This window comes from Carex rostrata, chromosome 4 (assembly GCF_964058835.1).
Source record: "Carex rostrata chromosome 4, lpCarRost1.2, whole genome shotgun sequence".
NCBI classification, from domain to species: domain Eukaryota; kingdom Viridiplantae; phylum Streptophyta; class Magnoliopsida; order Poales; family Cyperaceae; genus Carex; species Carex rostrata.
The window spans coordinates 258,336-402,514 of NC_135921.1; the positions used below are offsets into that span (position 1 = coordinate 258,336).

The 144,179-nt window shown below is 33.9% G+C and overlaps 9 protein-coding genes, 1 long non-coding RNA gene and 3 pseudogenes across 13 annotated transcripts; 7 read left to right on the plus strand and 6 right to left on the minus strand.

Annotated features, from left to right (window-relative positions):
* Positions 1-10,348: 10,348 nt before the first annotated feature.
* LOC144552566 (alanine aminotransferase 2-like) lies at positions 10,349-18,908 on the minus strand. Its single transcript, XM_078300530.1, has 15 exons — positions 18,787-18,908; positions 17,375-17,425; positions 16,934-16,984; positions 16,773-16,838; positions 16,453-16,514; positions 15,660-15,738; positions 15,116-15,220; positions 14,812-14,922; positions 14,202-14,339; positions 13,917-13,991; positions 13,239-13,359; positions 12,294-12,448; positions 11,953-12,027; positions 11,279-11,482; positions 10,349-10,596 (listed from the first exon to the last, which is right to left on the minus strand). The coding sequence occupies exons 1-15, from the start codon at positions 18,835-18,837 to the stop codon at positions 10,480-10,482; spliced, it is 1,461 nt and encodes a 486-aa protein (XP_078156656.1). The 5' UTR covers positions 18,838-18,908; the 3' UTR covers positions 10,349-10,479.
* A 5,724-nt stretch (positions 18,909-24,632) lies between these two features.
* On the plus strand, positions 24,633-24,735 carry LOC144553653 (small nucleolar RNA R44/J54/Z268 family; annotated as a pseudogene).
* Positions 24,736-32,382: 7,647 nt separating this feature from the next.
* Positions 32,383-35,058, plus strand: LOC144553577 (uncharacterized; annotated as a pseudogene).
* An 11,545-nt stretch (positions 35,059-46,603) lies between these two features.
* On the minus strand, positions 46,604-50,365 carry PUR7 (purin 7). Its single transcript, XM_078301065.1, has 11 exons — positions 50,013-50,365; positions 49,256-49,357; positions 48,895-49,024; positions 48,079-48,260; positions 47,926-48,006; positions 47,729-47,818; positions 47,548-47,637; positions 47,382-47,432; positions 47,231-47,277; positions 46,929-46,986; positions 46,604-46,846 (listed from the first exon to the last, which is right to left on the minus strand). Exons 1-11 carry the CDS (start codon positions 50,292-50,294, stop codon positions 46,790-46,792), a joined length of 1,170 nt encoding a protein of 389 aa, XP_078157191.1. The 5' UTR covers positions 50,295-50,365; the 3' UTR covers positions 46,604-46,789.
* A 3,785-nt stretch (positions 50,366-54,150) lies between these two features.
* Positions 54,151-55,748, plus strand: LOC144552466 (uncharacterized). Its single transcript, XM_078300447.1, has 3 exons — positions 54,151-54,259; positions 54,418-55,180; positions 55,288-55,748. The coding sequence occupies exons 1-2, from the start codon at positions 54,151-54,153 to the stop codon at positions 55,125-55,127; spliced, it is 819 nt and encodes a 272-aa protein (XP_078156573.1). The 3' UTR covers positions 55,128-55,180; positions 55,288-55,748.
* Positions 55,749-75,085: 19,337 nt separating this feature from the next.
* LOC144552467 (uncharacterized) lies at positions 75,086-76,006 on the minus strand. The gene is made up of 2 exons (XM_078300448.1): positions 75,566-76,006; positions 75,086-75,478 (listed from the first exon to the last, which is right to left on the minus strand). The coding sequence occupies exons 1-2, from the start codon at positions 76,004-76,006 to the stop codon at positions 75,086-75,088; spliced, it is 834 nt and encodes a 277-aa protein (XP_078156574.1).
* Positions 76,007-78,769: 2,763 nt separating this feature from the next.
* Positions 78,770-80,085, plus strand: LOC144552567 (uncharacterized). The gene is made up of 2 exons (XM_078300531.1): positions 78,770-79,134; positions 79,595-80,085. The coding sequence occupies exons 1-2, from the start codon at positions 78,836-78,838 to the stop codon at positions 79,770-79,772; spliced, it is 477 nt and encodes a 158-aa protein (XP_078156657.1). The 5' UTR covers positions 78,770-78,835; the 3' UTR covers positions 79,773-80,085.
* Positions 80,086-80,209: 124 nt separating this feature from the next.
* Positions 80,210-83,816, minus strand: LOC144552568 (uncharacterized). 2 transcript variants are annotated; one of them, XR_013511165.1, is made up of 5 exons: positions 83,653-83,816; positions 82,990-83,081; positions 81,468-81,580; positions 80,620-81,069; positions 80,210-80,480 (listed from the first exon to the last, which is right to left on the minus strand). It is a non-coding gene; the product is annotated as an uncharacterized LOC144552568 (long non-coding RNA). The 2 variants fall into 2 exon arrangements; XR_013511164.1 differs by having other exon boundaries at positions 80,620-81,211.
* Positions 83,817-104,506: 20,690 nt separating this feature from the next.
* LOC144552569 (Subtilase family protein) lies at positions 104,507-108,002 on the plus strand. The gene is made up of 2 exons (XM_078300533.1): positions 104,507-105,398; positions 106,017-108,002. The coding sequence occupies exons 1-2, from the start codon at positions 104,692-104,694 to the stop codon at positions 107,689-107,691; spliced, it is 2,382 nt and encodes a 793-aa protein (XP_078156659.1). The 5' UTR covers positions 104,507-104,691; the 3' UTR covers positions 107,692-108,002.
* A 769-nt stretch (positions 108,003-108,771) lies between these two features.
* Positions 108,772-110,183, plus strand: LOC144553388 (transcription termination factor MTEF18, mitochondrial-like). Its single transcript, XM_078301526.1, has one exon. The coding sequence runs from the start codon at positions 108,818-108,820 to the stop codon at positions 109,991-109,993; it is 1,176 nt and encodes a 391-aa protein (XP_078157652.1). The 5' UTR covers positions 108,772-108,817; the 3' UTR covers positions 109,994-110,183.
* A 1,947-nt stretch (positions 110,184-112,130) lies between these two features.
* On the plus strand, positions 112,131-113,168 carry LOC144552800 (protein DMP5-like). Its single transcript, XM_078300792.1, has 2 exons — positions 112,131-112,413; positions 112,513-113,168. The coding sequence occupies exons 1-2, from the start codon at positions 112,273-112,275 to the stop codon at positions 113,092-113,094; spliced, it is 723 nt and encodes a 240-aa protein (XP_078156918.1). The 5' UTR covers positions 112,131-112,272; the 3' UTR covers positions 113,095-113,168.
* A 3,072-nt stretch (positions 113,169-116,240) lies between these two features.
* Positions 116,241-132,625, minus strand: LOC144552971 (protein DMP10-like). Of its 3 annotated transcripts, none has more exons than XM_078301027.1 (3): positions 132,410-132,625; positions 120,423-120,448; positions 116,241-117,050 (listed from the first exon to the last, which is right to left on the minus strand). In XM_078301027.1, the coding sequence occupies exons 1-3, from the start codon at positions 132,498-132,500 to the stop codon at positions 116,460-116,462; spliced, it is 708 nt and encodes a 235-aa protein (XP_078157153.1). In that variant the 5' UTR covers positions 132,501-132,625; the 3' UTR covers positions 116,241-116,459. The 3 variants fall into 3 exon arrangements, with proteins under 3 accessions (XP_078157153.1, XP_078157155.1, XP_078157154.1); XM_078301029.1 differs by lacking the exons at positions 120,423-120,448; positions 132,410-132,625 and adding exons at positions 117,130-117,266; positions 120,585-120,656; XM_078301028.1 differs by lacking the exons at positions 120,423-120,448; positions 132,410-132,625 and adding an exon at positions 117,130-117,373.
* Positions 119,388-119,957, minus strand: LOC144552404 (protein DMP5 pseudogene; annotated as a pseudogene).
* Positions 132,626-144,179: the final 11,554 nt, after the last annotated feature.

The window sequence follows — 144,179 nt, forward strand, 5'->3', positions numbered from 1 at the left end:
TTGATTTTTCTTCTCTCTTTTCTTTTTTCTTTTTCTTTTTTCGGATTCGATTCCTAGATGCTTGTACTAATCTCATGATGGTGATGCCTAATCTCTGTTGCAATTCGTAGAATCTCCGAGTGTGAATCTGAAAAGTTTAATAATTGAATTGGGTTGGTTGGTTCGAAGAACGGTCTTGATTAAATAGATTGAGTATTCATTTGCATGGAATCGAGACAAATCACTAGTCTGGTCATCTGGTCTCGTCTCACACACACAAATTTTGAGCTTCTTATTTGATCGTGGGTTTCTCTTGCAAAATTCCTCTATAAAGAGGAGCGCACGTGCTCAATTCCATGTCACGTGACGTGACGAAATGCTCATTTATGCATATCACTCCCTGACTCATAGGTTAATTATAAGACGTCCGTTTTTGTTATATTCATCTCAATTGTGCCTTCCTTTTCTTTGCCATTATTGCCGAATTTTTTTATTAATACCCTTAAAAAAAGATTTAATGAATATGTCCTCGATTTTTTTTTAAAATACCCTAACCGCCCCTGTGGGGGGTCAATTTCTTTTTTTTTTCTTTTCTTTTTTAGATATCTTAATATTTTCATTTAAATAATTTTTTAGAGTTTTAGTTTTCTTGTTTAGGGAGTATGCTAAAAGATAAGACATTTGACGGCCATTTTTATTAATATCCCTAAAAAAATGAAAATTTTAAAAATAACCCTGTGTATAATTTTTTTTTTTAACTGCCCTGACCGCCTGGGCTTTGGGCGGCCCAAAATTCCCAGTGGAGCGCCCCCACTATAGGCGGCCCACATGCCAAGTGAGGCGCCCCATATGCTAGGTGAAGCGCCCCCAAGGACGGGCGCCCGACTACCCATGTTATACCCGTGAACAGCACTTCATCTCCCTCTCTGCCTTTGTCCAAACCCGAACAGAACCGAAAAAAAAGGAAGCCCTGCCTCCGCCCTAGATCTGTCGGCCATCCCTTCTCTGCCTCGCACCACGCTCCTTACGGTAAGGCACCGCAGGTCTGAGATTCTGTTCGTTCCCCATAAAGAAATGCAGCGATACATCTTGAACCTCGGGTTGTATCAGCTTGCCACCATGCCGCAGAGTGTTACATCAAAAAGGTATAGTCCAAAGTTTCAGTACAATCAAGATGTACCTTTTATCCCTAAATACACTTTTGGTTCAGATTGCAAGTATACAATCCTACCGTGTGGTATATTGTCGGGTATCGATCCACAGGGAGAATGGTTAAGAGCTAGGTTTAAACTTTGTTAATTAATTTCAGAAAAATAAAATAAAGTAAAATGCAATAAAAGTAAATTGGGGGGTTGTTCTAATAATTCCTAAATTTGGGTTCAATACCCGAATAGAGAGTTTTAAACAATAAAAGTAAATAAATGAAAGAAATATTGATTTGCTTTCTAGTTTAGGAGATCTAGGGGTATTCAGTCTACATTTCTTTGCTAATTCTATCTATTCGGTATTTGTTTAAATTCATGTATGATTTGATGAGGTTTCTAACCTAAAGTTCATCAACAATCTCAATTATTTATATTGATTATTTTATATTGCAGGTATACTAGGGCGTATGTGCTGGATTTGTGCGGTGCTGTCATGTTCGAGGATTCCAACGGTGACGCGGTTCCGATGATGTATCTCTACCTACTGAGGGACCCGGAGAAAGAATCGAGATGGAACTGGGGTGGAGCTGTCCTCACCCACTTATACAGAGGCCTGTGTCATGCTTGTCTGGTAAGTCTGTATTAATATACGTTGTTATTGAATGTTGGATAAGAAACACCCAGTTTTTATTTTAAGTTAAATTTTCAGGTGAAGAATAAACAGATTTTTGGACCATTTCTTCTGCTCTAGCATTGGTCGTGGTCACATCTGCCCATAAATCGGCCAGTTATACCATTGCCACATCCCCAGTGGGGAGGTCCTGACCTAGACAGATGCCCCACGTACGTCGCTATATGGGGCAGTCATCACGATCATGAAGAGAAGGGCAAGGGGATTTCTTATGTCCGGGGTCAGCTCCAGATGCTCCGAGATGCGAATATCGATTGGTTTCCGTATCGTGCATGGTATCAGTGTAGATGGCTGAGCTCGCTGACATTAGAGCAGACACGGCTATGGTATTATCAAGGACCGGTCGTCTGTTTCTGGATAGTGGAGTATCACTACCTCGATCGGGTATCTCGACAGTTTGGCTTGGATGCTTTCATCCCGGAGCTTTCGCTGATGGGTAAGGATGATACCGACAAGTTCCACAAGTAAGTACCATCTACTTAATTTCATTATCACTTTAATATTGTCACTGTTTCTCTCCTTTCTAATTAATTGTACTTGCAGTACGGCACACAATAAGTCTAAAGTCGACTGGAGCCAGTATTTCGTCATGCAGTATAACTGGGCTCGACATCCGGAGCAGCACTTATGGAGCCCGCCATCTACTGCATCATTAGGTGCTGGTCCCGGGAATTTGAGATATGCCATATGGTACCAGAGATGGGGCATGCTGTCAGTCTACTTGACAGGCCATTATGGCGAGACCCTTCGACGTAGACTGATGGATTCATCCAGCAATTATATGCCTTGGGGTCCGATCAATGCTCGCGCGGTAAGTACAACTGAAACATACTTTAATTTAAAATTGCAAATTTTAATTACTTACTGTTGGCATAATCATGTTGTGTGTATGGCGAAGGATGCTTAGCGATATATGGGATGCCAGATGCTCGAGCGCACTGCACCAATCGTGAGAGGAGTTGGACGCAGCTTGGTGTGCATGGCGAAGGATGCTTAGCAATATATGGGATGCCAGATGCTCGAGCGCACTGCACCAATCGTGGAGACAGGCAGTTTTGAAGGCCGCTCGTTGGCATGTTGCGTGATGCTAGGGAGAACATCAATTGGCGAGAGATAAAGTCTACACCGCGAAATCCGAATTACCAACCAGAGGCCATCTACGCTCATGAGATGCCGCCACCTCCTGCAGGTAATTACAACTTAATATTAAAAGTACGACACACACAATATTCTTATTTTCCTTGAATTGTTTGTTCTAACTCAATTAACTTCCAATTATGCAGTTGATGACTCAGGTTGGGCGTTCCACCACTGGGTGTTGAATACCCAAGGATGGGATGCTTACAGAAATAAATACGGAGTTCCGATAAAGCTTGGCACAGTCAGTCACCGATTTATATTATTTATTGCAGAGTTCTTTGTATGTAGCAAAACTAACATTATTTTAATCTAGGATGGAGCACCTCGTTGGAATGCCAATCCCAGTTTTACCGTGGATGAGCTGGCCTCGTTCGACATAGAAGCAGAGGTGATTGGCTCCCACAGACCACGATATGGAGTGGAGATAGAGCACAACTTTGAGGCTGGTGGGAGTGCATCTCAGACTGCAAATGGCTTTTTCTCTGCATTATTTGGTGCACTGCCTCCTACCACGTATGCTGCAAGCTGGGAGCAAGATCCATGGGAGCTGCGTACACAGCCCGCCAATGCAGAGTCAGCTACTGTATTTGATTCATGGGCAGCCAGTACAGGTACACAACACATGTTTACGGGGGAGGAGGATAAGGATATGGGAGAGGAGGTGTTAGGAGATGTGAGTCCGCAGAGGCCCGTGCAGCCGCACAGGCATGGCAAGGGCATAGCGGCTCCTAGGTTGTCTTCATCCGGAAGGAAACGACAAGGATGATTGTAGAGTTTTTGTTTATTGTGATATAGTTCTGACTGTAGTATTTTGACTATGGGACTGTTGTATTATACGTTTCTGATTATGTTGGCGCGCATTATGTTGGCATTATGTTTTTTTATTTTATATTCTTGTTGGTATTATGTTGTTTGCACTTTACATTTCATCATTATAATACAATTTAATAATACAATTAAAGTTCAACAATAGAATTAAAAGCGCAACAGTACACTATATTAAGAAATTATATTGAAACCGTAATTTTAAAAACACTAACATCTTTTTTAACAAACTACATTTTTTTAAAAAAAATTTATAAGTTACATGACATAATAATGGGTACATTAATACATGGTTATTTGGAAAATAATTAAAAAGAAAAATTTAATAGCCATGTATTAGTTTTTTAAAAATTACGGGCGGGGCGGCTCACATAACATATGGGGCGCCAGTGGGTGGGGCGGCTCAATATTGCTGTGGAGCGCCTGTCAGCGGGGCGCCTCATTGGTATTTTGGGCCGCTCGAAGCCCAGGCGATCAGGGCAAGTATAAAAAAAAAATGTACACAGGGTTATTTTTAAAATTTTCATTTTTTTAGGGATATTAATAAAAATGGCCGAGACATTTGATATATTGATGAGTGATGTCGTAACTCTTTATAACTTTGACTTGATTTGTTAGTTTTATATCACAAATCTAAAGATAACACTAATTAAGAACTTAGTCTTCATTCTTAATAATTTATTTTATTCAAATATACACAAGAAAATATGGTTAGATTGCATCAATGGTGTCAACTTCTTCTTTTTTAGATCTTAATATTTTCATTTAAATAAATTTTAGAACAAAATTCTGAAATCATAAATATAACCATTATTTTTTTTATTCCAAACAAGATGTTTTCGATGATTTTTGAATCATAAATATAATCATAATTCATACTTTCGATAATTTTTGAATCATAAATATAACCATAATTCATGGTAAACATCCACAAAAAATTTAGACCGTCCAACATAAGATTTTGATTTTTTTTATGAAGAGCTATAAGAGAATTAACTATAACAGAATTTAGTTAAAACAAAATTCTGTTATTAGTTAGATGGTTAATTACAGCTGAGTTTGTTTAGCCTTGCTGTTAGACTAGTGATTGTTAGATGACAGTTGGAGATTAGTTAGATGACAGTTAGATCAATAGGCTATATATGGCCGTGTAATACCACTGTGTAAAATTACAATCAATAAAATAAAGAAAAAGATTCAAAAGCATTTCTTCTATCTTCCCCTATATTCTGTCTTGTTTCTTTACATGGTATCAGAGCCTCAATGGCTGACACCACCCCTGTTCCGCAACCAATGAACCAATCTAACCAAAACGATTCTATCATCTCTCTAAATCTTCCAATTGCTACCAAATTATCTCATACAAACTTCCTAACCTGGAAATCTCAAATCTTGCCGGTGATCAAAGGGTATAACCTCGGGAGATACATCGATTCAGCTTCTACAGCAGCTGGTAATACTGATTTTTCTGAGAGACAGGACCAGCTTATTCTGGCATGGATACGATCCTCCTTGACTGAGCCGATTCAGGCACAGGTGGTATCTTGCGAGACTACGGCGGATCTATGGTCAAACCTCACTCAGATCTTCTCTGCTACGTCACGAGCCCGTCTGACAGACCTCCGCCGACAGCTCCAAACTACCACCAAAGGGACTTCCACCTGTTCCGAATATCTTCAGCGAATGCGGAAGATTTCCGACGAACTGGCTTTCATCGGATCACCATTAACCGACGATGACCTTGTCTCGTCCGTTCTGAATGGTCTAGGCGCGGAATACAACCCATTCGTGATAGCTGTCACCACCGCAAGCCGTCACTCGCCGCTATCCTTCTCAGATTTGCACGGATTGCTCCTCTCCCACGAGCATCTCTTGCAAGGTCAGTCTAGTGGATCTTCTCTGCCATCCATCGAATCTCCTGCTGCCTTTGCAACCCGATCTGGCTATTCGGGTCCGCCTAAACCTCACTTCCGCCCATCCGATAACCCGTCTACACAATATCCGAATTATCAGCAGAACAGACCGAATTATCAGCAGAACAGATCCACTTTCCAAAGCAGGCCAAACTCTTATGGGCCGCAGCAAGCCCGAACCAATGCAGGATTTAATGGTGGCTATTTTTCTGGGCCAAGACCTACAGCTGCTGGACCTTCTTCATTCTCTGGGCCAAAACCAGCCAAGCCTCAATGTCAGATTTGTTTGAAGATAGGCCATACCGCCAAAATCTGTTATTTCAGATTTTCTGAGGACAGAGAGACACCCCAGCCAGCACAACCACCATCCACCTTTCATGCTTATCTAGCACAGCCGACCGAGGGTTATGATGAGACCTCCGAATGGATTTTAGACTCGGGAGCCACCAACCATGTCACGAGTGACCTCAACAACTTCTCCTCTTTCTATGCTTATGAGGGCACCGAAAATCTCCAAATTGGTAATGGTGAAGGACTCCCCATTTCAAACATCGGTTTTGCTTCTTTTCAAGTCTCTAATCACAAAATTCACCTACACAATATTTTGCATGTCCCAAATTTTTCTAAGAATCTTATTAGTCTCTCTCAATTGCTTCTTGATAACCCTCATTTGATTGTTGAATTCACATCTTTACATTGTGTTTTCAAGGACCGCCACATGAGGACCACACCTCTCCAAGTGACTTGTGCTAATGGCCTTTTCTCCATTCCATTGAAGCAATTTTCTTCTTCCCCACAAGCTTTTATTGGCATTCGTGCTTCGGCTGACCAATGGCATGCAAGATTGGGACATCCCTCCGCTTCAACTACATTGCATTTACTTAGCTCAAAAAAATTGCCTTGTAGTTCTAATAAATTGTCCCCATGTAATAATTGTCATATGGCTAAATCTCACCATTTACCTTTTCTTTCTTCTACTTCTTCTACTAATTCTCCATTAGACCTTGTTCATTCCGATGTTTGGGGACCCTCTCCTATTACTTCTTTTCATGGATATCGGTACTATGTGACATTTATAGATGATTTTTCCCGATTTACTTGGGTTTATTTCATGAAAAATAAGAGTGAAGTCTCTCATATTTTCTCTTGTTTTAAAGCACAAATTGAGAATTTTTTAGGCACTACCATCAAAATTTTGCGCACGGATGGAGGGACGGAGTATAAACCGATCCAAACTCGTTTTCCACAAATCATCCACCAAACATCATGCCCATACACGCCGCAACAAAATGGTGTCGCGGAGCGCAAACACCGTCACATAATCGAGCTATCTCTTGCCTCTATGTCTCATGCCTCGATTCCAAGTGCCTATTGGGACGAAGTATTCTCAAGTGTGGTCTTTCTCATCAACCGACTCCCAAATCATACTTCTCAAATCCCATTTACTACGCTTTTCAACAAAGATCCCGATTACTCTTCACTTCGGGTCTTGGGTTGCCTATGCTTCCCTTATACCCGACCATATAATGAACATAAACTCCAACTTCACGCCTTGCCTTGTGTATTTTTAGGATATGCTTCCTCCCAAAAAGGATTTCGTTGCTTGCATATTCCTACCAACAAAATATATATTTCTAGGAATGTTCAATTCATTGAAACAGTTTTCCCATTTGCCACCCAAACTGATGCTCCTCAACCTTCACATTCAATTGCCGAAAATTCTTGGCTCAGCCTTATTTCGGTTACAGACCCTTCTCCTAATAATCCATCAGCCCAACCTGCCATTCCCCAGGCCCAATTCGAAATTTCCCCAGCTGTTGTTATTTCCCAGCAGGCCGACACCAACCCAACAGCCCAAAATTCCCTTCCAGACAGCCCAACACCACCTCCACCCGAAACCTTTGGTTTCTCTACACCCTCGGCCCCAGTCCCTAATATTTCTAATCATCCTATGATTACACGCACACGTGATCAAACCCGCAAACCTCGCACCTATCCTAACCATGTTGCTTTCACGGTTTCAATTGAATCCGAACCAACATCTTTCTCTCAAGCTAAAACCGAAACTTGTTGGCAAAATGCAATGCAAGCCGAGATTGATGCTCTCAACAAAAACCAAACTTGGACTCTCGTACCTCCACCTTCTAATCAAAAAGTTATCGGTTGCAAGTGGGTTTATAAAGTGAAACGAAAGGCCGATGGATCAATCGAACGACATAAAGCACGATTAGTTGCCAAAGGGTTCCATCAAGCCGAAGGCATCGATTATTTCGAGACTTTTAGTCCCGTGGTTAGACCTACCACCATTCGACTCGTGCTTTCGATTGCCATTACCTCTAATTGGTCTATTCGACAATTAGATGTCCAAAACGCATTCTTACACGGGGATCTCCAAGAATAAGTCTATATGACTCAACCACCCGGTTTTATTGATTCTCAAAAACCCGACCATGTTTGCCTTCTTTCTAAAGCACTCTACGGTCTAAAACAATCCTCTCGCGCTTGGTTTCAAAAATTAAAAATGGTTCTCCTCAAATACGGCTTTCATGGCTCTCAACACGATCCCTCCCTTTTCATCTCACACTCCCATGGCCACCTCACCATTATTCTTGTATATGTTGATGATATTATCATCACCGGCAACAATGATGAATACTTGAGATCATGCATTTCCCTCCTCTCAACCGAATTTGCTCTCTAAGATTTGGGTGACTTACATTTTTTCTTAGGCATTGAAGTCAATCGATCATCCCAAGGAATGCATCTCTCTCAAACAAAATACCTCAAAGATCTACTTACTCGGACAAAAATGCAACACTCAAAACCGTCTTCCTCTCCCATGGCCACAAATTCCACCTTGTCTATTCATGACAAACCGAGTTTTGAGGATCCACATCTCTATCGTAGCGTTGTTGGGGCACTCCAATATGCTACACTTACCCGACCCGATATTTCCTTCGCCGTCAATAAAGTTTCCCAGTTTATGCACCATCCTTCTCATTCTCATTGGGTGGCCGTTAAAAGAATACTACGTTACCTTCTTGGTACACTTCACCATGGACTATTTCTTTCCTCTACCTCTCCTCTCTCCTTACATGCCTATTGTGACGCCGATTGGGCGGGTTCTATAGATGACCGACGTTCAACATCGGGATTTTGCATTTTCTTAGGCCGCAACCTCATCTCATGGAGTGCTAAGAAACAAGCAACGGTCTCTCGTTCTAGCACAGAGGCTGAATACCGCAGTCTAGCTATTGCTTGTGCCGAATTACTTTGGCTACGCTACCTTCTTCACGAGTTGCACCTTCCTCCTTCTATCCCTACCACCTTGTGGTGTGACAACATTGGAGCTACATTCCTCGCTTCTAATCCAATGTTTCATGCACGCACGAAACATGTCGAGATCGATTATCATTTCGTGCGTGAACGGATTGCTTCTAAAGAACTTTCCGTACGTTTTATTTGCTCCAATGACCAACTTGCTGACCTCCTGACAAAGCCACTTCCTTCCTCACGCTTCGCTGCACTCCGACGCAAGCTCACAGTGGTTCCACTCACTTCCGCTTGAGGGGGGGCTATAAGAGAATTAACTATAACAGAATTTAGTTAAAACAAAATTCTGTTATTAGTTAGATGGTTAATTACAGCTGAGTTTGTTTAGCCTTGCTGTTAGACTAGTGATTGTTAGATGACAGTTGGAGATTAGTTAGATGACAGTTAGATCAATAGGCTATATATGGCCGTGTAATACCACTGTGTAAAATTACAATCAATAAAATAAAGAAAAAGATTCAAAAGCATTTCTTCTATCTTCCCCTATATTCTGTCTTGTTTCTTTACAAGAGCATATATCCAAATTTATTTTCTTGCGTAAATTTGAGCTCTTATGAATTTGAATGACTTTACTATCAATGTAGAATAATTCAAAATATGAAATTCTTATCATGTAAAAGATTAAACTCTGTTTTAGCGGAAACTGCATTATCGTTATTGACAAATTTTTCTCAAAATAATCGATGGGTTTTTTTTTTTTTTTAATTTGTGTTGTTTGTATTCATAATTCTTTGATAAATTAGCCATTGTTCTTTATTCTGTTTTGCGATTTTTTTGTTTTATGCTCTCAATATATAATTCTTAATTATTTATGAATGACAAATTTTTGATCGTGCCAAACTTTTTTCAAATCATTTAATTTAATTGTCAGTGTGGTTTTGACAAATAAGAAGAAGAGGTCAGAAAATTAAGATCTGATAGTAAAATGCATGGGGTGTAGAGCATGCATGCCACATTAGCAGGGCTGACCCCTCTGGAATCTGGATATAATCGCCACAGCCACAGATGAAATTTAAAAAAAAGCAACACTATACGTCTATACCTGTAAAGTGTAAAATAAAACGAAAGGCGACTTGGAACGATTATTGAAGGCGTCCAGTCCAGTCCTCCGAGTCCGATCCATTCATTTTTCTCTGGCACGATTATTGAAGGGAGCCATGCATGGATTCCAGCTCGCCCGGATTGGCCCGGGCTGGCTATGAAGGAGCATGCATGCATGACCCAGAAGCAATTAATTAATTAATGTCTAGTTGTCTACCAAGATATATACCAAACAAATTAAGATACTCGATCGAATTCAACAAATTGTCTTTAAATTAAGCAGCAGGTCATCTAGCTATCTATAGCATTACATTACAATATATATTTTACATTCATTCATAGCGCTCATTCATGCATGTTATTACAAGCAACCAAGAACTAACCACATGCTATGCTAATGCTAATGCTAATGCTAGTCCCTGAATTCTCTCATAAACGACTCATGAAATGCTTTCAGTCGCGACACAATAGCAGGAATCTTGTGTTCTTCAGGGAGAATGGTTGTTCGGACATGCCATGTATCAGGAGCCTTCAACACCAAAATAAATAAAGGAATTAAGACAAACTAAGCTAATTATCCAAAGACATGTACAGTCACACCAAAACAAATTTTAACAGTTCAATATGCTTACTCCTCAATAAATTAAAGAGTACGTGGACAACTAACAACAAATTTTGTAAGAGTGAGGCTATGGTACGTACTATGCATGGCGCAGATTGGTCCGTACTACGGATTAATATTTTTGTTTTTAAAGTCCAAATAGCCGATCTGAATCATTCAACATTGATTTCCATATGAAAATGTAAGTATTTGCCGACTAAATTTGACATTTTTTTAAAAAAAATTTACTATTTTTTTATATCAATAGAAAATCACTACTTTTGAATGGTCTAGAATCTTTAGATCAAGTGATTTTCTATCTATCTACAAAAATTCTAAAAAATGTAAATTTTGATTTACAAGGACATTTTCATATGGAGACCATGTTCAAATCGGTTGTTTAGACTTTGAAAATGGAGATATTGATTCAAAATATGGACCAATATGTGCTATGCATAGTACTGTAGCCTCACTCATTTATTAATTAGTTCTTATATTGTATAAAACTCTTATGTTGGTTCAAATTTTATTAGCACCTTAAGAAAATCTGTCATAGCCTTTAATTTCTTTCCTCAAAGGTTAGGAAAACAAAATATCGAGTACTGATCACCTGTCCAAAACCGGAGCCTGGGACGAAAACTAAACCAGTGTCATCGAGGAGCTTGAGTGCATAAAATGTATCAGGTGCCATGTTGACCTTTTTAGCGGCCTCAATTGCTTTCTCAGGCAATTTAATTCGAGGGAAGAGATACATAGCACCCTCTGCTTTCTGGCATAACACCCCTTCCATGCTGTTAAAGGCATCCTCCAATGCCTGCAAAAAAATAAAACGATAAATAAGCGTATAAAAATTCTCTGGGAGGTTATTTTGTTACAGTACATCATCAAAGCCATGTAAGCTTGGTATTTCTTTTTTATTTAGGAATGATGAAATTTACTTGCCACAACTTTGGAAGATTAGAAAAATAATGAAACACACAGGTAAAATGCAGATTAGTGGTCACTGTTCCTGACGGCCAAAGAAAATTAGTTGTGCTCTAACTACTACAGAGTTGCTACAAACTATAAATAACCAAAAGAAATTTATGGACAGATATGGATTGCCATTTTTTACCCTGATATTTGGGTCATAATATTTCAGAAGTTCACGTTCTCCTCTAGTATAGTCTGAAACTTCAAAGTATATAATATTTGAATTTTCAAACCAATGTTATAATACAGAGATCTCTTTGTGCTCCTTTACCTTCTGATAAAATTTATTAGACAAAGTGAAGTATATCTAACCTTGGCACGTCTTGCTAAGGATGAAAGAATCGCCTCCTTTTCAGCAAGGAACAATTCATGCGATTCTTCCCCTGGCTGTCAAATTACAGAATTTATATACTTAATTAATTCACGTGCCATCATTAGTAAAGTTACAAAGACTATTTGTATGATGAACCATTACCATTCAGGTTTCGACATCTTACTGGACAGTTTCATCTAATTATCACTTGGATTTTGTTGGTTCTTTCTCTTTCTTTTTGGTTTCCCACTTGTTTCATTGCAGCTTTTAATTAACAGCTGAGGAACAATGCTAAGGTGCAGTTTCATGTCATCAAAGTAAGAATAAATAAATATATTACCTTTGGTGGGTTCATGACCAAACTTGCTAGAATCTGACCAGAGGTGTTGGAGCAAAGATCTACAGAAGCAACCTTGTAAATCTGATCTTTTACATCCTCACTGAAACCACATAGCTCCATATACCCTCCCCTTTTTCCACATTCTCCATAATATCCTTCATTACAGAATGAATTAAATTAAATACGTCTAGTTAGGAACATTTGTCATTAGTTTGCCAAAGTGACATTGCAATTTTGGACAATGCATTTGGTACCAGATCCCATTGTACGGCATTTGGTTGATAGGTACTTTTTAAACTTCATACAATTAAGCTCTTCTAATGCTCTACTTAAAAAGCTAAATATGTAACACTAAAAATAATTTTGAATCAAATGATTATCTGGTAACCACTGGACCAGTCACTTGTACTTACTGAAAAGAGGGTTGCAATTGAACACATCAAAATATCACATGGACCCCTTCTATACAAGGAACTTCACCAATAAGGGAGAACCTAAATGAATGCCCCAAATCCCCAAATACCACTTCAGTTCCAACACAAATAGATTGTAAAAAATTATATATATATATATATTGTTTTTGTCCTCAATTCTAATTGCTTCCTGTTAAAATTTCCAAACTATCCCTGTTGATCATAATTCTCCTCTGAAGTATAACTTTTGTTATGATGATGAGGTTTTAGAATAAAACAGAGTAAAGGAGCAACCAGAAGCTGATTGCGAAGATGTTAGCAAAACAGATACTGACCGTGAATAATGGGTATAGCATGTAATGGCGGATGGATACAATTATGCCTATGTTTATTTCATTTATATTTTGGTGCAGGTAGTTGGGGCTTGAGGGATTATATATTTTTAGTTCTTGCAAGGTCAAATGCAAAAATTAGAAGTTTCTCAATTAAATTCCGAGAGAGAGAGATGTTGAGAATCTAGACGTTTAATTACCCTTTGAGATGGATTGGAATGATACCAAGGAGAGCTCATTTTCCTCATAGTCAAGGGATCTAGCAATCCGCTTGAATGAAATGAACTTCTTATTCTTTACATAAACATTTTCTTGGTAGACCTGCAACAGATGGTATTAACATAACTGGTCTAGTGCCACAACTTGAGACTACAATCCCTGGTTAAATTAAAAAAATAAAAAATACAAATACATATTGAGGATGCATCCTCAAAACATCAACCCTACCCCCCCCCCCCCCCCCCCCCCACACACACACACACACACACACACACAAACGGTAGAAAAAAGTTGTAGAAAAAACCATAGCTAATTGTTATGTCAATACTAGAATATGTTTCATGAATGATATCAAGATGGTTTTGTTTTTTCTTCTTCATTTTATCATTGTCAGATAGAGCCTAAAAATGGTTCAATCAAATGGAGTCTTGTAGATTCATTTATATTTATATATTTTTGCCCTCTTTCACTTATTCTTTCATTAAGACCGATCTTTTCGGATTGGCTAAAACCACTTTAGTTAGTTAAGCTTTCAAATTCTATAAGAAGCTGATTTTAGTACCAGCATTTAAAAGACGGTGGCTTACACTGAAATTATAAAAATGTATTGGACTTGTTTGCATATTCAACAAAAAAGGAAAGCAAGAGTAGATACTGACCTCATCTGCTAGAAGTACTAATCCTTCCTTCCGGCACAATTCTGCAATTTCCTGCTGGTTTGATTCCGAGAGAACCTAAGAAGTAAAAAAAGAAATACATCTTAACATCTATATATTTCTGGCTTCAAAAATATGCCAATATCCACCAGGTTAAAAAGTGACTATTGCCGAGGGTACATTGACAAAAATTGCTACTTTCGGGTGTATCGGTATTATCGACAGGAGTATCCGTAGGCAAAAAGCACTTTTACCCTCGCGGATAGTGATAGAGGAAGAAGCATGAACCTGTCCGGTGGGGTTCCCAGGATTTATGACAACCAATGCTCTCACATATATGCCATCTTCTCGAGCCATATCTACCCTTCGTTTGAGCTCAAAAACCTCAAGTCCCCATCCACTTGCCTCGTTAAGTTCATAAGGGACCTGACAACCATTGATGATTGTACTTAATTTAATATTTGCTTTGAAGTGTTATGCAAATTAGCTAATAATTGTCATTGCAAGAATATGAATGTTTAACAGTACAATTGTTATTTGAATGAATAGCAAAATGATGATTTGCATCAGTAAATTGAACCATGTTGAGTATTTTTTATGTACCACTTAAATGGCTAATTTAATTTGTCATTAAGGAAGAGTCCGTATTATTCATGACTTGAAAAACATGACTCTACTTTTCATATCCAGTTCGTTCAATATGAAAAGAACGACCCGATCCAAGTTATCCAACAGTGTTGTTTTATAAAGGGGCTTCAATCCGTGGATCTGCTCTGTTCGTCAGAAATCAGGTTGACCTCATATAAGAAGCAGGGCCTTGCTTTTGAAGGTCTTAATAATAACAGCATAAGAGAATCCCATATAAGAATGCTTACTAAAAGTGCACCAAAATACTTACAAGTTTACCGCCATGAAGAGCAATGGATGCAGAGTATAATGGATATTGAGGAATGGGGCACAAGATGCCATCCCTCTCTGATCGGATTAACAGCTGCATTATCATATGCACCTTAAAAAAAAAAAAAAACTTGGATAGTTAAAAAAATATTAGATGAAGATTAATTTATGGTCACTAATCAGAGGACTTACCATGGGAACATGACAATGAATAATGAAAAGATCGTCTAATAGTTCAGAATACATACAATGAAATGAAATTAGGTACTCTTTTATCCTTAATTTTTTGGGATTAATTTACTTACTGCTGAGCTAACACCGTCAGTTAAAAATATGTCCTCTGCATTAGCTGGGTAGCCATCACGAAGGGCTATGCCGGCAGCTATCATCTCACGCAATCCCTTTGCACCCTAATAAAATTGCAACAATTAATGAATATATAGGAGAAATAAATCTTAGTTATTGTTTGAAAGCTTGTGCATGGGAATTCAACATTACTATTTACTACTTGCTGACACCATTATTTTAGACTATGAATGCGTTCAATTATTCTAGACCATAAAATGCCTTAAAGGGTATATAACTATATATGATTAGCATTGGCCTTTTCCTACCATTTATTTTTATTTTTGGCATGCCATTTAGGAGCACTTAGACTGTATTTCTCAAATAGTAGCATCATTTCATATTAAATAGATAGGAAATTAAATTAAAAATAGAAATAACCACTAAAATGCTTGGTTAAAACCTGTCACATTATAAGTTATGTACATCACCATCCCTTGGTCGTATGGGTGAAATACATATATCTTGTATTGTATAAGAACTATATTCAAATTTTGTTCTCACCTTACTGTGACTGTACGCACCGGTACTATTTCCAGACAGCATAGCACGGATCTGCCTTGCTCTACTTATGGCATCCGAACTACAAGAACATTTAAAAACAAAATTGTTGATTTAATTTCTATTTAAATAGAAAAGGAGGTCATCACCCTGACTATATGTCAAATTTGCTCCGAATTTAAGTTCTATAATTTGAGTTAATAACCAGCAGATCAGCAAAACATTTTATTTAATTTAAATTTACTTAGAAGAAGTAATCACCCTGGCTGTGTGTACAAATTTGCTTCCAATTTAAGTACTATACTTTCAGTTAATAAGCAGGGGTATGGGAAACTAGAGAAGGAATTTTTTCTCCAAGATTGTTGTCCAAGTAGACATTTTGGCTACTTTTTTTTTTCATAGAGTTGCTTTGAAAGCAATTTGGCAACCTCACGTTTTCCTCTGTCGGGTATAAAGATTGTGGAACAAGCTTTAGGCGGCCTTGGTTCGCAAAATTTCTTTACCATACAATGTGAATGTATCAAGCCTAAACAAAATGCCAACTGTTTTTTTGTTACTAGTCAATGAGAAATGAATAAGATACATCTTATTACCAATCAGGCCTGCCTATCAAGCTAATAGAGAGTATCAAGTTGTGAAGGATTAATGCAAATTCGGAAAAAAAATAATACATCTATTATATCCAAACTAAAAAGCCAACAAAGACTACATTTAAACAGCTGGGAAATAAATTATATTCAGAACATAAATCTAGTAGGATGAAAGAAAATCATTTGTATATATGGTAAATTGTAACCTGAACAACTTCTGAGTTTCGTCACTGTCAAAGAGAGCTGGATACTCACATAAAGCAAGAACCTAATTAAGAAGCAAATGGTGATGTTAATATTATAAAAGCAGTAAACTGTCATGAATTTGCGAAAAGACTTTATACTCGAATCTAAGAAACTCAACAACTAGAGAAGAAAAAATCAAAGTGGGTTTAACCATTTATAAAACAGTGACCAGATTCAGATAATAGTAATTGTCCATTGCGAAAGGTGGCATATATCAGTAAATCTCAAATTTGAATTATAGTTACTTCACTATTGATTAAAATAGACTCAAATTACGGACCTGACGGAAAAATGTTATTGGCTGTTGATTCAAAGCTTGGGGATTTCCAAGATTGCAATATATTATCTGCCAAAAGCAAAACGTAAATGAAAGAGAATTTAGCATCAACATGAAGTAAAAAATTTATACTTTTGACGTCTAGCAAAAAACTTTTCATCTACCTCATCAAAAGGACGAGATCCTGGATTTTTTTCGAGCTCCTCCTGCAATCGCTGGATTAAAAATTTTGTAAATCATTTGTCAGATTGGAATTTGAACTGATTTTCTCTTAGTTTTATGGAAACAACTATATACTTTGCATGATTGTGGAGGCTCAAGTTGTAGAATGCACAAAGGTATCAAATCGAAAGTGATTTGGTAACACGTATTGTTTCAGTTCCTTTTCTTTTTCTCTTGGCTTATTTGGTGTTTAATTACATAACTAATATGTTAATCTCAAGGACCAAAACAAGATCTTCTAGTAAAAACAATCCAAAAATAACACATCTATGTCAATTAAGTGAGTTCCACACACCATAGAGAGCTACCACTATTCTATATCCATTAACAGAGGAAAACAGAGATATATTTACAGAAAAAAAATAGATTAATTTGATCCATACCAGTGCATAATTAAAAACCTCACCACGAACAGCGTATTCACAATTCCTAACCTGTTAAATTTCAAATACAATATGAAATATAAGTTGGAAGCTCAGCAGATCTAGTCTAAGAAATATATAAAATTCTAAATTTGGATTAAAAACTAAATAAATACCCAAATAGGGACATTTTGATAGGTATATCAAGATTTTACCTTTTAAATAAGCATAGTCAACTGCCACTAATTAAACTTACTATACTTTATAAATTGGTCATTAAATAAACTTATAATTATTCTTTTAAATAAATAAACTTGGTTAGATCCCATCTTGTGTTAATTCTTATTAAAAATCAGGAAAGACAGTAAAAAAAATTAGACTATTATTTTGCCGATGTGTACAATATAATATTATGTAAAATTGTAATTTAACTATAATATAAATGTAATGGGTTATAAGAAGCTTTAGGATTGACTCTCTCAAGTGCAGAGGGGTACCATGGATGCCATGTATCCGATTTCGTTTATTATTATTTTTTTCCTATAAACCATGTGTACAATTTCTTAATTAATTGAATGCTTAATAATGGATCTTCTCCAATCAAACAGGTTAATCCGAATTAAATCCAATAATTAATAATCAAACAGGCAAACCCATCGAACCCCCGGAATCCCACTGTTTTCGGCCTAGTACCGACATATAGCTAGGTTTGAAGTACCATAAATTCATATTTAACAAATATTTAATAAAATTTATATAATAAATAAGTATATACTAATACATAACTGTGATTTTACGATGTACCAAAACGAGGTTCCAAAAACTTAATTGTTATAGTATTAATTAAAAAGGATTGAACAAGCATGCATGATTTTATTTAACAATTACCAAAGAATTATATATCTCATATGAAAACATATATATATATATAGAGTTAGGCTGGGGTGCTATGGATAGCATAGTGGCCTCCCGTGCTATGGCTCAATATTCAAGTTTTCAAAATCCAAACGGTCGATCCGAACCGTTCATCTTATTTTCCATATTAATATCTGCTTGGAGACCAAATTTTATAATTTTCTGAATTTTTTTACTATTTATTAAACCACTTTGAAAATCGCTAATCCAACGGTTTTACTGTTTTGTGCAGCCACCGTTGGATCAACAATTTTGTAAAATACTTAATAAATAGTAAAAAAATTCAGAAAAATGTAAAATTTGGTCTCCAAGCAGATATTAATATGGAGAATAAGATGAACGGTTCGGATCGACCGTTTGGATTTTGAAAACTCGAATATTGAGCCGTAGCATAGAGGCCTCTATGCTATCCATAGCACCCAAGCCTTACTCTATAGATATATATATATACTACTATATATCTGTGTGAGAGCATGCACAGAAAATGAAGTTACAACAAATTAAGCTTGTGTACGTACCTTTGGATTGATAGACTCGATGGGGACTGCAGGGCTTCTGATGAAAGACATGGCCACACCTCAAAGTCTCAAACACAACCCACAGAGTGAGAGAAATTAAGGAGATCTGATCTGATCAAAAAGTGCTTAAATTTACTTCGCTAGCTAGTTGCCTAGTTGTAGTGCTTGCGCAAGTAAAGCCAGCTCTGGTTGCCACGTCGCAGCAACGCTCCTCCATCGTGTCAGCTAATCCTTCAAAACTGTGCCCTACACTTTCATCAATCTAATTGATTCTTTGTGGCGCTGACACTGCGGTAATCTCTATTGTCGATATTTATTTTTAGTTTATTACTTCTTCACTTATTTGCATAGTCACATGAATTATTCGGGTTCGGTTCGGCGATGTCAAAAATTTGTGATTCGAAAATAATTTGGGTGTCATTCGAGACTGATTCAAAATTATCCAAACTAGAGATCTTAGTCCTGCAAGAGAGCAAAAAAAAAAAAACCAAAAAAAATATATATTATGGGAAAAATTCACGAATAATTCGTAAAATTGGAGAAAATTTCGTAAATTTCGCGAATTATTCGGGTTTAATTCAGTCAAAGTTTGGTCAACCAAATAATTCGGTATTTGATTCAGCATTAAAAAAAATAAAATTATTTGAGTATAATTCGGATATAATTTGCAAATGTTGTGACTATTCTTCTTTGTGGGCTCCTTCGTAGACACAAACAGCGTATAAGCACTAAAAAAATTCTACATTATTTTAATTTTTTAATATTTATTTTTTTATTTATGTCATTCTTTGCATATCAATTTTTTTTTAATGTTATTTTATATGAAAAATTCAACATCCAAAAATTATCTACATTTATAATGTATTTTTGCAATCTTTAGATATGAATGAAAATAAAACTACATGAGTGTATTTTTACAAGCTCTTGATACCAACAAAAGCAAAGCTAAAATTTTATATTCGTTTACATATAAACAAGAAATATATATCTAACAAATTAATTTTTATATTTAAATTTTAAATTTGAGGTTATTAAAGTTTAAAAAAAAATAAAGATATGATGAAGGCAAAAAAAAAAAGAAGATATTGGAGTTTGAAACCCTCTGTTATTACACATTGTAGTCCAAATGTCAATAATATAAAGGAAAAAGGAATTTGGTATTCGTAAGATATTTTAAAAGAGATGATAAAACGTGGTCTACTTTTTAGTTTGGACCATAATTTTAGAATTAGCTCGAAAAACTAAAATGTTGGTAATTTTATTCAATATATTATATAGTAATAAAAAAATTGAACCAAAATGTCCAACATGCCCTCAAATAACTCCGTTACGTACGCATGCATGCAGCCTCATCAATATTAATTTATTGGCCTTTCAATAATTTTAGGAATTGTTTATTTAAAGCTTTTAATGAGCATAGCATAGTAAGCGTTCATGTAAATACGTACATTCAATTTCTCAGTGTAGAAATATACCGCTAAGTAACACAAAGAAATTGGTGTATAATATAATGATAATTTTGTTCTAATTGTTTCTTGTTATTTTTGGGTGCAAATTATATTGGATAATTTTTTTGTAAATTTTCTTTTTATCAAACTAGATTAACAGACTCTGTTCATAATTTTTTGCCACAAATGCCTTCTACTAGTACGCAAGTATTGAGCTCTATATGACAATGAACTTTGATATATATTCATATTTTATGATTCAGCAATAATGATAAAAAAAAAAAAAAAACGATTCCAGGATGGCACAATCAAATTGCAGATCCTAATTAATTAATCTGCGAAGAATTATTAATTATAGGATAAATTTCGTCGGAGACTAAACTGATTTTTTTTTGTCACAAATTAGTCTCTCAAGTTTAATTCATTATGCTGTAGCAATTAAAGTTTCATTTGTTCCATTCAAGTCACTTTGTTACTTTTTTCATTCAAAATATCTTAAGTTCAATTATCACAAATTACTTTATTTTTTATTTTTTAATAGAGATAAATAAGCATATTCTATTAATATTTTCGATAAAAATAATGACAAAGTGAATTTTTGAAACAAATTAAGTTCAATACTATGTTGCATGGATACGGGTACGGGTATCATATTGTATCGGTAATTTTTAAAAATCAAGAATACGATACGTCTATTATATATATTATTTTTTATTATAATAATTAATATTATTAATTTAACACTAGAATTAAATATAAAAAATGCAGGGCAATCCAAGTATACATTAAATATATTAATTGGTAGATTCAAACAACAAAAACAAATTCGTGCAGTGGTCAAGTGTTTTGCGCTGGACTGGGCCTTCCCAAGTTCCCATGGTGTTTGTGCGGTGCGGGCATGGTTCGCAGGCACTGACAGCCATATCCACACGTATCCAGCCATATTCAGACGCGTCAATGGAGTATCGGCGACCGTATCAACTGAGTAAGGATACGCCACGTCAGCCGATACGTCAGCTGGCGTATCGGATATGTATCGGGCACGTATCGATATCCAATATGTGTCCGATACGAATACAATGTTTAAACTGAAGTATCCAAGTAACATAGTTTCAATAGTTTACAAACTTGAGTAACAATTTGTAACAAAACAAAAACAAAATTTAGAGATCACTGACAAAATTTACCTCAATTATATATCATTTATGACAACACTTAAATAGAACATTTGTACCTATCAATATATCATTCGATTTTTGAATCGTACATAATAATTATTATTTCATCAATTAAACTAAACAAATAGAAAGTATGCACTGACGCCTGTATTTTATGCTTATTTCATTAACTAAATTTTTTAGATGAAAATCAGGGTGTATAATATAACTTATCATTGTAATATTCTCAAATTTAAAAGCTTGTAAAGCAATTCTGATTATATGTTCATTGGCATTAATTAACATTATTTTATTTATTGGTTTCTCAAAATAACAAGAATGGTTGCAGCTTTCAATTTCCTCTAGTATTTTATTATAAGAAGTTTTAATTAACATCTTCTTAACACTTGCCAAAATAGTAATGAGCTTTAATTTGGTATTTCTTTAGTTCTTCTTGTGTAAAGAATTTATGCAATCATAATTCATGCAATCCATAGAGCGTTAACCTCTATATATTGAAAATATTTCACATTATTTTTGTATGTCGCACTTTTTGCTTCTCTAAAGTCACACTTTTCAAATTAACACATTAGGCAAAAAAAACTTGTGTTTTATTTTCTCATGGTGCACCTTTGGAATTATTAGGTGCGAAGTCTCTATTTGCTTCAGCCCCATGACGTTATTTATTTTTTTAAATTATAATAGTGTATTTTGTTGACAGTGTGTATTCTGGATATTTTTTTTTCTTTTTCTATAATGTAATATTTTTATTGTAGGAATAGATTTTCAGCAAACTTATCGTATTGTGTCTTCAACATGAAACAAAATAAATAAGAATATAGAAATTCTCTATAAATATATATATAATCAATATTATATAAAGAAAGATTAACAACAACTATAAAATAATTTGATAAAAGAAGCGTGTAACAATTTTAACAAAAATTACTCTAAATAGTACATGTAATAAACTTAGTCTATAAGAACTAGTAATATTGTAATTAGAGTAGAACTAGGATGCTTAAGCTCATCAAATCTCTTTTAGAATGATGTATTAGTGAACTTAGCTCCAAAATTTATCAGATTAATTTCAAATCACAAATTCAATTCATTATAACCGATCTACTTCACGAGTGATGTATTTACGTTCAAAGTTTAAAAAAAAATGTCGAATTAATTAAGTACAAAGTCAAGAGTCAAAATGAGAAGGTTTATAAATTACTTTTAATGCATTCATTTTTATTTTTACATTTTTTTACCGCTTGACTATATACTGAATTAATTCGAAAAATTCTAAATTTTGCATGGAAACTCATCAGTCGTCACTTGTGAAGTAGATCGGTTTTAACAGTTTGAATTAGACATTTAAAGCCCATCCGATAAGTTTTGGGGTTAGGTGAGCTTAACAACACCCTAGTTTTACTCTTATAATTAACTTCATTATTTTTAAACCATACTTAAAAAGACAAAAAGAAAAAAGAAAAAAAAATGAAAGTCTGCACCAATGCAATTAATATATATAATACAAATATTTAGACGATTTCCAAACAAAATTGATTCAAAAAAAGTCTAAAAGAACTAAAAGAATTTTGAAATTGTTTTCTTACTAGAAATATTCAGCAATACAATGAAGCGCACAAATTAAACAATTGGAAAAAAAAAAAGATATGAATTCGTAATTTTAAAATCATACTTGAAATACACAACACAAGAATGATAACAAGTCAGTATTAATACAACATAATACAAAAATTCAAATGATTTTAAACAAAATAATACATAAAAAGTCTAAGAAAACTAAAAGAATTAAACAAATATATAAACCTATCGATTAGGCTTCGAATGACAAATTGGTTTGAAGCTGATCTACGTTACGAGTGATGCAGTTACATGTTAACATTTTAAATTTTATAATTAACTTCATATAAAGTAAAGTAGTTAAAATTAGAAGGTTTATCAATTAATTTTAATGCATTAATTTCTTAACCATTTGATTATATACAAAATTAATTCGAAAATATAATTTTTTTGTACGTAGATCCATCACTCGTAAGGTAAATCAGTTTAAGCAGTTTGAAATCGTCGTTTGAAGCCAATACAATATTTTTTAGAGTTAAATTCACAAAAAGACTTGATAATCTTATAAAAACTCTAGTTGTACTCTTCTTAGTTTAATGAATAAAAAGTTATACAGTAAAGCAAAAAAATATAAATGATTAAAAACTGTGATCAAAGTAGGAAACGTTTAGTAAACTGAATAATATTTTTTTAACAAATTATAGAAAATTTACAGAGCAGTGAAGACTTTTGTTTTTTTTTACTAGATACTACAATTCGTGAACGAAAAATATATGGTCGTAATCTTTGTAAAAGTTTATTTGACAAAAAAAAAACAAATTTTATATTAAAAAGTAATAAATATAGAGAGGAGGTTGTGTCGCTCAATATGTAATCTCATGTGCTGTTTTGAGAGAAATAACTTGTTACAGCCTTCTACACGAAATTTACACGCATTTTCCTGAGCATGTCGATTACGAACCGTCTCCGACAATTATATTAACCGTTACAACTAACTATATTTGCAAAGTTTGCATTACAGAAGATCTGCAGGAATAAATCTGAAGAAATTTAAGAGAGAAAAAAATGGGAAAATTAGAAAAATTCTTTGTGGATTTAGTAGAGAAATTGATTGGATCATCATGGGAGAAAAAAAGATCTGAACTGGATCTGTATTGTATTGAATAAGAAATTTTGGTTGCTAATGAATAATGTCCGGCCCAAGTATTTTCTTTGGTGAAATAAATGCTGCTTACTATTGATTTAAGGGGCCGTGGCGTGTTAGGCTTAGACAGGCCGTGTCCGGCCCAAGTATTTTCTTTGGTGAAATAAATTCTGCTTACTATTGATTTAAGGGGCCGTGGCGTGTTAGGCTTAGACAGGCCGTAAGGCCCAACATTACTTGAGAACCCTAAACAAAGGTCGCTCGCCCCCCGCCGCTGCGCTGCCTCAGGTTATTAGGTTACTTCTCTTTCCTTTTTTGCTTCCTTCCTTGATGAACATGAACATGAACATGAACATGAAATCTCCATCCATCTCTTGTGTTCGAATTTTTTTGTAGCACCATCGCCTAACAGTAACAGTGCGCTGTTTGATCTCTTTGTATATTTCTTTGTTATTTTGTTTTTCTTTAACAAGCTTTTGATAAAGAAAGTTGAAGCCTTTTCTTTTGTCTGACATGGTCCATGCAAGTGATGAAGAGAATGTAGACAGGGATTCTGTACTCCTTTTTGAATTTCCAAAAAGGGATGAAGACTTAATCTAATTGGGAATCTCTCTGATGCGATGCGATGCTTTATCTGTTTTCTAAAATCAATTTCCACAAGCTGCTTTTGAATTTGCTATTTGATCTTCCCAAGATAAAATTTTCTACAATGTTGTAGTGAATTATATAATTTTTTTGGTGATGAAGACCTAATGATGTTTAGTAAGTATAAGAATGGAGGGAGATCTAAAACTAATAAGAATAAAGTTCTCTGTTGAAGCCTGATTTAGGGTTTATGGCATGTTGATTCCTCTTCTTCTCCGCTTGACTTGAGTGTGCAATTAATTGTGCTTGAAATTCATATGACCTAATTGTGTTGATTCCTCTTAATTATATAATTTTGACTATATTTTGTACGAATATTAAAGCAGATCTAACGGTTTACGATGTGGTGTTATTTAGTTTGAAATAACACCAATGTCATATTAGCCTAACTCCTGATTGTCCTCAAATGAAAACACATGCATTTGAAGAGCATGTGAATTTAACACTTGCAATTCAAAAAATGTTCTCTGTTGGAGGGATTCAAATCTGCCACTTTTCTTGAAGACCAATAAGAATGCAAGTGCTTAATTTGATGCATGAAGCCAAAACTGCTCTATTAAGGATTCTCTTTTGAGTTAATGCAGAGGATACGCATGCATTTGTGATATAGACCTTTGGGTAAATCTTCCATCTCTCTCTCTCTCTCTCTCTCTCTCTCTCTGAATATGTTTGGATGCATGCGAATAGCACTTGCATGGGAATAGTGTTCATTTCAATTAAGCTACATCAGACTCAGAGGATATGAATTTCTAGCCATTCACACATTTAAATTTGGGCTCCAGAGACCTTGTGTTGAAAACTTGAAACACACACTATCAATCAATTTGCTGAGGGTCTTCATAATATATATTCTCTATTTATTATCTTTTTGTCATGTGATTCTTTCAATCAATATCCTGCGTATCTGCGTATTTGATTTGGTTTTGTTCTCTACCAAGTAGAGATTTAGTTTTGTTCGGAAATTTCTTTTTGAGTACATCTGTTATTTTTATCAAGTTGATTGTTTCACTGCAAAATTTAACCAAAGAGTAATATTTCTGTTGCCAGTAAAGATGAAATTGTATTAATTGTAATTTATGAAGTTTGTTTATATAGAGATTTAGCAAATCAGTGTCAAAGCAAAACTGGTTTTAAGTTCAACTCATGTGAATATCTTTCCTATAATTCAAGTTTGTTTAATGATTTTTCTCTCTATACAGAGTCAGTTTTCAGGACAGTATCTGTTGATTACAAGTAATTATTCTGATTGTCCATTTATTTAATGCTGAAAAATTAATTCTTATATAATTTGAAAGGGTACATTACATCCATAATGTTGGACCAATTTAACTGTGTTATCTCGTAATGGCCTATATTATATATTGCAGAACAATTTTATTATGTCCAGTACTGAGTTAATTAGGGCATTTCATTTCTAAGTACAGTTCATTAACCTTTTGTTTAGTTATTGTAAGTATATTTATTTCTCTAAAATCAATCAGGAAAAGTATTAATTATTACAAACTTCCTAATTTGTTTTCAAATAAAGAGCTTGCGTTGTGCAATTGCAAATGTAGATGTTAACATATAAAAATTGGTACTGGTTTGATCATGATTACACAAATCTGTCTCACCGGAGATGTGAATTTTCCTCAATGAAAAATAGAATTTTCTTTTCTTTGGACACTTTTTTTTTCTTTTCTATTTTGCTACATTACAGCTACTTAGGAAAGTCACGCTTTATCTTTTTTCACATCGGCTTGGAAATTGTTGATCCAACGGTGACTTAACAAAACAGTAAAACCGTTGGATTAGTGATTTTCAAAGTGGTTTAATAAATAGTAAAAAAATTCAGAAAAATATAAAATTTGGTCTCCAAGCACATATTAATATGGAGAACAAGATGAACGGTTCAGATCGACTTTTTGAATTTTGAAAGTTCAAATTTGGACCGTGTGTATTTCAGTCCATATGCTATCGAAAGCACATTAGCCTATCTCTCTCTCTCTATATATATATATATATAGGAATATGCTAGCATGCTATGCATGGCATAGAGCCCCTCCGTGCAACGGCTCGGATTTCGAGTTTTCAAAATCTTAACGGTTGATTCGAACCGTTCATCTTGTTCTCCATATTAATATGTGTTTGGAGACAAAATTTTACATTTTTTAAAATTTTTTTACTATTTCTTTAGATTTATTGAAAATCGCTGTTTTCAGCAAATCTGAATCATAAAAAAACAGTTATTTTCAATAAATCTAAATAAATAGTAAAAACATTCTAAAAAATGTTATATATATATATATAGAGAGAGATGGGTTATGGTGCATTGCAATGCATGAACCCTCTTATGCATTGCACTATAAATCATGGATTTAAAGTCTAAACGACCGATCCGAACCGTTCATCTTGTTCTTCATATTAATATGTGCTTGGGGACCAAATTTTACATTTTTTGGAATTTTTTTACTATTTATTAAGCAATTTTGAAAGTCGCTGATCTGATGGTCCAGAAAATTTTACTGTTTTTTACTGTTAACAGCAAAACAGCAATTTGGAAAAATACTTGATAAATAGTAAAAAAATTCAAAAAAATGTAAAATTTGGTCTCCAAGAACATTTTAATATGGATTAAACATCTAACGGTTCGGATCGGTCGTTTGGACTTTAAATCCGTGATTATAGTGCAATGCATAAGGGGGTTCATGCATTGCAATGCACCATAGCCCATCTCTCTCTCTCTCTCTCTCTCTCTATATATATATATATATTAATGAACTGTACTCCAGATAATTTTTCTTTCAAATGAAATGCTCTAATTAAGTTAGTTCTGGACATAATCAAATTGTTCTGGCATACATAGGCCGTTACAAGATAACACAGTTTAAATTGTTCCAATAAGAACAACTAACTGATACAGCCGTACACAGATTAAAAGCACACACAATAAAACACCAAAATACTCTAAACACTGAAGTAAGCTTGCTTTAAATCAACAAACCTGAAGTACATAACATGTACCAAAGAGGTCTAAGAGCCAGAGGAGATAACTTAAAATGTCCAAATTTGCACAACCCACTCAGCAGGCTTCCCTTTCTATTTCTTCTTTTCTTTTCCATTTTAAATTCTACCAAATTTGTTTCTCCAAAGAGAACGAGCTTCCGCTGATTGAATATTTCATTTTTATTTGTTGATACTAACACTCACTTTTACATATCAATTAATATTCCATGAGAAATCAAACCAGTTTTAATTTCTGACATTGTTTCTTTATATTAATTTATTTTGCAATTTTTCATACTATTGAGCATTTTTTTCTTCTTTTTTCAATAAACCAACTTTAAATATGAAGAAGATAGTTAAATGTGACCATTTATGTCACATCACTTGAATTTTCTTTTTTCTTTTTACTAAATAGACATTAACAACATACAACAGGTTCTATGGATTAATGCTCCTTTTTCATGCGCTACATGGTTTGTACAGAACCAAAAAAAAAAAAAAAAAAAAAAAAAAAAAAAAAACATGGTTTGTACAAATTTGCGGTAGAATTTATTTTCTTTCTATAAAAAGAAAGAGGTCTAACCTTCTAAATTTTCAATGTCACAAAGAATCTCCGTTTGGATTTCGAGCCCGCATCTCTGCCACATAAAATTCAATGCCACGAGGTCTTTCTAATATTGTGCCAAAGCATATCGACGGTTCTGATCGAAACTCAAATTTATGTTAATTTTGGTAATATGAATTCATCTGAGAGTGGAAATTAAGGTTCGGATCAGAATGGGGTTCTCTGTTTTTATTTCCGAAATTTTTATTACTACCCAAAAATTCTATCAAATTACTGAATCTATCCAATTTTGAGTTGGATTTCGAAAAATGCCCTGTCCGGCTGTCCGGTTAATAAATAACCGGACTAACTGATTTTGTCCGGTTAATAACTAACCGGACAGGATCTAACCCATTTCAAGAATTTTGTTCGGTTAATAATTAACCGGACTCAATCTATCCAACTTTTTTTTTTTTTTACAAAGCATAAATTTTTTAAATTTTTTATTTTTTATATTGAAATATTAGAAATGTTGAATATATTTCTTTGAAAATAGAAGGAATACAATATAATTTGATTTATTAGAAAGACTACAACAAATAACTCGGATCAACATTTTTCAGATCGGATTTTTCGCGGCTGTAAGAAAAATTAATATATTTCTTTATATTTTATTGGAAAAAAATAAATATGCTTTGATTGTGAGTTATTGATTGCGGTTCAAAAGCCACTTCTAGGTAAAACAGAAAATATTGTGATCCTTCTAGTACATTTAATTTCTAAAAAGTTGTATCCATTTTGATATTGCTATATCTAATCTATTATTTTGACCAATTTCCGTACCAAATCATGTATTTTGAACCATCAAATAGCGTCTATTATATTGAATATATATAGAATGTGGTACTGCTGCGTTTTCATTCCTATTTTGCAGAGAAGGAAAGTTCTGACATTATGAGATTTTGATGCGACCCGCATCTTGGCCGACGCGAGTCGCACCATACCCTGACGTTACCACAAGACGCGAGGCGCATTCAGTCCTCCGAGTCGCATTGTCAACCCATACTAGGCGCATCAAGCAAGTCGCACTGCCAATTCATGCGAGGCGCATCAGACGAGTTCCAATGCGGGTCGCAACACTGGTGACGCGACTCGCGTCAAGAGTCCCCAGAGCAGACTGCGGAGGCCCAATGAAGCCCAGTAAAGGCCCAAATTTGAAGGATTCGTTTTGGAAAAGCTATAAATAGACCACCCTTTGCCACTGGAGGGGGGGGGGTTCAGAAAATTCAAGAATTCAAACCCCAAGGCCTTTGAAGTGTCGCTCAAGAAAGAGGAGAAGCTGAGAAGGGAAGATTGGAAGAATCCTCCTAGATCCATTTCTTCATTCGGTTTTATCATGATTACTTCTCTTATCTCTTTCTTTATGATGCTTGAGTAGATCATACTTGTTTATAGGGTTGATGTAATCTAAGATTCTGTTTGTATGCATTGAACTTGAATTTGAGTTTTTCTTGTGTTTGATTGCCTGAGTATTATTCTTCCATTGCTTGATTGTGATTGTTTAAAAGAATCTTGATGTCTACTGTTGAATGTTTCTTGCATCTCTTCTAGTACTTTGACCTTGATGTTTCTTGCAATTAGATCAAGTATTTGAGGTAGATCTTAGATCCGAGAGGTGAGATCAATAGTAACTGAGAGGTGAAATTTCCATCTATTGAGAGATAGTGGATACCTTTAGCAAACCAGACAATTGACTTAGGTTGAACACCAGTAAATGAGAGTTTGAGGTTGTAGATCTGAGAAGGTGAAGTTGCATTTCCTTACCAGGTTCATTAAGCCAATAAACGAGAGTTGATGTTTAGGAACATTAGGTACGGTCAATAGATCCTTACACAAGTGAATAATTCAAAAACAGGTCAAATGCTGCATTCACTCGAGGACCACGCGAGTCGCGTGTGAAGGTATCACTAGGCACGCGAGTCGCGTCACAAGGGTCGCATGAGAGTCCAGAGAGGCAGAATTGAAGATGAAATCTGAAACCCTAGAAACTTCGTTTTAAAATCAAAGTAAAACCAAACGTTTAATTGATTTCCTTTTCTGTTATTGAACTTAGGAATTTAAACAAATCAAACCAATCTTTTTTTCAAAATCTAGTACCTAACTGAGACAAGCAAAGGTTCAGAACTGAACTTATACCATCCTTGTGGATCGATACCTGATTATACTATTGAATAGAAGTTGTGCACTTGCAATTTAATTCGAAAGCTAAATCACGGTTTAAAAGGGTACATCTAGCTGTACCTGAAACTTTGTGTATACGCTTACGTGTGAACACATTTTCAAAATTCTTTTTGAATAACAATCATTAAATAACTTAAAGTTTATGTTTTTTTTCAAAAATAGGTACAACTTTTTAGAAATTAAATGTACTAGAAGGATGATAATATTTTCTATATTTACCTAGAAGTGACTTTTGAACCGGGATCAATAACTCAGAATCCAAGTATTTTTATTTTTTTTCCAATAATACATAAAGAAATATATTAATTTTTCTTACAGCCGCGAAAAATCTGATCTGAAAAATGTTGATCCGGGTTATTTGTTACAGTCTTTCTAATAAATCAAATTATATTGTATTTCTTCTATTTTCAAATAAATATATTCAACATTTCTAATATTTCAATATAAAAAATAATTTTTTTTTTAAATTTCTGTTTTGTAAAAAAAAAAAATGGATAGATTGAGTCCGGTTAATTATTAACCGGACAAAATTCTTGAAATGGGTTAGATCCTGTCCGGTTAGTTATTAACCGGACAAAATCAATCAGTCCGATTATTTATTAACCGGACAGGACATTTTTCGAAATCCAACTCAAAATTGGATAGATTTAGTAATTTGATAGAATTTTTTAGTATTAATAAAAATTTCGGTCTTTATTTCAACGAGGAAGACTCAATTCAATCTTTTCTCAAAACTATTTTGTATTAGAAGTTAAGAGAACAAAAAATCTTTTCTCAAACTATTTTGTACTATAAGTTAGATAACAAAAAAAAAAAAAATGCAATCATCTACCTGAACTACATAAAATTTAAAATGATTTTGAGAACTAATTTTTGATCTAGTGGCAAAAATAAAGCTCTTCGAGTGAAAGATAGCAGGTTCAAAACTCAAATGGAGGAACCGTGTAAATATTAAATATTTAAGTGACTTGACTTCTAACATTTACTTAAAAAAATTAAAATTAAAATGATTCCCGAATCTGAATTAAGAAAAAGAAGCAATGGAAGCTTTACACATCAAATCAGTGTTTTAAATAGCGCGCTATAGCGGCGCTATAGCGTTTTCCGACCAAAAAAGCTATGGCGCTATGCCGAAATAGCGCCGCTATAGCGCGCTATTCCGCGCTATAGCGCTGCTATTTGAGCATAGCGCGATTTTTTTAACCCGTACGCTATTTCGCGATAAACGCTATTTAAACCATTGCATCAAATGCATACTTAAAGAAATAAACATATACTTTAGGAAGTTAGAATAAGAATATTTAAAGAATATTCCGACCAGATTAAATTATGCTTTGTTCTTTATATTTTTTATACAACCAATGCAATTTATTTTAAATATTACAAGACAATTTGGATTTGAACTCTTATGCCGGCAGCCCCTTTTTTGACTTTCTTTTTCTTTGAAGACTTCTAACTTCTCAAAATTGAGTCGGTGCTCTCCATAGAATAATTAAGTTTATAATTGAACATAAAAAACTGGCAATTTATTTGACATCGGTCCATGGGAATCATATATTATAAGACCACTAGAGAAAGAGAAAGAGAAAGAATGCATGAATGAAATGAATTTAGATCCTAACCAATCTTAGATCATTAATTTTGCCCAAAAAAAAAGTTCTTTTAATTTAATTTTTAATTACTCAATCAGCCTAATTGATTACAGGTTAATGTTGCGCGTTCCCTTTGCTTCAGCTTACAGGTTAATATTTTCATCTCTCTCCATTTACTCTGTTATCCTGCTAAGTCAAGTCTTTCCTCTGTTCAATTCATTTTTCGCTTTCTTATATATATGGATACTCAGCAGTAGCACTTTTCAATCAAGCACCACTAAAAATTTTCTTGCTTACTCTTTCTGTCCTGCAATGGCAATTGTTGCACTTCTTTCCCTATCACTTGTTCTCTTCTCCTTGTACACCAAAAACACCACTCTAACACAAGCCCACTGCCAACCTGACCAACGCCATGCCTTGAGTCAACTCAAACAAGGTTTCAAGACCACAGAATTCCCTTTCCTCGAAACAAATACCAGTAAACTCCATTCATGGAATACAACTACGGACTGTTGCATATGGGATGGCATCACATGCGATGAGAAAACTGGTATGGTGACTGCAGTCGACCTTTCTGAGATGTGGATCACCGGTAAACTCAACCCTGCTTTGTTCAATCTCAGCTCTCTTCGGTACCTCAACCTTTCTTACAACTATTTTGACAATCTTATCCTTCCCCAAACTGGGTTTGAGCGACTTGCTAATTTAACCCATCTTGACTTATCCTATTAGCATTTCTGCCCTCACAAACCTTATCTCCTTGGACTTATCATCCAATCACTTGTATCTTCATGACACAGGCTTAAAAACCTTACTCACAAACCTCACCAAGCTCCAAGTTCTTCGCTTGGATTGGGTTGATATTTCACTCAATGGGTCTGAATGGGCCAAGGCAGTTTGCCAAGTAGGCCAAACCCTTCAGCAGTTATCCATGGCAAGTTGTATATTAAGTGGAAATTTGCCCGATGAAATATTCCACCTTACAAATCTAACAAAACTTGATTTATCAGACAACCCAACATTGTCAGGACAACTATCGGTATTCACAAAGCTAAGCTTTTTGCAATCTCTGTCTCTTACTGGAACAAATTTTACTGGTCCATTACCAGATTCCATTGGAAATCTCCAATATTTATTAGAATTGGATCTTGCCGCCTGTAACTTCTATGGAGAAATTCCACCTTCAATAAGAAACCTTACAAGACTCAAAAATTTGTACTTAACATCAAACAGATTGACAGGTATGATACCCATGTCATTGTTTTCTCACCCTTCTTTAGAATACCTTGTTCTAGGATACAACCAATTGTCAGGATATCTCCCTGAGTTCTCAAATGGTTCATTAATTTTGCAATTTATTAGCCTTGTTTACAACAATCTTCAAGGGCATGTACCAATTTCCATATTCAAATTCCCTCAGCTCATTTCGTTATTTCTAGGATCAAATAACTTCAATGGTACATTGAATTTAGATGTCATCCAGTACAGTAAGAACCTTAAGTCTTTTGAACTCTCAAACAACAAATTGTCAATTATAGAAGGCAAAAATCATAACGAGTCATTCTATGCTTCATTTCCCCAACTACATGATCTAGGGCTGGCATCGTGCAATTTAACAAAATTTCCTACTTTTCTGAGTTACCAAACAAATATTGACTCCATAGACCTGTCAAATAGTAATCTCACGGGAGAGATTCTCCTTTCCGTTTGTAATTGGGCATTGCCAACAGTACTTGATCTTTCCTATAACAATTTAACTGGTGCAGTTCCACCTTGCCTTCTACAAGATGCTGAATTGAAAGTGCTTAACATGAAAAGTAACAAATTAAGCGGACCATTGCCACAAAATATAAGTCAAGCATGTGGACTTCGTGCAATAAATCTAAATGGAAATGCAATAAATGGAAGTTTGCCCAAATTACTGATGTATTGTAATGGTCTCGAGTTCTTAGACCTTGGAAACAATAAGATAGTGGACAAATTTCCATATTGGCTGGGAAATCTTCAAAATTTGGAAGTTCTTGTCTTAAGATCTAATATGTTCTATGGAAAAATTACAGATGTGAAAATCAAAACAAAAGGAAACTATTCCTTTTTCCCCATGCTACAAGTTCTTGACCTTTCTTCAAATCATTTCATTGGTACATTGCCTAAAAATATTTTTGTAAATCTGAAGGCTATGATGGGTGCATCAAATACAAGTTCCCCATATTTGGACATGAATGTCAGTTTCATTCCGTATAATGTAGCTACAGTCACATTTAAAGGGCTGAGTTTTGATCTTATGTACACAGCGGGCATATTCGTGAGCTACATTGATATGTCAAATAATGAATTTTGGGGGAAAATACCTGAAGAGATCGGGCAGCTGAAGTCACTTTATGTGCTTAACCTTTCACATAATGCCCTGATTGGTCCAATTCGACGAGAATTTGCTAATTTACAACAACTTCAATTACTGGATCTCTCGTTCAACCAGCTTTCCGGACACATCCCTCAAGAACTCACATCTCTCACTTTTCTTTCTGCACTAAATCTCTCATACAACTTTTTGATTGGAGAAATACCCCAAGCCCGTCAGTTCTCAACCTTCTCGAATGATTCTTACTTGGGAAACCCCGGATTGTGTGGTAGTCCCTTAACCATGAAATGTCCAGTAACTTCTTCAAATCATGAGTTTAATACAGATTTTCCTTTAAAGTCTTCTACTGATACAATTGTGCTCTCAGTTTCTATTGGATTGGAGTTAGGTGTGGGATTTGTCTTTGTAATTTGGGCTACAATGTCATGGGAGAATGGAACAAAGTGGTTTAATTTCATTATAGATAGGTTTTACTTTCGATATTTTCATTGATGGAAATATCTAAGAGCTTTTTTTTTTTTTTTTTTGAGAAAAAAATAGGGTTGTAGCCCATATTTGATTGATAATTGCGGTTACTATATCTAAGAGCTTTGAACTAAAAAATAGGTATGAATCACTATGTATATTCTTGAGTGTGTGTGCTTGTCTATGAAATACCTTTTTTTTTATCCACAAACGACATGTACATAATGAATGGCAGGAACTATTCGTATGATAATCTGTCGAATTTGGATTTTGGAGGTGTGTGGATGCGTTATTTTTATAGATGGAAATTTTTTAACCGATATTTAAATTCATCAATTTTTATTACCATAAAATAATAACTCATAATTTTGAAATATAAGAATTAAAATGTAACTTAGAACTCTATTATTAGTATCATCATATCCATGCAAAAGAAAAATGATGAAATTAATTACAAATTTACCGTTGACCGAAGGACTTAAAATTTATAGCAGTACGTCTATATTTAACATCATTTGATAAACATGGAATTATATTCAAATTGCACGAGAGAGGGACCCAAGAATTAATAATGATAAGCCCTATCTCCCTGAGGACAGGATTTATTTTCAACATATATATACCGTGGATAGTTCTCCATCTCCGCTTGGCTATTGTCAGGGAATAGTAATTGTGTCCATTTTTTTATTTATTTTGGGATTTGAAATATTTGAGCGTTGTTATTGTTAAAGTAAACAAAGTTGTCAGCACTAGTACTGTTAGTAATATGTTTAAATGCTTTCTTAGGTGCTTCAGTTATTTGTAATATTTGGAACTGATTAACTGAATGAATTAAGTTACCTTGAATCGAGAATACCGAAATATATAGTTTCTCCAATTGTTGTACTTTCATATGTCTTATAAATTCTCATTTTTATGCCCCCAAATTTACGCATGCTATATCACCACAAAATAGTGGTTTGGTTAAAGAGAGAAAGAGAAGGGAGTAGTGCTGCACTTTTGATGGAAATCAAGTCACCAGTGGAAAATATGGAATCAGGATCGGTTATATACGCATATTAGTATCGGAATACAACCGATTCTGATGAAGGCGATACTGATAATACAATAATCTGCATCGGTTGTTTAAACAACCGATCCTGATACTATATTTTTTCAAAGATGGTTCTGCAAAAAAAAAAAAAATTTGAAAAAAAAAAAAATAGTATCAGCATCGGTTGTTTATAAACAACCGATGCTGATACTTTTTTTTTTTTTTTTTTTTTGCACAACCAATTTTGAAAAAAAAAAAGTATCAGCATCCGTTGTTTATAAACAACCGATGCTGATACTATTTTTTTTTTTTTTTTTTTTTTTTTTTTTGCAGAACCTCCAATTTTCTTTATAAATGGAGAGTAAAGCTGAAACCAATTTGTACCAGTACATCTAAACTGATAAGTTACCAAATGTAAGTGGTATGGTATATCACCTTGAAATATCTGAAAAATGGAGATTTAACAAGTTCTTGAAGAACTCCATCCAAGACTTCCTTATTTATATGATTGACGGTCTCATAATCGCAACAGCAATCCTCCACCATACCAGAATAATTCCTTGCATCCTATTTCAGAAAATAAGCATGAAAAATTTAGATGAATTGTTGTTAATTCGTGCATTACTTCACAAAATTCGTACTTAATCTGGAAAAGAAGGTTTCACACTTTCACCCACGAGGCATTTACAGCTGTTGCTCGATATCCAAAGCATCGGGAAGCTTCTAGAACTGATAGCTGTCGCCAAGAGAATCGCTGACACTGCACCGACCACCGCCGTCAGGCGCCATAAACGGTGACTCTGCGGCGTCTTCTCCCTGCCTTCTCGCTGACAAAGAGTACTGAGGATTTTGAGAGGCAGATACGGAGACAGAGAGAGACGCTAAGTTGAAAATGAGAGGCGCGAAATGAAAATAAGAAGAACCCTAAGCAGGTTTTATAGGGAGTTATCATTAGGATCGGTTGTTTATAAACAACCGATCCTGATACTATTTTTTTTTTCAAAGTTAGTTCTGCAAAAAAAAAAAAAAAGTATCAGCATCGGTTGTTTATAAACAACTGATGCTGATACTTTTTTTTTTCAAATTTGGTTTTGCAAAAAAAAAAAAAAAAAAAAAGTATCAACATCGGTTGTTTATAAACAACTGATGTAAGTATCAGCATCGGTTGTTTATAAACAACCGATGCTGATACTTTTTTTTTTTTTTTTGCAGAACTAACTTTGAAAAAAAAAAAGTATCAGCATCAGTTGTTTATAAACAACCGATGCTGATACTTTTTTTTTTTTTTTTTTTGCAGAACTAACTTTGAAAAAAAAAAACAAAGTATCAGCATCGGTTGTTTATAGTTGTTTATAAACAACCGATGCTGATACTTTTTTTTTTTTTTTTTTTTTTGCAGAACTAACTTTGAAAAAAAAAACAAAGTATCAGCATCGGTTGTTTATAAACAACCGATGCTGATATATTTTTTTTTTTTTTGCAAAACCAATTTTGAAAAAAAAAAAGTATCAGCATCAGTTGTTTATAAACAACCGATCCTGATACTTTGTTTTTTTTTTTTGCAAGTATTAGGATCGGTTCTTAGCTTAGAACCGATCCAGATACTATCTGAATCGGTTCTTAGCTAGGAACCGATCCAATTAGTTCATGTGCTGTGCTTTCATTAGCTTTTAGTATCGGTTTTATTGATAAAACCGATCCAAATAGGTATTAGTATCGGTTGGTTCATACAGCCGATCCAAATATGCCGATTCTGATTTCAGTTTTTCCACTAGTGAGTGGTAGGGTTGTCATCTGGAATAGAGAATAATATGGCACCTTCAAAATGGAAATAAGAAATAAGTAATCACTTGGAACTTATGTTCACATTTCAACATTAATTATTAGTTGAATTATTATTTCATCACACTGATTAGTCAAGTCTCTCCACATTAATTCAGTCCAAATATTTTCTGTAATGAGTTATATATATTAATTAGTTTATCTACCCGGTCAAGCACGGCCCCTGTTCAAAGTATGCTCCATTTAATTTCCATGCTACATACATATATGACTTTAAATTAATGAGTTAGTTTCTACCCGGTCAAGCACGGTCCCCCTGTTCAATTAAAGTATGCTCCATTTTCCAAGCTACATGACTTTAAACGCCTTTCTCTATCATGGTCTACCTTCTTCTTGGTGTTTTTTTTGTTTCTAATACTTGGTCCACCTTGTTCCCCTTTGTTCAATGAAACATTACTCCAAGTCCCTAAAAATTGTAGGAATACGTTGTTTGCTAAGCTGCATGAATACGGGTACAGATAGTAATACTATCAGACATAGGCATAGCGATACGACAATTTTACAAAATATAGAATACGTACTAACGTCTTTTAAATATGTTATTTTTTATTATCTTAATTATATAATTCATTCAATACTTATATTATTTACAAATTCAACTAATAATACAACTTTGTCTATGTTGAGTCATTAACTTTAAAATACAATTACTAATTAAGAAAAAAAAAAGTTAAATGGAGAAGAGATGAACCGAAGTAAACAAAAAAAAGAGAGGCAACACTAGGAGTGCAAACGGAATGGATATTATCCGACTATATCCGGATCAATATCCGATATCTGAATTCTGTGCAAATATAAATACATATATGGTTTTAAATTTTAATTATATGTATCTTACTAGTAGATATATATATACCATGAGGATGGATCTAATTACAGCATTTTATGGTGACACATCATGACATCATATGTTTATAAGTCATTTTTTGTGATTTTCAATGTCCAAACAGTACGTAGATCTGAATGGTTCAACATGATCTCCATATTAAAATGTGTTTGGAGACCAAATTTTACAATCTTCCATGGAATAACATCTAATTTTTTATTATTTCAAATAGAACCTGTTTGTAGTGAAGGGTCTAAAATTTCTGTTATTACTAAAAAGTTCTAAATAATCAATAAACCATGACTCATTTTTTTGGGAAATCACAATACTAATTACAAAAGGCAACTTCATTAAAGTCATTTGGAATATATTTATATATATAAAATATACCAAAATCATGAAAGTTCTGGGGAGCATTTTCAAATATAAAGATTTAAAAAGTCAATTCCTTATTCCCAAGGGAAATTAAGATTTTAATTTTTTTTTTCTTAAATTATTGGATACCTGCTAATTTCATTAGAAATTAGAAATTCAAAAATTAATACCACAAGGCAATACCAGTGGGAAAAGCTAATACAATAAACGATCTGAATTGTTTTAACTGGTTGCCACGAAAGCACATCAAAGAAATCAATATCCAAATAGTTTTATGCAAACCAACATGAATAAATTAAGAGCTAACGAATGAACAATCAAGCTAATTATAGGTCCCCTCTTAAATTTCTTACACCTGACAAGAATCCCTAAAAAAGGAATATATCTATCCATCCTACACCACAAATCTCTACTTGTCTAAAGTTAAACATTGGTAACTTTAAGCGTCTGCTTCAAATTTCTACTTTCCACAATTTGCTTGAATGATTCGCTCTTAGCTAGAATATTAAATTACCAAGGTCCTTTAACAAACCACACACCAAGCAAACAGAAAAACAGAACTATTTAATTCCACCAAAATGAATATAATTAAAGTTAAATGCAAAATAGCAAAAGCAAACAAATAATTAATCTAGGTCTCTTAAGTTCATATAAGATAAACGAAAGGCCTTCTTTCTTGCTAAAAGATAAAATAACGGAAAAGAAACTTATGTGGTCATTAGAAGTATTTGATTTGACATTTTGACTGTTACTTTCTAAATGAACAACAAAATTAGAGCCAGTCAACTGGTAAATCGAAAGAAAATTTCTCTATGGGTAACCAAAAAATATTCTGCTAGAGGTAAGAAATTAATATTTACAATTTGGTTTATTTACTATTATGAGCTTTTTTTAACATGGATTGTTTCACTTGAAAATTTAATCAAAGAGTAATATTTCTATTGCCAGTAAGATGAAATTGTATTAATTGTTACCATTGATGAAGTTTGTTGATATAGAGATTTAGCAAAACTGGTTTTAACCTAAGTTCAACTCATGTGAATATATATATTTCCTATAATTGAAGTTTGTTTAATGATTTTTCTTTCTCTATACAGATTACAGAGTCAGTTTTGAGGACAGTAAGTATCTGTTGAAGTGGTACATTACATCCATATGTTGGAGCAATTTAACTGTACTGTTATCTCGTAATGGCCTATAATATATATTATTATATATATATGCCAGAACAATTTGTTTATGCTTATGTATGTCCATTACTGAGTTAATTAAATTAGGGCATTTCATCTGTTGTAACTACAGTTATTGTAACTATACTTTATTCTCTCTAAAATCAATCAGGAAAAGTATTAATTATTACAAAACAAAGAGCTTGCGTTGCGCAATTGCAAATGTAGATGTTAACATATAAAAACTTGGTACTGGTTTAGTCCCGCTTTATTTGTTTTCAAATGCTCCAGAAATTAATGAACTGTACTCGGAGATAATTTTTTTTTCTTTGAAATGAAATGAAATGCTCTAATTAATTAAGTTAGTTCTGGACATAATCAAATTGTATATGATCTGCCTATTGGGCAGCCATGCACAACGTTTCATTTTATATCTCCATTCTATTATTAAAAATAAGCAAAGGCCACGTGGCCATATTGCCTCGTTGGCATGTTTTTAGTTTAGCATTTTTATAAATTAACTCTTAAGTCTTTTAAGTTTTATAAATAAGTTCAAAATAATTTTTAAATAAAACTATTAATTTATAGGATGTTACAATATTTCTTCATATTTTATGATTCAGCAATATTAAAAAATCGATTCCAGGATGGCACAATCAAATATCTTAATTAATTAATCATATATCGATCCTTCGCTCCACTTATTATATATCATAGCTAGCAATGCAAATGGAAAAGGAGCGCATACCAACGGGCTGCTCATCACACAAAACAAAATACAAATTAATACTAGAACAAATTGGAATGTGGCAATTTAATTTGTTCCTTTTGCAAGTCGAGATTTTAACGGTAAAATTGAACCAAAAACATTAATTCACATAAAAAAAAAAAAGAATAGTTTAACAATATTGCTGGCATGTAGTAAGAAATCAGTTTAACAATTTTTATAAAAGAAGCCGCTGACAATTTTAACAAAAACTATCCTAAATAGACATGTACTAAACTTATTCAATAAGAACAAGAAATAATTTTAAATTTAGAGGAAAAATATTTTCATTATTTTTAAATCATACTAAAAAAAGAGAAATAAAGAACAATGAAAAGTCTGCTGCAGCAATAGAACATAACAACAAAATTTAGGCGAATTAGGATGTAATTGTAATTTGACTAATTCGATCAATTCGATAGATCCGAGCTGACTCCAAATATTAGAGATCTTAAAATTTAAATAACCGAACATAATTTTATATCCAAAATGTTAATTGATCGAATTAAATCCAATCCTTTTGGATCAAAGAAGGTCCTTTTATGATCTGTGGGCATTCATGTACAACTTTTAATTCTATTAATAAAAAAGGCATGCTAACTAACAAATTGTTAGCCCTTTTATGTTTCGTCAACAATTAATGTACCATGCACAAAATCAAGTATCAGTCATTTACAAATTATTCAGATAATTGTAAATTCTATAAAAATCAAAGATTTAAATAGCGTTTATCGCATCATAGCGGACTGGCTAAAAAAACAGCGCTATGCTCAAATAGCTCTGGTATAGCGCAGAATAACACACTATAGCGCTGATAGCGCCATAACTTTTATAGTCTGAAAATACTATAGCGACTCTATAGCACTGCTATAGCGTGCTATTTAGAACCTTGATAAAAACTAATTAAACTTGCATGTGGTTCACACTTTTGGATATGTTACGCATTGAAATAGGGAGTTATTATAAGCTAGCAAGTTGAATGAGAAATTTCTCAAAGCGAATCAAATAATTGCTCTTTTATTAAAGCCCAGTTTGTTACGGGTCCGGATCCTCAACCCAATCTTTGGATTTTGGATCAAGATCGTCTAATTAGAATCTGTCGCTCGAGATTGTTTTCTGATTTGAATTGATTTCTCGGAATGTATGCACTCTACTTTGGATAGACTATTATAGATTCGAATCGGACGGTCCCGATTAAAACTACAAAAATAGAAGAGTATCTGTGAGGATAAAAATTAATTATTTGCGAGGGTATACCGATAAAAATGTGTTTTTTCTATTAGCGATGGTAGTATCCGTGAGGATATACCGATAGTATTGGTAGCGAATACTATCGCATTATTGTTATCAAGGTTCTAAATAGCGTTTATCGCGTCATAGCGGGGAGCCTCCAAAAAAAGCTATAGCGAATAGCGACGCTATAGCGAAAGCTATTCCAAATAGCGTTTTTTATTTTTATAAAAATTATATTATATATTTGTATTAAATATCAACATTATTTAGTCTCATAGAACAATAAATAATATCAAATTGATTAAAAAATTATAATATTCATATTGAACCAATACAAAGTCCAAATTGCGGCTCAAAATATCTATAGTAATACTAATATCATAAACTATCGATCTTTTTCTATTTAAAATATCTTCAACATCATAACATAATTTATCTTTTTTCTATTTAAATTTCAAAATAACCTAGAAATTGAAAAGAAAAAAAAATCATACTTCTAGTAAAATAAACAGATGATCCTTGAAGAAATTCTTGTTAGTCCCTAAAATTTTCATAATTTAGCAATTATTTATTTGATTTATCATCAGTTAAAAAAAAACCAAGAGCAAAATGAAAAAAAATATTATAGCAGACTTGAATTTGATATAATGTAATATTCATCAAAATTAAACAATATCTTCACCATTTATTTATTTTAAAGCTCATATAAATTGAAAAAAAAAAAACAGCAAATGTTGCATAGCGCGCGCTATTTGCGCTACACGCTATACGCTATAACGGACCGCTATTACCGCTATAGCGTCTGTAGCGCAAATAGCGTGTTTTAATGCCATAGCATAGCGTTTGGTCTCCAAAAACGCTATAGCGCGCTATTTAGAACACTGATTGTTATTGACTGGATGTGAATTCGTTTGTTACTGGATGGATAGGCCGAGATGTCAGAGTACAAATTAATTTGCAAGCCCGTGCATGATGTTTAGTTGAGATATAAATCTTAAAATGAGAGGTTTAGGTTAGTCTAACAAAATTTAATTGAAACAAATAAAAAAATCAACAACTACATAAGAATAAATTAAAGTTAAATGATCAATTCATTTTAAGAACAAAATTTAATGACCTTCGAAGCAAACACCTGTCGTTATTAGCTATCATAGAAATGCAAATGAAAAGAAGTAGCCATATCATAAATAAGAATACTAATTCACAGAAGAATAAGAATATATATATATAACATTCTCTCAAAAATTAACTTATTAACTAACTAACTAACAACCATTCATGTATTATTAATTAAGAAGTACATATATATCAATATATTATTCAATTTTTGAATCATACCGAATTATTCTTATTTTCTCTATTAAACTAAATAAATGAAAACTATGAAATGAACCGACTTTAATTTATCAATTTAATTAATTAACATGCTCAAAACTTCGCCGTAATGACAGAGCCTTCATAAGTCATCATAAATTCAAAAAAATGTTAAGAAAGATATCTGCAAAATTGCCTTTTACCTTTTTTAAATTAGAACACCAACTTTTGTATTAATTATTACAAATTATAATGTTCTCAAATTAATTGTTGCAAGGCAATACATATTATATGTGAAAATTAAAAACTTTTACCATTAATTAAAATTATCTTATTCTGTAGGGCCTTGAAAAAAACTTTCAATTTCCTCTAATATTTTATTATACGAGTTTTTAGTCATACTCTTGTTAATACTTGTCAAAATTGTAATGTGTTTTTGGTTTCTTTAGTTACTTCTTTTTGTACAGAGAATTTATGTAATCATAATTTATATGAGCTACAGAGCGTTAACCACAAAATATTGAAAATATTAATTTCAGATTATACATACTAGATAGAAAACTTTTTTTTTCATTTTTGCACGGTGCACCTTTGAAATATATTTCGTTTTCAGGAAAATTACGTACGTGTCTTCAACATGGAGCAAAATAAATAAAAATATAGAAATCATCCATAAAATAAATAAGAATATAGAAATTAGTAATATATAAAGAGAAGTTAATGTTATATAAAGAAAGATTAATTACAGACAGCTATAAAATAATTTGAGTAGAATTAGGTGTTTCTAAGTTCATCAACTCTCTTTGTGAACTCAATTCTAAATTTATCGGATTGATTTCAAATGACAAATCTGAATCGTTGAAACCCGTCTACCTTACAAGTGATGTATCTATGTACAATTTTTTTTTAATCTTCGAATTAGTTTTGTAAAGAGTCGAGTGGTCAAAAAATATTTTAAAAATTAATACATTAAAATTAATTTATAAATCTTCTAATTTTGACCGTTTAACTTTATACTAAATTAATTTGAAAGTTTAAAACTTTTCTATATAGATGTATCACTTGTAAGGTAGATGAGTTTTAATAGTTCAAATTCGTCATTTAAAGTTAATATAATAAATTTTAGAGTTGAGTTATGAGCTCTATTATGGGACTAATGAACTTTGTTACTTCTTCATATTTTATGATTCCAGGATATATAGCACAATCAAATATTGCTAGGGGTGAAAACGGAGCCGGATTATCCGGCGGATATCCGCTCCGTATCCGGATAATCCGGATTCGGATAATTCCCGGATACGGATTCGGATAATTTTCGGAAATCGATAAAAGATCCGGATACGGATACGGATTCGGAGTCCTAAACGGAGCGGATATCCGGATTATCCGGATTCGGATAGTTTGGCCAAACCCATATAAAAGAGGAATAAATATTTGCTATAGGTGGGATTTGAACCCATGTCCTCCCATCTCAATGCCTTAAGACTAAGCTTCAAACCACTACACCACAACATCTTTTGTTACCATACACTTATTTGATATATATATATTATATGAATAGATTATCTTTCATCTCTTATAAGTTCATTAATATTTATATTTAATGTTTTAATTAATATTTGTATTTTAGAAGTTCATATATCTTAATTATCCGACCATTATTCGTTTTATATCCGTATTCGAATCCGTATCCGTGGACTATCCGTTCCGTATCCGTATCAGTTTAAGGCGGATTTGGTTTTGAATTTTGATATCCGTTTACTATCCGTATCCGTATTCGTATCCGCTCATTATCCGACGGATGCGGATATGGTATTAGCATTATCCGCTCCGTATCCGCTCCGTTTTCACCCCTAAATATTGCAGATCCTAATTAATTAATCAGCGTAGAATTAGTAATCATATATCCTTTATGGCGAACACAAGTAGTTATTATCTGTCATAGCAATCCAAATGGAAAAAAAAAATGGGGCATACCAATGAGATGCTGATCACACAAAAAAAAAACATTAATACTAAAACAAATTGGAATGTTGCATTTTAATTGAAACATTTTTCAAGTCGAGATTTTACCACTAAAATTGAACCAAAAATATTAATTCACATAAAAAATAGAATAGAGTTAATATCAAAGAACTATTTTAATGAACTACAACCACCGTAATTTTATTTTAAAATGAATTACAACTATAAGAAGTACATAACACAACTAAAACATTTTCATTATTGATATCACAATAGACAAAATTATTCTTATATCATCAATTAAATTAAATAATTGAGAACTTTGTGTTGGATCAAATTTTAAATATTAATTTAACAAACTAATCAAAATTTTGTAATGATTAGTCATGTTAAAAGTCAAATAACTGGTTAAAATTTGCATTTAAGAAGTTTATTTGGAAGCAAAATTATATTATATAAGAAGACAATTTAAAAACAAATTTAAGATTGACACTACCACAAAAAACACGTCTTTTATAATGTTTTCAAATTAAATTTCTCTATAAAGTAATACTGTTCGGAAGTACAAAAGAGTAAACTTGACAAATTTTTGATATCCCCTTATTTATATGCTCCTGAAAATAATAAAAGTAGTTACAACTTTGAAAAGAGTTATATTGAAAAGAGTAATACTGTTCGGAAGTTAATTTTTGTCTGTGCAGAGAATTTATATATGTAATTATAATTCATACGAGCCGTAGAGCGTTAACCTAAAAATATTGAAAAGAGTTGACAATATTGTTGCATGTCACACTTTTAAAACACATTAGAGGTCACAGTTATTATTAGATGTATCATAATTAATTAGGTGTGAAGCCCCGCATTGTTCCATAAAAAGAACTTATTTTAGCCTTGTACACGAAATGTACAGATGTCTCGACAGCTGAAGATCGAAGATCCTGATTTGTTATTAATCCAACATGACAATTAATAACAATTAACAAATCCATACCTAAAGTCGGAAGAAAAGGATTTAGTAGAGAAAAAGAAGAAAAATCTGAGCTGTTACTTGGGGACTTAGTTTGGTTGAACTACAACTCCTAAGACAAGTACATATCAATATATCATCCAATTCATACCGAATCTTATATCAATATCATTTGACATGATCAAAATCTCATCATAATGATAAAATGCTCGTTAATCATTAAAAAAGTCAAATAATCGATCGAATTTCCCAGTTGAGAAGTTCAATTGGAGGCAAAACTTTCAATCAACCGTTGTGCTCTTTACCACAAATTACCTTGTTTTGGAATTAAAATTGTGCAAGGCAATGCTCATCAAATGTGCAAAATGGCCTCCTTGACATTCCTTGATATCCTCTCATGTATAGGCTCCTGAAATTACAAAATAATTGACAAAACAACAAATTTTGGCATATTTATCCAGAAATATAAGTTTTAAAAACACTTTACATACCTCACTTCCAGGAAGTTCAAACTTGGAACGTGTGATTGTCTCAAAAAGGAAAATGTACCTAAAGGGGATAGAAAATATATGGTACTTCAGATTTAAATCACTAACATGTTGTACAACAATTTAATGACCTGTACCAACTAGTCAACCTATTCTCCAACTTGTTCATATCTTTTGATTGATTTTTTGGTCTTGTAATTGATTTTTGCTTGGAGCTTTTTATTTTATTATTTTGAACCATCGAAAGAGAATATCAAGTTGACATCATTTTCCTTTACTATCAAAACATAACAAAAGTGATTTACCGCCATGCAAGTTCACACACAAGTTCAACTGGTGCATCTGGCAAAACCTGATATCCAATTAACAGGGATAATAAAAAAATTATCAGAAGAAAAGAAAAGCAGATCTATTCCCTGTTTCAAAAAAAAAAACAGAGAGAGAGTTCAGCCATACCTTATCTTCATATGGGTTGCAATTGTTCTTAAACCATAGCCTTAGAAACTCCTGTGATAAAAAAAATAAAACAACAAATATAAGAAAGGAAGTAATACGCAAGCTTATCAGACTAGCACAAATTATAACTTGCCCTGTCACCTGTGAAATATATGATTGGAATTACCTTATCAACATTTTCTGGTTCAAGGCCAGATTTAAATCTTTCTTCATATGAATTTGCAATCCAATATCGGCTCGAGTCAGGAGTATGTACCTGATTAGAAAAAATAAAATAAATATAAACACAAAACCATCACACAACACAGGACTCTTAAGCAGAATAACAATTAACAATTAATGCATACCTCATCAATCAACATTATAGTCCCATCGCTTGCTTTTCCGAATTCATATTTTGTGTCAACAAGTAGTAATCCATGCTCCAACGCCACTTCCTGTATATTGAAAGAATATTTTTATGAGTTCTATTTTTTTATGAGAAAAAACAAGAGAAAAAAAAAAACTTAATTTTCAAAAGGTAATAAATAAAGGTATTGTTCACCTGACCAAATGCAAACAAGTTCATAGCCTTCTGGCTCACCTCATCATACTCGTCTTTTGTCATCAGACCCATTTCTATTATCTGTACATAAAAAAATTATAAATTAATGTAAAGACGTGAAAAACAAAATTAAAAAGAAAGAGAAACACGAACCTCATTTGGAGTTACAGGGACGTCATGATCAACAGCCTTGGTTGTAGGTGTGAGAATATTTCTAGGTAACTTTTGGTTTTTTACCATTCCCCCAGGAAGAGCATTACCACAGTAATTTCTCACACCTTTGTTATAAACCGTCCAAAGAGATGTATCTGTACTGCCGGTCACAAATCCTCTTACTACAAAGAGATCAAAAGGAATTAATAAATTTTGAAGGATAAAAAAGCACCAAATGGTTTGTTCCATTGTAACAACCAAAACCTTTTACATCAGTTGCATAAAAAAAAAGAAAAAAAAAACTTAATTGTGGTACCTTGTGGTAAACAATTACAACGGTGCGAATTACTGTTTTTCAAATTTAAATAGAATACAAGAAAAGGACTTGTTGACATTAATGACCAACATATTGTATCGTGTTTGCCAATTGCCAAACTTTTTTCTCAAAATTGCAATTAATTGTACTACTAATTTGTTACTGATAGTGATACCAGATGTATATTTTTAAAAACTAAAAATAAGCTCTCAACTCCAGAATGATTCCCATATCAGAAATTCGAACTAAATAAAGCAGAATCAATTTACAATCTGTATTCCTACTTTACATAAACTTCTTATCAACATATTTGCATGGGTAAATATGATTTGGTCTTGGGTACATTAGTCATTCTTCAAAATTTGAACCTTTTAAAAGCTGGGTGTTTTTTACAAAGCCAAAAAGAGGCACCATTCTTTGCAACTTGCAAGAATGAGAAGTGTTGGGATTAATTGTAAATACAACAAGATTTGGTCAAAAAACACATAATAGTCACTCACCTACAAATTCTACAGGGAAGACAGAGCATTTCTTGGCAATGGTAACATTTTTGTCCGGAGAAGAAATGACAGCATTTGGAGTTATATGCCTAGTCTTGTTGAACCACCATAGACTAGTTTCATTGAGGACCTACATAAAGTTATCTACAATTATCTTTAGATAAGGCTCAATTTGCAAATCATAATATTGGTAACAATTGAGGATTGTTTAGGAGTTCCATCGAATGAGATATGTATAAGGGCATAATCAGACACTCGATTAGTTTTCCTTCTTTTTTGGCCAAAATATATCCAATATTTTACTGTGTTTGTTAACTGCACAAATTTTTAAAACAATTTAATAATGAGAAATGGTCAAAACCTGGCCTTTAAAGGGGATAGAGGCAAGGATCCTATCAAAAGCACTCTGACGGTCAGTAGTAACGAGTACGAGATAATTATCTCCCTCGTAGACATCTCTCACCTAACAAAGAAAAAACTCAATTCAGCTCAAGTCAACAAATATAATCAGAGAATTTCACAAAGAGCCCCTCAGTTATGTCTAAATCACAATAGTTACATCAACCCTTCGAGTAAATAAAAAACAGCTCCCTGCAGTAACTTTTTTTAAGTTTTTTAATTATCATTTATTTTTCTATAACAACATGGTGGGGTTGAAAGTCATTACCAATATAATTATCTTACAAAGGACAGAGTGCAAAAGACAATGCAGAAAGACCCCAAAAAGTTTGTCATGTAACCAGAAAAATTTATCATGCCGCTGCATCAGCAGTATCATTTGCAGATGGTACAAAAATGCAGTAATTTATCAGAAGTTAATTGCAAAATACTATGTTATTATCAGCATAACATGCATGGTATTCTAACCACAGTGTTACAATTGATCTCTTGCTTTAAATTGTTCAATTAGTAAAAGCATTATTTGAAGAGGTTAACAACTAATACATATAAACAATAAACAAAAGGAAGATAAATTACAAAGTATACAGGCTGTTCACTTTAGTAAGAAGCCATTACATAACATTGAGAGAAGAATTCAAATGGCTTCTCTGAAAAATTGTTTAATGGGTAATAAGTAGGAAACAGAAACCAAAGAGGAAGGTGGCGGTGCAACTCACCTTGCCCCTAGCCTTTGATTTAAGGCCGGGAACGGTTTCATCGAGGTAGGTCTCAGAGAGGCAGTTGGAGAGGGAGTCGAGAGCGGCGGAGAGCACCTCGTCACGACGGCGCGGGTCGGTGGAGAGCAAGGCGGCGGCGGCGGATGAACGAGGCGAGTGGATATCCGCCGCCATCGCAACCGTCAGCGTGGGCAGTCGGAGTCGAGGGGTGGCGAGGCGGGAGGGGGTGTGGCGAGCGGTAGAGGAGAAGAAAGGGGTTTTGAGGTGTGCTGAAATCTCCATTTCTTTTCCTTTTCCTTTTCCTTACTAACACTTCACTTGGAATTCACGGTGATTACTTGAAAAGGGACGGGGAGGAGAATTCAATATCTCATATTTTGCCTGACTTTTTGGAAAATCTCAACCGTTACAATACTTTCTGCGCGAATCTCAAAGCCTCTTCTTATACAGTGTGCTCTTATTTTTATTTTTAGTTTTATATTTTTAAACTGCAGAATCACACCTCATTCACTTAATAAATTCCGACAAAAAAATAAAAAATAAATAATAATGGCCATAATTTGTTTGTGACATGTGGATAATACATACAAACTTAATTTTTCCTAGTATCCGAATCTTTTTAAGCAAAGAAGTTTCATATACAATTCACGTTTGTAATTATCCACATATAATTAATTTATCGATACAAATTAAGTAGTTCGACTAAATTAAATTTGTAAGATGTGAGATTCTATGTAAAGAAAGTAATCGAATAGTTTAATCTATTAATAAGAAGGGAAATTTCCAGTGTACTCCTTCAAACTTTTAAAATAGTTAATCTCTATGAAAACACCATATATAATATCCAATATATCCTCATAAAACCATAATATATATATATATATATATATATATATATATATATATAGAGAGAGAGAGAGAGAGAGAGAGAGAGAGAGAGAGAGATTGACTAATATGCTTTCGGTAGCACTTCGGCCGAAGTGCTACCGGTCCAAATTTGAAATTTCAAAATCCAAAAAGTCGATCTGAACCGTTCATCTTGTTCTCCATATTAATATGTGTTTGGAGACCAAATTTTATATTTTTCTGAATTTTTTTACTATATATTAAGTCACTTTGAAAATCACTGATCCAACGGTGGCTTAACAAAACAGTGCTACCGTTGGATCAGCGATTTTCAAAGTGGCTTAATAAATAGTAAAAAAATTTAGAAAAATGTAAAATTTGGTCTCCAAGCACATATTAATATGGAGAACAAGATGAACGGATCAGATCGACTTTTTGGATTTTGAAATTTCAAATTTGGACCGGTAGCACTTCGGCCCATATGCTACCGAAAGCATATTAGTCAATCTCATATATATATATATATAAAATTATTTTCTATCTATTATTATTTATTTATTTAATCTTTTATTTAATTATTTTAAAGATAAAATTGACAAATATACCCTCCTTCTATTCCTCCTTATTTCTTATAATCTTCAATTTCCTGATAATTTGTCTTGGATCTAGATCATATTAATCTTCCATTTCCCCTGTATGAAAAGAAACTAACGGGAATTGAAAGCTGGAAGGTCAAAATTAAATGTTAAATCCTTAATTCCCTCTACAAAATTAAGTCAGCTTTCAGTGAAAATGTCTTGCAAAAGTTGGAGAAGTTGGAGAAGCTAGCTCAGCTTAATTAGTCATCAAAACCCTGCTGAGTCACAAATCCGATGCTGATTCGATGTGTTATGCTTTGCAACACATTTTCACGGAAGCTGAGCTAGCTAGCTGACATTGTAGAGAGAAGGATTCTGACGCAGCACGGCAGCAGGGACAATACTATTTATAATTAATGCAATACAGGACGTTAATGAATTACCAAATCAATCTTGTGTGCTGACCCTGCATGACTGAATTAAGAAGGATGGTCAAATATGTCGATACTATAACGACACTTTAATCATAGTGTCCAACATTGCTTAAGGTGCGAATTTCGAGTTATTATCAGATTTCTCTAACTTATTTTATTGCTATTATTGCTTGGTTACTCTTGCTTTGTTGCTTGATTGATAATTAGTTGTAGTCAAGTTCTTAAATTTTGTTTTGAATTGCATAGCATTAATACATGAGTTGAACTAGAACTTTTGCATGATATACTTGTATACATGATACATAGCATGATATGAATTATTTACTTATTTTAAATGAATTGTGCTAAAGAACCAAATGTCTGAAACCTGACAATCATGTAGACACCCTATTCGGGGTAAGCATATAATTTCTGTTATGTAGGCGCTGAACTTGTAGCGCATAACATAAATTGCATAGGCACCATATTTGTGGGAGCACATGACTTGGTTATATAGGCGCTGTACTTGTAGTGCATAACTTTAGTCATGTAGGTGTCGTATTCGGGATAAGCGCATAATTTCAGGTTATGACCATAACAGAAATTGTGTAGGCGCCATATTCGTGGTAGCGCATGATCGAAGTCTTGTATATACTTGGTTGAACCTCACACCTGAATCTTGACGGTCATGTAGGCGCTGAACTTGTAGCGCATGACCGGGGTCATGTAGGCGCTGTACTTGTAGCGCATTACCGAGTATTGTTAATACCAAAATGATTACCTAATATAATGATATTTTATTCTATCATGAATAGTCTTGAACAAAGCATGATTATATGATATCGTTGCACAAGTAAATTGAATTGAACTTTTAAATCTATTGTACATGAGCATTGCATATTATAATATTTCGTTATGTTTGATGGTTATAGTATTATAAGTTGTTTCTCTAGCTTGCTGATTTCTTTTGCGATATTTGAGAATTTCTTAAAGTAAACTTATTTTATGTTTCTTGACTGAATATAATTGGTAATTTATATTCTTTAGCTCTTATATTATTGTAGTTTTTTTTTTTTTGGTGCTTGGTGCTGTTTTGGTTTCAGTTGGTCGGATTTGAGGATAACTCGATTGGTACTGAATACTGCACCAGGAGATTTTCAATCTCTCACCGTTCTACTTTGTTTGTGGGTTCCAAGTACAAAACACAAGATAAGGAAATATGATGTCCAATATGAAGATTGCGGGACTTGCCAAAAATAAAAGTCATGTCATTGGTAATATATACGTGTATATATATGATTCTTTATGATGATAGAAATCACCTTGTGCTGATGAGCGCAGCGGATTGTCTGCCCTCTTGTCGGGGTGTGACAATAGAGTCAGAGGGGGATTTTATAACTGTGTTCAGAAATTGTTTGAAGGATCCTGTACGAGTTTTCAAATTAGAATTTAAAGGACAAAATTTTTAATTTTAATTTATAGAATCATAGGTGTTGCTACCACTACGTACTTTGCTTATACATTCTTCAATCGTCAGTCCCTGGTTGTACCTGTGTTGCCTTTTTTTGGGTTTTCTTTTATTTTGAGATTGATAATTTTGAAATTTTAGCTAATTGTTTAATATATCCTGAATTCGGCACTAATGATTACAATCCTTTCAAGTAACAACTTACCATATTTTTTAACAATTGTCAATCAAGTTACACTGTTGAAAATATGATCCATTGAAGAAAATAAAGCTAGCTCATTAATTAGTGCTGAATCTGTAACAGGGAAAAAATTAAATTGCGAAAGTTAAGCAACGCCTATATAATATGCCCTCATTAATCCACAAATATGTAAAGTAAAAATTATATAGCAATCTGTCAAATAGAGGAACTCCAACGATTAAAAAAATATGTAGGTGTAGTACATGAACCTGTAAAGATTAATGTAGTTAAATATAGCTAGCAAATGGAGATTTTTAAACAAATATATTGAAATTTTGAGTTTCTAATTTAAAGTTTCAACACATATATAGTTCTATCAATTCTGATACTAATGACTACAAATTCATCAACAAAATATAAGCAACAAATCTAACAAAAACTAAGCTGCTGGATAGATCATATTGCCACAGTCATCATCACAAAAGGGGCTTAACTCATTTCATGTCCATCAATGGGTCCACTCGTGACCAGTTTGAGGCATTAAGATAGAAGTAAAAGACACCTTCCCGGTCTTCGAACTCCTGCCAGATTATACGGGTTCCAAAAGGAGCTGCCATCTTGGATCCAAGTAGTTTGTTCTCCATATCTGCCCATGATCTATCGCTCCCCTTCGGAACGAGAAATTTCATCTCCTTCAGCACCTTTCCGTTTGAAAGAAGATATCTGGCAAAGTCGCTTTCACCTTTCTGGTCATTGTACCGGTGAAATATTACACGCTTGAGGTGATGCTCAAGGCACGCAACATTTTCCCAAAATTCAAAAGATATGAACACCGGCACTTTAGGAGGGAGAAGCTACAATTAATCATAATAGAAAATATATAATTATTAATTAACATTATTGGAAAAAAAATTAATAGATAATTATCTTGAGATTATCCTTGGGTGCCTTGACCTGGACATAGTGTTGCAGGAGGCCAAACCTACCGTGCCTGTTGCGACTAGTTCTGAAAAGGAACAAACTGCATATGCACGGTGGATGAGGTCAAATCGCTTGTGTCTCCGGGTCATGCAAAAGACCATTCCTGAAAGTTTTAGGGGACCAGTTTCTGATTCCACTCTTGCTAAAGACTATCTTAAGGAACTTGAGCAGAGATTTGTTAGGAATGAGAAGGCTGAAATAGACATTCTTTTAAACAAACTCTGCACAATGAAGTACAATGGTAAGAGCAATGTTAGGGAGCACATTCTTGAAATGATGCATACCGCTTCAAAACTGAAGGGACATAAGCTAGATATATCGGATGATATGCTAGTTTATTTGGCCCTTAACTCTCTTCCTGTCTCATTCGGACAGTTCAAGGTGAGTTATAACTGTCAGAAGGACTTATGGACAGTTAATGAACTAATCTCGCACTGTGTTCAGGAGGAAGAGAGATTGAAGTCGGACAGGAGCGAAAGCGCAAACATTGCTTCTACCTCTAAGGAGAAAGGGAAAAAGAAACGTAAGGCAAATTCAGATGCTGCAACTACAAGTTCGCAGAAGAAGCCCAATAAGGATAAGAAGCCGGTTACCGGATCGGAGCCGAATAAGGAAAAGAAAAAAGGGTTGTTTCTTCTGTGGATCTGAAGGGCATGTAAAGAAAGATTGTGCCAATTATCACGCATGGCGTGTTAAGAAGGGTACTAATTTTTCTTTTGTTTGTACAGAAGTTAATGCAGTTTCAGTTTCCATAGACACATGGTGGATAGATTCAGGTGCAACTACTCACATTTCTGTGTCTATGCAGGGTTGCCGAAGTTACCGGAAGCCAAATGATGGTGAAAGATACATCTATGTGGGCGATGGAAACAAGGCAGAAGTTGAAGCTATAGGGCATTTTAGATTACTTTTGAAAACTGGATTTTATTTGGATCTGTTTGATACTTTTGTTGTACCGTCTTTTAGGCGGAACTTAATTTCTATTTCTGCATTGGACAAATTAGGTTTTACTTGTTCATTTGGAGATAGAAAGTTTGGTTTGTATCAAAACTCCAATTTGGTTGCTTCTAGTTTTCTATTTGTTTTGGATAATCTTTATGCTTTGGATACTGTTGCTTCATATAATGAAACCCTGAACAATGAAACTCGAAACGTTAGACAGAAATTAACACATCAGGATTCAGTTGCACTTTGGCATAAGCGTTTAGGTCATATTTCTCAACAGAGAATTACACGTCTTATTCAAAGTGATATTCTGAGACCCTTAGACATGTCGAATCTGGGTACGTGCATTGAATGTGCGAAGGGAAAACAAACAAGCATGCGTAAATATACAGCCAATCGTATGAATGACGTCCTTGAATTGATACATACGAACATATGTGGGCCATTCCCTACAGCTACTAGGAATGGGCATGTATATTTTATCAGTTTCATTGATGATTATTCTAGATATGGTTATATATTTTTAATTAAAGAAAAGGCTCAAGCTTTGGACACGTTTAAATCCTTCAAGGCTGAAGTTGAGTTACAGCTCAACAAAAGGATTAAAAGCGTCAGATCGGATCGTGGTGGTGAATACTATGGTCGGTATGACGGTTCAGGAGAACAACGTCCAGGGCCTTTTGCTAAATTTCTAGAGGAAAATGAGATTGTGCCACAGTATACAATGCCGGGTTTGCCCGCAATGAACGGAGTGGCTGAAAGGCGCAATCGAACATTAATGGAGATGGTGAGAAGTATGATTTCTCATACTTCACTTCCATTGAACCTCTGGGGAGAAGCACTTAAGGCAGCAGCATATATTCTGAATCGGGTACCGACTAAGGCAGCGAACAAAACTCCATATGACATGTGGACCGGGCGAAAGCCTAGTCTCCAACACTTAAGAATCTGGGGTTGTCCGGCTGAAGCTCGGCCTTATAGGCCACAAGAGAAAAAGCTGGACGAAAGGACAATTAGCTGTTATTTTGTCGGATATGCGGAAAGGTCCCGGGGGTATAAGTTTTATGATCCCAGTAACAGAACAATTTTCGAGACAAATACAGTTAAGTTCTTTGAGGATGTTATGGTTCAAGGGGGAAATACAAATCAAATTGTCTTTGAAGAGAAACAAGATTCTCCTATACAAGAGGCGCCATCAACGGTACCGATTGTAATAAGAATATCTGGAGACTCATTGGTTCAGGATCGTACCGTGAATGAACCTGCAGTGTGTGAACCTTCAGAAATGGAAGAGAATCCGGTTCAAGACAATGTTGATGTTGAAGAGGAACCTATACCACCTCAAGAACTTCAAGAAATAGTGCCTTTAAGGCGGTCCACCAGAGAGAGAAGAAGTGCAATATCTTAATGCCTCTAAGGATTATGTTGCATTTCTTCAAGAACATGAATTCGACATTGGCATGATGGAGGATGACTCTCTCAGTCTCCGTCAGGCTTTGGAAAGTGTCAATTCTCAGAAATGGATCGAGGCCATGAATGAGGAAATGAAGTCAATGTATGACAACAAAGTCTGGGATATCGTCCCATTACCTGAAAGTGTGAAGTCTGTTGGTTGCAAATGGATATTTAAGACCAAGAGGGATTCAGAAGGTAATGTGGAAATGTATAAAGCTCGACTTGTTGCTAAGGGATTTACACAGAAAGAAGGCATTGACTTTACGGAAACTTTCTCACCTGTGTCTATGAAAGATTCCTTCAGAATTATCTGTTAGTTTGTAATAATCTAGAAGTCAATAATACGATAATTTATCATAAAGCTTTGTTCATGAATTGAATGTTTATTTATATATCATTTTGTTGCCTTGAGTATTATTGAATTTATGGATCATTTCGAGTTCATGACTGAAATTGTGAAACTCCATAATATAGATGATATATACTCTTAAAAAGTCACTGACCAAGGTAATTAGGTTGAACACTAATTACCGCGATAAGGTTAGTATGTGGATTAAAAGATGGTTAAGTTTTACAAACCACCTGACACGAGATGTCATTTTAATCACATAGATACATGTTCTAGGAACATGGTATTTGACAGACCCCGAATGAAACATTAAATAGAATTGTGTTCGTGTCATTTATGTTTTCATTCAGTGTCAAGTTCTACAGTATGAGGTATTTATCGTTCCCACTAAGAAATATGTATGTGTGAGTGTTATCTAACGCTGTCCGTAAAAAGCAGTCATAACGGTAGCATTTCCATATGTATAGCTTAGCTGAGGAAGTGATAGTTTACCAAGAATACTATTTGTCCCTCGTATCTCTATACGAGCTATAGCATCACTGGGCCCCTCGATAGAGTAAGATTATCTGCTAGCGGTATAATTACAAGAGTAATTATATTTGATAATCTGCTCAAGATCAAGAAAAGATTTAGTTAGCAAGGATGACACACATCTACCTTGAAACTAATCTGATAGCTATGAGACAGAAGAACAGACACAAGTAAATTGTTTACTGGATCGTGATATTGTACTGTACAGCATCATCTGTGTAATTGGATGGTCATGATGTGTTGCCAGATGCCGCTCATGATTATAGAAGTTAAAACAGTTTTAACTCTATTTACCAACATAACACAGATCCTATTGGGTCACACCATATAGGAGTTAATCGGAGAATCTTATTGTGATTGATTATAAATTGGTTATGATCAATAGTAAGATGATTATAATTAATTATACGTGTTATAATTAAATTATAAATGTTATGTAAAAATAACAAGAAAAAACATTGGTTAATTTATAAACGTGTGTGACACGTTGTATAAAAGTTAACCGGTTAATTTATAAATGTGTCGGACACATTGTATAAATTACCGAAACAACAACCGCAAGAAATATAATTATTCAGAATAATTATACGAATATTATTTGTATTCGGGCCGAGGGCATTCGGGTCTTTTCAGATTCGTCCTTATCCGCATGACGTGTCATCGATCCTATGCAGATGACACGTCATCGATCTTATCCACATGTCATCATCCTTATCCATTCAATGACATATCTTGTAAATAGGCCGAACTTGGAGGACATTTTGGTCTTTTGGCACCCCACCCTAAACCCTATAAATAGGGGTGGAGGGGTAGAGAGAAAAACTCACTAATTCACACGTATCGTTTCGTGCATAATCGAATCAATATTTTCTCTCTTTCTCGGTTTCTCTCCCAAATAGTGTTTCGGTTGAGAAAAGAAAGTTATACGTAGTTGACGTATAATCTTGCGGGTTGTTGTGAAGTATATTTACGGGATCGATGAATAGTGTTTTACCGAATTTCGCGGTATGTCAGTTTTGTTTATTGATGAAACTGACATATATATGCAATCACAATTACTAATATAAAACTAAAATACAAATATACAATCAATTCTAATTAATAGTTTTTTATGAAGCAAAAAAAATCAAATCACAAATATCTCTTCTAACAAATTCACTTCGTCAACTAAATAACAAAACATTTAAATAAAAAAGTAGAATGTTTAGCATAATATTATTGTTTTAATAAAATGCATACATTTTCTCATGAAATTTATTTTATATGAATACCCATTACTCAATGGGTACGAAATAGTCTTTATCCGTACCCATATCCGTTTATATAACGAAAAAAATCCTTACCTATATATACCCATATCCATACTCAATAAGTTAACGAAAAAAAAATCTTACCCATACCCATCTTATCGAATACGATATGGATTAGAGTAAATGAGTAAACGGGTGTCATTGACACCCCTAAATAAAGCTATTGGTCCGGATAAAATCCATTTTTTGGGCTAGTATGCAAAACTTTACCCCCACATGCGCAGATCCGTATCCTCCCAGGTACCTGAGTCGATACAATTGAAACGGACGGCTCAGATTTAGTCTCAGCTGGTCGGGATTCAAGATGACAGAGGGGATATGATTATTTGTGCTTTGAGATGCGTATGTGCCAATCCATTTTCGGACCGTCGGATTCAATTCTACTCAGTCAGGTAACCTGAGGGGATACGAATTCCACATGCGCATGCAGTAGTAAAAAGTTATAGTTTGAGCGAGCTATATTTTAAATTAATCCTGAAAGACATATATACTTAATACTTGTAAGTTGTAACTAACATTGAAAAGTTGATGAAAGTAAATTATCCTGAAATGTAATAACGTACATATATATATATATATATAGCTATAACTAGTGCCACGTTGAGAACGCATATATTGTCCCAGACACAGATTGTTATGATTACTACGCCAGCCGGCCGAAAGGACAAGAGCACTGAAATCCACCTTCTAAATTGTGACACTTCGCTCCGCTGGCTTGGAGCATGGATTTTGGATGACACATTCGTCGATGTCTGAATCAATATAACACAATATTTAATTATAATTAAGCTAGCCACCGTATTTTTGTTTTGTGTCGGCCTCTCTATTTTTCTTGCAAAGATTAGTAGAAAATAAAAGAGAGAAAGAGCAGAAAAGAAAAGAGTGAGAGAAAGAAATTAAGACCTTGGCAGCCTCCATCAAGGTAAGGATTGCCTTGATATATATAGCTGTTTGGCAACAACCAATTCCAGAGCACACCATTGGAAAAAATAGAATCAGTATCGGTTATATACAGATATCAGTATCGGTTCACAACCGATCCTGATGAGGGCGACACAGATACCAAACAAATCTGTATCGGTTGTTACAACCGATGCAGATAGGTACTAATCTGCATCGGTTCTAATTAAAAACCGATGCAGATAGGTACTAATCTGCATCGGTTCTAATTAACAACCGATGCAGATAGGTACTAATCTGCATCGGTTCTAATTAACAACCGATGCAGATTAGTACCTATCTGCATCGGTTTTTAATTAGAACCGATGCAGTTCTATTTTGTAAATAGAATTTTTAAAATTCAGGAAAAACTATCAGCATCCGTTGTACTGTACAACCGATACAGATGTATATTTCAAATTATATTTTTTAAATTCAGAAAATAGAGTATCAGCATCGGTTCTGACTGAAAAACCGATACTGATTTGTATTTTAATTCAGAAAATCACTATCAGCATCGGTTCTTAAGTAAGAACCGATGCTGATACTCAATTGAATTTTTAAAAAATATTTTTTATTAAATGGTCAGCTTCCATATTTATTTAGCTGGCCGAAATTTGAAATTATCACAAATCCTAAATTATCAATAAAACACATTCTAAATTAATTTTCAATAAAACACATCCTAAATTAATTATCAATAAAACACATCATAAATTAATTATATATCGTACACATCCTAACTTATTACAAAAAATTCATGTTCCTAACTTCCTCTCGTCTTAATTTCTTTCAGCAAGGCTTTGGCCCACATTTGGCGAAAGTCGGCCAAGCGTTGTAACGTATATTTAGCGGGAATATCCTGCATTTTTAGAATTTGTGAAGAGCATATATATACAATTAAATTGTGTATTTTATTATATTTGAAGCAACAATTCTTATTTTTGAAAAATTTATAAATGCATATATACCTTCAATTGCGGAAAAACATCGAGACAGTGGTTTATTATGTCTTGCATGAGCAACATGGTATAATATGCACATTCCCAGCCGGCTGGTTGTTGTGGGCACTACATAACAAGTTTCAAAAAAAAAATGTTTGTATTACGAGCATAAAAATGGCTTATATGTAAATTCATTATAATTATATCGCAATATGAATTTTTACCTTGCAATCGTTACGAACCGTTAAAGAAGCACCCATTTCCTTTATGAAGACGCTGTTGAAATATGAAAACATTGAACAATCAGTACTTACGATACATTTTTGAAATGATAATATAATAATAAAATAATTAGTATTCTAAAAAAACGTAAAATTTAGGAAAGACACTTACTCCTCGATAGCAGCACTGATCATCAACATTCTTTTACCTTTCTTATCGGAATCGTACACGTACAATGCACGTTCTCTTGGCATAAGCACGACCAATATCCAATGATTTCTGCATGTTAGGTTTGTAGCATGTCATATTATTCAATTTATATGAATTGAAAGAAATATAATAAAATTAGAATATATATATATGTAACACTAACATCTGATGGTATGGTATGAAGATTAATCTCTTGTCCTTATTTTCTCGGAGTGCTTTCCCTATGTATTGAAGAACACGTCCTCGGTCATCATTCAACAGGGTGGCATTCGTTTGACTGGGGTCCATGAAACCAACCTGCTCATCGGGATATTCCTCCTTGAGGTATTTGTGCCAATACCTACAAAATAAAGACACAAAGGTGATCTCAATTTTGTGAAATTTGAATTACAAGTACTAAACATCTGCAATTATTACAAATATTAACTCACAGCATCCAGATCTGGACAACTGGTACAGTGAGCCACTCCCGTGGAGTAAGCAAGGCCGCATAATCATCTGCATAGACGCATATGGAGTCATCTGAACATAAAAGATCAGCTGGGGAATCGATTTCGATTGGGCTGCCATCTAGCTGCGAAAACCGATCACGAATATGCTTCAATGTCTGTCCCAGCTTGTCAAATTTGATACCATCAAATGCCTTGCAGTGACTCGTTACTTTCGGACCTCCAGGAATAATCATTTCTTTGCGTGGTTCCTGCAAAATTTCATAATAAATTGAAGTAAAATCCAAAATCATCTATAACTCTATCACATAGATACTAATTCGGAAGTATAAGAACTTGTAATAATAATATACCTCAGCTGAACCTATCGCTATCATGGACATCGGCCATGCAGTGAAACTGCCGAGGGCATCCTTTAGGGTTTCTTGCTCGCCATTTGGTACAGGTAATGGGTGATTTATGAAGTCCGCATCAAAAATACCATCCACCATCACTCTTGCATGGTCGAGCGGCATCGGTCTGCCGTGAATTGTTCCACCGGGTGCAACTGGAACATGAATTGTCCCCACGGCTACTGTAACAGTGTTCCCATTGACAGCTGCCTGGAGTTTGCAGCTTATTTCTGCCTCCTGTTCAGATATATGTATTTACTCGAATAAACTAAAACGTATGAACAGTACAACATGTAAAGGAAAATAAATGGTGAAATTTGAATATTATTGAATTTGAATTTGCATTACCTCAGTATACCCGGAAAGATCTGCAATTGGTTTGACTGACTGGCTGCTGCTCTGAAGGACTGTTGGGGTAAACGTCTGAACTTGTTGGCCCATTGACTGCTGAACCAAAAGTGCAAGTTGAGACTTCATTTCTTCCCTCATTTTTGCTTCTAGTCTCACCTCTATTTCTCTTACTTTGTCCTTCATTTCTTCCCTCAGTTCTTCCCTCATTTTTGCTTCGGAACTCGAGGGAGCGCGTCTCCTCCTTATTGCTTCGGAATTAGTAATGTACCAACAATTCTAATGTACCAACAACATTTATTTTGGTTCTTAAGCTAAGTACCAACAACAACCGAAATTATAATATACCAACAAAAAGAATTAGCAACAAGCATTTTCTAAATTCAATTGGTACCCGAATTATTTCTCAAATTGGTACCTCTTAAATTGGTACCCTAATCTATCAAATTTGTAACAAATTACTAACAAGTATATTCTTAAAATACTTGGTACCCGAATTAAACAAATTATTTCTAACAAATTTCTAACAAATTTCTCTCAAATGTCAAACAAATCTCTAAAACAATTTCTAAATTCGGTTTGGTACCCGAATTGTAAACAATTTATAAATTCGGTTTGGTTGATTTGAAACCGAATTGATTTGATTTGATAATTTGGAACTACTTAAAATAGCAAAACTAAAATAGCAAACTTACCTAAAATGAGAGGCGAGAGGACTGAGAGGAGAGGGCCGAGCAATGGAGCCGGCGGAGGAGAAGACAGGACCGGGCCACCGGAACGGCGGAGGAGAAGAGCAATGGAAACTCAAAATGCACGGCTAGGTCACGGCTAGGTCACGGCGGAGAAGAGAACACAGAACCGGGTTTTGAGGTTTCAAATCAGGGCTAGGTCACGGCGGAGGAGAGGGTTTTGAGGTTATGAGGTTTTGGGTTTTTGAAAAATTTGTAAGTTTTAAAGAATATAGATGCGCCGGTTGGAGAGGGAAGCCTATCAGCATCGGTTCCTAGCTTAAGAACCGATGCTGATAACTATCAGCATCGGTTCTTAAGCTAGGAACCGATGCTGATGGTACTATATATTTAAAATAATGCGGTTTTTTATCAGCATCGGTTCTTAAGTTAGGAACCGATGCTGATAGTGCTATTTATTTATGAATGTGTATGTTATTTTAAAGCATGGCCCGTAAAGTGAATTTCTCCTTGCTGTATGCATCATACATTTGCACTCCGGGTTGCTATAATTCTTTTAAATCCTCAATCAATGGCGCTAGATATACATCTATGTCGTTCCCGGGCTGTTTGGGTCCTGATATGAGCAAGGTCAACATGATGTATTTGCGCTTCATACATAACCAAGGCGGAAGATTATAAATGCACAATAAAACCGGCCAACTGCTATGCTTGCTGCTCATGCTACTGTGCGGATTTATTCCATCTGCACTCAGCCCAAGCTTTAGATTTCTAGGGTCACGTCCGAATTCAGAAAACTCTCTGTCAATATTCCTCCACTGGGGAGAATCAGCGGGGTGCCGTAATTTCCCGTCTTTCTTCCGGTTTTCGGCATGCCAATGCAGTAATTTTGCATCTTTAGCATTTGAGAACAAACGTTTGAATCTCGGTTTTACGGGGAGGTACCACAATGCTTTTGCAGGAGGTCCTTTATTCGGTTTACAATCATCACTTTTATCACTGGCAATCTGCTTTGGTTTGTAACGTGATGCACCACATTTTGGACACTCGTGAAGGTCTTCATACTCATTTCGATATAATATACAATCATTTTGGCACGCGTGTATTCTTTGAACTCCCAAATCAACTGGGCACAATATTTTCTTCGCTTCGTAAATATTGGGTGGTATCTCGTTTCCTTCCGGAAGCATTTCTTTTAAAGTTTGTAATAGCTCAGTAAAACTTCTATCACTCCAACCGTTAGATGCTTTAAGGTTATACAATTTTAATACACCTTTCAATTTTGAAAATTTAGAACAACCAGGATACAATTCCTTATTAGAATCTTCGTACAAATTCTCAAACAAACAATACTGCTTATCATTATCAAAATCCTCTTCTATATCACGTAACATTTGATCAAAATTATCACATTTATCTACCACTATATCATCATTTTCTTCGGTATGATACTCCTGTTGCTCAGTACGAGTACCTACGTCGGTTTCCAATCCCCGTAAGTCATTCCCCTCATCCCCAACGGTATGGTATTCCTGATGCTCAGTACCAGTACCTATGTCGGTTGGAAAACTCTCACCATGCCATATCCAACACTTATATCCTTGCTTGAATCCACGACGGATTAAATGGTTCCTCACTTGGTTCGAGTTGGAAAATTTTTGACCATTGTTACAATCACGACAAGGACACGACATCATTGTACTCCCCTTATTCGCCATATCTTCCATAGCAACTCTGATAAATTCCTCGACACCTGTCGTATATTCATCCGATAGACGTGATGCTTCGTACATCCAACTGCGGTCCATCTGCAATTATAGTAGAACACAATTAATTTAGAACAAGCTTGGGGTACTAAATTATATTCACAGTAAGGCTTACATGGGGCCTGGTTACCATCCTATCCCACTCTTTGAATACTTCGTCTCAGTAGTGACCACTTGGTAGTCGTGTTTTAGTATTTAAGAAAATTTCGGCAGCATTTCTCCTTAGTTCCCCGAGTATTCGGGGAACTAATAAGGAGAAATGCTGCCGAAATTTTCTTAAATACTAAAACACGACTAACAAGTGGTCACATCCTAATTGAGACAAAGTATTCAAAGAGCAGTCCCAAAACGGGGACTATTCAAAATTAATCCCTAATGGATTAATTTTGAACGGGTATCATGATTTAAAGGCATTAATCATGCGGTTTTGGCTCTCAAGACAATACTCTAGCTACATACTTACTACAAATCTATTTAGTCTAGCTATCGAAATACACATTTATGCACAAAACTAATTAAACATGAGTTTTATGTGGTACTTACAACTTTTTTAGATGCCGTACCGAGTGAGATGAAGATCGCTGCACCAAATCTCTCAATAATAGCCAAACTACAAAATTAAACCATCAGAACCTAAATAAGAGATGTATATATATATAACATGGACTTGGCTACGATGCTATATATGGGTTGCATAGAGGCCTCCCGTGCTACGGCTCAATATTTGAGTTTTCAAAATACTCACGGTCGATCCGAACCGTTTATCTTGTTCTCCGTATTAATATGTGTTTGGAGACCAAATTTTACATTTTTTGGAAATTTTTAACTATTTTTTTAGATTTATTGAAAATCGTTGTTTTTCAGACAAATCTGGACCATAAAAAAATATTAAACAATTTCCAAAAAATGTCAAATTTGGTCTCCAAACACATATTAATACGGAGAACAAGATAAACGGTTCGGATCGACCGTGAGTATTTTGAAAACTCAAATATTGAGCCGTAGCACGGGAGGCCTCTATGCAACCCATAGCATATTAGCCAAATACTATATAACATATATATGATGCATGCTAGGGTATATATGGGTATATATCAAAAGCTCAAATATAGCATGCATGTGCAAATATAGTTATATCAAAAATTCATATATATCATGAATTTGCTCATCTTCACATATAAAGAAAAGCTTAAAATATAAAAATGTATTAAAACCTAAAAGATAGATTAGGGTTTATAAAATGGGCCGAATTAGAACCTAAATTGTGCTAGATCTAACATCAAACTTGAGAAAAGAGATGATTAATCAATTAATGAACCTGAGAATGAAGAGTGAGATAGCTGATCAATGCCCAGTAAGATAGCTGCTGCGCCAAGCAATGGAGGAAGAAGAAAGAAAAATGATTCTGTGAAGAATCAGACTTCGGGATAAAGCTAAATAAGAACTATCAGCATCGGTTCTAAGATTAGAACCGATGCTGATAGTATCAGCATCGGTTTTAAGCTTAGAACCAATGCTGATACTTTACAATCAGAATCGGTTCTAAACTTAGAACCGATGCTGATAGTATCAGCATCGGTTTTAATATTAGAACCGATGCTGATAGTGCATGTGCTGTGCTTTCATTAGCTTTTAGTATCGATTTTAGTGATAGAACCGATTCAGGTAGGTATTAGTATCGGTTGGTTAGTACACCCGATCCAGATAAGCCGATCCTGATTCCTGTTTTTCCACTAGTGGCAGGATCCATACGTACTCAGGGTATCTAGAGTCTAGACTATTAAGGCACCCTAGCTAGCTAGCTAGCTACTGAGTAATTAGTAGTATAGTGATCTTGACACCCCGGCAGAGCTATGGTGTTTGCAGCTTCAGTGGTTTTGAACTGGATCAGGAGGAGGAGGAGGAGGAGGAGGAGTATGAGTTGGGTTAGTATCGTTGCCCCCACAGTGTACAAGGGTGCAATCTGCTAATTTATTTAGCTAGCTATCTAGGTTCTATGATCAATGGATCAAAACAGCATTGCTGTATAGTACTTGATTGGTTATACTTGTACAAATGAGTAGCACAACAATAAATCCCTATTGTTAGTCTCTATCTGTATGACACGTGCCAGTTGAGGATCGATGATGAAAATTAAGATGAAAAAATTAAATGTCGCAATCAGTTGATAGGCTAAGTTCTCACGGCAAAGACCAAGACTTAATTGGAGACTAATTGATCGAGGGTCAGGTCATCTTATCTACCATCTTAATTAGCTGCACCCTAACGTTCTTTGCCGTGTCTGTGCGCTATTAATTTCACACTTATTAATTTAATATCTCGAGCTGAATAATTCAAATGCAGATGATTGAAAGACCAGATTACTTGCGTTAATATGCTACCTATAATTAATTCTCACCAGAAAATTATAAATGACTGATAGCATAATTCTATAAATATAATGTAATAATGTATTTCGTACTTGAGCTAGGTTTTCTCAAATTAAATTTAAACGGAAACTGAGGTTTTCTAGACAAACTAATAACTTGATCATTCAATAGTTAAGAAAAATAAATATTTTATTAACCTACTTGAAATATATAGACACTTTGCCCCTCAGGTCAGGTTACTTCTTACCAATTGCTACGCTATGAATAAACAAGTAGATTTTTTATTTTTTGTTTTAAAAAAAGTCAGCTGTGTCTGGTCAAATGTTAAATGTAATGAATCCCAATATCCACAAATTAATAACGCTAAAAGAAAGAGAAGTTTGTTAATAAATCTCGTATACTAGTCTAACTAGCTGAGTGTTGCGTGGGCCGCTCGATCTATATATGGAAATGATCGAGCTTTTGCTAATTTTTTTTTTTTTTTTTGCTTCTTATCTTTTGCTAATTAAAAATGAGAAAAATGGACATGTCAGGTGGTCCCTTTTGAAAAGTTTTTTTTAAAAAAAAAAAAGAGAAGCTTTTGCTTTGAAGTGAAAATTAATGTAGTACTACTACAAATCTTAGATATGGAGCAAAACCGGACATGATTTTATAGCTATAGCTATATATATATATATATATATATATATATAGAGTTAGGCTGGGTGCTATGGATAGCATAGTGGCCTCTATGCTACGGCTCAATATTTGAGTTTTCAAAATCCAAACGGTCGATCCGAACCGTTCATCTTATTCTCCATATTAATAACTGCTTGGAGACCAAATTTTATAATTTTCTGAATTTTTTTACTATTTATTAAGCCACTTTGAAAATCGCTAATCCAACGGTTTTACTGTTTTGTGCAGCAACCGTTGGATCAACAATTTTGTAAAATACTTAATAAATAGTAAAAAAATTCATAAAAATGTAAAATTTGGTCTCCAAGCAGATATTAATATGGATAATAAGATGAACGGTTCGGATCGACCGTTTGGATTTTGAAAACTCGAATATTGAGCCGTAGCATAGAGGCCACTATGCTATCCATAGCACCCCAGCCTAACTCTATATATATATATATATATATATATATATATATATATAGGATATCTATGAAAAAAATTTAAAATGCCCTATTGACAATTTTTTTAAGTATGCATATGTATAAGCTTCCTGCGTTGACCAATTATAAGAAATGGCACAATTTAATTCAAAATTTTAGAGGCATATATATTGTTGGTGATATAAATGTTTACAAGCACTATTTATGGGATATATAAATCAGTTTTGCAGGAGAAAATGTTATAAAAAAATTCGGAAGAAAAATCGGCCATTATCAATAATTTCCTTTCATGAAAAAATCAACATGCATATGAGATTTTTCTTGATTGTCTTCATAATTAACCAAAAAGTCCGATGAACAACAGTGACAGTCAATATATGAAGTCACCTCCTCAAGTCAACTTAATTTAAAGCTATAATTGAAAGATCTTACAGTTCAGTAAACGAACCATTATTACTGTTGAGAATAATTGAATAATAGAAGGGTAGAAATGTAAAATAGGAAAAAAGGTGAAATTGTAAATTAGGAAAAAAATAGAGAAAGTTACCGTTAGGTACCAATGATACAATAGGAAATAGCCCATATAAATACCAACCTCCTCTCTTGTAAAAAATATATAACAGAAAAATATACAAAAAAGCTTTGTTTCCTCAGATTCATCTGATTACAAAAAATAATATGGTATCAGAGCGCCATGTTCTGTGACCACAAAACAGCCGCATACTGTAACAATGAACTGATATTCACAAAACAAACAAAAAATTCATAATAGGAAAAATCAGCAAAGAGCAAAATGGCTCAAGAGGAGACTTTTCAGTAAAAGAGAAAATCAGTAAAGAGCAAAAATCAGGAAATAGCAAACTTTTTTGAAAAACACTTGCGCTTTATATTTGACATACATAGCTAACGATATATATATGCATTCTTAATTAAGTTAATAAAATAAGGTATTCAGCTAATTTATGGGATAAATCATTTTAATTTGCAGGAGAAAATGTAATACAAAAATTCAGAAGGAAAATCAGCCATTATCAATCATTTTCTTTCATGAAAAAATCAACATGCATCTAAGATATTTCTTAGTTGTCTTCATAATTAACCAAACAGTCTGATGGTGATGGACAACAGTGACAGTCAATATATGAAGTCACCTCCTCAAGTCAACTTAATTTGAATCTAAAATTGAAAGACCTTACAGTTCAGTAAACGAACCATTATTACTGTTAAGAATAATTGAATAATAGAAGGGTAGAAATGTAAAATAGGAAAAACGGTAAAATTGTAACTTAGAAAAAATGAGAGGAAGTTACCGTTAGGTACCAATATTGGGTACCAACGATATAATAGGAAATAGCCCATATAAATACCAACCTCCTCTCTTGTAAAAAAGATATAACAGAAAAATATACAAAAAACCTTTGTCTACTCAGATTTGCATCTCATTACAAAAAATAATATGTTATTAGAGCATCACGTTCTGTGACCGCAAAATAGCCGCATGTTGTACCAATGAACTGGTATTCACAAAACAAGCAAAAAACCCATAATAGAAAAAAATCAGCAAAGAGCAAAATGGCTCAAGATGAGACTTTTCAGTAAAAGAGAAAAAATCAGCAAAGAGCATACTTTTCTGAAAAACACTTGCACTTTATATCTAACATACATAGCTAACGATATATATATATACATTCATAATTAAGTTAATAAAATAAGGTATTCGGCTAATTTATGGGATAAATCATTTTAATTTGAAGGAGAAAATGTGATACAAAAATTCAAAAGAAAAATCGGCTATTATCAATAATTTCCTTTCATGAAAAAATCAACATGCATATGAGATTTTTCTTGGTTGTCTTCATAATTAACCAAACAGTCTGATGGACAACAGTGACAGTCAATATATGAAGTTAACTCCTTAAGTCAACTTAATTTAAAGCTAGAATTGAAAGACCTTACAGTTCAGTAAACGGACCATTATTACTGTTGAGAACAATTGAATAAAACAAGGGTAGAAATGTAAAATAGGAAAAAGCAATACTATAGAAATGGTCATTCTACACTGCACATTGTACACAGATTTGGCAATTTTATATAAAAACCGTGTAGAAATTGTAATTTTTTGGAAGCCTGAAATATTTGTGGGATCTCTAGACGGATATTTATTAAAGAATCAGTGTAGAAAGTCTTGAGAGAGCTACATGGATGTTTATTAGGAATTCTACATGGATTATTGTTTAAATAACAGTGTAGAAAGCCTTGAGAGAGCTACACGGATATTTATTAAAGAACCGTGTAGAAAGGTTGGAATTGTACATGGATGTTTGTTTAAATAACAGTGTAGAAAACTTGAGAGAGCTACACGGACGTTTAATAAAGAGCCGTGTAGAAAGGTAGAAATTGTGCACGGTTTTTTGTTTAAATAATAGTGTAGAAAGTCTTGAGAGAGCTACACAGACGTTTAATAAAGAGCTGTGTAGAAATGTTATTTTAGGATTTTGGTTATATAAAAGGCCTTCTCCTTCTAGCGTCATTTTGATCAATTAATACTCTCCCTCTCACAGTTAACAATTGGGTGGAGATTTAGGTTTATCAATTATTTCGGATCGCAAATCTATCAAGATGGGCTACTGTTTTTGGAGCTCATATATGAAGATGAGTGGTCCGATATAATTGATAACCTACACTACATCTCGAATTCCCATGTGAATTGCTTCATTTCTCCAATAGTAAACTAAACATGTTCGCAAGAGAAGAAGAACAAGGAAGATTCTGACATGAGTTAAAAGTGCCAAGAGGGTTTACGGTGGGTACTATGAAGATACATGCATTTTATAAATAGCAATTGATTTTTTCATATTACCCTCTGTAAACCATACTGACACTTTTCATTTTATTAATAGCAATTGATATTTTCATATTGTGCTTACTCTGTTTCGAAAATTCTCTGTTTTGCTATCTGAAAATATAGAAATACTGGCTAGCAAAAATGGAGGCTAGCCAAAAAAAAAATTGAAAAAAAAGACAATTCTACACGGCTGTTTATATAAAAGTCCGTGTAGAAAGAGTAATTCTGCACGGCTGTTTATATAAAAGTTCGTGTAGCTCTCTCAAGGCTTTCTACACGGATTTATAACTAAGTATCCATGTAGAAAGGTTATTGTAGGGTTTTGGTTATATAAAATGCCTTCTTCCAATGCCGTTTTGATCAATTAATACTCTCTCTCTCTGTATTGAATGTTGGTCTGATTTTTGCGCACAAGGATCGAGGCCGAATCTGAGATCTTTAAAGTTAATTTGTATTTCTCCTCTCTATCTTGCTAAGGTTAGTCATATATATATATATATATATATAGGGTCTGTCTAAATTGCTGCTGGCAGCATTTCGGCAGAGGTGCTGTCGGGGCTATATTTAGCCGTGTGATGTCCAAACAATAAATCCAACCCGTTAGATGTTTAATCTATATTATAATCTACTTGGAGACCAAATTTTACATTTTTTGGAATTTTTTTACTATATATTAAGCTGGTTTGAAAACCGCTGATTTCAGTAAATTTCTGCAGCATTGAAATCAGCGGTTTTCAAACCAGCTTAATATATAGTAAAAAAATTCCAAAAAATGTAAAATTTGGTCTCCAAGTAGATTATAATATAGATTAAACATCTAACGGTTTAGATTTGTCGTTTGAACATCAAAAAATAGAAAAAACAGTGGCAGCACCGCCGGCAGAAATGCTGCCGGCAGCAAATTAGCCACAGCCTATATATATAGCCTATATATATATATATAGGCTGTGGCTAATTTGCTGCCGGCAGCATTTCTGCCGGCGGTGCTGCCACTGTTTTTTCTATTTTTTGATGTTCAAACGACAAATCTAAACCGTTAGATGTTTAATCTATATTATAATCTACTTGGAGACCAAATTTTACATTTTTTGGAATTTTTTTACTATATATTAAGCTGGTTTGAAAACCGCTGATTTCAATGCTGCAGAAATTTACTGAAATCAGCGGTTTTCAAACCAGCTTAATATATAGTAAACAAATTCCAAAAAATGTAAAATTTGGTCTCCAAGTAGATTATAATATAGATTAAACATCTAACGGTTTGGATTTGTTGTTTGGACATCACACGGCTAAATATAGCCCCGGCAGCACCTCTGCCGAAATGCTGCCAGCAGCAATTTAGACAGACCCTATATATATATATATATATATATATATATATATATCTCTTTTGTTTCTCTAATTTTCTTTTACTTATTATTGCTTATTTAGGTCAATTATTAATTAATGCATGCATGCTTGATTTGTTTAGATAATGTAAATAATTAGTGTATTGTACTCCAATAACCGTCCTATTGATGCTTTTATGTCCATGCCCGTTCAAAATTAATCCAATAGGGATTAATTTTGAATAGTCCCCGGTTTGGGACTACTCTTTGAATATTGTGTCTCATTTAGGATGTGAACACATATAAGCGGGATTTAATTAATATTTGAGAAAAGTTCGATAATATTTCTCCTTATTGCTCCTACGAGTATTGGTTTGTACGCATACTTAGGGAGTTAAGGGGAAATGCTGCTGAATTTTTCTCAAATACTAATTAAATATCCCCAATGTGTGTTCACATATGAGGCATAATATTCAAAGAGTGGGTTATGATTGTAGACCGGCCCTTTGTAAGCCCAGAATTTGGAACAACTTATATGTTGACCACCATGATTAATTGAAATCATTCTTTTAATTTAATTTATAGATGGATCGAAGTTGGATGTACGAATTGCGACGTGTTAGTGCAGAATATTTAGCTTGCGTTAATGAGTTAATAAAATTTGCCTAGAGTTATAGAGTGAAGACAAAAGATGACGCTATTTTGTGTTCTTGTAGGGATTGTAAAAATTTTATAAGATTTGGGGACTCGGAAGAAATTAGAGCTCATTTGATTTGTCGGGAATTTAAGAAAAGATATACATGTTAGTTCATACATGGTGAGAAAATTGGGAAAAGTAGTGGTACCAATAATAATGTTGAGAATGATGAGAATGTAGAAATTTTTGATAATTTTGAACTTGATTACAACGATGATTTTGAGAATGTTGAGAATTTTGATAATAATGTTGAACTTGATTGCAACGAGGATGATGAGTTGGAGATGAATATTGATGAAAATGTAGAACACGAGTTTACTGAAAATCTAGAGGACATGTTACGTGATGAGGAAGATGAAATTAGTGATAAAAATTATAAAAAATTTCAGTATCTGTCTAATGAATCCAAGAAGCAGTTATATCCTGGGTGTACAAAATTTTCAAAACTGTCAGCTATGTTGAAATTATTGAACTTAAAAGCAGACAATGGTTGGAGCGATAAGAGTTTCACGTCCTTATTAAAGCTTTTACGAGAAATGCTCCCAGATAACAACGAGTTACCCAGTACAATATATCAGGCGAAAAAGTTGATCTGTCCAATGGGTTTGAAGATCAAAATAATACATGCATGTCCGAATGACTGTGTATTATACCGTGGAGAGTACGAGGCCATGCATGTTTGTCCTAAATGCGGTGTTTCACGGTATAAACGTAAGAACCAGGACACTGATGATTGTAACGATGAAGAAAAAAAAGGGCCGGCCTCCGGCTAAGGTGGTGTGGTATTTCCCGATAATACCAAGATGCGGTTATTTGCAAATTGCAAAGATGCGAAATTGTCGCGTTGCATGAAAAAATATTGATAGAGAGTTCACATAATTGTTGTTCGTACAATAATCTTTTACGTCTATTTGACTAATTTGCAAAAACATACAATTATTGAATTTTACGATTTCTTCTATTTTGAGAATATGTAGGTCCAAGAAGAGTAAGAACTGCAATATAATATGCTTGGACTGAAGAAATCACGAAGACTTTTATCAAGAATACAAATTGTAAAATCGGAAACTTGGTAAAGTATGTGTGAGGTTGATTAAAATGGGATAAAACGTTGATAACGTTTTCAAAACGTTGATAATGTTTTCAAAACGTTGTAACGTTTTACATTGGTCTGAAACAATAAACTGATCAAAAGAAGAAACTATGTTACAGCGTTATAACGTTATACAAACGTTGTAATGTTTAACAGCTACAGAACTACTGAAGCACAGCTGTTCAGTACCAACTAGAAACATTGTAACGTTTTAAGTATATTTAAGCTTCAAATAACGTTGTAACGTTTTAAGTATATTTGAGCAATTAGAGGTGCCCCTAAGTGTAACAATAATTTGGTGGCAAATCACGAAACATTGATAGTAATTGTACACGGATATTTAGCTAAATATCCATGTAGCTCAGTAAGGAATTGTATATGGATGTTTATATAAGAAGTCCTAAACCCTAAACCCTAAACCCTAAACGATTATTTGATGGAAATTATTTGCAAATTTCAAAAGGGACGGTAAACTAAGACACCCGGCTGATTCTCTTCAATGGAGAAACATTGATAGAGAGTTCACAGAATTTGGTGGCGAATCACAAAACATTGATAGTAATTGTACACGGATATTTAGCTAAATATCCGTGTAGCTTGGTAAAGAATTGTACATGGCTGTTTATATAAGAAGTCCATGTAGCTCGGTAAGGAATTGTACATGGCTGTCTCTCTCCCTACCTTTTTCTCCTTTATCGGCACCGCCAGCACCCTTGTCGCCTTTCCACCACTTCGGCCGGAGGTGTGGGTGGAGAAACCAACACTGACCATGGTCGTGACCTTCTTTCTTGCAATGGTCGCACCTAGCCGTGTTGTGTGCTCCCCGCATCTCGCCTCTAGGGTTAGGTTTTCGAGTTTGGTTTTGTTTACTGGACAGAAAGGCGTGGTTCTCCACCTTATCGCCGGATTGTGTGTCTGAGTTCATTGCTGACCTTCTTGATTCCTCTTGCTCTAATAGTGACACAATCTCCTCAAGAGGGGGAAGGGAGGATCCGAGAAGAATTTGTTGACAGACCTGCTCAAAGCTTGGATCCAAGTTTGCAAGAAATTGAAAAATTCGGTCTTGCTTTTTTCTTTCTCAGATTTTGTCAGCCTCTGTTACCTCAGGTTGGTGGATGTCTAATTCATCCCATTGTTTTTGTATTTCTCCAAAGAATTGAGTAATTGGTTTCTGATTTTGTTTGTTTTGGATGATATCTTGTTTGATTTGAAATATGTTTGCAAAGTTGTTTTGTTTACCAAACCTTTGTTTGATTTTTTGCCACATTTGTGCTGAGGTATCCAAGTACACAAATTGTTCACTAAGTTTGGATTCTATGGAATTTAAGATTGAGGTCATGATGTTATTGCCAAATTTTTTCCATGCCTCTGAATTTGCTGATGGTTTCTTTTTAACACTCGTGACATACCCATATGCACCTCTGCCTTTGAGAGCTATAGTTGCTGCTCTAGCACATGGTAAGTAATTTTTGCCATTGAGAATAATACCTGTTAATTTTGTTGTGGTATTGTCTTCTATCGAGGCTGGCCCATTTTCTGACATTGTTGCCTCTGCTTACTTCTATCAGTTTGGAGTTTTCTGAGTTGTGGTTATGTACCAGTTACTGGTACCGATTTCTCTGCTCTGATACCATGAAATGTTTTAGAAAGAGATGGTGAAATGAATTTGTATATTGATTTCTACTCTATTACATGGATGTACATATATAGGCTATTTATGAATATAGCTGTTATACAATTTCCTAATAAGTTGGATTCTGGATGTTGCCTAATTACAAGGATTTGATTAGCTAGGTACCTAATTAATTAGCTCTAGCAGCTGTAATCGGATGCTAGCTGATCTATTTCCTAAACAGGCCTATGATGATCTCAGGTCTAATATCTTATTTCTCAACAATAGTCATAGTCCAAAATAGGGGTGGCAACGAGCTGTTAAAGAGCGAGCTAGGTCACACTCGTACTCGGCTTGTTGGTGTATCAAGCTGAGCGAGCGAGTTTGGATTTTAGGTTCCGAGCTAAAATTATTGCTCAAGACCGACTCGTGGCTTGTCCGAGCGAGCCGAGCTAGCTCGTTACTAGCTTGGCATATTTATAATTTTGTATATTTTCTTTCCTGCTATATCTTAAATTTTCAGAACACATATTATCAATTATGGCTAAAACAAAATAATATTTATATAACTAATTACTGAGGAATACTCTTCATTCAATTATAATTAAGCAAATCAACTACTATAAATTAACTTTACAGCTAAATTCATACATACAAATATATCAAAATCCTAAATTCATACAAACATATTCACAGAATAAATTAATGCATACCAAATCAAACAAATTCATACAAATTAACTTAATTGCTTATAATTAATTCACACATATTCCATACAATATTACCAATCAACTTAAACACAGTCCAAAATGCAATTGCCATAACATTGGCTATAACATCCATATACCATAATATCCCCAATCTGAAGTTAACGGATCCAATTAAACTATTAAACTATGTATATTAAATAGCTCGTTAATGACCGAGCTGGCTCGTGCCAAGCCAGGCCAAATTCAAACTCATTAATTATGGCTCGAGTATGTAGCGAGCGAGCTAATTTTAACTCGATCCACTAACGAACGAGTTGTTATCGATCGAGTCACGGGCGACTACCAAGCGGGCCACGAGCCACGAGCTTTTTTGCCAATCCTAGTCCAAAATATGAAATTAGATCCGGATCGCTCTAGCAGCTGTAATCCGGACCCCTGCACTGACGTCACATGTGCCCCAGTTGCAGTCTTTTTCTCACGCAGGAGTCAGGAGTCAGGAGTCAGGAGTCAGTCAGGAGTCAGGAGTCAGGACGGCACGGCAGGAATATTTATTTATTGCTATATATGAACAAATTAATTTCACCCGCCCGATTAAATCAGGCACCAATCGGGCATCCAGAAAGATCGACTTGCCGTGCTGGCGCTCTTCCATTTTCCGGAGCTAATTACCACTTATAAATATTTTTTTAAAGGAGATAGATTAATTTGTAATTCACAATTTGCACCAATTAATCTTATAAATTGTGAAAGAGAAATCTTATGTTATGTGGATGTCATTAATTATCGTTTTAATCACTCCTATGCAATAATTTAATCAATAATATTAATTGTGAACAACATGTGTGTTCCTTTTTAATTTTAACTGTCAATACATACTAATTCATATGTGTTCTTTATTAATTATTATAAATGCCATATTTTATTATTCAATATGTGTGTTTTATTAAATATTTGATGTAAATTTAATTTTCATAAAAGTAGATGTTGACTTGTAAAAATAGTTTGTAACAATTAATGTTGATAAAAATAATAGTATTAAAATATATCAACTCCTATATATTGTGACAAACTATGCAATTAATTAAGATCTAATAAATTATTTTAATAATGTATGGACCGGAGCTAGCTAGCACTGTTCTCACCCCTCCTGAATGCCCCCAACTAATTTAAAATATATATATATATATATATAGCACTATAGCCCACCTAATACTGCGTAAACACGTCATAAATTGGCAGTATTGCAACAGACTTAATTAAACAAAAATTAATTAAAAATCCCACCTAATATATATTGTGACTACTGACTACCACTATATATCCCTTCGAGATTAGTGGGCTTTTTTTTATATCTAAACGCACTTCCTTTTTCTGCTTAATTAGTTTGGTATGTGTTTATCATGTGCACACCAGTGATCATGATAAGACAAAAATATCTAAACAGAATTTCTGATGCTTTTCAATAAATTAAATCAAATACTTTATATTTATTTGTGTGTTCTAGTTATTTAATTTTTGTTCAAGAGAGACATTTATTAATACCATAAATAGACAAACTAATACCTTTGACATGACATCCAGAGATGCTGTATAGATATTTGTTGTTTGGCATGAAAAGCACGTAAAAAAATAAATACATAACTTGTAATTTCTAAGTGCTTTTAAATGAGGTTTGAAGAGGACATCCGGCAGAAGCCAAAATGCATGAGATCACAAAATGTCATGTGAAAGATGTGATGGAATCCTGTGTCCACAAGTGGGATTAATTAATTGTTGTTATTTAATTTAATATCGCTTTACAAAATAAATTTGTTTAATATCCATCACTCGTTCTGAGTCTTCTTCCCCTCAATCTCTCTTTGAGTTCCTTAATTATTCTTCATTTTTGAAGAAAATGGAGATAACCATTACTAGATTTCAGTCTCTCCACCCTCTCTCTTTCTCAGTGAAATGGAGAGCACTAGTAACCCACTTCTCTTTAATTTCTCAGTGCTTTAAGTGGTAACCTCTCCCAACTGATTTCAGTCTCTCCACCCTCCTCTTAATTAACATGCTTTCAAGCAAGAAAAGCATATTCCATGTAGGGGAGGAGGGTGGAGATCATAATACAGCAATCAGGATCCATGCAAAGAAAATCTTGACACACAGGATCATCAAAGGCGTGGTTGGCCAAGTTCGATCCCCGATCGAAGGCTATGTCGGCCTTCGGATAGTGATACAGCACCATATACATGGATCAAACATAGTTTTCAAGCCTATGGTCAATCCTTGCAAATTTAAAGAGCTATTGAAGGCATGTTATCTTTGCAAAAAGGTTTTAAGGCCTAACATGGATGTTTATATGTATAGGTAGGTACCCTTTCCAGACCTGCTTAATTGTCACAATTTTTCTTTTTCTTTTTCTTTTTGGGTTTTTCATCTTTGTTTTTGTTCTTAATTATTCTAATCTTATCGAGTATTGACTTTGTATTTATTATATAATTTGATAAAATAATTTCCATATATTAATTTTACAATTATGCAAGGCAAGTTATTAATTAGTAATTAGGAGGTTTAATTTGGTGATCAACTATGTAAAAGTCCGGATGAAATTAACCAAATTATACACAAGTAAGGTGACAGGAACAGATCAAATATTAACGGTGTTTAACTTTTACTAATTAGACCTTCCCTTTCTTTATTCAATTCATCAAGCCTTTATTCTGTAATAAAGCATCACCAAAGGAAAACTTCACCAGCTAATTAGCATAATTTATGGTTCCTTTATAATTAACAACTAATATATTAAATCATTTTAATTTTGATACAGAGGTGACTTAGGATTTTGCAGCGAGGAGTGCCGGTGCCAGCAAATTTTGCGTGATGAGCAGATCGAAGCCGCCTCGAAAAGGAAGAGGCTCGGTTTGACTCATCAACGCCATCAACAAGCTAACAAGTCCAATATCAATCCAACATACCAACATAAAAAGATTTTGCTCATGGCTTAATGCTCAGAGTTTATATATATATAGCTTTTACTATATTTTGATTGTTGGGTTAAATATCGCTTGTTATATATACGGAAATCTGATTTCTTCCAGAGAAAGATATATGACTGAAGTGTGAAGCAGTGTTTCTATATATCATTTGGGCACCGTTAATAGAGTCTGATAATATATTCTAGGATTGTAAAATTATTTCTCAAGGGTCATCATATTTTAGTAGGGCCTTTTGGTTCATGTAATATCAGATCTTATTTAAGACGTAATCAATGAGAGAAATTCGTAATAAAATCTCCATTAAAGTGTTAAGTAATGCTTATTTTGTCTGAAATATTGCCAATATCTGTTCTCATATGTTCATTTTCTGTTTCAAGTATTACATAATAAAAAATAATAAAAATAAAACCCAGAAAACTATGCTCTTTATAAAAAGTATATATAAAGAAAGACACACAACAGAAGTATGCAAAATTGAGCAGAAGAGGTACTGGTAATCACTTTCATGTACTTAAAAAGTTGACGAAAAAGGCAAAAAGAAAAAAAAAGAATATGGTGCGGTAGATTTTAAGGAAAGAGGTAACATAAAGAGAAATTGGGACTACAAGAGGCTGTCGGTTGGGACTCTAAATTTGTATAGATAAGATGCCCATAACCTGTATTTCCTCAGCTGAATATTCCAACTATAGTGCTTTTGCAGCTGCATATGGCCTTCAACTATCATCGAACAGAAAACATAATTGAATTAATTGAGGATGAATGTATTTAGTCAAATTGGATTATTAGGGTGTGCTCCAGGAACAACTTATTGTGTAATAGAAAGGGAAAGGGAAGAGAAGAGAAGGAAGCCGTTTACCTCCTCTACACTCCAATTTGGGGTGAACAAATTCATCACTTTTCTATATGTGGTTCACCCTCGTTCCCCTCCGTTCCCTCTCATATTAACCCCTTTTGGAGCAAGTAAACGGCTCTGGAGCACACCCTTAGGACGGACCTAAGGTCTCGCTACACAATATTTAGTTGAGGCTGAGTCGAATTAATGAAGCGCATTGGATAATTAATTGAGCTTGAATTTATTTAATAATCATGGTTTCATTGCACACATGAAGCTCTGTTGCAAACTTGGGGTTAATTTAGACTAAACAAGCTAGTGATTATGTAAATATTAGAAAAAAAAAAAATGTCTAGACAGCAAAAGTAGATATGCATTTTTTTTTTAAAAAAATTAATAAGAGCTCACTTAATGGGTTTGAAGAGGATCATGCGGGTTGATGGATTTTGCAAAGCTTCATGTCTTTTTGTAATTCTTATTTCTCAAAAAAAAAAACAAAGACTTTATGTATTTCTTGCTCAATTACAATCAACAAAAGGCTTGGTTAGGACTAAAGGCTTGGTGGTGGTTGTTGTTGTTGTTGTAATTCTTGCTCAATTGCATCCCTAATCTGGTTCTATAGAATTAAATCAACAAAAATTAAGTTAAATTAATATAAAAAAGAAGAAGCTATAATGGCAATCCAAGGTTGTGCCTGTATGTTGCAAATTGTAGGCTGATGACAGTATCATCATGTCAATCTCATTCCTATTAAGGTTGTAACTTTTTTTCTAGTGGAAGTTATCCAGGCTTTTTCAAGGCTTACACAATGAACGGTGGTAAAGCAAAAAAAAATAAATAAATAAATAAAACAAATTAATCTCAACTTTCACCTTTTGAACAACTTAAGCCACTTTATCTAGAGATGCAATTGGGTTTTGGCCAGGACTTCATCCAACTTATGCCCCTCATTAGCTGAAGACAGTGCTGGTTTTTCCGTAGTTACCTTCCAAAATACAGACTCATATTAACATCACCACAATTAAGTAGCATGACAAGAAAAATAATTTTGTTTCTTTGATGGGTAAATGAAAAATAAAACATGCAACGGACTATTTTTCCACATATTATGCACACCCTTTCGAACTCTTAATCTCTCCCATATGAGGACATCAACAGGAAGGGGATAAGAAGCCATGTTTTTATAATATTATTATTATTATTATTAATTTTTTATTACTATATTATTACTATTTACCTTGACTTTATGATTATGATTGGGTTTCATTTCTAGCCTACCCCAACTTGTTTGGGACTAAAGGCTTGGTGGTGTTGTTGTGCACATAATTCAAACATCTTGGTATAAGAGAAACACAAAATCAAAGTAAAAGACAAAAATAAATAATATAGCAGTCCCGTCTCAGGTAAGCAAATCATTTTGCCTAATAACAAAGTATAAGACGATATAGAAGCTGATGTGTTCTGAATAGTTCTTGATAGGAGCAGGTTGCATTATTGACACACTTGTGGAACATTCCCTGTACTTGTTCAGGTCTGGTTCCACTACCAGGTGTTAAAAGTAATTTGGCCTACTAAACAAAGCTAGATGCGCCAACTTGGTTCAAATTCTGATCTACATAATGGAATTGAACTGGAATAGAATAATAAATTCGAGGGAATAAATGAAAAAGGCATGATGAGACTGCAATATGGATCTTGATAGCAAAAGACATAGGAAATAGAATTTGATTATAATCAGTAGAGGGACAAGAACATGAAAAGATGACTTTTTGCAAAACAACACCAATAAATTGCATACATTTTAACCAAAGCCTAACATTATTTATGATATTTAAAGATAACAAAATTTAATGTCAAGTACCTAGAAAGATGTATTTGAAGATTTTCTCCTCATATATCCACATATTGAAAACCAAGCCAGGTAAATTTAGATCAGATTTCTAATTGACACTTAGAATATTTAATTTCGATTCAACCAGAAAACCATGTTTAGATCATATTTCCTAATTACATCTAACCTTAATAGATCTGTAACATTTATTTCAGTTTATATGAAACTTCATGAATCAATCTTTTGCTAATCTTATGCCAGTAAAAGCAACTGGGCATGTTTGCAATAAAGCCAAAAATCTTATGCCAGTAAAAGCAACTGGGCAGGTTTGCAATAAAACCTTATATTTCTTCTTCTCGGTTTTATGTTTTACTTTGTTTCCTCTTTCTATGCAAATAAGCCACTCCTAGTAACTCTTTTTTTTATTATAAATAATTTTTAAGTAGGCACCTCAAAAAAGAAATATAAGGGAAAAACAGGAGTACGCCAACTATAACAGAAACTCTTTATATCATAGAATAATAACACATAAGTCCAACATTGACGCAACATGAAGCATTTACCTGTGACAAAAGGAAAGCATTTGGTCCACAACTAATTTTGTGATGGCCATAACAAATTCTTTACATGTGGTCTTTAGGCTTTTCTCTAGTTCCTGAAATATTTTGAAGGCATTAGATACTCCAGAATTGTGAACTTTCTATTGCTGGAACAATAATTGTACCTGGCTAATCCTTTGAAAGGCATAAAACTGTTTTATCCAAAGGTCAGAACTACGTTTCATATATATCCGAAATGTCCTCATTCTACAGATGACTATTCAAATATCGCAGCAGTGATCAAGGTTGAACAGACACAAGTTAGTTATACCAAGGAATGGTTTCGATTATACCAAATATTGAGTCCAATAAGGCGAAACAAGAACCTCATTTTTTTCCATTGAAAATTCAGAGGGCAATGCACTGAATGGGTCCAATTGTGTAGTGATACACCCTCCTATATATGCTGATCTGTAAAACTATCAAACCATTTGCTATTGTGTAAAGATGCAATTGGAAAGTACTTTGAATTGTTCTATAAAAATAAGAAAGGGGTGCTTGAGATTTGTAGGTAAGATTGATACATAATATTTCCAATGCTTGAGAGGGCAATGCACTGAATGGGTATAGGGTAATTTGCAGTTTATACATAAAAATTGCAGATCAAATTAGAAAGTATTCACTTACAGCAGGAGTTGAAGAGGCATCCACACTACTTTCGAGACAACTCCCGACTTGTGCAATGCGGTTCTCGCCATTTCTGACAAAACAAAGTACTTTCAAGCATCGGTCCCGTCTCACCATTTGAGCACCACACCATCTCTTTCTTTTAGCCTCCGGCGATTAAGAACTAAGAAGTAAGAACCCTCCACCCCACGAAATCAAATATCCTCAAGTAACTCAAATTTTGAGTTTAGATTCGGAGCGTCCAATCTGTTCCGACACGAATAATAAAGAGGTTGTGCATTCCAATTCTTACCGGATTGGCTCGGATTCTGATCAGACGATTCGAATCTAATCTCAAAATTTGGGTTACTTTAGCGGATTAAGCGACCAGAGAAACGGCCAGGTCTGATCTGATTCTCTGAGTGAGGCGAGTGACGCGTGACGCGAGTCCCTTCCCGGCTCAGTAATTTGGAAAGGATGTCTAAAATTGGACTCGGCCCAGAAAAATCTCGGGCCCTATCTGGGCTTAGAAAAATTCCAAACTTTTCAAACGGGCACCGGGCTTTTAAATTTTCTTTTATGTACAGAACCACGCTACTTTAAACTTTTTAGCAATTAAGAACTACTGGAGTCTGGACCTGATTCAGCCAATATCATAAGAAATTAACGTGTTTATTCAGCCAATGATATTTCGCAGTGTTTTAAATAGCGCATTATAGCGGCGCTATAGCGTTTTTTGACCCTAAACGCTACGCTATGGTATCAAAACACGCTATTTGAGCTACGGGTGCTATAACGGACCGGTCCGCTATAGCACATAGCGTGTAGCGCAAATAGCGCGCGCTATGCAACATGAACTTTTTTTTTTTTTTCAATTTATATGGGTTTTAAATAAAGTCTCAGATTGAATTTTAATCGTGATTTTTTTTTTTGCAATTGACGTATTAAGCTTTATAGTAAACTATTAATTATTAAATGAGAGATCCATCAAACGAAATCAAATAAGAAAGCTACAGCGCGCTATGCAACATGAGTTTTTTTTTCTTTTCAATTTATATGGGCTTTAAATAAAAGCTCAGATTAAATATATTAAGATATTTTTTGAAGTAACAAAATGATACTTACTATATGGTAATTTGAATATTTTGAATAGATTAAGATAATTAATTATGTCATGATGTCTAAGTTATTTTGAAATTTAAATAGAAAAGAGATAGATTATATCATGGTGCTGAATATATTTTGAATAGAAAAAGATCGATAGTTTATGATATTAGTATTACTATGGATATTTTGAGTCGCAATTTGGACTTTGTATTGGTTCAATATGAATATTATATTTTTTTAATTAATTTGATGTTATTTATTGTTCTATGAGACTTAGTTAATGTTGATATTTAGTACAAATATATGATATAATTTTTATAAAAATAAAAAACGCTATGTGGCATAGCTTTCGCTATAGCGACGCTATTCGTTATAATTTTTTTTTTAGGCTTCCCGCTATGACGCGATAAACGCTATTTAGAACCTTGATATTTCGAGATCTACACCGAGCTATAATATTTTAAGCATGACATGTTCTAGTTGATGAAAGATTTATTGATATATTTTATCACAAAATTTGTCCAAAGTCATTGAGAAAAGATTTACTGATATATTTATTTTATCATAAAATTTGTCCAAAGTCTCTATATAGCAAGATAATAGAGCATTTATAACTCTAATACAACACTCCAATTAGCGGTGTTTGGAGCACTCTAGTAGTGCCTATAGATGGCAAGATAATTGGACATTTACAACTCTAATACAATACTCCAATTGAAGGCATTTTGAGAACTCTAGTAGTATCTTCAGACGACAAGATAATAGGGCATTTACAACCCTAATACAACACTATAATTGAATGTGTTTGGAGCACTCTAATAGTGTCTCTATATAACAAGATAATAGATCATTTATAACCCTAAGAAAACACTATAATTGATGGTGTTTGGAGTAGTCTAGTGGTGTCTCCAGATGGCAAAGTAATATGACATTTACAATCCTAATACAACACTCCAATTGAAAGTGTTTGGAGCACTCTAGTAATATCTCAATATGGGAAAGATAATAGGACATTTGTAGTTTAAACCATATACATCTGTTACTTATATTTGTACTAAAATCATTAAACCATATAGTATATATATAGTTTAAACTTGAAAGTTATAAATTGTTTTCGATAGCGAATATGCTACAACATGCCGACTAATGCTTTAATTGTTTTAGAGTCAACTCAATTAAATAAAAAGGTTAAAGACAATCGAGTTTAATTAACAAACGCATTATTGTAAATTAATTGAGCTGGATAAGCATGTCCATTAATAAATAAATTTCCGTATACACGACGCGAATAATATGCTACCAGATATGCCGACTAATGCTTAATTATATTGTAAATTATTGTTTGTGTCTCAGAAACGGAGTTATGAGAAACGCGCGCTTATATTGTGCAAACGGATCCGATAATGATCAAATATTGATAAAATCATACGTATATATATATCTTAAACGGATATAGATACGGATCACATATATATTAAATACATATTACATAGATACAAATACGGATATAAATACCAACAAATTAAAAAATATTTCTCTCTAACAATTAATTAATATCTGATTCTAAAACGAACAAGCAAATAAAACTACGAAACTGATAACAATATTAAGTTTGAATACGGATCTGGATACGGACAGATAATATGGATCCGATCTGTTTACCCGTCCATCTAGCTTGCTAGCTCCCATAAGCTCTGAGCCTCTGAGTAGGTGGGACACGAGTGAAGGGAGTGACCCGGGTTCAAATGTCGTTGCACGGGCACAAGGGATGCATGCGCAGTGTGGTCAGAACAATGCACGATGGTACTGCGCTTTCAACATGGTATTTGTGGATGCTAGGTACGTATATATATATGCTTTAAAAGATTTATCAAGCCTAATGTATATATATATATGTATACTTGCATACCTAAGTAAGAACACAATTAATTAATGAGTTAAAGAATTCTGTCAACTTGATCATAACAGCTTGAACGGATCCACACTTGCGGTGCGTGGAGCGTGGAATCCTCCTTCTCCATCAGAGTGGGCCGTTGTCGGTGGGACTGGACAGTTCACGCTAGCACAAGGCATTGTATACGGGAAAAACATAAGCGAAGATGGTAATGGCCGTATTCTGGAGCTTTTTATCCATGTATTCTACCGCCCAATAGAGAGACCAAATATGGGCTAGCATGGAAAATGAAATCATCAGGTGTTTATTGCATGCGGAGTTATTGTATGGTCGGTTTCATTATCTAAATTTTCTGTCATTTAATTTGTGTTTTGCTTGCCTTAATTGGATTATATTGGTGCTTGCTTTTTAATTTGTTGAGAGCTATATATATATTTAATTATTAGCTCCAAAATAATGTATGTTTATTTCACGGGTCTTGTTTTGTTTTGTGATGAATAAAATTAATGCATGCTTGCAGTTTTTACATTTTAAGTTATGATCTTACTTTATTTTCTTTTAATATGGTCCAGGTTAATTAATAAAAATCCATAAACCCTAACATGTACGTGCAAAATCCAAAGAAAGGTTCTGCTTGGAAAATGAGCATTGATTTTAGTATATTTGGGATTTTCTAATGCTTCAATTTGTTTGAAAACTATGAGGAATTTAAAACAATATTACAAAGCATTTGGGTCTCATGGTTGTTCCCGAGCTGAAATTGATATCGGTTTGCACCAACATAGTAATTTACATAAGTTATTAGAGGTTTTGATCTTATGATAACTAGTTAGTGTGCACTAAATATTTTTAGAATAAATTTCCAGTTCCAGTATGTTTCTGGTCTGGATCGAGGAGTTTTCGGCAAAATTTCAGTATTTTGGTACTATTTAGGGTATGTTTATAAATTTTCAGCTTTTTGCACAGCTTTAGAACAATTATGCACAATTCAAGGACCTTTTCTGTAAATCTCCAGCAATTTGTACTGCTCTAGGTCAATTATGGTAATTATCAGGTTGTAAAATTTTTGGTTCTCATAGCATTCAGGGACTGAACTATGAAAAAATAAGTTTATTTACAAGACAGTTCCTGGGCAGAGACCAAATTTGTAAAAGGATATAAAGGTTTGTAAGAAAAGCCTTTTCCAATGGGAATTTAATGAAAATACTAATTGCAAAATTTATAAAATTTTAGTAATAGTTGGAACGATAATTAAATTTAAAACAAAAATATTGTTCGAAGTTTATTTGATACATTTTATGTATGAATAGTAATTATAAATGGAATTTGCAGTAAAATGTTCAAGAACAATGAAGAATTGTTGAATAATGGAACTATAAAAAAAACTATCAACAACTTCCCAAATTGCAGATTCGGTCTCCAAAAATTCCCGCCGCTGGCCTCCTTTTATTTGGATTATTAAACCTATGATACAAACCGAGTGCTACCTCCATTTTATCCTCTCCATTTTCTCTAGTTGGTTATTTATATTTATTGGTTAACTTGAAACTATTTCATTATATAATACAAACTAATTTTAATTCATTTTATAAGGTTGTTATTTTGTTGTCTTAATTCATATGTAGATGTGTTTTAATTAAGGTCCATAGAATAATTAATAATTCAAATAAAATGAGGTACAAGAAAGTGATCTTCATTTAAATTGAGAAAATTACTTTTACAATGATTAAGTGACTAAAAAGTTAAAAAGTTAATTAAGAAAAGTTAAATGCTATCTCTTATAATGTTTTATGTATTTTTAGAGGATTAGTAGAGGATCTGACTGGACATAAACAATCATTTTTGTTTGCATGAGTGTTTCTATAATATGTATAATTGTAAATTATTATTAATATTCATAACCCCATAACACATGACTACAAAACGAAATCAAAATACCATCTCAAATAAAAAAATATTATACTGTAATCAATTGAAGAAAAACAATACAAATATAAACATATCTAGTGGTTTGCTAAAACCCGTAACCGGTTATCCGAACTTGGTCTGCCCGTACCTGCTGCCCGAGGTACTCGTACCTGAGTACCCATCCTACCTGTTGCCCGCCCTACCCGTTACCCGTCCTGGATTTACCCGAGGTACCCGTACCCTACCCGAGAGCAAACCACTAAAAAACAAAGATAACACAAATTTATAATCCAAATGAACGATCCTATTTATAATATGAATTATTCAAATTCTAAAATTTCATTTTCATCCATTTTTATCTCAAAGAAAAAAAAATCCTTAGAATTTCAACCCAAGGCACTGGAGATGTTACAAACCTTTCATAGTATTAAAAATTTAAAAAAAGTTCATGTGAATGGATGCTTGGCACGTGTAATCCGAGCAGCACATGTGTAATACCATAACTATTCTTAACAAACGTGGTCAAGAAATATACTTGGGAGACCGAATTCTCAATTCGGTCCCCAAGAAATATACCTTTACGCACGGCCATACGAAAATTTGCGAAAAAGTAAAATAAATTTGGAGATTGAAATAGCAATTCGGTCTGGAGAAAAGCAAAATGTGGAGATCGAATTACCAATTCGGTTTTTATAGTTTTTAAAAAAAAAAAAAAGTAATACGGCTTTGCTAAATTCAATTTAATTAATTATTGTTTATAAAATAATTTCAATTTCATGGGCATTGGGTTAATTTTATTTGATGTTAAGTTAAAGATTCACAGGAAGAACTTTAAAATCTATATATGTTAAATGTGTACGAACTGTTTGAACACCTCTAGACTTGTGATCAGACATCATCCTGCCCCCAGGCCCCAACCAACCAACCAACCCTAGCTTATGGAAAGAAAAGAAATACGAAAGGCCCAAGTCCATATTCTCCCATAAATACGCTTAAATCATGATCTTTAAAATATATAGTAGGCAAAAAAGCCCGGTAGAGAGCTCCAAATTTCTTCTAATCACCTCAATTTCGGCCCAAAGAGAATACACAAACGTAAAAGATAAATAAAGACAGATTAAACTAAAAAAGGAAACAAAGAGAAACAGAACTAAGAAGAATATCTCATCTTCACTTATAATTACAAAGCGTATGCTACATACATAGCATAGCATAGCATAGCATAGCATAGCATAGCATAGGTATAGCCTAACAAGTGCATCGTTGGCATCTCTACTTTGTGTGGGCCCACGCGGCGTAATCTGAATGGGCCGTGTGGCGGTATCCTTTGTGGGCCCATTTGTACAGTCCCCTGCAATCTTCGCACACGGCTCGGGTCGCCTTTTTTTGTCTTTTTCTTCTTTTTCTTGGGAGGGAAATCATTTCGGTTTTTCCTTTTTTCTTTTGATTCAAAGCTAGAACTAAGTTCTGGCAGCAAGCGCCGATATTTTTTATTAATATCCAACTTAAAATATCAAATTTATTTGAGTTTTGAAATTTTTATTGAAAATCTAAATTTACGGTTTAAAATAAATTCCAAGTCATTAAATTAGATCACAGTTTGGGAAAAAAAATTTAGTCAATAGTAATTTTTCAAAAAATTTAGATATATATTATTTCATTTTATGGTTATTTTTCATCAAAGATTCTAGACATTTAATCGCCGATAGTTTTATTACAAAGAAGTCAAATTTAATTAGATATATTTTATTTTATAGTTATTTTTCATCAAAGATTCTAGACATTTAATTCCCGGTAGCTTAAAATTAATTTTTATTACAAAGAAGTCTAATTTGATTAGATATATTTTATTTTATAGTTATTTTTCATCAAAAATTTCAGAAAAGTTTAATCGCCGAAAGCATTAAATTATTTTTTATTACAAAGAAATTCAATTTGATTATATATATTTTACTTTATGGTAATTTTTCACTGAAGACCCTAGAAGTTTAATCGCTGATAGTCCCAAATTAATTTTTATTACAAAGAAGTCCACCAAGAAAATAAAACAAATAGCACACTTGTTTAGTTTAGCGCAATTACCATAATTTAGCGTAGTTAGCATATTTTAGCATAATTCAGTGTATTTTAGAATAATTAGCGTAATTAGCGTAATTTAGTGTAGTTAGCGTAATTTAGCATAGTTAGCATAATTCAGTGTAATTTAGTATAATTAGCGTAATTCAGTGTAATTTAGTTTAATTAGCATAACTTAGCATAGTTAGGGTAATTTAGTGTAGTTAGCGTATTTTAGTGTAATTTAGCGTAGCTAAGTGCAATTTACCCTAATTAGCATAATTAATGTAATTTACCGTAATTAGTATAATTAGTGTAATTTAGCGTATTTTAGCGTAATTCAACGTATTTTAGTATCATTAGTGTAATTTAGTATAATTAGCATAATTAGCATAATTAGCGTAATTAATATAATTAGCATAATTAACATAATTAGCGTAATTAGCGTAATTTAGTGTAGTTAGCGTAGTTTAGTGTAGTTAGCATATTTTAGCGTATTTTAGTATAATTTGTTGGTCCCTAAGGCACCTAGAGGGGATGAATATGGGGCCTTTTTAAATTTAGTAAACTTCTAGGTCTTCAATGAAAAATAATCACAAAATTGTTGAGTATTTTGGAGATAGGGAATTGTTATTATTTTATACTCTTTATGCCTTTAAATTTATAAACCTAAATACTCAAAGAAATATTAGTTGCAAGCGCACAACCTATCATTGTAGTACTTTGAGTATCGATCCACAAGGAAATCGGAAAATACTAATCTTTAACTCTATCGATTCGTTTCAGATTTGTGAAAGAAAGTAAAATTAAATGGGGGGTTTTGTTCTAACAATCCTAAAGTTTTGGGTTCAATACCCGAGAAGAGGAGGTTTAAAATAATAAAAGTAAAAAAGGAAAGTAAAATCGAATCTTGGTTGCTTTCAAGAATTGAAAGATCTAGGGGCATTTGGTCTACAATCCCTTATTAATTATATCTATTCGGTATTGTTTAAATTCATGTATGATTTGATAAGGTTTCTAATCTAAAGTGTTAAAAAGGGTCACGGTCATGAATTAATAACGTGCCTAGATAATTTTGGACTTCACGGTCGTTCTTCACCCTAGTTATCTAGATTCATTGAGCTCTTGTTAGCCTATATTGACTAATTATTGACACAAGTATTTTGGTAGATTGGGCTAATGTTCCTCGAATTTTAGGTGTTGTCACCATTCTAAAGGGATATTTAACAATCACATTTACACAAAATACATATCAATACTTAATCAATCTAAGTGTCCTAAGTAGGGGTTTGACTTTATGGTCGTTCTTCACCAAACCCTAACCCTTAATTTCTATAGTTCCGGTTATGGATATCAAAGTACGGTTGCTTCTAACCCAAAACCTAAGATATCTGTATTCATAATTTGGTATTTTCCTCTCATCCTAACTTCTTTGGATCCTTTGCATAACAAAGCGGGACTACTGCGATTTCAAGTACTAAACTATGTAATCAATACAAATGATAAATCACATAAATTAACAATCAAATCTCATAAAACAATCATAATAAAAATAAATAACCGAATAAAATAGAATTAAACAAGTTCATGCATTGACCTAAACCCCTAGAGAGGAAAACTAGCCTCTCATGGAGATGCAAGAATTCAACAAAATATTTATTATAAAGATTGGCTAAAATAAAGAAAAATTAAATAGAGAAATAGATTACACCATTCTCTAGATGAATAACCCTTATTCTTGTCTTCTTCTTGAAATCTTCTTCTTCCTCCTCCTTGAATTGCTTCCTTGATTGCAGAATTTTACGTTAAGTATTGGTGGAGAAGATATTTTAATGAAATTGTTCTTTGCGAAGAGATGCCTTGAATGGAGAATGAACCCCTCTTTTATAACTAAATACCATGTCCAATTTAGAGGCTAGAAGGTGGGGTAAGTGGGTGTTATCTTTGGATTCTTTCCCAGATTGTCTTGTCCACATTTGACTGTCAAAACACATCCTTGGTGTGCCAAAAATAGAAACCATATTGAAAACATATAATTTTGGCTGTCTGCGGGTCCAGTGCGTCCCAACTGATCCAAAATTTCCGTTTTTAGTTTCTCATATTGTAGATCTTCTTGCTAGTTTTCTGAAAAATGGTCATATGCCCAAAACCGAGTTACGAGTCAAAAGTTATGGCTATTTTAAGTTCAGGCTCCATTTTTGCGTTCTGCTATAGTGCGGCCAGGCCACCCGCACTGGTGCTACAGTGTGTCCGCATTGGGCTCGGACTTTTCCTGTACGATCAGATTTCGTGCGTCCGCATGAATTTTGATGCATAGTTTATTATACCTTTTTAAAATTGGCGCACGTCCAGAAATCCATCTAAGTACTTAGTATGACCATATCGCAAACCGTGCATCCGCATTGGACATTTTTCTTCGTTTTTCTTCATTTCCTGCAAATTAAAACCGAGCAAATGCGGTAACTTGATTCTAGGTGTATTCTATTCTTTTTATATTCAAAATACAAGATATTTTGTGTTATTTCGTGGTAAAAATCAGATTGAATGTGTATATAATTTAGGCCTATCAAAAATAAAATAAAAAAAATCTAATCTAATTGGACTCCTTTGTAATAAAAATTAATTTAGGACTATCGACAATTAAACTTCTAGGGTCTTCGGTGAAAAAAAAATAACAAAATAAAATAATATATATCTAATTGGACTTCTTTCTAATAAAAATTAATTTAGGGCTATCGGCGATTAAACTTCTAGGGTTTTCGATGAAAAATAACCATAAAATAAAATATATCTAATCAAATTGAACTTCTTTGTGATAAAAATTAATTTAGGGCTATTGGCGATTAAACTTCTAGGGCTTTTAGTGCAAATAACTATAAAATTAAATATATCTAATCAAATTGGATTTCTTTGTAATAAAAATTAATTTGAGCTATCGGCGATTAAACTTCTAGAGTCTTCGATGAAAAATAACTATAAAATAAAATAATATATATCTAAAACTTTTGAAAAATTACAATTGGTCTTAAAAACTTTTTTTCCAAACCATGATTGATACCTCGCATATTTAGCCTATATTTGACTTGATTTCGTACCAAATTCACGTTCTAAATTGTCAAAATCATGTGCATTTCATTGATATATCTTTAGAATTTGGTACTGCTGAGAGTTTGTTTGTTTTCTGCAGGATTGGAGCAAAATAAACGAAGAAATGGTGTTTTTGGACTTTCTGGTACGGCCCTTACCAGGCTTGGTACGGCCCTTACCAGACTTAGCCGATTCAGCCCATCTCCCATCTTGTACGGCCTGGCCGTACCACCTTGGTACGGGCCGTACATAGATGCCGCCTGACAGAATTCAAATCTTGGCAGAGGCTATTTAAAGCGAGGGATCTCTCCATTTTCGGGGATTCCATTTCCATTCCAGATTGAGAGCTCAGAGAAAGAGAGAAAGAGAGAAAAGGAGCAAGGAGAGAAGAAGAAGGAGGAGGAAGAGGCGAGAATCGACGGATCAACCTCTTCTCCACATCCGATCTTCGATCTAGTTCTATCATGCCTCTCTTTATCTCTTTATTTGTATTTCTGGACAAATCTATGACTTGTGAGTAGTTGATCACTGTTTCTAGGGTTTGTAGATGGATTTTCTTGATTTGTCTTGCTTTTCTTGATTTGGATCTTGTATGAACTCTTTTGATTGAATTGATTGTGAATTTGCTTGTCTTGATTGCTTTGTCTCTCTGTGATTGCATATGGTGTGCCTATAGTGGTAGATCAACCCTAACAAGGTCATGTGACCATTGCTTTCTCTCAACCAAACCAATCCCTTTAGGTAGACTTGTTCGAATTGAAGCCGAAAGGTTGAATTCTCCCCTAATTGACAGATTAGAGGATACCTTAGATCTCCAATCAATCAACTAGAGGATCTGGACCAAAACACGAGAGTTGAGGTTTAGAAACCCTAGAAGGTGAAGAATTGACTCCAAAACCTAGATCTTGAGCCAACAAACGAGAGTTGAGGTTTAGGAACCTTAGGTATGGTCAATTGAACCTTTCTGAAGAGTTTAATACGAGGTACCAGCAAGAAATGCATCAACTCGAACTTGTAAGCTCTGTACTGGTATATCGGTACGGGTCTTACAAGAGTGGTGCGGCCTACCCGTACCAAGCCCCACTCGGCTTGGTCGGACCAGGTTGGTGCGGCCTAGCCGTACCAACTTGGTAAGACCCGTACCACTAGAGGCAAATCAGAGATGAAGTCTGAAACCCTTGAAACATCTTTTATCCCAAATCAAAACACAGTTTATACCTTTCCTTGCACATTTACTATTCTATTGCATTGTTTGATTGCTTGAGTTGATTCTTTAGGAAAATTAAGTACCAAAACTCCCTCTTTCTCACTTCTAGTCTTTAGTCGAGATAAGTAAATATCTAGATAAAGGAACCGTCCCTGTGGATCGATACCCGATTATACTCCTCGATAGGGTTGTGCACTTGCAACTCTAATCGGAAGGTGTAACCGCGGTTTTAAAAGGTACGCTCCCAAGCGTACCGAAACTTGCGTTGCGCTTTCACGCGAACAATGATCTAATTTCACAGTTTGGAATTTTTATTCTGAACTGTAAAATTAGGTCACGGTTTGAGTATTTTTAATAAAATTTTTTTAACTTAGATAAATTTGATATTTGATATTTTAAGTTGGATATTAATAAAAATGTCGGCAGCTAGAGCTAACTTCAGAAAAATATTGATTTTTTATCTTTATTTTTATTAACCGTAGATATTGACAAAAATTTCAGATTCTTTTGTCCTTTTAAGATACAAGTGTTTTTAAGTTATAATGCATACGAAAATTATCACGAGCAATTAAATGTGTCTACTATTGGTTTATCTATGTGGGGATTAATTTTTTTACTAGAGTTTCTTCTTCGTTGAATAAAAAGTTAAATATCTAAGGAAGAAAATATTATTTTGTTATTAAAAAAGTTTCAGACCTGTACAATAAAAAATAGTAACCCCATTAATTATCATATGATCATTCATATCTAGCCAGCATTATTGGTTAGGGTTTGTGCAATATATGCAGTTGCAGATAATATAAGATGCAAGGGAATTAATTTCACTGACCCAATATAATGGCTAGTGAACTCATTTAACTATTAAAACAGATCACTTTTCAGTTTTCACCCTTTTTTGTTTCTATATTTAATTATTTTCATTTTCTCCTCTGCACATAAGTGACATAACTACGTATTATTTGTTTTTGAGATGCATTTCCTATTATTATTACTATTGTTTTTGAAATACTTTTCAGTTTTCAGTGATTAATTTTCACCAAATAAAGTACAATGCTTGTAGTGTGTGTGTGTGTGCCTAGACTAGTTATTAAATTTGAAAAGACAAAAATGCGTTACAGCAGAATTAAATACCATCTACTCTTAAGTCTTAATTATATGGAAATTAAGTTGCCATGTGCTTCGTGGCATGGCATGGCATGGCAGTAGGGGACATGAGAGGAGGGAGCAATAAATTAAAAATTAAATTCATTTTTGCTAACCAAAGTACGGTTTAATAGATTTTATTTATTATGTTATGGGGTAGTTTATTCAAGAGCAAGTCTGGCACAATTTACGCTTCAATCTATGACAGTCACACATTCCCTTTTTCTTGTCAGAGACTAACAGTCCCAAATAAAAGATGCTTAGTCATCAATAAATTTCGTTGCATGCATCACTTTCTTAAAATTAAAAAAAGAAAGAAAAAAGAACCAAAAAAAAAAAAAAAAAAAAAAAAAAAAAAAAAAAAAGAAAGAAAAAATGTCAACACCGGAATGAAGCATATCGGTCATCCGGTCGGTCGTGACTCGTGATGAAAGAGATCTTCATTATATTATATTATATTATATTATATTATATTATATAAGACAATACAATTCATGATTAATTATGGATAGAAAGTTTCATCATGACCCCATGGGCAGAAACTTTGCTTTATTTTTTTGGTAGCTTTTGTAAGAAGCTGTGACCCAAACCAACAGGAAGAATATATCAATATGCTACATTTACAAGGTCACTAGGACATAGCAAAAGTTGTACCACTAATAGAAATTCCAATTTTGTAATTGTCAGCTAACTTTATTTGGGATGCTTGAGGTGCTTCAAAGTGTTTAAGTGCAAAAATAATCAAAAAATTAAAAATATAGATTAATTCTGTTGCATGCATGCACATCTTTGTTGTAAAAAACATCCGTCGGTTTAGGCCGATTAATCGGTTAATTAGTCGTTGGCGGTAATCAAACCGATATGGATTTTTCTGACTAATCAATCGATTATTTTCAATTGTGGCCGATTATTTCCAATTAATCACTTTGCAGTACGACAGTACCCTGTCTGTCAGATAAACACATACCGTTATTTACAACACTGATATACATTTTCATGGAGTATAATATTACATTTAATGTCTCTCAAAATATTATACAAATAAAAGAAAATTAAAATATGTTCTTTGTCGTGTGAAAGTGTGGGCATCAAATTTGATCCAACTCAAAATAACATTTAGTCATCTACCAACTGATTTTTTAAAAATATTTTATAATTTCATAAAGTCGTTGACAGATAAAATGAATTATAAATCAAAAGAAATTTAACAATCTTTTGCGGAAGTACAATACATGTATAATTTTCTATTTGACAAAAATTGGCGAATATCAAATGCTGTCAATAATGCATGGTAGAATTTTTTTTTCTTAAAATTGATTTTTTTGCTAGTGAGCCAACTCGCAAACAAATTAGTGATTTTGATTTTGAGACAAAGATTAAGACTGCCATAAAAAACAATCTAAAATAACAGTTTAAAATAAACAATCTACAAATTAATAATATATAAAATTAACAGTTCAAAATAAACGATCTACAAATTATCCAAACAATCCACAGTACATAATAAAAAGTATACTAATTATCAAATTACTAAAACAATCTACAGTTTACAATATCGTCTAAAAAATTACCAAAAAAATCTACAAATTATCAAATAACCAAATAATTCACAGCACATATAAAGGTTGTCCGGTACTCTGGTCCGTTTGATGTAATTTTTCTTTTTAGAAAATATATGAACTTGAGTTGTTTATGAGTGAGTTGGGGGGCAACTCAAAACTCAACTCGTGAATCAACCGAGTCAGTCAACTCAAATCAGTGCCAATTTGAATTGTTAGCGAGTTGAATCCGAGCTAATCCCGAATAAGTCATGAGCATTTTTGACATCCTACTTTTATAGACAATTAAATTAAATTACAGTTTAGAGGGCTTTAATTAAATAATAATTATATTCATCCCCACACTCTCCTATCTCACTTCTATCTCCACAACTACAATTTAAGAAGGTTGTATTATAGTCCTCACTAAGTATTTAAATACTTCTAAAATTAGATGGTTCACTTTAAATAAAGAAGGTGATAATTATTTAAATGTTCTACTATGATCCGCACAAGTTATTTAAATACTTCTAAAATAAGAGGGTCTACTTCTAAAATTAGAGGTTATACTATGATCCCCACTTATTATTAATTCATAAAAAAATATTTATCACGATAAATGTATACTAGGTGATTATTCAAGTATTTTTTATATAGGTATAAATACTCTAGTGTATAGATATAAATATTTGTAATACTTGATATTAATACTTTCATATGTCAGTCAGTGTCATATGTAGAAAAATAATTTTAAGTATAGGTATAAATACTTGCACGACGAGATATAAATACTTATATGACGATGAACCCAAAAGTATATCGTCATGGATCTCATTTGAAAGAAAAAATTACGTAGAAGACGTTCGTGGTTTTAAATTCGTAAAATTCCTCATAAATCGTCAGAAATGTGGATGAAATTGAATGAACAAAAAAAAATCCACATATAAAAACATGTATGGTCTCCTCATGTAATTTAAGATTTTGTTGAAAAGACAATTATTTATATAAATTTTTTTTTACCTTATAGGTATAAATACTTCCGTTCTTAGGTATAAATACTTATATGGATGGAGATTAATACTTTAGGAAAAAAATCTATGCTAACTTTTGTGATTTCTAAGACAGTTATTGTTAGTTTGTAATAATCTAGAAGTCAATAATACGATAAATTATCATAAAGCTTTGTTCATGAATTGAATGTTTATTTATATATCATTTTGTTGCCTTGAGTATTATTGAATTTATGGATCATTTCGAGTTCATGACTGAAATTGTGAAACTCCATAATATAGATGATATATACTCTTAAAAAGTCACTGACCAAGGTAATTAGCAGGAACACTAATTACCGTGATAAGGTTAGTATGTGGATTAAAAATGTTAGTTTGTAATAATCTAGAAGTCAATAATACGATAAATTATCATAAAGCTTTGTTCATGAATTGAATGTTTATATCATTTTGTTGCCTTGAGTATTATTGCATTTATGGATCATTTCGAGTTCATGACTGAAATTGTGAAACTCCATAATATAGATGATATATACTCTTAAAAGGTCACTGACCAAGGTAATTAGCAGGAACACTAATTACCGCTATAAGGTTAGTATGTGGATTAAAAGATGGTTAAGTTTTACAAACCACTTGACACGAGATGTCATTTTAATCACATAAATACATGTTCTAGGAACATGGTATTTGACAGACCCCGAATGAGACATTAAATAGAATTGTGTTCGTGTCATTTATGTTTTCATTCAGTGTCACGTTCTAAAGTATGAGGTATTTATCGTTCCCACTGAGAAATATGTATGTGTGATTGTTATCTACCGCTGTCCGTAAAAAACAGTCATAACGGTACCATTTCCATATGTATAGCTTAGCTGAGGAAGTGATAGTCTGCCAAGAATACTATTTGTCCCTCGTATCTCTATATGAGCTATAACATCCCCTTGGTAGAGTTAGATTATCTGCATGCGGTATAATTACAAGAGTAATTATATTTGATAATCTACTCAAGATTAAGAAAAGATTCAGTAAGCAAGGATGACACACATCTACCTTGAAACTGATCTGATAGCTATGAGACAGAAGAACAGACACAAGTAAATAGTTTACTGGATCGTGATATTATACAGTACAGCATCATCTGTGTAATTGGATGGTCATGATGTGTTGCCAGATACCACTCGTGATTATAGAAGTTAAAACAGTTTTAACTTTGTTTACCAACACAACACAGATCCTATTGGGTCACACCATATAGGAGCTACTCGGAGAATCTTACTGATTAATTATAAATTGATTATAATTAATATTAAGATGGTTATAATTAATTATACGTGATATAATTAAATTATAAATGTCATTTAGAATGACAAGCAGAAACAATGGTTAATTTATAAACTTACACGTTACGTTGTATAAAAGTTACCGAACAACAACCGAAAAGAAATATAATTGTACATGACAATTATATATATTTGATTTGGATTTTAATTTTTTAATTATGGATTTGAATTATGGTTTTAAAAGTCCAAAAATAATCAAATCCTTAATTAAAATTAAAAGCCCAAAGTCAAAGCCCAAAATCAAAGCCTTTTACTATTCATGCCTTAATGGGCCAAGGGCAAAATGGTCATTTCACACCTATGCCACCTTGCATGACACCTTAGGGTGTAGAAGCATGGAGAAGAGTGTGGAAGGGGTATTTTGGTCATTTCACATATTAAAGCATGAGGTGTCAAGGTATTTTGGTAAATAGATTTGTTTTGAGGGGTATTTCGGTCTTTTGCGAATCTCCTTAAAACACTATAAATAGAGGGGTGAGGGTAGAGAGAAAACTTACTAATTCATGTGTTAATCTGATTACTTCGTTAATCGATTTTTGTCTCTTCCCCGGTTTCGTTTATTACGAGATTCGGAAAAATATATTTTTACAAACTCTGCGGTATTTCTTGTTTTGCTTTTAAGTGAAACAGAATAACTTGGAGTCTTAAATATATTTAATCTGTCCCTATTTCGGTGAATAGTATTTTTACAGAATTCCTCAATTTATAGTATTTCTGGCAGAAGAAATAAACCGCTGTCCGGTTAGTCCTGGTGGATAACCGATAAAGGTATCACACGTGTGATACTCCGAGTCGATTCCTTCCTTGGTGTAGCTCTTCTCGCTCGGTCTGCATTCCAACTGTGATTTGGAAACAAGGTATAAACATGTTATATTAATCTATTTAATTGATAAATAGATTTAATGCTTTAGAAAATCAATTATGGAGTAGATCTGTAAATAGGATTAAATGGATCTTCCTGATTCATTTAATCCGTAGCTTAAAGTAGATGTAAAAAAATTTTGTTTTACTCTTTCCGCACCTTAAGCTAAATCAATGGGTTTGAATCGTCAAAAACCCCAACAAAAAGATGGTTAAGTTTTACAAACCACATGACACGAGATGTCATTTTAATCACATAAATACATGTTCTAGGAACATGGTATTTGACAGACCCCGAATGAAACATTAAATAGAATTGTGTTCGTGTCATTTATGTTTTCATTCAGTGTCAGGTTCTACAGTATGAGGTATTTATCGTTCCCACTGAGAAATATGTACGTGTGATTGTTATCTAACGCTGTCCGTAAAAAGCAGTAATAACGGTAGCTTTTCCATATGTATAGCTTAGCTGAGGAAGTGATAGTTTACCAAGAATACTATTTGTCCCTCGTATTTTATACGAGCTATAGCATCACTGGGCCCCTTGATAGAGTAAGATTATCTGCTAGCGGTATAATTACAAGAGTAATTATATTTGATAATCTGCTCAAGATTAAGAAAAGATTCAGTTAGCAAGGATGACACACATCTACCTTGAAACTAATCTGATAGTTATGAGACAGAAGAATAGACACAAGTAAATAGTTTACTGGATCGTGATATTGTACAGTACAGCATCATCTGTGTAATTGGATGGTCATGATGTATACTGCCAGATACCGCTCATGATTATAGAAGTTAAAATAGTTTTAACTCTATTTATCAACATAACACGGATCCTATTGGGTCACACCATATAGGAGTTAATCGGAGAATCTTATTGTGATTGATTATAAATTGGTTATGATCAATAGTAAGGTGGTTATAATTAATTATACGTGTTATAATTAAATTATAAATGTCATATAAAATGACAAGCAAAAACAACGGTTAATTTATAAACGTACACGGTACGTTGTATAAAAGTTACCGAAACAACAACCGTAAGAAATATAATTGTTCAGAATAATTATACGAATATTATTTGTATTCGGGCCGAGAGCATTCGGGTCTTTTCAGAAATTTTTGTTCTACGGTCATTCCGCAGCTTAAGCCTAAACGGGTTTTGGTTACCCCGAAACCCAACAGTTATAAAAGTTAAGTGCGGAGATAAATAAGAAGATAGAGGTGCGAAGACAGTTATCATGATCCTTAATTAAATTACGTCCTGTCTTGTGAACACATACGAAATTATAGTTAAATAAAATAGACATCTTTAACTTTTTTTATAAATACTCGAGATTGCGTCACAACATTAGGAACAATGGATTCGTTCTAATGAACGAGAAACAAATCAACTCAAAGCGGCAAAGCTTATTTAAACTTTCCAAGTACGCTTAAAGATATTCTTTAAGTAGTAAAGGAAGGGCTAACAGTTTTATATTTTGGTTAACTTTAGTAGAAGGGTTTTTTTTTCTTTTTTCAGAAAGGGTGTTTTAGTTTTGTTGATGGAATTAAGATAACCTACCTTTATATTATTATATATTCCACCTCTTTATTAAAGTAATGTTCTAGTTGTTGGGGAAGGGGGAGGATTGTATATGTACTAGCTGTCAAATAAAGTTGTAGTGCTGTATTTTTTTTGAATGGATGCATTTGCATTTAATTTAGGGAGATGATATGAGTACCCGCACTCTCATCCCCCCATTGTACCCCCAATTTTATTTGTTCAATCTTGTCCACATTTTTCATGATCTATAAGAAATTTTGCGAATCTAAAACCACGAACGTCTTCCACACAATTTTATCTTTCAAATGAGATCCATGATGACATACTTTCGGGTTCGTCATCATACAGGTATTTATACCTCGTCATTTAAGTATTTATACCTAGTATTTTTCACATATGACACTGCTGACATTTAAAAGTATTAATATCAAGTATTACAAGTATTTATATCTATGCACTGAAGTATTTTTACCTCTGTGGTCAACTATTTTTGTTAGAGAAAGGTTGACGCAGGGACGATTAGGGAAATGTGATGCGGAGATGCGGGGTCCATGATTGGGGATAAATACTTACAAGTATAGGTATAAATACTTGTATGATGCGGTATAAATACTTGCACAATGAGGTATAAATACTTGTGTGACGATGAATCCGAAAGTACGTCATCATGGATCTCATTTGAAAGATAAAATTGCGTAGAATACATTCGTGGTTTTAGATTCACAAAATTCCTCATAGAACGTGAGAAATGCGGAAGATATTGAAAAAAAGAAAAAAAAAACCCACCTCTAAAAATGTGTATGATTCTTCTCCCCATGTAGTTTGAGTGATCCCTCCATATAGTTATATCAACTTAGACATGCAAGTATTAATATCTTAATTTGCAAGTATTAATTTATTATCTTCCAAGTATTTATACTAGTGTTTTGAATAAATTAGTTAGTTAAGTTAGTTTATGGGAAGTTAAAATCTGTTTAAGAGATGGGGGTACAATGGGGGTACTGGAGTGTGGGGATTGAAATAATTATTCTTTAATTTAATAGTCTCGGAACTTCTTTAAAATGTGTATTTTTATTTTATCAACTCAATGAATCATATGTTTATATTTTAAGTCCTAAATTTCATGAGTTCGTATTATGTTACACAAAAAAAAATTGAAAATTAATAAAAACACATAATATTACATAATTAATTTGACAACATCTTTGTTAACATCATTTTCTTTTACAAATAAAAATTGTTGTGGTGTAACACCGGATTTTTTTCGTTTAGAAATAAAAATTGAAAGACAAGGTATTAGGTAGATTTTGAAAAATAGATAACTCCAACAATTATTATGTTTTAAGAAGCAATCTTTGATCTAGTAGCAAAAACACATATTCTCTGATGTGAAAAGTCATGAGTTTAAAATCTGAATGAGATATTTTCTTATAATAACAAGAGTTTGAAAAAAGTATCGAGTGAGTTAACCTCCCAACTCCTCTCATTATGAAAAAAAATACAGTGTAAACATGGATATATTGTTTATACTGTAGAAAAATTCCGATGCAATAAATTTTACCACCCGATATAAAAAGAATTAGAAAACTTGTTACATCATAGAAATTTTCGGTGCAAATGGTATCCACAAATTTATACCCTAACAATTTTCCGTCATCTATTTTTTGAAAATTTATCCGATTCCTTTACTTTCAAGCAGAAATATATTTTATTTCTAAATAAAAAAATCCCTCAACATCAGGTTCTAACTTCTAACAGTAACAATTTATAATCTCTGAAAATCTCTACAATTTCTAACAATTTCCAGCAATAACAACATATTTATTTTTGAAGTAGGATATTTTAATTTGTTTAAAAAGCAATGTTGACTGATGTCTATATCACAAAATCTCCAGACACAACATGTGAGTAACAAACAAGTGTTATAATAGGGCAAAGAATAATAAACCGGTAGGCATTTAAAATTAAAAAACAGATTGATTATTTATGATTAACAGTGGCTATGTTTCATTAAATCTTCGCCATTTCAATCTGAAATGGAGACTCACTTGTTTCTTTCACATTTGATTCAATTGAGCATATGATATGAGATGTTCAGCAAGATTAACCGGTGAAATCACTTGTAGTTACGAAAACTGGAGAATACAAAGCGTTCCCTGCAACCAGTCTTCTTCTCATATCCTCTGATTGCTCTCCTCTCTCCTGTCTCCTCTGGCAACCCCAACTCTCCACACTCCACACTTCTACTCTACATTAACAGAGCGAGAGACTACCTCAGTCTCTCTCTCTCTCTCGCCAGTCGCCAGTCGCCAGTCGCCAGTCGCCACTTTACCAAACCAACCCTTATCAAAATAAAATAAAATGAAAATCCCCACAGCCACCCTTCTCCTCCTCCTCCTCCTCCCGCTCCTCCATCTCCATTCCCACGCCATCGCCTCCGTCTCCAGTTCTTCCGACAAGAAACACACCTACATAATCCGCGTTGATCGAGATGCCAAACCCTCCATTTTCCCAACCCACACTCACTGGTACGAATCCACCATTCTTTCCTTGTCTCAGACCACTGCCACGTGGCCTCAAGGTGGCCCCCTTATCCACACCTACTCCTCCGTCTTTCACGGTTTCTCGGCCCGTTTAACCCCATCCACTGCTCAAGCACTTCACTCTGTACCCGGCATTGTTGCTGTCATACCCGAGCGGGTCCGTCAACTCGCTACTACCCGCTCCCCGCGCTTCCTGGGCCTCCTCTCGTCGCCTCCATCAGCTATCCTTGCTGACTCGGATTTCGGCTCCGATCTAGTTATTGCAGTTATAGACACCGGCATTTCGCCGGGGCACAGGAGCTTCGCTGACCGGGGTCTTGGACCTGTGCCTACTAAGTGGAAAGGAGCTTGCGTGTCAGGTGCTGGTTTCCCGGCTTCGTCTTGTAACCGCAAGCTTGTTGGTGCGAGATTTTTCTCGGGTGGCTATGAGGCCACGTCTGGTCGGATGAATGAATCAGCCGAGGTGAGGTCTCCACGGGACACTGACGGGCATGGGACCCACACTGCCTCCATTGCTGCTGGAAGGTAAAGAGATCATTGCTCTGTAAATTCTATGGGAAGTTGTTTTCTTTTAGCTAATAAAAACCTGTAATACTGACAACTGAGTGGTGTTTGCCATTTGCAACTATAAACTGGAAATTTGCTTGATGCACCTTAGAACCTGACAAATACTGTATATACACATATCCCTCCATGAAGTTTCAGAAAAATTGGCCGATTGCACCTCTTTTCAGCTCAAGTTTTCATGCTAGTCTTGTTTTACAATTTACAAAAGGTGGTAAAGGAACCTTAAAAAATATTTATTCATATATTAATCAAGATAGCACTCAAATTCTGGGTTTGGTGAAGTTGAGATAAAATGACTACTGTATGAAATATTATTTTTCAAAAGTTCACTTTGTTTGGTGTTGTGCTAATTTGCTATGGATAAACGAGGCATTCTCCTGGAACTATCCTTGCTATTTCTTGTTTTGCCATTACAAAATAAGTTTGGTCCAGCTAAACTCCCCTCTAAACCTCATATATCATTGTTTCATATTTTGCACATGAGAAGGGGTAAAAGTACAGGAAGAAATCATCTGGATTACACAAAGTTTTGTGACATATGATCAAGATAAATTTATGAAAATGTATTCCCAACAGATATGTGTTTCCTGCCGCAACACTCGGCTACGCTCGAGGAGTCGCGTCAGGAATGGCACCAAAAGCACGACTCGCTGCATACAAGGTCTGCTGGACTGGTGGCTGCTTTGACTCAGACATCCTGGCAGCATTTGATTCTGCTGTTTCTGACGGGGTTGATGTTGTCTCTCTCTCTGTTGGTGGGGTCGTGGTCCCATACTATCTCGATGCGATTGCCATCGGTGCATTTTCTGCTACAGAAGCTGGGATTTTCGTATCAGCCTCAGCTGGAAATGGGGGACCCGGTGGCTTGACTGTGACAAATGTGGCACCATGGGTGGCCACAGTTGGTGCCGGCTCAATGGATCGGGATTTCCCTGCAGATGTCAAGCTCGGAGATGGTAGGATCCTTCCTGGAGTGAGTGTCTATGGTGGCCCGAATCTTGAACCCGGTAAGCTTTACCAGTTAGTCTATGCTGGGTCGGGTGGTGGTACAAGTGCAGCAGATGGGTACTCTTCATCTCTTTGCTTGGAGGGTTCGCTTGACCCGACACTGGTCAAGGGTAAAATTGTTGTTTGTGATCGTGGTGTGAATCCTCGGGCTGGTAAGGGTGAAGTGGTACGTAAAGCTGGTGGGATCGGTATGATACTAGCGAATGGGGTTTTTGATGGAGAGGGGCTTGTTGCAGATTGCCATGTCATTCCAGCCACTGCAGTTGGTGCTGCAGCTGGGGACAAACTACGGAAGTATATCGCTTCTGCTAAACCGGGTTCCCCTCCTACTGGTACTATCCTGTTTCGTGGCACCCGTTTAGGCGTTCATCCTGCACCTGTTGTGGCAGCATTCTCAGCACGTGGGCCCAACCCACAATCTCCTGACATACTCAAGCCTGATTTAATTGCACCTGGGCTTAACATTCTTGCCGCGTGGCCCCGTGGGGTGGGACCAGCTGGTATACCAGCTGATACTAGACACACCGAGTTTAACATCCTTTCAGGTACTTCTATGGCATGCCCCCATGTGTCTGGTCTTGTGGCACTACTTAAAGCCGCACACCCTGCATGGACCCCAGCTGCCATAAAATCAGCACTCATGACCACTGCTTATGTGAGAGACAATGCAAATGGCTCCATAGTTGATGAGTCCACTGGATCTGCAGCTGGTGTATTCGATCTCGGATCCGGGCATGTGGACCCACAACGTGCCATGAACCCGGGTTTGGTGTATGATATCTCTGTGCTTGACTACGTGAATTTCTTATGTAACCTGAATTACACGCAACAGAATATACGTACAATCACGAGGCGGCCATTAAATTGTAACTCTGCTAGACGGGCCGGGCACGTGGGCAGCTTGAATTACCCATCATTTGGTTCTTCTTTCATGGTGGATGGTGGTAAAGAGAAATTCAAAGCTCATTTTGTAAGGACAGTGACTAGCGTCAGTGGGGCCGGGGTGTACAAACCAGTTATTATGGCACCCGAGGGGAGTACAGTAAAAGTGGAACCTATGCAACTTGTTTTCCGGCGAATTGGTCAGAAGTTGAGTTACGTGCTGAGGTTAGAGGTGGATCAACCAACAGCAAAAATGGAACCTGGTAGCTCTACTGTTAAGAGCGGTACAGTAACATGGAATGATGGCCGGCATTATGTGAGTAGTCCCATTGTGGTCACAATACAGGCACCTCTCGGGTAGTGTAAGGTTTTTTTTTTTTCTACTTCGTAATTCCCCGAATTATACCTCTTGAGCAGTAAATCAGGGTTTAGGTTTGGGGTTTTTCCTGTTAACAAAGTCTGTAGACGACCTTTTTCTCCGGCGGCTTTCGTATTAGTTGTGTATTTTCAGGTGGGGTATCTAATATAAACCCTTGGTCTTGAGTTGTATAAGAAAAGGGTTTAAACTTGAAGTATATGTAATGTAAGCTATGTATATATTAATGGTTCTTTTGAATGCTTAATAGACGATGAAGTCAATAATGTTTGCATAGCATTATTGGTACAATATAATTCTAGCATTCATGCCGGGTTAATAGTGTTTAACAAGGAACAATATTTCTCTTGCCCGTTAAAATAATCTTTAGCAGGTAATAAAATTACTACTTTCCAGTATATGCTGTGTACCTTTGCTGCTTTGCAATTGCAGATGTACAAAACACCAAACAGAACCTTCTGTTGTTTTTTTTGTCCCAAAAAGTGCTGTTCATTCCATCTAAAAATAAATTATCATAATTGAGAGGGTACACTTGAAAAAAGTTGTAATAGGAATCTAACAGGCTGTCATGGGGTCATGGGGACAGGCGATGAGACTGTGAGAGGGAGTGCAATTGAGAGAGATTTTTGTCTCTTTGGTAATTGGAATGTTGTCACTTGTGAAGGGGAGAAGAATTAATTGAAGGTTCGTTCGTACAGGCATGTTGAAGTTTAACTTGTAGTAAAATATAGAGACAAAGGTCAATGAGTGTTAGGATGAGGCCAAAAATTTAGCAGATTAAAATTTATAATTACTTTAAATAAGCATAATTTCGCAAATTTCTACAGAAAAAATAATTTATATATATTTTTTTTGACGAAATACCAGGAGAATTTTGTACTTTCTTGGGAATTATGACAAATTCATTCATGGGTAAATACATATAATCACATGTTAGAGGCCTGAAAAGGCCCAAAGCCCGTTTTCTGGTGAAGTACATATAGATATAGTATTCACTACCAAGAAATTTCTTACGGCCTTTTAAATTCCTCTCCTCTGAAATTTTATCCGTTGCTGCTTCGTCTCCACTCTCCACCAGCTAGCTAAGCTGCACAGGTTGAGCTCAGTGACCATGTCTATGACTATGACTCTGTTTCTGGGGAGAATTCATTGCCTCCAACTCCATCCATCTCTTCCCCTCAATCGGAGTCCCGCACTTGCCTCCTCCAAAGCTCCCACTCAAGCGTCGCCCCCAAATTCCCACTTAGCTGTAGAGTACCTCGTCCAATCATGCGGTCTTTCCTCCGAAAGGGCACTCAAAGAATCCAAGCATATCCAGCACCTCAAGTCCTTTGATAAACCCAATGCGGTGCTCCGGTTCCTGAGAGAGATTGGTGTAAGTGAGGCGGATATAAAGACTGCCGTGTCTCGGGAAGCTCGCATCCTTTGCTCTCATATGGAGAAGAACTTGAGACCAAACATTGCCAAGCTAAAAGAGCTTGGCTTCTCCATGGAAGACATCTCAGGTATCATTGCCTGCAACCCTTATATTTTTCTGATTAATGTTGTGCCAAAGATCGACTTCTTGATGGAGGTTCTTGGATCAGTAGAGAATCTTTCTGTGATGTTGAAAGCCCCTGGGAGTTCTCTTTTCCGTAGCAACTTGGAAAAAGTGCTAATGCCCAACTTATTTTTCCTTCGGGAACAATGTGGTTTATCTCCTCATCAAATTTACCGGTTAATGAAGTCAGTACCTAGATTAATCTATTCTAGGCCTGATGTTTTGAAAATGAAAGCTCAGATAGCTGACGAATTAGGCATTGCTCGTTCATCAGGGAATTTTGTCAATGCATTAATAATGACCTGCTATCAGAATCAATGCACCATAGATGCAAAGCTAAATAACTTGACAAGTATGGGGTTTTCACAAGAGGAGGTAGCACTTATGGTTAGAAAAGCCCCTACGTTGTTTGGGCTCCCAGAGAAGCTGGTAGGCAACAAAATGGAGTACCTCATAAATGAAGCCGGTTGTGATAAGATTGATGTGGTGAAATATCCAGCTTTACTGTCATACAGCTTGGAGAACAGGCTGATTCCCCGGAACATTGTTAGAAAGCTTCTCATGTCAAAAGGACTTGTTGGGGAAAATATAAAATTTCCTAATTTTATTCAGCTAAGTGAGGAGAATTTTCTGAAGAAGTTTGTTCTACAATATGAACATGCTATTCCTGGTCTCCATCAAGCATATGTTGATGCTTCTACTGGGAAAATTGGGGGTGTTGAATCATTTAAGAGCATCTTAAGTTGACTTTCATGCAGGCTTAGATACTGCATTTTAGATTTCATTGGATTAGATTTTTCGATTACCTTTTTTTTATTCTTTTTGAGAGGGCATTGTATACAATTCTAGCGGTAATGCCGTGCCGGGTTAATAGTGTTCAACAAGGAACAATATTTCTTTTGCCCAAAAAATATACTTTAGCACGTAATACAATTACTGTCTTGTATATGTTGCATACCTTTGGATATGTACAAAAGCACCCATGAAAGAATCTAACAGGATTTCTTGGGGACAGGTGGTGAGAGCGAGGGGAAGTGCAATGGAAAGTGGATGCGGGTTTGTGACAGAGTTTTGTTTTTCTCTTTGGTCAACTTGTGAAGGAGAGAATTAAAGATTTGATTGTACTGGAATGTTAAATTTAACATGCACTTAAATATAGAGACAAGGTCAACGAGTGTTGAGCATTGAAAACGAGGACAACTAGAAAGGAATTGAAAAACATAAAAAATTTACATCCCTATCATGACTTGATGAACAAAGAAACTGAATGAGAAGCATCATGAAATGTGCATCCACGGTACTACCTTACAATGCTTAACCATACCTCAGCCTTTTTTGTTATCTGTAAATACTGAAGTTTTTTATGGCTGTTTTTCTCTCCCATCAGTTCTCCAGGTTTAGGTGTGTATGAATGTTTTTAATGTTTGTATGTGGGAATCCATTATGCTTTCTACTGGTACCAATACATCGTGAAACTACTGGTACAGTACTAGATGGAATCTATGGGTTAGATATGTGGTACCCTATATATAGTTGATTTTGTATGTGTTTGTATGCTTTATTAGCAGGGCTCTCTCTTGGGACGGAGCTAGAATTGTCACAGGATGAGGCAACAATTTTAGGAGATTTAATTTTATAAATATTTTAAGAGTGTTAAAATGCCCTGTTATTTTTGTATTCCAATCATGCCTCATATTCTTATTTTTTATTTAAAATTCCAAACTGTCAATTTGAACCGTTCAAAATGATATAGATATTAAAATAAACTAGTCACTGTGGGACGGTCTCAATTCAAAACTCAAAAGATTGAGTTACTTTAGGGGATCCGGACCCGAGGAGGGCAAGGATTAATTTAGATTGACACATGAACATGAACATGAACATGAACCAACTATTGCCATTGTGCCTTTCACTTAGAAGGGCAAGGCCTTGACCCTCAACCCGGCTCATATTGCTATTAAAAGTTAGGACAAACTTCTCTTTTCTAATTTAATTTCCATTGTTAGACGTATATGGTTATGTTATAATTTATTTATAAATAGTTTTAACTGTTTAGTACGATTATATATGGTTACACTCTTTTTATGTATATGCACATGCATATTGAATTATTGATTCTACTATAGTTTCTATTTTTGTATATATATATATATATATATATGTAATTAATGACAATTAATGTAATGTAATTATTTAATGTATGTATGGATATAGATAGCTCAACGTGTCCCACTAACTCTAACTATTCAGTCCATATAATTATATTCCATTCTATCTCTCTACCAAATTTTAATTTATTTTTATTAGAAAAAGTTCTTCCAAATTTGCATTCAAGAATCCTGACCTAAAAAAAGGCTTACCTTGCCCTTGCCCTTGCTGTTTTTTTCTTTTTTAGTTTAAACCGGTAGGCAAATTTATTAATACCAGAAAATTAATGGAGTAAAAACAGTATTACCAGAATAAGAGAAACTGGATGCATATTCGGATTCAACCTAACTAGTAACTAGTTTTACCAGAAAAATAGTAGTATTTCCAGTAATTACCTAATTAACTACCCCACCCATGATTAAAAACGTCTAATAATAAAAGCATACATGAAAAACTAAATTACCCTTGCTGCAACCGCTGTGTTGTTTTCTAATTCAATACCTGTATTTGGAACACAGCTAGATTCAGTTGCATATCGAGTTGACTTGTATGGTATTTGCAAAGCTTGCTTAACCTGCTCTTACCAGTGCTAATTTCTCTAGTTAAATTAAACTAAAAGAAGCAGTTAAAATTCCACACCATAACTAATAACTTCCTCCTTGAGCTGATTCTCCTGTTGTGCGCGCAAAGCAGGATTAACCCTTGCTGTTTTCATATATATAAATATCTTTACATTCTATATATCCATGTGTCCTCATATATACACTAATTAAACAGAATTCATCATCTATCTCTTACAACCCCAGCCTTCCCTCTCTAGATCTCTTTACAAGATCCTTGTATTAATTTCTCTTAATTACTTGCTAGGTAGCTAAGCTATGGGTGATTCAATATTAATGGCATCATCCTCTCCAGCAATCCAAGTGGTCGAAAACCAACGAAAAATAGAGCTCAATGGCCATGACCTTGAACGCGGCACGACTTCAAACCAAGAGACTCCACCTCCTAACACACGAAAGGTAACTGTATATATTGATTAATTTGTTCTTTAGTATTAACATTGGACTTGTATGTATGTAATTAAGCATGTGTGTATATATATATATATATATTTATAGGCATTTTCTGTTCCTACAAATCCAACTCCGCTATTGATGGCGGAGAAAACATTATCAAGCACGGCCAACCTGGCGCAGCTGCTGCCAACAGGGACGGTTCTCGCCTTTGAGGCTCTTTCATCATCATTCACTGACAACGGCAAATGCTACATGTCAAACAAGTTTTTGACAGCCCTGCTCATCTACTTTTGTCTCCTCTCTTGCGTCATTTTCACCTTCACCGACAGCCTGGTGGGCCAGGACAGCAAGCTCTACTATGGCATTGCCACCTTCAAGGGCTTTTATGTCTTCAACTTCTCTGGCACTGATGAAGAGGCTGCCGGCATCTTCCACGACCTAAAGAGGCTGAGGATCAGGGCCGTTGATTTTATGCATGCCATCTTCTCGTCCTTCGTGTTCCTCGGCGTGGCTTTTAGTGATTCAGGAGTTCAGATGTGCTACTTCCCCAGTGCCGACCCCAACGTGAAGCAGATGCTCATCAATTTGCCGCTCGGAGCCGCTTTCTTGGCCAGCTTTGTCTTCGTCATCTTCCCGACCACACGAAAGGGTATCGGCTACACCAATAGCACTCACCAGTCATGATTTAACAAATCCTCACCGTCCATATATTAATTCATATATGTACATCATTGATTAGTCCTGAATTATATTGTTAGATTAATGCAAAGCAAAGCATTCTTTTTGTTAAATTGAATTTCCTACCTGTTTCAAATTCAACTAAGCTAGAGAGATAATTCATAAAGACAGAGGCAATACAATGGCATAGTTATTTTTGGTAATAAATTTATACAATGGTGTAGTTAATTGTTTTTCTTTTCTTTACTGTTTTTTCTTTTAATATAATGGCTTCAACTTCGACCCAAAAAATAATAAATTAAAAAACGTAAATCAATTGTGCTGATTAATATATGTTGCTACTCTTCTAAACATGGGGATATTTATAATATAATTCCTCCTGTACAAAATCAATCAAGCATGCATGCATGACTTGACTTGTTCATCAACCAAAAGAATCATATTTTATAAGATTAATATATGGATAAAATATATCAAGCATATAAAGTTGGATTTTAAAATTTAAAACTTTGTTTTTGAATATTGTCAAAATAATCAAAATAAATTAGTCAAGTATATAATCTCCTCTTTCAAATTATTGCCTTGCAAGAAAGCATCTAAGTTACCTTATTTTCCATTTTATTCTCTTTCATAATATAATTCTAAATTTTGAATATTATTTCTGTCCATATGGAATAATTAATTCCAATAAAAGTTTTCAATTCTTTTCTGACGAACAAAACTTGTTGATCCTTATTTGGCCAAAAATTGGAGAGCATTAATTTTTGGTTTAATTAAAGATTAAAATAGATAGGCTAATTAAGGACAATTAGAAAAACAAAAAATAATAATGAGAGCAAGCTGAATATTCGTTTGTTTTAGAAAAAAATAAAGAGTCTTCTTCCTAGTACTCCGGGTCATGCATGCATGTCATTCTCGAATGATTGTGTAAATCTAAATTAATTATACCAATTAAAAACCTTATTTAATTTGAGTCGTGCATGCCAAGTCCAGCGCAGCATGTTTGAACTTCATTAAACTTTCTGGGAATATTTCTCAGAGAGAAGAAGAATATTCTCACAAGTAATTAGACCTTTCCACTATTGGTGGAGTGTACACAAATTAAAATTAGAAAAAAAACAAAATGAAGAATTGACTGTTACATCCTTCAAAAAGTACAAATTTGCATGTTCTCCTTTTAAAATCTATAATATCATATTTATCCTAATTATAAATTAAAATTGCTAACATTATTTACACAGTTCATCGATCATCTTCTATATATAATTATATATTAATTCTCAATCCATCATCCTTTTAAATTCATAATTTTTATTTTGTCCTTATCAAATTGAAAAAAAAATATATATACTTGCTCATTACACAAGTCCAACAGATTAAATCATAATGATTAGACAAATTAAACATTATTCTTATTGTCACGTAACAAAATTACACAAGTATATATATATATTCTCGATTGTGGGTGATTCCACCCCGAGGTTTCAATTAGATCCCGAGGGTTTTTTCCTTGGATGTCATCTTCTACGGAATCAAATTTACTGCTCTTCTTTCAAAAAAAAAAAGAGAGGCAGAAACATGTTTTTTTTCTTCTTCTCAATCGTTTAAATGTTTTTAATAGTTCAGATTTGAGATAAAATTTACTGCTCTTTTCTTATCTTTAAACTGTTGAAAATATTAATTTAAACGCGCGGTTGAATTAATGAAGAAAAAGAAATCTGCTTTCCTTAGAGAAACAGTAGATTATCATCCATGTATCTTGTAATTAAAAGCGGACAAGTGAGCAATTTTAAGAGGTGGGAACATAAGAAATGATATATAGCGAAGTAAAAAAAAGGCTGGAGCTGTCATGCAAAGATGAGCTCCGCAGACAAGTAAAGGGAAGAAAAGAAAATTTTGGCACATAATTAATTGTTTGAAAATGAGAGACATGAAAGAAGGAAATTAAGGGGCAAATTAGTTTAGATCTTATTAAGTACGTGTTTAATTATAATATTTGGAATATTAATTAGAGTTTTTAATATATTTGAAATATATTAAAATTGTATTGAATAAATTTGTGATTTATTGTAATTTAGTAGGATAAATATTTTATTCAAAATTTTGAAAAAAAAAATATGTAAGTTAATTTATAGTTTTGAATTAGGTATACCTGAAATTGAGTGTAACAATTAAAGTCTCTTATTTGACAATTCTAAATCACATGGATTCGAATATTCAAAGTTTGCAACTTCTGTAGCACTCTTAATTGTTTAATTTTTTTTCCCCTTGTTCTCAACGACCTTTGCATTATAATCCAAAACTTATGCGTCACTTCTATGTTGATGTTGTAACAATTGCTTGCATATCAATCATTAATTTTCTAGTCATCATTTAAAAGTCAAACTCAATCGAACGGAAATTACGAAATATTTTTCTAGGAAACAAAGAAATTAAAAAAAAATATGGCCACAACTTGAAAATGGAGAACAATCGATGTAATTAATTTATAGAAAAAGGATGGGCCACACATATATTATTATATATATAATTTAAATATAAAATTTATATAATAATTTCTCTGGTCACGGTGATGTATGGAATGTGTGTTTATAAATTATTTTCCATCATAAATTAAGGAGAATTAAAAAAAAAAACAGCAAGGAATTATAGATTCAGTATGAATGGCTGATTGGTTTAGGAACAAGTTTAGAAGAGTAGCAACATAAGAACTTGTCTTTGATATAGTGGCAAAGGCACATGGTTCTCATGTGAGAAATCATGAGTTCGAAACTCACAAAGTGGAGAAATATTTTATAATATATATAGGAGTTTGAAAGTGTGTTGGGTGGCTTCACTCCTAATTAATACATGATTTCAAAAAAAAAAAAAAAGAGCAGCAATATTAATTAGAACAAGTGATTTTTTTTTTATTTCCATTAGAACAATTGATTTACGCTTAATTTTTAATTTGTTCTTTTTTGGGTCGAATTAAGTTGAAAATCTCATGGATTAGTTGAGTCCCAAACTCACAATTACTTGTAATTGTCCTTCTATTACGAAACCCCCCTCTAAGACCGGGTTATTACGCGCGCAAAACTAAATTTTAAAAAAGAAAAGAAAAACAATTACTAGGCCATTGTATGAACTTAATTAATATATACCAAAAATAATTAAGTAGGCCAATATTGTATTGCCTCTATATATATATATGTCTTTATGAATTAACTCTCTAGTTGAATTTAAAGCAGCTAGCTAGCTAGGAAATTCACTGTAACAAAGATTTAATGTTCTGCAATCTAATAAGGACTAATTAATTAATGATGAATGATGTACATATGATATATGTGTATGGTAGCTATTGCTAGATGAGATGAGATTTAATTGTTGAATCATGAGTGTTGTTTAGTGCCATTGGTGTAGCCGATGCCCTTCCGTGTGGTCGGGAAGATGGTGAAGACAAAGCTGGCCAAAACGGCAGCTCCAATCGGCAGATTAACAAACAACTCCTTCACGTTGGAGTCGGCACTGGGGAAGTAGCACCTCTGAACTCCTGTATCACTAAACGCCACGCCGAGGAAGACCAAGGACGAAAATATGGCATGCACAAAATCGACGATCCTGATCCTAAGCCTCTTGAGATTGTGAAATGTGTTGGTGGCCTCTTCATCCGTGCCGGTGAAATTAAAGACATAAAAACCCTTGAAGGTAGCGAGGCCGTAGTAGAGCTTGCCGTCCTTGCCCACCAGGCTGTCGGTGAAGGAGAAAAAAACGCAGGAGAGGAGGCAAAAGTAGATGAGTAGGGCTGTTAAGAACTTGTTCGATGTGTGGCATACACCGTTGTCAGTGAACGATGACGACAGTGATTCAAAGGCCAGAACTGTCCCTGTTGGCAACAGCTGCGCCAGGTTAGCCGTGCTTGATAAGGTTTTGTTCGTAATCAGCATCGAAGTCGAACTTGTCGGAACAGAAGCAGATAATGCCTGAAAATATATATACATGCATGGCTTATATACACACACACACACAATTAATGATCAAGTAATATAGCTAATTAATTACCTTTGGAGTCTCTTGGTTCAAGGCCGTGCCGCTTTCAAGGTCATTGCCATTGAGCTCTATTTGTGGTTGGTTTTTGACCGCTTGGATTGCCGGAGAGGATGATGCCATTAATATTGAATCGCCCAGAGCTTAGCTACCTAGCTAGCTAGCAAGGAAGAAAAATACAAGGACCTTGTAAAGAGAAAGAGGGAAGGCTGGAGTTGTAAGAGATGTGTGATGAATTATATATTATATATGACGACACATATATATGGATAGAATTAATAGAGAGATATTTATATATATGAAAACAGAAAGGGGCAAGGTAGGCCTTCTTCTTTTTTGGTCAGGATTCTTGAATGCAAATTTGGAAGGTAAACCTTCAAAACAAAATAAATATAAGTGTTGAATGGAATGGAATTATGGAATTAAATGGATGGAATAGTCAGTGCTACACACGTTGAGCTATCTATATCCATACATGCATTAAATATTAAACTATAGACCAAATTAACGGCTGAGCGCATGCCCTGAAGAGAAAAATCAATATGCCAAATGCCATACAAAGAGTGTTTAATTAGTTAAGCAACAGCATGCGGCCTGATCAAACTTCATCAGGTAAATATGGTATGTATGTATGTAAGGGTGTCAATGGATACGATACGGGTAGGATGGAAGCATTTTCATACCCATACTCATTAAGAATTTATCTTATACTCATACTCTATCCATATCTATTAAGAATTGACCTTACCTTATTCTATCCTTATCTGTTAAAATTATCGGGTAATGAGACGGTAGCGGGTGAATAACGAATAATATTAATATAATAATTAGTTTTATTATATTTTACAAATAGAACATAAAAAATCATAAATTTCACACATATACAATCACATACTAATAAAAAAAAATGTGTAATCAATCTATTATTTTTTTATAAAGCAAGAGAATTTAAAAACACAATCTCTTTCGATAAATTTTATTATTTGACTAAATAACAAAACGTGCAAATAAAAGTAATATATTTAATATTTTTATAGTAAAATACTAAATAACAAAAGCACATCACTAATTATTACTCAAACTATATTATATGAAATATTTCGTAAAAAAATTTCACCATCACTAATTATATATTATTCAAACATTATTATAAAATTTTAATTACCATGTAAGGTAATGGTTATGAAATAGGCTTTATCCGTACCCTTACCCGTTTAGGTAACAAAAAAAATCTTTACCCATATCCAATAAGCTAACGAAAAAAATATCTTATCCATACCCGCCTTATATATCGAATACGCGCGATATGGGTAGGAAAAACGGTTAGAAGGGTATCATTGACACCCCCATATGTATGTATGTTTGTATGTATGTATATATGTATGTATGTATGTATGTATCTAGATAAATATTAGATTTGTATTTCTTTGATTCTCATTTTTAACTTATTTTCGTTAGTTTTTATTTATTTTTATTGTTAGTAACGCAAGTAGAATACACTAAAATTTAGACTCTATAAAGAAAACACACACAAAAAGAGAAAAAAAAAATTGGGAAACAAGTCTGACGACAGATAAATTGTAAAAATATAAGAGATATGTATTCCAATATACAATTATTATGTGAGAGACTCCCTTCTCAATTCTCTTATAAAACATATTATAGCTAAATTTATCATATATTAAATGGGTTGGTGCTTTTGTCCAAAGGGCTTTGGACAAAATCTCATTCAAAGTCTATTTTAAGGCGTCCGATCTGTATTAAAATTTACACGGATAGTTTAGATTTATAGAGTCATTTAAAGTTATTAAGTTTTAAATATGTTGGTATAAATTTTAAAGCAAATCAAATGGTAAGATCTGGTTTTGGATGAGATTTTGTTCAAAACCCTTTGGACAAAATTCAATTCCATATTAAAGGGTGGAGTTTTTGTCCAAAGGGTATGGATTTTTGAAAAAAAACCATACCCGCACTTCTAAGACCGGATCAAGTTGGAAAAAATATATATTTTTGAAAAAAAAAAAAACACTACGCCATTGTATGAATTTAATACCAAAAATAACTATTCCATTAATTGTATTGCCTCTGTCTTTAATTATGAATTAACTGTCTAGTCTTGAAGCAAAAAAAAAAAAGAGAATTAACTCTCTAGTCTCTAGTTGAATTTGAAGCAGCCAGGAAATTCAGTACTATAAAAAAGAATTAATGATTTCCAATCTAACAGCTAACAAGGACTAAATCAATCAATGATGTACTACAGCTAAATGATATGTGGATTGTACTATAGCTAAATGAGATGAATTAATGGATCATGACTGGTGAGTGCCATTGGTGTAGCCGATGCCCTTTCGCGTGGTCGGGAAGATGATGAAAACAAAGCTGGCCAAGAAGGAGACTCCAAGAGGCAGCTTAATAAACAAAACCTTCACGTTGGAGTCGGAACTGGGGAAGAAGCACCTCTACACACTGGTATCACTAAACGCCACAACGAGGAAGACAAAGGACGTAAAGATGGCATGCACGAAATCGACGATCCTGATCCTAAGCCTCTGGAGATCATGAAATATGCAGGCAGCCTCTTCATCGGTGCCGGAGAAGTTAAAGACATAAAAGCCCTTGAAGGTGGCAATACCATAGTAGTGCTTGCCGTCCTGGCCCACAAGGCTGTCGGTGAAGGTGAAAAAGTCGCAAGAGAGGAGGCAAAAGTAGATGAGCAAGGCTGTTAAGAACTTGTTCGACATGTAGCATTGGCCGTTGTCAGTGAATGATGATGAAAGAGCCTCAAAGGCGAGACACTTTTCGCGAGGATAAAAAAATGACTTTTTGCGACGGACTACTCTCATTATTCAGCTTTTTCTTTTTGCGACGGTACTTTTTGCGACAGACGACCGTCGTAAAAGCATTTTTTTCCTCGCAAAAAGTGTCTACTTTGTTGTAGTGGTCCCTGTTGGCAGCAGCTGCGCCAGGTTGGCTGTGCTTGATAATGTTTTCTCCACCATATAGTCTGATTTGTAGGCAAAGATAATGCCTGCAAATATTTACATATTATAAGTCAAATATTAATTAATACTAATTAAAGAACAATTTAATCAATATATACATGTATATAACATACATATGTCATGATCTTGTATATATATGTAGTGCAAGGAGTAGAAGAAAATTAAATAATTATTTAATATATATACACTTACATATAAGTTCAATATTAATACTAAAGAACAAATTAATCAATATATACATATATAAGCAATTAATGATCTAGTGGTAGGGAAAGGAGGAGAAGATAATTAATAATAGGTAGTTACCTTTTGGGTGTTAGGAGGTGAAGTCTCTTGTTGGTTCGAAGCCGCGCCACGGTCAACGTCATGGACATTGAGCTCTATTTGTCGTTGGGGTTCCACAACTTGGATTGCCGAAGCGGATGATGCCATTAATAATATTGAATCGCCGATATATATCTTAGCTACCTAGCTAGAAAGGAAGAGAAATACAAGGAAAGGACCTTGTAAAGAGGAGAGAGGGAAGGCTGGGGTTGTAACTTGTAAGAGAGAGATGATGAAATTAATATGTATACTTTGACAAAATTACTTGTATAAAATTAAATACACAGAACTCCCATGAATTACCATTCCCTCCCATATTTTATTGATCAAAGAATATTTTTTTATATATTTACATGGCACCAGCCAAGGGTATTTAACATCAAGATTGAATCCTATTACCTCTTCTAATTTTAGAATATAAGGCTAGATAATACAACAAATCAATTCCTAAACCATCCAAGGAAGGTGGGCTAGGAAGAGGAGCTGCTGGATTGATTCTTTCCTTCTTTGCTTAATTGATTGTTTCCTTCTTTTGCTTGATATCAATTTGTTTCTCCTGCTGAATATTTTGTTTCCCTTGTTGATTATTCGGATCCCATGTGATTATTTCACACTCCCCCTCAAGTTGGCATGAAAAGATCGAACATGCCTAACTTGTCCAATACATCGTGAAACAACTTGCTTGGTACTGCTTTGGTTAAGATGTCCGCGAGCTGTTGACTAGATTTCACAAATGGGAAGTTGATTGTTTTTGTTTCTAAGTTTTCCCTGATGAAATGTCGATCCACTTCAATGTGTTTCGTCCTATCATGTTGGACGGGATTTTGAGCTATAGCTATGGCAGCTTTGTTGTCACATAATAGACTTATCTCCTTGCATGTGGGATATCCCAGTTCTTTTAATAGTTTTCGTAACCACAGTAGTTTACAGATACCTTTTGACATGCCACGAAATTCTGCTTCAACACTTGATAAAGCCACCACATTTTGTTTCTTGCTTCTCTAGGTCACTAGGTTGCCTCCCACAAAGGTAAAGTAGCCAGATGTAGATCTTCTATTTGTGTTACTTCCAGCCCAGTCCGCATTCGAATACCCCATAATGTCTAGATATCCATGAGCTTTAAATAAAATACCTCTTCCAGGAGACCCCTTTAGATATCTCACAATTCTAATAACCAGATCCATGTGTTTTTTACTAGGAGAATGCATAAATTGACTAGCTACTCCTACAACATATGCAATATCGGGACTTGTATGTGACAAGTAGATCAATTTTCCAACTAATCTTTGGTATCTCTCCCTATTCTCAGGTATTTGATCAGGGTTTATCTCAACCTTAGTGTTAGGTACCATTGGACTATCTGTGGGTTTGCACTCAAGCATTCCTAATTCCTTCAAAAGGTCAAGTACATATTTTCTTTGAGAGAGAAATATACCTTCCTTAGATCTCATTACCTCTATTCCCAAAAAATATTTGAGCCTTCCAAGGTTCTTCATTTCAAATTCTTGTGATAATTTCTCCTCTAGTCTGTGCATCTCTTCCTCATCATTTCATGTGATAATCATATCATCAACATAGATAATCAGAACTGTTAGTTTATCTCATTTTCGTTTAATAAATAGAGTATGATCTGAATCACACTGATCAAACCCATATTTCTTCATTGCTCCAGAGAATCTTCCGAACCATGCTCGAGGAGATTGCTTGAGACCATACAATGCCTTTTTTAGTTTACACACTGAATTTGTTGGTCCCGAATATTTAAACCCGGGTGGCAAATCCATATAGATTTTCTCTTCAATTTCTCCATGCAAAATTGCGTTCTTCACGTCAAATTGATGCAAAGGCCAATCCATGTTTGCTGCTAAGGATAATAAGACCCTTACATTGTTCAATTTTGCAACTAGAGAGGTCTCTTGAAAGTCTACTCCACAAGTCTTGCCTTGTATCTCTCAATGGTCCCATTGGCATTGTACTTGATGGAGTATATCCACCTACATCCAACTGATCTTTTGCCTTCAGGTAATTCTGTCACAGACCATGTCTCGTTCTTTTGGAGTGCCTCCATCTCGGTCTCCATTGCCTTTCTCCATTTGGATCACCAAGTGCCTCTTCTACTTTATTTGGAACATGTATTAAAGACAAGTTCAAAACAAAAGCTTTGGCTTCTTTTGTTAGTTTATTTAATGTCACAAAATTGGACATCAAAAATTTTGCAGGGTTTTTCGGATCATAATGTGGATCATACCGCTCTGGAGCCTTTCCACGATTGATTCTAGGCGGTAACTTTCTCGAAGATTCAGGAGCACTTACCTCAGGAGATGAGCCCAATTCTATCAATATATCGAGGCCAGCAGGACTCTCCCTTTCTTCTATTCTACTTTCTGACTTAGCCTGATTCTGCTGGATCTATTTTTGAATTTTCTGCTGAAAATGGGGATTCAGTTTCTGAATTTGCTGCTAGAAATAGGGATTCAGTTTCTGAATTGTCTGTTGGGGATTCAGTTTCTGAATATATGGGGATTTGATTTCTGAATTTGCTGCGGGGATTTGATTTCTGAATTTGCTGCTGGAATTGGGGATTCGGTTTGTGGCTTAGAACCAGAAATAGAAATTTTCGGCTCAGAAATTTGTAGCTAGGGGTGATTAATGAGCGAGCATGAGCGAGTTAGGGTATGCTCATGCTCGCTCATTAAGTAAATGAGCGAGTTTAAATGAGCGGATAAATGAGCGAGTTGTAAATGAGCGAGCTTTTAATGAGCGAGTTATGAGCGGCTCACGAGTTATGACTTATGACTCATAACATAATTATATAATGTGCTCACGCATAACAAAATTTGTTAAAAGTCATCATAAGAAAATCCAACAAATTGTCATAATTCATTTAAATGAGCGAGTTGTTATGACTATTACTTGTTTTGGACTTTAGGCGGAGGTTTTGGTTCTGCCGATTTATAAAAAAAAAATGAATATGAAACTATGAATATTAGTATATTACACATGATTAAATGTTACATTGTGCTCACTATATTACACAAGATTAAATATGAAACTATGCTCACTATCTATCAATCTTAATAAGGCAAGCTTGATGTTACATATAATTACATAGGATTAAATGTGGCAGGAATTAGATGTGGCAAATTCTTAATGAGCGAGTTATGAGCGAGTTGGGACATGCTCATGCTCGCTCATTAAGTAAATGAGCGAGTTGTTAATGAGCGAGTTTAAATGAGCGGATAAATGAGCGAGTTTAGGCGAGCTTTTAATGAGCGAGTTATGAGCGGCTCACGAGTTATGAGCGATTTACTCACCCCTATTTGTAGCTCAAGAAATAAGATTTCCTGCTCAATATTACTCTCCCCCTGAGAAGGAAACTCATTATTTTGGAAGTATGGTTCATCTTCTAAAAAATCAACATCCATTGTGATATACGTTCGGTTTGTAATGGGGTTGTGGCATCTATATCTCTTTTGATTTGTTCCGTATCCAAGGAATACACATTTTTCTGCACAAGGATCTAGTTTCGTTCTTTTATTCTTGTGGATGTGTATATAAATTGTACAACCAAAGATTTTAGGAGGCAAAGTAAGAATGGAAGGAAGATGGACAAACGATGTTAAGATCTGAAGAGGGGTTTTGAAATTCAAGGTTTTTGAAGGCATTCTATTAATGAGGTAAACTGCGATGGTAATGGCCTCTTCCCAAAATTTGGTTGGAACATTATTATCAATAATTAACGCTCTGGTTGTTTCCAAAATATGTCTATTTTTCCGCTCTGCAACCCCATTCTGTTGTGGTGTGTTAACACAAGATGTTTGGTGAATTATCTCTTTTTCTAGAAAAAAATCTTTTAATTCCCTATTTAGAAATTCTTCCCCATTATCACTCCTTAAAACTCATATTTTTTTCACATACTGATTCTTTATTAGATTGCAAAAAGATTTTATTACACTTGCAACTTCCCCTTTTGTTTTTAACAAGTATAACCAAGTCATACGAGTACAATCATCGACAAAGAGAACAAAAAATATATTGCCATGTAAAGTTTTAACCGGGGATGGTCCCCAGACATCGGAATGAACAAGAGCAAAAGGTTTAATACTTATATTATCATTTCTTTGAAAAGAGACACGGTGATTTTTGGCTTTAATGCACGTTGTACAATCAAAAGATTCTTTATCACATTTTTCAAAAATACCAAGAATAAGCTTTTTCATATACCCAAAAGATGGGTGCCCTAACCGTTTATGCCACTTGATAATTTGGTAAGAGGTGATTTCTCGAGACTTAACATGATGTACTCTTCCTTCACTAATATCTTCCATAACGTACAATTTTCTCCTTCTAGTACCACGCCCTAAAATCTCCTTCGTATGTGCATCCTGAAAAAGACAGAAACGTGGGTACATGAGTACAATACAATTCAAATCATCCGAAATCTGTCCAACAGAGAGTAGTTTTGATGACAGTGAAGGAACAAGTAAAGTATTAGATAATGATATTGAAGGTGTAAGAGATACTCTTCCTGCACCCGTAACCGGGTGTTTTTACCCATTTGCATTTACAATCTCGAGTCTTCGTGGAGTAACCAATTCGCAAAAATCATTTGGGTCATGCGTCATGTGATCTGACGCTCCTGAATCTATTATTCATTCAGAATTTTTATTAGTACCAATATTTAAATTACCTTCACCTAGTTGATTATGGTTGGAAACCGCTGGTATTATGGAAAAACCATGCTGTTGTGGACTTGCGTAAGTTGTTGCCTCATACTGCTTCTCTTCAATGGTTCGGTCAGCAGCTTTAGTGGTTCGGCCAGCAGCTGTTGACTGAATCATGTTCACATTTGGTCTTGCACAGTTGTACCCTCCAGTCTTCTTCTTCCCTTCTCGCCACCATTCAGGGTATCCATGGATTTCGAAGCATGTTTCTCTAGTGTGTCGTGTGCCCCCACAATGAGTGCATTTTAGGTGTTTTTTGTGATTAGATTTCTGGTTACCAGGTAGCATTTCGGAGGGACATTTCAGAGTGGGTTTAGTTCCGGCGTACATGACTACAGCCGACATCTCATCTCTCCCTACCATTAGATTATGGCGCACTTCTTCTCTCCTAACCTAGGCGAAGGCTTGTTCTGTGGTGGGAAGTGGAGAAGTTTGGAGTATATGTGCCCTTATTTGGTCCAGCCGATCACTAAGACCATTCAGAAAATTAAACAACCTTTCTTCTTGAACAATTTTGTTATACCTTTCGATATTCTCGATGCCAGTAAAGGTGTTGGGTCTACGATAGTCCATCTCTCTCCATAAACCTTGAAGTTCCTTGTAATAGGTTTCAACAGAGTTGTCTCATTGTCTCAAGTTATAGGTTTTACGCCTTAGATCATAGTACTGGGCAGAATCACTACCATCGAAAAAGGTCGTGGCGAGTGTTTCCCAAACTTCTCTTGCAGTGGAACAATTGATGAAGCTGCCAACTAATGAGTTGTCAAGGGATTTGATCAACCAACTCTTCACCATGGTGTCTTCAATCTCCCATCGTTTGTATGCCTCATCGGTTGGTAACGGAATTTTCTGGTCCCCTTTAACATACCCGAGTTTATCTCGAGTTTATAGTTCCATCTCAACCATTTGCGCCCAAATTCGATAATTATGGCCATCCAACTTTATGGTGATGCCTGAATTTGAGTTTTCGCTTGAATGAGATTGCCCCACGCCTTCAGAGGACTTATTCTGACTTTATGCCATGATTTGGGATAGCTTCTTTGAGAACTCTTCGATGAGAATTTTTGCTGTATCTCGCATGTCAATGCTTGATTATGGAGGTGTGCTCGTCATTTCTTGTCTAGCAGCGGAACACCAGAGATATAGGATTGAATGAGGTATCTAGATCACCTTCGGTATGACCATCTGCAATCTGTACCTCAAAACAATTATTGCTCTGATACCATGACAAAATTACTTGTATAAAATTAAATAACACAGAACTCCCATGAATCACCCTTCCCTCCCATATTTTATTGATCAAAGAATATTTTTTTATATGTTTACATGGCACCAGCCAAGGGTATTTAACATCAAGATTGAATCCTATTAGCTCTTCTAATTTTAGAATATAAGGCTAGATAATACAACTAATCAATTCCTAAACCATCTAAGGAAGATCGGCTAGGAAGAGGAGCTGCTAGATTGATTCTTTCCTTCTTTGCTTAATTGTTTTTTTTTCCTTCTTTGCTTGATATCAATTTGTTTCCCCTGCTGAATATTTTGTTTCCCTTGCTGATTATTCGGATCCCATGTGATCATTTCACATACTTAATATATATATGACGACCACACATGCATGTATATATAGAACAGAGAGATATTTATATATATATATATATATATATATATATATATATATATATATATATATAGATATATAGTTAGGCTGGGGTGCTATGGATAGCATAGTGGCCTCTATGCTACGGCTCAATATTCGAGTTTTCAAAATCCAAACGGTCGATCCGAACCGTTCATCTTATTCTCCATATTAATATCTGCTTGGAGACCAAATTTTACATTTTTCTAAATTTTTTTACTATTTATTAAGTATTTTACAAAATTGTTGATCCAACGGTGGCTGCACAAAACAGTAAAACCGTTGGATTAACGATTTTCAAAGTGGCTTAATAAATAGTAAAAAAATTCAGAAAATTATAAAATTTGGTCTCCAAGCAGATATTAATATGGAGAATAAGATGAACGGTTCGGATCGACCGTTTGGATTTTGAAAACTCGAATATTGAGCCGTAGCATAGAGGCCACTATGCTATCCATAGCACCCCAGCCTAACTCTCTCTCTCTCTCTCTCTCTCTATATATATATAGTAAGGCTTGGGTGCTATGGATAGCATAGAGTGCTACGGTGCTACGGCTCAATATTTGAGTTTTCAAAATCCTAACAGTCGATCCAAACCGTTCATCTTGTTCTCCATATTAATATGTGTTTGGAGACCAAATTTTACATTTTTTGAAAATTTTTTACTATTTTTTTAGCTAGATAGAAAATCACTTGATCTAAAAAATTTTGCACTATTAAGATATTTGATTTTCTATCTATCTAAAAAGATAGTAAAAAAATTTCAAAAAATGTAAAATTTGGTCTCAAAACACATATTAATATGGAGAACAAGATGAACGGTTCGGATCGTCCATTAGGATTTTAAAAACTCGAATATTGAGTCGTAGCACCGTAGCCCCCTATGTCATAGGACCCAAGCCATACTATATATATATATATATAGAGGAGGGTTCAAATGCCTCCATTTTTTGTGCCCCCATCATGCCTCCATTTTTAAAAACTTAAATAACTCAAAGTTTAAAACTTAAACGTCAAAATAAAACCGTTAGATATGATCTATGTTATTTTTTTTATATGTCCATAAAAAATTATCACATTTTGATTTTGCTTTTATGTGAATCAATAAGTTAAAAATTCAACGTCTAGAAATTATCCATATTAGTATATATTTTTGCAAGCTCAAGATGACAACTAAAATAAAGTTAAAATGCCATAATTTTTTCCACGTGCATAGATAAAATGATGTAGTTCACATCCAACGGTTTTATTTTGAATTTTAAGATTTAAATTTTGAGTTATTAAAGTTTTTAAAAATAGAGGCATGATTGAGGCACCAAAAATGGAGTCATTTGAACCCTCCTCATATATATATATATATATATATATATATAGAGAGAGAGAGAGAGAGATGGGCTATGGTGCATTGCAATGCATGGAGGGGTTTGTGCATTGGACCATAAATCTAAAATTCAAAATCCAAATGACCGATCCAAACCGTTCATCTTGTTCTCCATATTAATATGTGCTTGGAGACCAAATTTTACATTTTTCTAAATTTTTTTACTATTTATTAAGTATTTTACAAAATTGTTGATCCAACGGTGGCTTAACAAAACAGTAAAATCAGCAGCCACCGTTGGATCAACAATTTTGTAAAATACTTAATAAATAGTAAAAAAATTCAAAAAAATGTAAAATTTGGTCTCCAAGCACATATTAATATGGAGAACAAGATGAACGGTTTGGATCGGCCATTTGGATCTTGAATTTTAGATTTATGGTCCAATGAACCATAGCCCATCTCTCTCTCTCTCTCTCTCTCTATATATATATATATATATGAGGAGGGTTCAAATGCCTCTATGTTTTTGTGCCTCCATCATGCCTCCATCTCTCTCTATCATTTTCAAAGTTCAAACAGTCGATCCGAACCGCTCAACCTAACCTCCATACTAAAATATGTTTGGAGACCAAATTTTATATTTTTAGGAATTTTTTTACTATTTTTTTAGATAGGTACAAAATCAGTAAATCTGAACCATCTAAAAACAGTATTTTTGTACCTATCTAAAAAAATAGTAAAAAAATTCCTAAAAATATAAAATTTGGTCTCCAAACATATTTTAGTATGGAGGTTAGGTTGAGCGGTTCGGATCGACTGTTTGAACTTTGAAAATGATGGAGAGAGATGGAGGCACAAAAACATGGAGGCATTTGAACCCTCCTATATATATATATATATATATATATATATATGAGATAGGCTAATATGCTTTCGGTAGCATATGGGCCGAAATACACACGGTCAAAATTTGAAATTTCAAAATTCAAAAAGTCGATCTGAACCATTCATCTTGTTCTCCATATTAATATGTGCTTGGAGACGAAATTTTACATTTTTCTGAATTTTTTTACTATTTATTAAGTCACTTTGAAAATTGCTGATCCAATGGTGGCTTAACAAAACAGTAAAACTGTTGGAGCAACGATTTTCAAAGTGGCTTAATAAATAGTAAACAAATTCAGAAAAATGTAAAATTTGGTATCCAAGCACATATTAATATGGAGAACAAGATGAACGGTTCAAATCGACTTTTTGGATTTTGAAATTTCAAATTTTTGACCGTGTGTATTTCGGCCCATATGCTGCCGAAAGCACATTAGCCTATCTCTCTCTCTCTATATATATAAGGTAGGCCTTTTTCTAATTAAATCAAAATTCATGAATGCAAATTTTGAAGGTAAACCTTGTAAATATAGAAACTATAGACCAAACGGCTGACCGCATGCCTTGGAGAGAGAATCAATATGTACATGTGCATATCAGCATATGCCACATAAAGAGTGTCTAATCAGTTAAGCAACGAGCATGCGGCCTGATAAATCTACAATTCTTCATTAAGTAAATATAGTATATATATATATATATGACATGTACATGTTCATTAAAGTGGTGGTGCTACATGAGAAATGTATTTTATTTTTTTTTAGAGAGAAGAGATATATATTTCTTTGATTCTCATATTCTTAACTTAATTATTTTGGTTAGTCGTTCTATTTTTATTTTATTTTTGGTGATGGTCTGGTCTTGATCACATTCATTGTAACTTGGTTGGGTTTGGAACAAGAAATTAAGGCAAGTATAGACACTAAAATACATATATACTCTATATAAACAGCTCAAAGAGAGAAAAATTTGGAAAACATTAACCTGTCGGCCGATAAAAATATTTTACATTTACCATAAAAACATGTTATAGCTAAATTTATCACATTTACATGCATGTAAATTATTTATAAACATAACCATATATATATATATTAGGACTTGGCTACGGTGCTATGGGTAGCTAAGAGGCCTCCCGTGCTACGGCTCAATATTCGACTTTTCAAAATTCTAACGGTCGATCCGAACCGTTCATCTTGTTCTCCATATTAATATGTGCTTAGAGACCAAATTTTACATTTTTTGGAAATTTTTTACTATTTTTTTAGATTTATTGAAAATCGCTGTTTTTCAGACAAATCTTGATCATAAAAAACAGCGATATTCAATAAATCTAAAAAAATAGTAAAAAATTTCCAAAAAATGTAAAATTTGGTCTACAAATACATATTAATATGGAGAACAAGATGAACGGTTTGGATCGACCGTTAGAATTTTGAAAAGTCGAATATTGAGTCGTAGCATGGGAGGCCTCTTAGCTACCCATAACATATTAGCCAAAATCCTATATATATATATATATATGAGTACGGCTAACGCGCTTCCTCTAGCATATGGGCCGAAATGCTTCCGGTGGAAATTTGAAATTTCAAAATCCAAAAAGTCGATCTGAACCGTTCATCTTCTTCTCCATATTAATATCTGCTTGGAGACCAAATTTTACATTTTTCTGAAATTTTTTACTATTTATTAAGCCACTTTGAAAATTGCTGATCCAACGGTGGCTTGCCAAACAGTAAAAATCAGAAGCTACCGTTGGATCAGCGATTTTCAAAGTGGCTTAATAAATAGTAAAAAAATTCAGAAAAATGTAAAATTTGGTCTCCAAGCAGATATTAATATGGAGAAGGAGATGAACGGTTCAGATCGACTTTTTGGATTTTGAAATTTCAAATTTCCACCGGAAGCATTTCGGCCCATATGCTAGAGGAAGCGCGTTAGCCGTACTCTATATATATATATAGAGGTAGGCTAATATACAATCGATTGTTCCTGAGGTCCCATACAACCAAGTCATTTTCTGATTTTTAAAGTCGAAATGATCGATCCGAACCGTCTAAAAATAGTATTTGGTCTCCAAACATCTAAAAAACAGTATTTTTGTACCTATCTAAAAAAATAGTAAAAAAATTCCTAAAAATATAAAATTTGGTCTCCAAACATATTTTAGTATGGAGATTAGATTGAGCGGTTCGGATCGACTGTTTGAACTTTGAAAATGATGGAGAGATGGAAGCATGATGGAGGCACAAAAACATGGAGGCATTTGAACCCTCCTCTATATATATATATATCTAATAATAGAAAACTTGAACCCATAAATAGCAACCATGAATCCATGATCACCACATGATTCCATAATTGCATTCCCAGTAACTATGATCCCAATTAATTATAACTCTGTCTAAATTATCACATAACCACTTTGGTGCACCGCCATGCGGCCATTTTTATGAATACCTTAAAAAAAAAAAAAAAAATTTTAAAACTGTCTCCGCATTGATTTTTTTTTTTTTAAATTGCTTCGACTGCTGGGCTCATGGGCAACCCACCCTCCCTAGCAAACCATACCTTAGAGAGATCTTAATATTTTTATTTAAATAATTTTACGAAGAAAAAATTTTCTTCATAAAACTTGAACCCATAAATAGCAACCATGATCGCCACATGAGATTCCATAATTGGCCAGTAACTATGATCCCAATTATAACTAACAAGGACTAATTAATTAATGATGTACATATATATATATGTGTATGGTAGCTATTTCTAGATGAGATGAATTAATCAACGATGAAGATTTAATTGTTGAATCATGACTTTTGTTTAGTGCCATTGGTGTAGCCGATGCCCTTCCGTGTGGTCGGGAAGATGATGAAGACAAAGCTGGCCAAAAAGGCGGCTCCAATCGGCAGATTAACAAGCAACTCCTTCACATCGGTGTCGGCACTGGGGAAGTAGCACCTCTGAACTCCTGTATCACTAAACGCCACGCTGAGGAAGACCAAGGACGAAAATATGGCATGCACGTAATCGACTTTCCTGATCTTAAGCCTCTTGCGATCGGGAAATGTGTTGTCGAACTCTTTTCTCGTGCCGGTGAAATTAAAGACATAAAAATCCTTGAAGGTAGCGAGGCCGTAGTAGAGCTTGCTGTCCTTGCCGTCCTTGTCGTCCTTGCCCACCAGGCTGTCGGTGAAGGAGAAAAAAACGCAGGAGAGGAGGCAAAAGTAGATGAGTAGGGCTGTTAAGAACTTGTTCGATGTGTGGCATTGGCCGTTGTCAGTGAACGATGACGACAGTGATTCAAAGGCCAGAACTGTCCCTGTTGGCAACAGCTGCGCCAAGTTAGCCGTGCTTGATAAGGTTTTGTTCGTAATCAGCATCGAAGTCGAACTTTGGTTCAAGGCCGTGCCGCTTTCAAGGTCTTTGCCATCCATTTGTGGTTGGTTTTTGACCGCTTGGATTGCCGGAGAGGATGATGCCATTAATATTGAATCGCCCAGAGCTAATTAGCTACCTAGCTAGCAAGGAAGAGAAATACAAGGAAGGACCTTGTAAAGAGAAAGAGGGAAGGCTGGAGTCGTAAGAGATGTGTGATGAATTATGTATTATATATAGGGGTGTCAATGGGTACGGTACGGGTCGGGTGGTTTTCATACCCATACTTATTAAAATTGATCTTACCCATACCCTACCCATATCTATTAAAAATTGATCTTATTCTACCCTACCCTACCCTACCCTTACCCGTTAATATTATCGGGTAACGAAACGGTAGCGGGTGAATAACGGATAATACTAGTATAATAACTAGTTTAATTATATTTTACAAATTAAACATCAAAAACTCATTCATTTTAACACATATATAATTGCATTTCTAATAAAAAATAAAATAAATGTGCAATCAATTCCAACTAAATTATTTTTTATAAAGAATAAAAATTCAAAAACATGAATATACATTTAAGTGGGTTAGAAATTGAATTAAATATACATTTAAATGGGTTGGAAATTGAATTGAATATATATTTGGATTTTATAATTACCCTATAGGGTAACGGGTACGAAATAGTCATTATCCATACCCTTACTCATTTATTTAACGAAAAAAAATTCTTACCTATACCCATACCCAATAAACTAACGAAAAACAAATCTTACCCATACCCGTCTTATCGAATACGATACAGGTCGGGTAAACGGCTAAAAAGGTACCATTGACACCCCTAATTATATATGACGACACATATATATATATGGATAGAATAGAGAGATATTTATATATATGAAAACAGAAAGGGGCAAGGTAGGCCTTTTTTTTTTGTTCCGGATATATCCTTGAATGCAAATTTGGAAGGTAAACCTTCAAAACAAAATAAATAAAAGGATGGAAAAGTCAGTGCAACACGTTCAGCTATCTGTTATAACCTGAAAATTTAAACATGATTAATTAATAATAATCTCAATTAAGGGTTAATTAAAACAACATTATAATTAATTGAAAATTTGCAACCATAAAACTTTAAATTGTTAATTAGGATAAAATTATTGAAACATTATATAATTATAACCAACCCATGAAATTAAATTTATCTTAAATTAAATTAATTAAAGTTAAAACTAATTGGAGCGCATATATATATATATATATACGGGTAAGTATATATCACTCCTTTTTGTTCTTAATTTCTGTGTTCATGTGAGTAATGTGATTCATGTGGGCTGTGACCCTTGTGACTTATATATGCTATGAATTGCTTTAATTAGATGCTTTTACCTTTCTTTGACATATATATATATATATATATATATGCAACTTGATTAAATGATTAAATGGGGGCAAGGGTCTTTCGAAAAGTTGAAATTTTCTATGAGCCCTTGCCTTGTTGATTCATATTCGATCCTCCTTTTTTTGGTAAGGTCACTATCAGTGCCTGTTTGGCTCTTTTGCTTGTGAAGTTCAACTCCTTTTTGGCATCATGAGCTACTGAAAATAACATATGTATTATTTAATCTGTAATTATCGCTAAATGAATATAATTAATACACCTAAATTATTATAGAAAATACAGAAAGCATGTGTTTAAGTATATATGATATATAAATATATAACTCTATATGAGGAACTATAATTTAATAACAAAAACTTATACAATAATACTAGCTAAAATTAGATTAATTCAATCAATATTATAATTATTAGGATAATTAATTAACTAACACATTTTATCGTATGAGTAATATAATAAACTTAATTATTATAATAATTAATTTCAGACCTGAATCAGAATAATTGGGATTTATTATTACTTATTTATTATTTGATTAATTACAACTCGAATTTAAAGTAATTAAAATTTAGTTAAAGTTCATATTAAGTTACTATAACTGAACGCCGTATTTTTATCATAGGATTATATTGACGGCTTAAATCATAATAAATAACGAATTTCGTAGAATAAAATAACACACATAAACTTAAACTTTAAAAGATACGATTTCAAAAGTAATAATCAATTAATTGATTAAGTAAACAAATGCAATCTTAATTAGATACGTAATAGAATAGAATTTTAATTAACAACTAATCAGTAACGTATTTTATCGTAAAAATTGAATTAAGACTTAATGGTATAAATTAGATTTCAAAACCAAATCCGAACGGCTGGATTTAAATGGATGGAATAGTCAGTGCAACACGTTCAGCTATTTATATCCATACATTCATTAAATATTTACATTAATTACATTACATACAAAAAGAAACTATAGACCATATTAACGGCTGAGCGCATGCCCTGGAGACGGGGGCAGAAGGTAAGGTAGTCTAGGGGAGGCTAGCCATCTAGGGGTGTCAATGCAATCCTTTTATCCGTTTATCTGATCTGTATCGTATTCGATAAGATGAGTATGGATAAGATTTTTTTTTCGTAAACTTATCGAGTACTGGTAGTCTGGTACGAGTAAAGATTATTTTCCATTATTAAAATGGGTAAGGGTATGGGTAAAGTCTATTTCGTACCCGTTACCCGATCGGATAATTACATAAAAAATTATATATATATCTTGATGAGCATTGAATTATTATCCATCTCTGACAGTCCAATTGGCAACTACTCTTGATCTTAGAAAACAAAATTTATTAAATTTTCTAACTTGAACAATTGACTATCTTGCTTTTAATTGCATGCCTGATTTTTTTTTAATTAAAGAGCATAGATATTTGTTTTTTTGAATTTGTGTTTTGATAAAAAAAATAATTTAGTTGGAATTAATTTTCATATTAGTAATGTGATTATATATGTGACACATAAATGTGTCTTAGTGTTTTATTTAATAAATAATAAAAATAATTATTATACAAGTATTAACCGTTATTTACCCGCTACTGTTTCGTTATCCAACAACTACAACGGGTAAGGGTGGGTACGGGTAAGACAATTTGTAATGCGTAAGGATATGGTACGGGTAAAGATAATTTGTGACGGGTACGGGTATGAAAATACTTCCACCCGACCCTTACCACACCCATTGACACCCCTATAGCCACCCCCACAATTTTCAATTTTTTTTATTAATTATATAAAAATTGTATTTTATGGTGCATTGCAATGGACCATAAATCATCGATTCAAACTTCAAATGACCGATCCAAACCGTTCATCTTGTTCTCCATATTAATATGTGATTGGAGACCAAATTTTACAATTTTTGGAATTTTTTTATTATTTATTAAGCCACTTTGAAAATCTGAAAATCCGGGTGAACAGTAAAAATTTCTGGACCACCGGATCGGCAATTTTCAAAGTGACTTAATAAATAGTAAAAAAATTCCAAAAAATGTAAAATTTGGTCTCCAAGCACAATATTAATATGGAGAACAAGATGAATGGTTTGGATCGGTCATTTGGACTTTGAATCAGTGATTTATGATCCAATGCACAAGGATGTCTATATATTGCAATGCACCATAGCCCATCTCTCTCTCTCTCTCTCTCTCTCTCTCTCTCTATATATATATATATATATATATATATATATATCCATTCCATTATTAAGCACGTTGTGTGTCCGATCCGCCAATGGCTACGATTGAAAAATGAAATTTCGGATTTAATCTCAACCCTCCAATTACATAATATGTCTTCTTTTGATTAAATGCATCTAAATAATGTGTAGAAGTCTAAATTTAACTAAGAACATATTCGCCACACGTACCACCACACGATGCATTACAATTAAAATTAAATAAACTCTGAAATTTAGCAATATAATATGTTTCCTTATTTCTCCCTCTCCAATTTAGAGATATAATTTTGTTTTCTTATTTCATTCATTCCTTATTTTATTCCTTATTTCACTTCTATGTTTCTATAGCTATTGCTTATTAAGTTCATAATTTGTTTATCATTGCTATGTTTTTTCATGTCTTGCATTTTTGACACAAAGGCCGAAATCGCATTGAATGGTAACTTTGTCAAGCTTGTCTCCTGGTATGACAATGAATGGGACTATAGGTATCTATATCTCTCTTTACCTCCATAAAAGTTCTATTTCGTTTTATAACCCCATTTTTGTGCTTTGCTGTACCTTTTTTTTTGGTTCTCCCTGCTATTTTGTGTACATAGAGGAAAGGTTCTGGATATTCCTCTGTCGCCACTAGGTTATTGTTTTTTTTATTTTCTTTTATGTTTCTTACATCTGGGACCTGTGATGCTTTGTATTCTCTATATGCATGGTTCCCTTCCTTTTTAGATAGTTGTGGCTAGAGGTGCTACTTTTACCCGATTACCCGGATCCAATCCGGAACCGAACCGGATCTGACCCAGAACTGATCCGGATCCGATTAATTTGGATAGGGTATGGATTAAAAAATATAACCGGTTAAATTATGGGTATGGTTACAAAATTAATAATTTAATATCCGATCCGGATCTGAACCGGAACTGATGCTGTAATGGGTAGGATATGGGTTTCATTTAATTATCTGACCCATAACCGAACCCGACCCGATACCCGTATAAATACTCGATAAAACATATATTAATAACTATTAATATATAAAAATACAACTTTGCATATTAATTTTTCTATAAGTCATGATGAGTCCAGTACTTTTTTTAATATGAGAAAATAGAATGTAGTGACATATTCGCTATGTTTATACACATAGATGGATGACAAATTTATTCCTTCTATAACAGTCGCATTAATTTTTTAAATAAAATTTATTACTATTGATACATCATTCAATATTTTTCCTTGATATCCTCTGCATAATAATGAAAATTTATTGCTCTCATTGATATGTCATTTCTACAAATTATTAGTATTTCATTCCTAGATATTTTGAACCATAGAAAATGAAATTGTCATCTCTAATATTTTACTTTTTAAAAATTATATCACTTCTTTAATATTTTTTTTAAAAGTTATTTTCTCTCCATCCTCTTGATTTTTTTGTGACATATACCCGCTCCGGATCCGGAACCGCCTCGTATCTGAACCGAACCCAATAATCTACAAACAAGTTATGGGTATATATCTACCCGGAACTGAAAGACTGGACCCAAAATATCTACGAGTAGATAGATACCCGGATCCGGATCCGATCTGAATTGAAACAGATAAGTGTATGAATCGAAATTTGGACCCGAACACTTTTAGAGTACGTGTCCAAATATAATAGTATCCGGACCCGATCCGACCCGACCCGATAGCAACTCTAGTTGTGGCCTGTGGGGTTTGTAATGGATGAATGTTTTGCACTTTTAGGTTGCCAGAATCGAGCTGTGTACGAGCTCATGTAAACAAGCTGAACTAACAGCTCATGTGATGGTACACAATGGTATTAAAGTATTAATGAAGTTGCCTAAGGGCTATTTGCCAAAAAAAGAAGTTCTATTTCATTTTATTTCTGACTTTTTTTTATTTTCTCATCTATCTTTTTTTTTTTTTCCTAATTTCATTAAATATCTTTTCACAGTTGACTTAATACTTCACATGCACAATGCTGATGTTTTTCCAAGTTGTCGTTGAATATTTTTTTATGAATAAATTAATAAAAAAAAGTTATATCCTGCACTCCCAAAATCATTTTCATAAATTCATATGTGTATATATATATATGATTGTACTAAACGACTAAAAATCATATTTTGCAAAATATAACATAAAGAAGAAGAACTAATTATTAGTTAAACTATTTCACTCAACCAATCTGAATAATGTGAAACACAAACTTCTATCCCCAAATTTATTTATTTTTCTTAAATGAGTATTCTTAAATCGCACATATTAAAGTATTAGAAAAGACAGAGAGAAGATACTTTTTTCTTTTACCTATTTGTATTTGAAATTTTGAATAAATATATAATATAGATGTCCTATACTTTCAAAATTTTGAAAATACATTTACATATATAATATTGTAGCAATTGAATATTTGTTTTTTCTTTGACAGATACAAGGAAATTCGTATCACCTAAGGTAACAAAATATTTCTATTTGGATGTGGACTGTCCAAACAGAATCCGCACGTCTATTAAAGCGGCCCATGCATTTATGGATTCGATATATGTATAATATAGATACCACTATGATATCTTTAATTTGCACTAAGTCAACACTATTTCTCATTGGACTTTATTATACTAATTGACTATTTATATATAATTTGGATTTATAATCAATTTATTTTAATATATTAAAAAATATTATTGTGTAATTATTCTTTTCATTTGTTTATTTTTTATGAAAATATATCATTTTTTATGAGATTTTTTTCTCTTATAATATATTACCGTTGCAACGCACGGGCATGATACTAGTATATATATATAGAGTATGGCTAAATTGCTACCGGTAGCACTTCGACCTAAGTGCTTACAGGGTCAAATTTTAGTATTTGGTGTTCAAACAACAAATCCAAACTGTTAAATGTTGAATCTATATTAAAATGTGTTTGGAGACCAAATTTTACATTTTTTTGGAATTTTTTTACTATTTATTAAGCTGGTTTGAAAACCGTTGTTTTTCAATGCTGCAGAAATTTAATAAAAACAGCGGTTTTCAAACCAGCTTAATGAATAGTAAAAAAATTTCAAAAAATGTAAAATTTGGTCTCCAAGCACATTTTAATATAGATTGAACATCTAACAGTTTGGATTTGTTATTTGAACATCAAATACTAAAATTTGATTCCGTAAGCACTTAGATCGAAGTGCTACCGAGAACAATTTAGCCATACTCTATATATATAGGATCCCAATTATAACTCGTCTAATTTTTTATTTTTTATTTTTTGCTTCAACTCGTCTAATTAAATGATCACATAACCACTTTGGTGCACCGTGCACCGCCACGTTAGCACCTTGACTATGAACATGGAAAAGACCGGGTCAAGTAATTAGTCCCAACTTGTAATTGTCCTTCCATTACAAAACTCACTTCTAAGACCGGATCAAGTAGGCAAAATTAATTTTTTTTTTTTTTAAAAGAAAAGAAAAACACTATGCCATTGTATGAATACCAAAAATAACTATGCCATTAATTGTATTGCCTCTATGTGACGAAAACCAAAATTCTGGCATGGACTCAAATTTAGACTCAAATTTAGACTCAAATTCGGACTCGGACTCAAAACAGCTTAATTGTTCTTCAATCTTCTTAAATAACTATGCACAAGTCTCAAGAAGGGGTCCCACTAGTTCATAATTTTCTATGATGATTAATTGCATAATTAAATTATGTTGTGTTTTCTATGAAACTTAATTATGTTACTATTTTTTAGGTTTGACTACTTATATTTTCCATGCCATTTTAATTATGTTAGAGTTTCAAAGAGATAGTCATTATGTGTTGTTATTTTCTAAGTTTGACTTTTAGTTTTTCTATGTTATTTATTATGCGGTGGATGTATTATAAGAAGAGATGGCATGTCATCTTCTTTTTGAAGCTTTTGATAATATATGAATGTTTCTTATTTTCTCTCTTCTTGTCTTGATTCTCTTCCTAAATTGTTCAATATCTCCTAAACCAAACAACACCTGTACACGCGGAGTAGAGTATGGAACGTGCTGTCGTCAAATGGTATCAGAGCAATCTCTATCTCTCCTCTTACAAAATTGTCTCTAATTCCACTAAACCATTTCAAAACCCGTCACTAGCGGAGTTGAGATTTGGGACCGAGTTTGGCGTCACTATGTCTTTAATTATGAATAAACTCTTTGACTCTCTCTAGTCTTGAAGCAAAAAAAGAATTAACTCTCTAGTTTCTAGTTGAATTTGAAGCAGCTAGGAAATTCAGTACTATAACAAAGAATTAATACTTTGCAATCTAACAACTAACAAGGACTAAATTAATTAATGATGTACATATATGTGGATGGTACTAGAGCTAAATGAGATGAATTATGGATCATGACTGGTGAGTGCCATTGGTGTAGCCGATGCCCTTTCGGGTGGTCGGGAAGATGATGAAAACAAAGCTGGCCAAGAAGGTGACTCCAAGAGGCAGCTTAATAAACAACTCCTTCACATTGGAGTCGGAACTGGGGAAGAAGCAACTCTACACACCGGTATCACTAAACGCCACAACGAGGAAGACAAAGGACGTAAAGATGGCATGCACGAAATCGACGATCCTGATCCTAAGCCTCTGGAGATCGTGAAATATGCTGGCGGCCTCTTCGTCGATGCCGGAGAAGTTAAAGACATAAAAGCCCTTGAAGGTGGCGATACCATAGTAGTGCTTGCTGTCCTGGCCCACAAGGCTGTCGGTGAAGGTAAAAACAATGCAAGAGAGGAGGCAAAAGTAGATGAGCAGGGCTGTTAAGAACTTGTTCGACATGTAGCTAGCATTGGCCGTTGTCAGTGAATGATGATGAAAGAGTTCACTAGTGGAGAACATGGAATTAGTGTTAGTGTTAGCTGTTGGACCGTCCCTGTTGGCAGCAGCTGCGCCAGGTTGGCTGTGCTTGATAATGTTTTCTCCACCATATAGTCTGATTTGTAGGCAAAGATAATTAATGCCTGCAAATATTTACACATGCATACATATTATAAGTCAAATATTAATTAATACTAATTAAAGAACAATTTAATCAATATATACATGTATATAACATACATATGTCATGATCTTGTATATGTAGTGCAAGGAGTAGAAGAAAATTAAATAATTATTTAATATATATACACTTACATATAAGTTCAATATTAATACTAAAGAACAAATTAATCAATATATATATACATATATAAGCAATTAATGATCTAGTGGTAGGGAAAGGAGGAGAAGATAATCAATATATAATAGGTAGTGACCTTTTGGGTGTTAGGAGGTGAAGTCTCTTGTTGGTTTGAAGTCGCGCCACGGTCAACGTCATGGGCGTTGAGCTCTATTGGATTGCCGAAGCGGATGATGGGATGATGCCATTAATAATATTGAATAGCCGATATATATATATATATATATATCTTAGCTACGTACCTAGCTAGCAATTAAGGAAGAGAAATACAAGGAAAGGACCTTGTAAAGAGGAGAGAGGGAAGGCTGGAGTTGTAAGAGATCGATGTGTGATGAATTATGTATAATTCATATATATGACGACCAATATGGATATAATAGAGAGAGATATATTTATATATATGAAAACAGAAAGGGGGCAAGGTAGGCCTTTTTCTAATTAAATCAGGAATTCAGGATTCTTGAATGCAAATTTGGAAGGTAATTAACTTTCTAATTAAACAAAATAAATAGAAGTTTTGAAGGGAATGCAATTATATGGATAGAATAGTCAGCTATGTTATATCCATACACACATTAAAGAGTGTCTAATCAGTTAAGAAACAGCATGCGGCCTCATCAATCTTCAATCTTCCATCTTCATTAGGTAAATATAGTATCTATATATGCATGTATTGATGACATGTACATGTTGAGTAAAGCGGTGGTGCATGCTGTATGATCGAGATATGTATTTTTTTTAGAGAGAAGAGAGAAGAAATTAAGATATATTTCTTTGATTCTCATTCTTAACTTAATTATTTTGATTAGTTCTATTTTTATTTTAGTGATGGTCTGGTCTTGATCACATTCATTGTAACTTGGTTGGGTTTACTTTGGAGTAAGAAAAATTAAACCAATTACAAATAAAAACATTAATTTCTGAACTGCTTCCGACCCCAAAAGGAAAAAGTGCATGTTTGGATTACTAAATTAAATTAGTATAATATTAATTAGAGTAAAGATGTTGTCCCCCTTGAGTCTATTCCCCAAATGTCTTCCTAACTAACTAATGCATAAAGTATGATGGGGACCACTAATTACATGGGGGGACTACTAACTACTTAGGAGACCACTTATATTTGAAAAAAATTACAACTGGCGCACACATGTATGGATATTTATACGCGCAAGTATTACCATATAATATATTAAGTATTCATACCTAATACATTAAGTATTAAAAATAAAAATTGGACATTAACTTTCTTTTACACTCTCATCTTTTATATATTTTTAGAAGTGGGTTTTTCTTGTCCGTTTAATCTCATCAATATTTCTAACGATATGTGATGAATTTTGCGAATCTAAAATCACAAACATCTTCTGCGTAATTTTCTCTTTCAAATGAGATCGATGATGAAGTACTTGCGGGTTCTTCGTCGTTCAAGTATTCATACCTCAGTGTGCAAATATTCATATCTTGTCAAGTATTCTTCTTTAAAATGTCGAGTATTCATACTTAATTAATAAGTAAAGTGTAAATATTTATATTGTAAAGTGTAAATGTATTGATAGGTACTGGGAGCGTCTAGGTGTTTATTACCATCATGTACAAATTTGTTGATAAATATTGGAGATGATTGAGGTTTATTAAAGTTTCTTTTTAACATTAATATTTGTACATAAATTCATAGGTATGTACACAATTGTTAATATGATTGCTATTATCTATAAATAACAATACACATCTTCACGCTTAAGTAGGAATACTAAGTGTTTTAGATATCAATAAATCAAATAAAGTATGTATGAAAAAAATAATAACATAAATGACTAGATACGAATACTTCATGTATTAACTATTGATAAAACATATGCATCACAGTAACACCAAAATTTGTACAAGTAGATATGAATACTTCATGTCTTAAAAATTAGTAAAAACATATGCATCACAGTAACAACAAAATTTGACCAACTAGATATGAATACTTGTTGTCTTAACTATTGTTATTTACCGTTTCATATATTAATAGCTTGAATATCATTAATTTTAAAAAATGTTAAATTAAGATACATTACAATGTAACAATTCATACTTCAATTATTAGTATGAATATTTTTCTGGGTACCTATCAATATGTTCAAGTACCAAACAAATTAATTGATTTAAGTTACATTACAACATAACAATTCAACTTCAATATGTAAGTATGAACACTTAATGTGTTATATATTTTTTTTGGAAATATAAATGTCATATGTAAACAATTCATATTACAAAAACTACCGTACTGGTGATTGTGTAGTGGTAGTCCAACCATGTAGTTAATTCATGAAGCACATTTAGGAATTTTTCATAAATATTTTACAATATAAAAATTCACACTTTAATGTGTACGTATGAATACTTGATATTTTAAAAATGAATGTTTACAATAATTACAACGCTGACACTTGAGATGGTTATTACGAATCTGCTTGTCCTTGGTTTTCTACATGTGGTCCCTATTGTAGTCGCTTTCAAGCGACGTTTGTGGCCCCCCAAAGTCAGTAGTGATCCCCCAGGTAGTTAATGCCAAAGACACATCTGTCGGTTTCTCAGAAATAATTTACAACATAAATATTCACACTTTACTGAATAAGTATGAATATTCGGCATTTTAAAGAAGAATACTTGACAAGGTATGAATATTTTCACACTGAGGTATGAATACTTGAATGACGAAGAACCCGAAAGTACTTCATCATGGATTTCATTTGAAAGAGAAAATTATGTAGAAGATGTTTGTGGTTTTAAATTCGCAAAATTTCTCACAAATCGTTAGAAATATTGATGATATTAAACGAACAAAAAAAATCCGCTTCTAAAAACGTGTAAAAGATGGGTGTACAAAAGAAAGTTGATCTCCATTTTTTATTTTTAATA

Bases quoted from the DNA above. Each gene is read 5' to 3' on its own strand.
- LOC144552466 (XM_078300447.1), top strand. From the start codon at position 54,151: ATGATCTATCGCTCCCCTTCGGAACGAGAAATTTCATCTCCTTCAGCA. The intron at 54,260-54,417 runs GTGAAATATTAC...AAAAATTAATAG, and splicing joins CCTTTCTGGTCATTGTACCG to ATAATTATCTTGAGATTATC.
- LOC144552566 (XM_078300530.1), bottom strand. From the start codon at position 18,837: ATGTCTTTCATCAGAAGCCCTGCAGTCCCCATCGAGTCTATCAATCCA. The intron at 16,985-17,374 runs GTATGGATCAAA...TTTTTAATCCAG, and splicing joins AGGTTTTTAATTATGCACTG to CGATTGCAGGAGGAGCTCGA. The intron at 14,340-14,811 runs GTAAGTATTTTG...AATGGTTGTCAG, and splicing joins CTCTTCATGGCGGTAAACTT to GTCCCTTATGAACTTAACGA.
- LOC144553388 (XM_078301526.1), top strand. From the start codon at position 108,818: ATGTCTATGACTATGACTCTGTTTCTGGGGAGAATTCATTGCCTCCAA.
- LOC144552800 (XM_078300792.1), top strand. From the start codon at position 112,273: ATGGGTGATTCAATATTAATGGCATCATCCTCTCCAGCAATCCAAGTG. The intron at 112,414-112,512 runs GTAACTGTATAT...ATATATTTATAG, and splicing joins CACCTCCTAACACACGAAAG to GCATTTTCTGTTCCTACAAA.
- PUR7 (XM_078301065.1), bottom strand. From the start codon at position 50,294: ATGGAGATTTCAGCACACCTCAAAACCCCTTTCTTCTCCTCTACCGCT. The intron at 48,007-48,078 runs GTTCGTGTTTCT...TTTTATGTACAG, and splicing joins TCCCTGTAACTCCAAATGAG to ATAATAGAAATGGGTCTGAT. The intron at 47,433-47,547 runs GTAATTCCAATC...TTTTTATCACAG, and splicing joins AACCAGAAAATGTTGATAAG to GAGTTTCTAAGGCTATGGTT.
- LOC144552467 (XM_078300448.1), bottom strand. From the start codon at position 76,006: ATGTCAGAAAATGGGCCAGCCTCGATAGAAGACAATACCACAACAAAA. The intron at 75,479-75,565 runs GTAACAGAGGCT...AGCTTTGAGCAG, and splicing joins TAGACATCCACCAACCTGAG to GTCTGTCAACAAATTCTTCT.
- LOC144552567 (XM_078300531.1), top strand. From the start codon at position 78,836: ATGCTTTCAAGCAAGAAAAGCATATTCCATGTAGGGGAGGAGGGTGGA. The intron at 79,135-79,594 runs GTAGGTACCCTT...ATTTTGATACAG, and splicing joins ATGGATGTTTATATGTATAG to AGGTGACTTAGGATTTTGCA.
- LOC144552971 (XM_078301027.1), bottom strand. From the start codon at position 132,500: ATGGCATCATCCTCTCCGGCAATCCAAGCGGTCAAAAACCAACCACAA. The intron at 120,449-132,409 runs GTTCGACTTCGA...CGAACCAACAAG, and splicing joins CGGCACGGCCTTGAACCAAA to AGACTTCACCTCCTAACACC. The intron at 117,051-120,422 runs GTAACTACCTAT...ATATATTTTCAG, and splicing joins CACCTCCTAACACCCAAAAG to GCATTATCTGCTTCTGTTCC.
- LOC144552569 (XM_078300533.1), top strand. From the start codon at position 104,692: ATGAAAATCCCCACAGCCACCCTTCTCCTCCTCCTCCTCCTCCCGCTC. The intron at 105,399-106,016 runs GTAAAGAGATCA...TATTCCCAACAG, and splicing joins GCCTCCATTGCTGCTGGAAG to ATATGTGTTTCCTGCCGCAA.